At 39.6% G+C, this 140,220-nt stretch overlaps 2 protein-coding genes across 9 annotated transcripts; one reads left to right on the forward strand and one right to left on the reverse strand.

Annotated features, from left to right (window-relative positions):
* The first annotated feature begins 18,868 nt into the window (after positions 1-18,868).
* On the forward strand, positions 18,869-25,625 carry rflna (refilin A). Of its 2 annotated transcripts, none has more exons than XM_011479438.4 (4): positions 18,869-19,143; positions 19,261-19,602; positions 22,694-22,803; positions 23,485-25,625. In XM_011479438.4, the coding sequence occupies exons 2-4, from the start codon at positions 19,372-19,374 to the stop codon at positions 23,816-23,818; spliced, it is 675 nt and encodes a 224-aa protein (XP_011477740.1). In that variant the 5' UTR covers positions 18,869-19,143; positions 19,261-19,371; the 3' UTR covers positions 23,819-25,625. The 2 variants fall into 2 exon arrangements, with proteins under 2 accessions (XP_011477740.1, XP_004072584.1); XM_004072536.5 differs by having other exon boundaries at positions 19,261-19,590.
* Positions 25,626-27,753: 2,128 nt separating this feature from the next.
* On the reverse strand, positions 27,754-121,442 carry ncor2 (nuclear receptor corepressor 2). Of its 7 annotated transcripts, none has more exons than XM_078952702.1 (46): positions 121,154-121,442; positions 93,628-93,823; positions 92,238-92,353; positions 86,719-86,896; positions 83,929-84,111; positions 77,216-77,329; positions 73,648-73,704; positions 73,317-73,369; positions 70,288-70,354; positions 68,479-68,651; positions 68,253-68,346; positions 67,607-67,785; positions 67,113-67,167; positions 66,907-67,005; positions 63,114-63,277; positions 61,336-61,496; positions 60,381-60,443; positions 55,290-55,432; positions 55,043-55,178; positions 53,854-54,277; positions 52,463-52,583; positions 52,001-52,106; positions 50,137-50,301; positions 49,839-49,975; positions 49,620-49,716; positions 49,430-49,537; positions 48,841-48,932; positions 45,719-45,869; positions 45,497-45,634; positions 45,285-45,377; positions 44,562-44,764; positions 44,123-44,462; positions 43,733-43,930; positions 43,087-43,320; positions 37,819-37,971; positions 37,508-37,726; positions 37,223-37,409; positions 36,756-37,135; positions 35,287-35,405; positions 34,957-35,135; positions 34,683-34,817; positions 32,429-32,571; positions 32,291-32,344; positions 31,920-32,090; positions 31,407-31,586; positions 27,754-30,368 (listed from the first exon to the last, which is right to left on the reverse strand). In XM_078952702.1, the coding sequence occupies exons 2-46, from the start codon at positions 93,730-93,732 to the stop codon at positions 30,166-30,168; spliced, it is 6,870 nt and encodes a 2,289-aa protein (XP_078808828.1). In that variant the 5' UTR covers positions 93,733-93,823; positions 121,154-121,442; the 3' UTR covers positions 27,754-30,165. The 7 variants fall into 7 exon arrangements, with proteins under 7 accessions (XP_078808828.1, XP_023814417.1, XP_078808827.1 ...); XM_023958649.2 differs by having other exon boundaries at positions 43,087-43,323; XM_078952701.1 differs by having other exon boundaries at positions 43,087-43,323; positions 49,430-49,552.
* Between the last annotated feature and the right edge of the window lie 18,778 nt (positions 121,443-140,220).

Genomic DNA, 140,220 nt, shown 5'->3' on the forward strand with positions numbered 1-140,220 from the left:
TTTGCAGAAATGTAATTTGAAAGGGGATTTTTAAAATTCCAAATACAGACTTTTAAATTAGCAGGTGGTCACTTGTCGAAACTTGAATTTTTCAAAAATATTACAGTTCAGAGTACCTTTCTTTTTATCTCCTCTTTGCAAAAATGATCAGCAAAAAAAGCTGTCTGGGTACCCAGAAGGAGCTGACACCTTTAAAGAGATGCACATACAGCATTGGATCACACTGGAAATGATCCAAATCAAGCAGTGGTTTGTAACCAGGATACAGTGGCTTGCCCTCAGGTGCTTGCTGCGTTTTGCATCTAAAAAAAGAGGGCCGCTGCAATGCTGATTGCTCTTGACAGAGGCCCTGAGACTGATTACAGATATGCAGAACAGCATGTAACTTTTTACCCTGTAAATGGGGAAAATTTGGCACAGCTTGGTTAAAAGTTACCCGATCATATGGTTCTAGTTACTCTGCTGCTGCAAAAAAAAAAGATCAAAACAGTTGATTGTTACATAAACATAGAACAACGCCAACTGACCGAACAACGAAGTCTGAGCGGAGCAGACTCTTTGGAGGAGGGGGCTAAGAGGATGGCTCTTCTCTAAAGTTTCCACAAAACGAGAAAGGAATTCCTTATAACTTTTTTTTTTCTTAAAAAAAAAGTGTGTTTACTTACCACAGCATGATCAGCAGTCATCTTTACAAAATAACAACTAATTTTAGCGGCTAAACTGTAAGCATGCAAACATAAACTGCAGCTTACTGCTGCACACACACTCATTCTCACGCTGAAACCTGATGGATTTTTTTTTAGCCAGTTAGGCCAAAGCAGACATGGGTGGTCCATGCTTGTCATCATATCCCCACAGGCAAAAAAGCAAACACAAAGCACCATGGGAAAGGTAACACTCCCTGATGGCACAGCACAAGAGTTGCTGTCAGTCTGGCAGGACACAAGTCATGAACTCTGAAAGGTGGGGAGTTTAAACTGTCAGGGGAGGGAGGCAGGAAACCCTTTGGAGAAAACATACTATGTGGAACAAATCCTAGAGTCTGCGGACATCTCATTGATCCTACTTTAACCCTGACCCTGTAACTTTGCTCTGAGCTCAGTTAATAAATAAAATAATTCAGATTTCTGTATGTGATCTGGTGCATTTGGCTCCCTGCTAACACTTAAACCCAAACCACAGACTCCAGCAAACACTGGGCTAACAGGCCGGGCTGGTGTCTGGGACCTGACACCACAACTTGTTTGTGCTGCAGAAGCTCAGAGAGCACAGTGCAGAGTCAGAGTGGTGAGATGAATGCATGTGAATAAAGATAAATGAGACACAGACAGCTGTTATCTATCGGTCTTCCACCCCTACAGTGACCTTTCGTTGCTCTTTCAGCTCTGTCCTTTAGTCCTGTTTACTTTCCTGCAGAGCCGGGCTCTCCTTGACTCACTGCAACAGGTCATATCTCTGACTGTATTTCATTCTACTCAGGGTGGGTGTTTTTGACACCCCGGCTGTATTTGAAGGAGCTGTGACTCATCAGCAACAGGCATACCAGAGACAGACAGTCTGCCAGCACATTTGATTCCAGTGATGCTTTGTGTGCTTAAACTATCTCTGTCTTCTGTGCACTGTTTACCCAAGCAGAATATAGATCCACATGTGAACAGAAGGAGCCACACAAATGTATCTGTATCCAGGAGAACCCTGGTCACTCTGTCTCATATCTCACTGTTACACATTAGTCAAAACCTGGTCTTGTGTTTACCCTTTGACAGCTCACACAGTGCTGTTTGAAGGCATATTAGAGGAAGCTGCACATGTACGTTGATGGTTACTTGCAGAAACAGACTTAAAAAAAAGCTTAAATCCTCAGTTTTGATTTAGTAACAGGGCTCACCTTTTAAGGAGGAAGTTTACAAAATGTTGGTAATACATGTTGTAGGAGAAAAGTACATCAAAAAAGCTACTATATTTAAAGCAGAAGTAAAAGTAAACTGTTTTGAAAACTGTCAAGTCATAAAATGTCCCTAAAATTAGGGAAAAAATAGGAGAAACAAGAATAAAAAGCAAAAGACGTAAAACAGAAGTTTTAAAGCGGATAAAGTGCTAGCTTGGTATCTGTCTTGCCAGAAAAGTGAAACATTTTTTGTTTCATGAATTTCTGAGTTTGACATTGCTGCAAGTCAGAGTTGGCATTGTGTTCAAGTGCAGCAGTAACTGGAACAGCAATATAAAGATGCTGTCACTGAACATTTCTAAGGCTACGTGCAAAACGGCATGTGATGCGTTCAGCTAGTTCTTGAACGAGTTTTTAGCATTTATTTTCACACACTGTCTAGTGTTCACACTGGACTGTTGCTCCTTGCTACTAGTGCATGTATCTACAGTTGGAAGAGGCTTGGTGTGAAATGTCAAAGCAATGCAAATCTCGCGATTCTTGCTCCAGGCTTGTTCTTGCACAGCTCTATTCTGATATGTACGACGGAGTTTTAGGGCCAGTTTACAAACAATTTTTATTTTATTACGACTTTTAGGTTGTAAATTTACGAGAAAAAAAGTCATAACTGTTAAATTACGAGAATAAAGTTGCAAATTTACAAGGAAAAAACACAAAAGTTGTTTGTTTATGGGAGCTTTGCTTAAAGACGAAAGAGTAGAGCACTTTGAGAAGCCTTATTTCGAGATAGGTTTCAAAAACGAAGAAATTCTGGACCTTTTAGCAACTCAAAATCAGTTTATTGTTAGTGTAGCCGGCTTTCCGGGGTTTGGTGTTGTTAAAGCATAGTTTAATATGTAAAATAAGGGGCTCAGAAACACATTTGGGTGTAGAGGACAGCTTCTTAATTCTGCCCTTTCATTCCCATACTCAGAAGTCCATCTGTCTCATTATGTCATGAACCTGTCATGCCCACAATACCAAAGCGGAAGGTAAACATTGTTACATACACCCCTTCCTCCAGATGAAACTTCCCGTTTCAACATAAAACAACAAAGATGAATCAAAATAGTCTGTTGTATTAGCATAAGAACGTTGAAAATGCCAGAAAAGTGCGCCTCCTTAGACGGAAGCGTCACACAGACTTAAAGATCTTGTCTTTCGTGGAGCAAGGGGACAGCTGCAGGGATCCCGATGGCTTCATCAATGGGACATCCTGCAAGCCACTAATCAATGAATAAAACATTAATAAATTGTAAATCAAACGAATGAGCTTCTAAACATTTTTAACGTTATCAGTAAACATTCAGCTCACCTGTTGAAGTTTAGTCTGTCTGCTCTGCTGCTGCATGGCGTTCCCTTGATGCACTGTATGCTCACTTTGACTTGAAAAAAAAAAGTAAAATGATAAAAAAAACATTTAAAAAGTCGTGAATTTACAAAAAAAATTCTTGTAAATTTTCATGTTTTTTTCTCGTAAATTTATGACTTTATATCTCGTAATTTAACTTGTATGTTTTTTTTTCTGTGGCCCTTAAACTCCGTCGTACATATGTGAAAGACTTAGTGTCATATAATTCCAGTCGGACACAAACCGCAAATAATAATTTCTCCTCCATGATCAATTTTAAAATGGTTGGCACTTCCATGGATTGACAGGGATACTATCTATGCATCACTACCAAATCCAAGTCCCTAATTGGTCAAAGTATAACTGGTTTGAATTTTAACACCCGAAAACGGACTTATACATTTGCATAGCGAGCCATGAGTGCGAACGTTTTGAAGGTAAAAGACCGAAATGCATGTTTACATAGAATCGTTATTGGAAGTGGTCGCTCAAACGCGAATTTCTGAGCCTGGTGTGGACAAACAGAGAGGAGAACAGAGTGATAAGATGAAACCTGTGCGAAGGATTTGTTAAGACTTTAGGCTTGGTGTAAATACTTCTTTAGTATTTAATCTTAATCTGTTCACCTTAACACACAATGCAGCATAAAGCAAAATAACAGGGTAATTTGTAAATGTGGACCTTGTGACTGCATACGCGATTATTAAATGTGTTGTTGCAGTTGTTGAAACCAATTCCACCAGTTTTGCAGTCAGAATAGCATGATGCATTCAAAAACAATCTGACTTCCTCTGGCAAAACTTTGTAGTCTATGTGCTGTTCCTGGTCAATAGTTTCCCTTTTTTTGAAAAAACAGAACAAAAATATAATTATACATTTGTATTACAATTTCTAAAGGGCAACTTCCTCTTGTACCGCTGAAGTGGTGATGGTTCAAAGCCTCAAAACAATTCTCAATGCATTGAAAGACTATTGTTATAGCAGACTGTAAATAATCGTCTATGAGAGAATCAAGATTTTCCACAATGCTTTGAAGCTGCCCTTAACATAAAAAAAACTTGACTACTTCTGTGCTGTCACGCTAAAGGCTGACTTCCACTGGATCATTTGCAGTGCGTCTCTGCTGCGTTGACACAAAAAAACAACACATTCATTTATCAATCAGAATGTTTACATCGCCTCCGTCATGTCTGCGTTCCACGTCCGACCCTCCACACCACAATGCAGGCTTTACATAGGAGTTCTATTTCCAGTTTATTGACACGTCAATTTCGTGACCAAAAGCTGGGAGACTGGAAACAGGTCCGTGTTCCAAAATAAACACTTTTGAAAATAAATCGTTATTTTATGTTTAAGGTGACGTCAAATACAATGATCTCCGGCTGGTGCCAGGCGTCAACTTGCGGATAGATCATGAAATCAGTCATTAAATTCAATTGGTAATTGCTAAAGTAAACTAAACAGACTAAGCTAAACTCTTCTCGATAAGGAAAAATTCCTAAGAGAAAAACAGATTATGGGGGAAAAACAAATGAACCTCAGGGATGTCCACATGAAGGAGGGATCCTCTCCCAGGATGGACAGGCGTTGTACCAGAACTCTTAGAGAAGAATTAGCGTAACTAACTCTACAACAACATGTTTGAACAGGGTAGCAGGTGGGCTTCATCCAGATGGAGTTGGGGTGCAAGACGAGCCAGAGGCGATGTCCAAGCCCAATACAGGAGCACAGACGAGTCAACTGTACTTGTACAACTGTACACTCCACACAGAACCCCTAATCCCATTCCTGCCTCCCACCTCCTTTAAACGATGGAGATAAACATTTAGGGAAGGGGCTGAGCACGGAAAAAATTTGTTGTAAACGTTAATAATTGGAACCTCCGCCTTTGTAGATACCTGAATAGACAGCCAGAGGCAGCATCACAGGTCCCCAGCAACACCACAGCAAGGTGGTAATGCATGCTCCCATGTAGAGCCTCAGTGGCTGAACAGCAGCTGAGGGAGAGGATCCAACTGAGGAAGCTCTGGTAATAAAAATGAAAATAAAATGTAACGATAATTATTTTTAAAAAAAAGTCTGTTTACTAGGATCAGGTGCTCAATACTATCAAAAGCAGCACTTAGATCTAGTAGAACTAATACTGAGATCTGACCTGAATCCAAGGCACAACTGACGTCATTCCCAGGTTTGAACAAGGCTGTCTCAGTACTGTGGTTCGTTCTAAAGCCAGACTGGTTTATCTCAAAAATGTTGTTTTGCAACAGAAGAAATAAAAAATTTCCTAAGACCTAGCTTAAAAATGGTAAGTTGGACACAGGTCTGTAAAAACCAAAGGGTCTAAATTGTTTCTTTTTAGTAATGGTTTCACCACTGCAGTTTTATAGGCACAAGGAAAAATACCCATCTGTTACCAGCAGTTCATGATATTTAAAATCTCACTCTTGAAGTCTTAACATGCATTACAAACAAGTCAAATCTCAATTACATTGAAATTTCATTCAAATAAACGATTTCATAGGCCTTTCAAAATATTCAGCTTGGTGCACTGTTGATGCTGTTTGTGCAATATGATGCACGTCGTAGGTGACGTTCTGACGACAACAGGATGGAGCACTTGCCAGAAGAGACCCTGTACGCACCTCAAGATACCTCTTTGGAATATTTCTTTACAATCCAACCTATAAAAATATAATAAACACTGCAATTATAAGGCAAACTGTGTCACAACTTTAAAAATGTTAAAAAATAAGTATGGAAAAGTTTTTGTTTTTTTTCACATTTGATCCAATGACAGCTCTATTTTCAAGGACAATCCAGTTAAAAAGTTTTTTGGAGTGTTATTTAGTTTGTGAGATGATGACTCTGTAGAACATTTAAAGGTGGAGGATATTGTTATAAAATGCATTATTGTGCTATATCATAAATAACAAACTTTGTAAAATGTTACTGTCTTTAGTCTTAATCAAATGAAACAAATAAATTAACAATTTGCCATTTACTAGTACACTAACGTCAGTTTAATAAGCTTTATACAGGTGTGTAAATTACCAGCTAAGTAGTATTGGTTAGTCATTAGAATTTAGTAACATGGCTGCAAACTTGTTTAATACACAGTCTTCATGAAGACTTCATGAAGCTGCAGCTGCAAAGCCTTTGGTAAAAGTAATGAATTTTTTTTCCTTCACCACAACCCCAACATGTCTTGAAAACATCAAGTTTGTCCAATTTTGTGGTGATAAACATTCAATTGAAACATCAAACATTAATAAAAATATGCATCGATAACCCAAACTAGCATGCTAGCACCCACTTCACGCAACCCAGCCTGATTTCTCTCTATTAAAATGTGATTACTAACCTGTAAAAGATGATTCCGCTCGATCGGATTATTTTTCATGTCATAATTGTTGCAGTTGATGACTAAACAATGTGTCCCCTTTTGAGATTCTTTGTGTGCCTGTTTGGACCTCCTGGTTACTTCACTTGGCAAGACAAGCAAGACTCAATGCATAGTAATGGTGCATGTACTGAATGTCTTGTTGTATGTCACGTGAAGGCGTAATGCAGTAATATATACTGAGGCTATTCTCACTTGTCTACGTCACTTTGTGAGAACCCGGTCATTTTTGTTGAGTTGGGAGGGGCTGGTGCTCAAAGCCAGGTTTTTAGAGGAATACTCAGAAATATGTGAATGAATCAAAATACCTCTTTAGGCTTGTTTATAGTGAGGAATGAACTTTATAATACACTTAAAAGCTGAAAAAGTTAATTTTGCATGGCATAGGCCCTTTAGACTTAACAGAGCCATAAGAGGACTACCCACGCAATGCAACGGAGATGACTGGTGTAAATTCGGGGTAACTCATATATTGAACAGAAAAGCATTCCGGTTTCACTTACATTCATGACACAGTAAGGTGTTCTATTAAATGGAATGCAACAATATCATACATAATGACACATTGCAACAAGAACAAATGATACAAAACACTTCTCTGTGTGGAACATTTTTGGGCAACTTCAGTTTCACGTACAAATTCCTCCTTTAGTCTTCTCTTAACCTGAGGACTTTTTCCCACCAGGGGGGGTCTTTCTGAAAAAAACTATTGGTGGATTTTGCAGTTTGATTGTTCCAGTTTGGTGGTGACATTGAGGGTGGGTGAGGACTCCATGTCCACTCATTAAAACCAGATGTCCCAGGATTAAAGAGCAGGGGGCTGCATTGTGGTTGGAATGTTAACGGGTTGATGGCATTTTAGAAAAAAAAAAAGGTTGATTCTAAAACAGTGGATGCACAAAGAAAGAAGAGAGCAAATGCATTCTTTGACCAGCTTTATAAAGATGTGCACATGTGCAGTACTCTTTTATGGAGCTTAGTAATCACTGAATTGTACACAGGTGCAAAACCTGTTGGCAAAACAACTAAACATATAAAACTGAAAGAAAAAAAGTCAGGGTCTGTTCAGGATCAGGAAAGAAAGTTTCAAACACTATTTTAAATATGGTTTTCTTGCCTTTGGGAGGTGTCGGGCATTTGGGGGGTTGTCTTGCTGTTCCTTTCCCCCTTTGTCTTTGTTTGATGTTGTTTCATATCATATGTTTACTTAAACTTGAAAATAAAATCTAAAAAGAAAAAAAGGTTGGAAGAGGAATAACAGCCATTATAATTTTTGCCTGTTTTATTAAGTTTAGCAGAGATATTCAAATGGTAAATGATGTTACTTGTATAGCACTTTATTACTTCCCTTAAAGGCCCAAAGTGCTTAATAGTCATAGTCCAATGCACACATACACACAGACACACTAATCGTGGCTCCCCTACTGAATACTGATGTTAACCTAAAGCCACCAGAAGCAATGTAGGGTTCAGTGTCTTGCTCAAAGATACTTTGACACATGGGCAGCCAAAGCAGGAACTGAACTTGCAAACTTCTGATCAGTGCTTAACCGCTTCTGACCTCTGAACCACAGCCGCCCCTCAAGAGTAAGGTGGTTGTAAAAAATTGATTGATAGTTATCAAATGGCTTTTATACTTACTTTACTAAATATCAATTTATGAAAATCATAAATCAACTTTCCTTGAACATATGTTTTGTTTTTCTTTAGCTGGTTCTAAATGTAAAAATTCATTATTTTATGTGTGAAAATTACATCTTTTGCTCAGTTTAAATCACAAATCATGTGAAAAGGATTTCATAGCGAATTAAGATAGATGTCTTTAGGGAGAGACGAAGTGGATTTAAGAATATTTAAATGTTTTGATTTCAGGCTATTAAATGAAGAATAAATGAATAACGTAATAGAAATATGCATGAATACGACTGTGGACATATACCCAATATGACAGAGTTAACAAGTGAATGCACAGTGGAAGCTCAGTTAAGATCTGACTCCTTTTCTTTTCCTCTCATCTTTGTCCTTTTTTTGTCTTTTGTTTATTGTTAAAATATGTATGAATGCATGAACATCATTGTGCTTAAGTGGTTCATAAGTTGTGTTTTGCTTTAGATTTATGGTTTTTTGTTCAATTCAACCTAAAATAAATGGTTAAAAAAAGAAAGTTAGTTGAATTGGTCAAATATTTTTTGTTACAATCAGATCCTAAAAAATTCATAGATTCAATTGCATTCAAAAGAAAACCCAAACCGAGTTGGACACAGTTCCCCATCTAAATGCCAAAAACAGGATGTAGCTCTTTGTGGTTTGTTCCTATTACATCTTTTCCTGACAGAGGCATGCCACAGATCAGAATGTGTTGCACACCTTAATAACTTTCCTTTGTGAATTTCACAGTTTTTAATTGGAGGGGTGGTGTGTGAACATGTTCCTTTTTTTTGGATTGTCCATGCAGAAAAACTTTTGCCAACACACAACACAGGTGTTTGTGCAGGATTAAGAGTGAAGATGACGTTTTAGCAGATCAAAAGTGTGTGGGTGATTTCTGCAGCTCCACACACAAGCACGGACAACTACACGATGAATTATCAACAGACAGAAAGCCCAGCACCCCCCCCCCCCACACACACACACACACACAGGCACACTCCTCCTCAGTGTGTTTCCATGTCTCCTGGGACCTGAAAGCTCTCAGCAGCGAACCCTGATTGCAGAAGTCTTCAGTCAACCTCCACTGATGGAAATTATGTCTGCTGAATAATGTCCAGATGGGTCTAGACCCAAACAGAAAGGGCACATATTTGATATACAGTGTCAAAGTAGCTTTCCTGAATGAATGAGAGGTATGAAGCAGACGTGCAGGCCGCTGCCCCCAAACCCTATCATGACCTTACAGAAAGCAATCCATCTTCCTGAAGCGTTAACAAATGAGAGCATGTGGAGAAGACGTTTAGGAGCCGTGGTCACAACACAACATTCTTTATGTCTAAGTGTGATGAGCTTAGTATTAAACTGTCTTAAAGTTGCCTCTTTCTGCCAAAAAAAGAACCACCCTTCAATCAAATTGCAGTTTAGGTTGAGAAAATAGTAAAAAGATCAAAATAAAAGAGAAAAATAATAGATTTTCAACACTAAATGATTGTTCCCGCCTGCGAGATTTAAACCCAAAACAAGACTACTCAGACAAAAAATATGGTGGTGTGTCAAAGTTAATCTGCACCAGATCTCCATACTGATCCCTCAAATGCCTGAGGACTTACATGATGGGCTGCTTAAGATGGACACCATGACACAATAAGCACACCTGATCTGGGGAACGGGCCGGCAGTAAAATCTAGCTCTGTGGCTTCCTGCTGAGGAAGAGGAGGGAAAAAACTTCTGAGCCAACAGGATTACAGCTGCACATGCTTAGGAGGGATGCCATTAAGTAGACATTCCAGACAACAAAGTAGACGTTCGAGACTTATCTGAGTATTGTATGGGAACTGAGAATGTATCACGCACAATCTCCTGGCAGCCTGTGGTAATCACCATGGAGAGCTGGTGGACCATCAAAGACCCAATCATCCAGCTCTGATTGGCCCTGCTCTTATTCTCATTTTTCCTCTCATTTCCCAGTTTTGGCAGAACCAACATTGCTGGGAGTAACAGTTAGAATGTTGAGTACGGACATCATGTAGAGGGAACTAAAACCTAGGAAGTCTCAATTTCGCCTCCTGCCTTGATCCCTGCTCCTGGCTCATTTGTTCAATCGGGTTTGCTTCTTCTGCTCTGCCTCTGCGTGATCATTGGTGAGCGGCAGCTCCTCTAGTTTCTGGAGGACACCCAATTCCCACCCTTCTCCACCCAGTCCTGAAATATACCAGACAGGACAGATACAGGCGCACACATAACACAGAGTTCATGAAAGATAACCATTGCCATCAGTCATCTTCTGCAAGATGATTAAAGCAAAAACCAAAAACTTTATGAAAGGAGTTGATTCATCAGTTGGTTGTGTAGAAACCTAGGATATCGATTTTCCAGAAAAGTTTTTCCAGGGAAACTTTAAATATCAGACATTTTTGTGCACATTTAGGCTCAATCATAATGTGATGAAATCAGTTCTAGGCTTGAGTGGCAACAGCAAGAAACCTTTTAACATTCTGGGAATATTTCTCCCATGTTGGTGTGATAAGTGAGAGGTTTCTGGAAACATTTGAGGAAACTATTCAACTTTGGCCTCCTTAACCCTTGTGCTATCCTCTGACCCCACCTTTACATTGACATGACAAAGGTGGATAAAGGTGGAGAGGATTTCATGTAATCCATTGACACCAGTGAAGATCACAAATCATTGAAGAAAAAAGGTTCAGCACACTGTCTTGTGGGGTCTAGATGACCCAACTCCCAATGTTAAAGGGCCTAGGATGGCACAAAGATTAAGAACACAACCCTCTGACCCCGGCTTCATCCACAGACAGCTAGGACAGTAGGGGTGTGTATATTTGGAATAGTCTGGTGATACGATGCGTATCGCGAGACATCCCAAGATTGTACCGGAACAATTTTTCTATATTTTTTTTAAAGAGTATGACTTAGAAAAAAACTACTGGATTATTAATATGCCTATCATTGTAATAAAATGGTAAAATCCCTTTTATTTAAGATCACAGTGTTAAGCACTGCAACTGGATCTCATATACAAGTTGCTTCTATCCAAGCAAATTCATAGTGCTTTTATATATATTTTTTATTTGTCAGTATAAGAAAAAAAATGGAATGAATGTGCCTAAAACCAATAAGGTTATAAAAGTCTGATTGAGGAAATAAAGTGCTGTTTATTTCCAATATTGTTAAATGTAGCTTCTCCAGTACTTTTAAACGGTTTAGGAGCCTGAACAGTGCTTGAATGGGTGCTTCAAAAATAAAAGAAAAGCCTATTCAATTCTTTTCCAGAAACATTCAAGTGTGATGTGGCAGCATGAAAGGGTGAAAGAGAGTACTTTAATGTGGCTAAGATACTTTGTTTACATGACAGTCTGTACTGCAGCGCTGCAGCTCCGCTTTCTCACACGCGGTAGTAAACAGTAAACTACGACGTTGGCCTTTTTCAGAGCGTTGTACACATCACTCTGATTTATTAGGTCGCTGAACTTGAATCTATTGCTGTGAAGTTCTGCAGAACTTGGGCCTGCTTCCCAGACAGTTTTTTGACTGAGGCTCCGTGCACGAGCCGCTGCACTGCTGCACTGTTGCCCTGCTTCACTCATTCTTATGCGATCCCACCCCACGAAGCATCGTAATCTAATTAAATCAATCTGAACTGAACATGCATCAAATGTAGAACATGTATATTAGTAATGGCATGATACAATAATAAGAAGGAAACAGTAACTTTTTTAAAAAAAGTTACTACAATTTCACAAATCTTTTTAATAAAATAGCACCACAAACATGTATTTTCTAAATAAAGGCAGTTGTAAAATAATTAATTCACTAGTAAAAAAAAAAGTGAACAGCAATAAACTTACGGTAAGTTAAATCCCATTAGTTGTGCATTAGTTGTGTGTAAAATGTATTCTCTGCACTTGAACCCTGGGGAGCAGTGAACTGTAGACAGAGCCACTCAGAAACTATTTGGTGGTTTATATACCAGTAAATACAATAATGTAAACAACACGGCAAACAATCCTGCCATTAGTACAAATATGTGGCTCTTTAACGAATCCCTCCGCTCCCCGATGAAAAAGGAAGGGGCAAGATGTAAGCAGCAGCAAGAAGGAGAGGGTCTATGCGTTGTTCATGCCAACAGTCAGTGTCTCCAGATTGGGCAGTTTTTGCTCAAATTCAGCCGTTTTTTACCCAATCTGGCAACCCTTAAGACAGACAGGCGGACCGTAAGTAAATTCAAGCTCTTTCATGTATGTATTAAATAGAAAAACTGCAATGAAAGTATTGAAAGTATCGATCTCATCACACTAGTATCAATATTTCACCTTGGTATCGATACTATCGATACTCAGATCGATCTGCCCACCCCTACGCTAAAGAATGTTAATGAAAAATTAAATAAGTAACGTCTTGACAGCAATTTAAATCGATAAAGGTATTGCCAAATGAAATATTGTGATATATCACCAAATCATTATTTCTCTACACAGGCCCCCGCCCCCTAGGACTTGCCGCTGGAAAAAGTGGTTAAAGATACTTGGTATAGATGAGACTTCCCCTGTAAAAAAAAGATAATAAAGAAACTGTAAAAATGTGCATTAAAGGAAACATGAAAAATTAATCTGATTGCTTGATAATGGCAAGCAACATGTTTCATTTTTGGAAAAAAATGTGTTTGCAGATGATGGAAAATTAGGCATTCAAGCCTTTTTAAAAGCATCATGACCAACTATCTAAACTAGTGTGCTGCCAGCAGCTAAACAGATGGGATAAAAACCTGCTGGTTAGTGGTCATTTCAGTGCTGAAGCAAGCATTTGCAGCATCTGACATTCAGTGAATCAATCTAGTGATGTTCTGCAAATTAAGGGATTATAAGCAGCAAAAACATCTTCTTGTACATGAAAACAACTGTCTCAATATGTCAAGAAAATCTCATAGTTTTGTCTGTAAATGGAAGCTTTATTTTTCTTTGCAGTTGAAGGCTCTTCTTCAGGTTCCCCACTGGCTCTTTTCTTCCTAAAGAAACTTTCCAAATACGTTTGTTTGATTTTTCTTAGCTTTTTAGCTTTGGGCTTTTAACTCAGCGATCCGAGGAGCTGCTTAAAGTCACATGACGCATCAATACAGACGGATGTGGTGAACAGAATCCAGTAGTTTTCCAAAAATAAAACTTCCTTTAGTATCCGAAAATAAACGAAATGGAAATAATCCAAGTTAGTGTAGGTGTTTTTCTTTTCTATCTACTGCCCTGTGCCAAGTGCATTTTCTAAATTTAATAATAAACGTGAATCTACCGTTTGAAGTGTCAGGGCCCGGGGGTTGGGGACCACTGTTCTAAACCATCCTCAAAACCTGCTTAGTCCCTTTTTGGGGTTACATGGTTGCTGGAGCCTATACCAGCTTCTGTTGGGTAGAGGCAGGATACACGTTGAACAAGTCACCAGTCCGGCACACATACGTACAACCACACACACTTACATTAACATTTAGAGACACCAATTAACCTATGAAGCATGTTTTTAGACTGTGAAAGGAATTTGGAGTGCCTGGAGAAAGCTCACATGCACGAGGAGAACATGCAAACTCCTCACAGAAAGGTACTCAGCCTGTTAGGTGAGAGTGCCAACGACTATCCCACCGTATAGCCCATATGTCATCTAAACATTTGAGTCTAATGCGAAGTGTCAGGGTTTGCAAGATCTATTTTCACTTGACAACCAGCAAAACATCATCTAAGGACAGCATTCACTACCAGAGCTCAAGCAGGCTAAAGAGTTCTCTGCAGAAATAAGTCAGTCCTCTAGACGTCACCTGTCAGTTTGGGCAATTCAGAACAGAAATGAAACAGAAATGTTTCACACTCCTACAGAGACAAAAAATATATTTTTTTAAACTGGAAATCAATAGAGACATAATAATAACAAATACATCATTTCCCGGTAATAATAGTCGCTAATGAATATATCTATCTGATTATTGATGATATTTGATATGTGTAATTTTGGTAATAAGCTGGAACTCTCACAGTTAAAAATACATTTGAGGGTGACATTCTTATGAGCAAATGTGACAGTCAGGGTCATTACGTTTTTCTGATAATATCCACTCAAAATAAGATCTTTATTACTATTAACATATATGGTTACAACTACAAACTTGAAAACGTTGAGCTCCTTCCTTTGATTGAAAATGATGTAATTTTTGGTCTAAACAAATTTCCTGATGCAATTATTATAATAGAAGGGGATTTTAATATAGCTTTAAATAATCAGCTGGACAAATGGCCACCACGTGCTCTATCTTTTGATAGTCCCTTACATTCATTCATGCAGAGATATAACTTGAAAGATGTCTGGAGAGAAAAATTCCCATCAGAGTCTGTTTTTACTTGGAGTAATACTGATGGATCCAAACAATCTCGCATAGATTACTGGCTGGTGTCTGATTGTCTAAATGCAGATGATATTGAAGTAAATATTCTTCCTTCTCCACTAACAGATCATAAAGTAATTTACATTTCTATTAAATTATCCGAAACTAGATCCCAAAAAAAGAAAGCATACTGGATGCTAAATAACTCACTGCTTAAGCTAGACATAGTACAACAAAAGGTTTCTGAATTCATCTCTTACTTTTATAATCTAGCAGAAGAAGAAAATTGTTACGGTAAAAACTGGGAACTTTTTAAATTTGAAATCACTAATTTTCTTAGAAAGCTTAGTTCAGAACTAAATAAAACTAAAAAAGCTAAAGAAAGCCAAATTATCAATGACATTATGACAATTTCAAAAAGAAATCCTGCAGAGTTATCAGATGATGATAAAATAAATTTGCCATTATTACAAAAAGAATTAGACAGTATTTATAAGAACAGAGCTGAGGGAGCCTTTGTAAGATCAAGGCTGAAATGGTTAAAAGAGGGTGAAAATAATTCCTCTTATTTTTTTCAATTGGAGAAACGTCGTGCCAAGACAAGTACACTAGAACAATTAAACATTGAAGACCAGATTACCTCTGATCCCAAAATGATTGCAAATTATGTTAGCCTATTCTACAGTAAACTGTATGCCTTTGAACCCAGCGAAGATCCTGATCACTTCTTGAACTATAATTTACAACAAATACAAGCCTCTGAACGGGATCTCTGTGATTCTCCTCTTTCAGAAAATGAAGTACTTTTCTCTATTAACCACCTTAAGAATAACAAATCTCCTGGACCAGATGGCTTAACGGGAGAATTTTATAAACAATTTAGTGATAAAATGACCCCCTTTCTAACACAGGTATTTATTGAGAGCATAGAAAAAGGCTTCCTTCCTCCAACATTAAATCAAGGTGTACTTACTCTGATACCCAAACCCAAAAAAGATGTACTTCTCATTGACAACTGGCGCCCCACATGTCTATTAAATAATGATTACAAGATTCTTGCATCTGTCTTTGCAAAAAGACTTAAATCTGTTTTAAACTCAGTCATTGCAGAGACACAATCAGGATTCATGCAAAACAGACACATCTCCAATAACATTCGTCTTGTTCTTGATATTTTAGATTACTCACACCTGATCTCTGATGACAGTTTTATACTCTTTTTAGACTTTTACAAAGCGTTTGACTCTGTTAATCATCATTTTATCTTCAGCTGTCTTCATAAATTTGGTTTTGGCCCTTTCTTCTGTAATACAGTTAAAACTCTGTATAATAATGCTAATTGTTCTGTCAAACTAAAAAATGGCACCTCCCCTAGATTCAATCTTAATAGAGGAATCAGACAGGGGTGTCCTATTTCACCGTATCTTTTTCTTCTAGTTACCCAAACTCTTGCTGATTATATTACTATTCATAAGTTAAAAGGCATCTCAGTTCTTAATAAAGAAATTTTAATAAGTCAGCTAGCTGATGACACTACTCTTTTCTTAAGAGACAGCAGTCAAGTTTCCTGTGCTCTGTATCTTTTTCAGTCTTTCTCTGATGTCTCAGTTCTACGTCTCAATCTAAACAAATGTGAACTTCTTTCTGCTAAAGATTGTGCTTTAGAATCCATCTGCAACATTCCTGTAAAAGAAAATGTAACATATTTAGGCATTATTATTTCCAAAAATAATTTAGGAAGATGCTCATTAAATTTCACTCCCCTCATTGATAAAGCCAAAAAACGTTTTAACCAATGGCTTCAGAGAGACCTGAGTCTGAGAGGAAGGATTTTACTCTCCAAAGCAGAAAGGATTTCTAGACTAACTTATTCCGCTCTTTCTCTGCACCTGGACAATCAGACTCTTAAATCTATTGATCAAATGCTACTAAACTTCATCTGGAAAAACCATATTCATTATTTAAAAAAATCTGTATTAATGAACTCCTATGAAAAAGGAGGCCTACATTTTCTTGATTTTACTACTTTAAATAATACGCTTAAAATAAACTGGATAAAGTCATATTTAAAAAATCCACTCACCATTTGGAATATTTTCCCTCATCACATGTTTGCTAAAGTAGGTGGTCTCCATTTTCTTCTGCTTTGTCATTATAATATCGACAAAATCCCAGTGAAACTCTCTGCTTTTCACAGACAAACTCTTCTTTCATGGGCACTTATCTATAAACACAATTTTTCCCCTCATAAGTTTTTTATTTGGAATAACAGATATATCCTTTACAAGAACAAATCTTTATTTTACAATAATTGGTTTGACAATAATATCCTACTGGTGGGTCAGCTCTTTAACCACAAAGGTCTATTACTTAGATATGAAGAATTTAACCTTAAATACAACCTTGCTGTTCCTCCTAAAGAGTGTGCCATTGTTTTTGATGCTGTCACTAATGAAATCTGTGAACTCTTTAAAAATACTGTACTTGATGCAAATATTCCCTTCATGTCTGTAAGTGACACCACTATTGGAAAATCTTGTTTCAACTGTGCTCGAAAAAATAACAAGATCATACGTGCCCTGTTTCAGCAAAATGTAATTTCTGTTCCCTCTGCTGTTTTTTATTGGAGAAAATTTATTCCTGACTTGCCTTGGAAAAATGTTTGGACCCTGCATCAGAAATTATTAATTAATAACAAGATGAGAGACATCTCCTACAAACTCCTACATAGAATCTATCCCACTAATCAATACATGATCAGATATATGAAGACTATTGACCCCAACTGTACTTTTTGTAAAGAACACCCAGAAACAATCAGTCACCTATTTTGGAATTGTAATACTACTAAAAAACTTTGGAAAGATTGTGCACGTTTTATAAATTATAAATTAGATTCACAATATCAGATGAAATTTGAACATATCATATTTGGCCTACACGAAAAAAATATAAGATCAAACGTAAAATTGGCAATTAATCTAATTATAATATTTGGTAAATTTCATATTCATAAATCAAAGTTTTCTTCATCACAACTTTTTTTTCCTTTAATAATTAAAGAATTAGAATCTTATTTACATACTATTTCTAATAGTTTAAACAAAAAGGCCATACATATTTATGAAAACTGTCTGTCTCTGAATATTTTCATTGCATAGCATCTGCAATCTTTTTGTAATACATGTACCATCCCCTGACATTGTTGTTGTTATGACTATTGTTCCTGTCATACATATTTGATCCATTTGTGTTGAATAATAAAGTTCATTAAAAAAAAAATGAAAACAAACACCATGCCTCCTGATTACATCCCCAAGTGGCAGCATATGTAGATTAAAAAGTAGTGGGCCTAAAATTGAACCCTGGGGGACCCCACATTGATTTCAAAGACCTTTGGTGAGCATGTATCCATACTTGCATAACATCTTCGATCTGTGAGATAGGAGTAAAACCCCTTTAGTACAGTACCAGAGATGCCCAAACCTCTCAGACTGCTGAGTAAAATACTGTGATCTACAGTATCAAATGCTGTTCTCGTATCAAGTAGTACCAGGACTGAGAGTTTCTGACAGTCCAGGTTACATTTAATATCATTTACTATGTTAACAAGGGCCGTTTCTGTTCAGTAGTTAATCCTAAAATCACAACACAGACTGATACTTTTAAAAAGTCATTTAATTGGATTAAAACAGTTTTTTTCAATCATTTTACGTAAAAATGCTAAGTTAAATACTGGTCAATAATTGTGATGACCTTAATTACTCTTCTTCAGAAGAGGCTTCACCACTGCCGTTTTAATGGCAGCAGGAAAGACACCTGTCTGAAAAGAAGAATTTACTATGTTTAAGAGCTCAAACTCAAAGAAGTCATCAAATGTTTTTAACAGTGATGTGGGGATTGGATCTAAAAGGGAGAAATCTCAATAACCATTCTCGCCTGTTGGTCCCTGTCATCCTGACAGAACCAATAAAACAAATAAAAGACATAAACAATCAATAACTCCTTTTTAATTCTAAATTACAGAATCAGCCGCGCAGCAAAGCGCGTCTCAACGCAGGGTGCCAAACTTCACAGCTCAGCAGGAAATGTGGGATCTGTTCGCCCCTACCGGTGGCGCATGGAAGTAATCCAGATCATGAGGGCTGGACTCAATCCAGGTACAGAAAGAACGAAAAAAAAAGCCTGGCAGGATCATCAGGAGTGAGCTCTCTTCTGGAGAGCGCACGCAGACTCGTCTCAGTCATACGCGGGGACGCAAAGAAGAGGAGCTCTCATTCAGATCGCTACCACACGAACAGCCACTTTGTGTTTTGTTGTGTTTTTGGTTGTTTTTTTTAGAGTAAACAACACTTAAACCCGGGTTTTGGAGTGTGAAAAGAAAAGTGTATCAACGTGACGCACGATTGGAATATCTTTAATGATTAAAGGACGCGCAGGTACAGTACATTTTGAAGACAAAAACAGATTAGCCAACATCTCTCTGGATGGAGATCTGTTCTGTTCACAAGGAAACGACACTTTTTTTTTATTTCTGTTCCTTTGTGTACTTCCAGAAGTCGACAAAAAGTCAAAATTGTGTCTTTTCAAGCAACTTGGAGCACAACACGGAGGGGAAAGTGTGATTTTTGTTATTAGTTTTCCCCCTCATCTAATTCCTCCCAGAAATGGTGGGGCATTTGCACTTACAAGCGATGGATGATAGTCTAAAAGGAAAGAATCGAGAGGGGCTGCTCGACAGTCCGGATTCAGGGTTGCCCCCAAGTCCCAGCCCGCCCTTCTGCTCCCTCTCTGCGACTCTGCTGGAGTCGCGCTCCGGCAGCTGCACGACGCCCGTGGAAAGCCACCATGGATTTTACAAAAAGGAACGCCGAGAAGGCAAACTGGTAAGAGAACAGGTCTGTGTTCACTGCATTTTACTGTCTTAAAGTCTGGATTGGAATCATTTTAGATTCATTGACGCGCGCAGATCAGGTTGTTATTGAACAGTAAAGTAAAAACTGGAAACTTGCTGGGAGCATTTTTTTTGGTCAGTCTAGAACATCTGGAAGCTTTCTTTCCCCTGTCCCAGAATGAGATTCCTCAGTGGCATAATTGTGATCCTGCTTTCAGGCTGAGGATGTCACTGGCTCTCATTAAACTGCTGCACAAACCTGTTTGGTGTTTTCACTGCTGGGCATCAGGTGTGACCGTACCACACAGGTGCCCCCGAAGGTCAGATATTTTGAAGGTCCTGTCATGTCTGGGCTGCAGTCTCCTCTTTGATCTAGGAGTTTTGTGGACTTTTGGCAGTTTAATGTGAGAATAATCACTTTGTTTCCTCCTTGGACAGCTCAATTGACAGAGAATGGTAATGTTCTGTGACAAGGAGGCATGAGGCCCATCAACCCTGTCATGTGGGCTGAAATGATAATCCTACACATTTAATCTCAATAGTAGGCGCTCAGAAACTGCTTGTTTTAAACCAGTTTAAAATGATAACTGGTTCCAGGTAGAACCTACCCAACCTGTTTGGCATGATGCTTCTTCAAAAATTCTTAAAATTTCTTAAAAAAATCTCACCAATCTCTGACTGATAAGAAGTTGTACTTCTGTTTTCTGCTGTCAGACTTCTACCTCCACATGCATGGTGAGTGAACATCAGGAGGCTCGAAGCTGAAAGTGTGCACAGGCGCGCCTTCACCAATGACGGTCCATCGTCTCTGCTGCAACAGAGCCAGTCTAAGTCAGATATCATCCAAACCAGAAACATGCCAGTTGTTTACCCTCTGGTTATCACTGCAGCTTCCCTAATCTTCACAAAATTAACATTTTAACCAAAGTGCTGTGTTTCCATCAAACGCACTATCCACATGTATCTACAGGCAATGTACTTTGACCATTTTCCACTCTAACAAAGGCTTCATTGGCAATGTGGTACACGTTTTGGTCTCTTAAAGGTCAAAGAAGTTTTGAGTGTTTCAACCTGCGGTGACTTGTTTGCTGCACCAGACAGGGTTGGTTGAAGTGAAAGTCATTTCCCAGTTTTCAGGACTTTAAGATCACGGTTCTGCAAGTTCAGATTGACTTTAAGTTGTCAGAAGGAGGCTTCAACAATGCAGGGGTGCATGGTGCGGCTGCAATTAGTGAAACTGTCTGGTTTTTTGCTCCCAGGAATTCTAAATAAGCTGGCTTTTGGGTTTGTTTTTGTAAAAAAAAAGAAAAATAAAGAAAGAAAAACTCACGCTCTGTGTAACCCTTGTGCTATCTTAGATAGCCCCACCCTTACATTGACATGTTCTCCCTACCAAGACAAAGGTGGATAAAGGTGGAAAGATTTCATGTGATCCATGGACACCAGTGAAGATCACAAATCATTGAAGAAAAAAGGTTCAGCACACTGTCTAGTGGGTCTAGATGACCCAACTCCCAATGTTAAAGTGGCTAGGATAGCACAAGGCTTACGGGTGACTGAAGCCGTTGGAAATGATTGCATGCATCTTCAATATTTTGCAATTCAACAAACTGCTGTCAAAGGGGATTTAAATGTATGCAGGAAAAGCCAATTCTTTCTAAATGCATTATGAAGAAAGTTACAAGATCTACAAAATAGAGAATAAACAGCTCAAAGAAACTGATTAAGTGATAGTGGATCAGTCAGAGCACTATCTTTCAAGCCGTGTTTCATGAAATGATACAGATGCTCATCCATGCACATCAAAGAATGCAAAGTGTGAGGGGTTTGCCATCACAAACAGCCAGCAGCGGGAAAGCTGTGCTCATTTTTCCCTCAGTAGTCCTGCTTTGTTGCTCAGCTGGAGAACATTTCTTCTGGGCCAAACTGTGCTTCCAGGCAGGCTTATGCTTTATGTGCTTGTTGGTAGATTGGCTGCATGGAGGTAACTCACCCTCCATTCACAAGTGTTTGCTTTACAGATGCTGCCAGAGTCCTGCATGGAGAAATGTGCAGAATGCTCTGGAGCAACGAGGGCAAATAATCACACAGTGGTACAGTGTGTTCAGACCATGAGGAACCCTGGGACAGGAATCGAACGGCTTGCAGATATAGTTTACTCAGCTTTAACTGAAGCAAAACGCAGCAGCTGTGAGGATGCAGTAAGATGAGCTTCACACTGCGCCCTTGGCCTGCTCTTGCTCGGCTCCTCTGGTGGCATGTGCAGAGGGTGACAGCATGTGACAGCCTCCCCCCTGTGCAATGTGAGAGGTGCCAGGGTCGTGGTTGTGGTTCACAAACACACCTGCAGGAAAAACACAGCCAAATGTGAGATCTCTACTAAATCGTTTAAATATACTTGAAACACGCAATTCAACCCAAACTCTTTGAGGTGTGAAACTCTGCAGTTTAAAACGTGTTTTTTTTTAAAACAGAAAACAGAGCAGAGAGGGAATCTGAAGGTCCTTTTTGTTTGCTTCAACAGAAGCCACAAACATCATGAGAAGCTTGAATGTAAGTGATTTGAACTTTAAACTTCAAATCTAGAGCGAGGGCCTCTATACACCAGCAGCGGGATGTTGTTCTGAGCTTCACCTCCGACCTTTCCTGCAGAGCTCCACCACTTCACTGTCACCTCGTTAGCATTTTCAGACAGTGTCACCTTCAATCAGCTGGGTTTTTCTTTCCACTTTTTTCACAATCAAGTGTTCCCTCTGCACACACAGGCGGCCGTCTGGCTCACACGTCTACTGAGTGAGAAAAACATTTTCCACCAACAACTCCCTTGGCAGGGCCTTCTCAGTGTAATATTTGAATCCAAACAGAAATGTTGCCACAGTTAACTGCTGTCAGAGTCACAGCTCTGCTGTCCATGAGGTGGATTCTCATCAGAGATAATTGACTAGTGATTCACAGCAGGGAATGTGGGACTGGGAGTTTTTTTGTTTGTTTTTGTAGTATGTGCGCTGGGTCTGCCGAAACTCCCTCAACAATGCTGGCATTCCTTGAAAAGGTGAATCGAGAGCAGCTCAGAAGGCCTTGTTTCTTGTGTGCAGCTGCCCTACCTGCTGCTGAACTCAACAGGAACAGACCTAAGGACTCGCATGCAGCCGGTGTTCTACGGAGAGAGCATTGAAGTCAATCCCAAATCGGAGCAAGAAATCAAGTAAGTGATCCGAACATAAACATTTTTCAGGCATTTGTTGATGTCTTAGCGACAAAGCCACCTTTGTCATCAGGTACAGATGGTTAACCTTATATAACTTATCATATTTAATTCACACATTTCTGAGAACTCTATCTCATTAGTATGATCCAAACTTTACTTAAAAACCCATTGTAGATAACTTGCTCCATGTTTTCTGCCCAGCTGTTCATCATCATTCCACTAGGGGGAGTAGAAGGGCTTTTTCTGCTCATTTCAAAATGGCTGCTTCTTAAAAAACTAAACAAAAACTTGGCAGTAAAAGTTTATCTACTTTTCAAAATCTTTATGTTGAGAATAACTCAGCCATTGGTATTTATTTTTTAAAATGACTACTTGTTTTGTTGAAATAATGCAACATATCTTAACACAGTTACACCATTTTAAAATTGTTATTACATAAGGTGTTTTTTTTCCTAAACACTAATGTCAATATTTTAAACTAACATTTTTGTGAGCCAAAACTTACCAAGTCACTCAATGGATCATTGCTGATACAATCAATATCTCACTAAAACAATTTTGCGAAATTTTTATTAAAGGGTTTTAAAAAGCATCTTAATTCCAGAAAATGTCTATTTTCTGTCAGTTCTTTGATGCAGTGGTCTTTACAGGGTTAATTAGGAATCGTTTCCTTTGCAGGTGCAATTCAGAGGTGAAGTACGACTCTGACAAACATTACAGGGATCAGGTCTTCTGCAGCCCTGTTCCTACGCCCACCTCCTACAGTGAGACGGTGGTGGCAGTGGGGAACTGCACCTGGAGGAGCTACAAGAGTCAAGTCTACTTGGAGCCCCGGCAGAGGCCCGTCAGCTACCAAAGCACCACCATTATCTACCCAAAACACGCCAAGAACACTTACCGCACCACGCTCAATTATAAAGCCAAAGGCTCCCGCCGCTGGTTCGTCTCCACCGTACAGCTGCAGTCCAGCGAGGACACAAGTCCCTGCATCATCTACACAGAGGACCTGTAGGGCCTAAACACGAGAAGGAGCTGATCCTCCTGGTTTTAGTCTTTGTTCCAACTGTTGTTGTTTTTCTTCCTGGGAACTTGGAAAGGCCCACACTGAAAGGGAAGTACCTGGAGCCCCAACTCTGAAACTCAGACATTTTCCCTGAGTTTTTGTTCTTCCTGCTGCTGCAGACTTTTGAGCTGCACGACGGAGGTTTCATGTCTTATTTAATGTGAGATCTGATAAGCTGAAAGCGCCTCAGCTTTTCTCCAGGTTGGATTATAACCATCAGATCACAAATATCTGTGCATATAGGGAAGAGTGTCTTGGATTTAAGCCAAACCTTATCACAACAATGCAAAGCTTTCTAATTATGGCTTTCTTGCACCTTTTTTATATTATATTTTTATGTCCCGGTTCTCTCAGAGTACTTGGCATTGCAGTGAGGAATTTCTATATTGCCTCTGACAAATTGGACCAAAGTTAAATGAACAGTTTATTTCCTACTATCCCACACACTGAGACAGAAAGCTTAAGAACTTGAGACTAATAAAGCACCTAAAAATGCCTTTGAAAAGCGTGGAACATTACATGCAACTATATTAGATGTTAGCCTAACAGCAGGAGTTTTTAAGGAGGAATGGCGAGTTACAAATCAAAGACTAAATGTTTAAACAAACCAATGTATATTTTATTATTTCTCTCTTGTCTGTATTCATTAAGAAGAACAAAGGTTTTCTAAAAAGTAGCAAAGTTGGTAAAGTTTTAGCTGGTGATATTTAGAGTTAACTTTTTAACCTGCTTTAAAATCAAGCATTGATGTTTCACTAATGAAACAACTGTAAAACAGAAGTGCAATTGACCATTTCCTGGTAAAAATGCAGATATAAAATGAAGAGTGGGATCATTTATGTGCTTCTCTGAATCCATCTGCAATTTCTTTGCATTAAGTGACTTAATGTACTCAATTCAATGTTGATCCAATGCTTGATAAATATCCACCATTAACCTTTATTGAGGGAGCCTGAGCGGACAAAATCGTTTTTCTTTTACATGAATTCTGATGATAAACTGCGTTTGACGCCATCAACAAATCTGTTTCAGGTTAACGCGTAGGATGTTATGTTTTAAATTAAGAACAAATTTGAGTTATGTTTGATCTATAGCCCATGTTTAAAAAAATGAATAAGTTAGAAGCCATTTTTTCCTTTTTTAAATGTGTTTGTCATATGTATCTACAAAGTATATTTAGACTGCTGAATATTGAAACTCCTGACTTTACCTCAATTTTTCATTTGAATCTTTTATTTTGTTGCAAATGTTTATTCCTGATCTTTTCTATTTTTGTTTTGTTTGTTTTTTAAGTTGAAGTTGCATCTGAGTTGGTGCAGAGTCAGGACAGGAGGGGGGGGTTGATGCGGAGGAGGTTCAGCTCCTTGCTTGTGAAAAGGGGCACAGTATTTGAGGGGGGAAAAAAACACACAAAAGAGGATCTGCCTACGGAATAAAAGGGAAACGTATATAAAAGCTGAGGAAATGGTTTCCAGTGGTGAGGATTCAGGGGCAAAGTGTTGAGAGCATGTGAAACGTTGGAGAGCGATGAGAAAGTTGACAGTTTAGTATTTTGGCGTTTCGATGTGTGATACTTTTGTTTTCCCAAAACTTGATTTTGTGGCTGTAAAATATGTTCCTATTGTATATGTGGCATCAAGGCACTTCATAATTCTCTTTATATTTTTGTACGTCAATCGTTCCTGTTCTAACTGAAAAAAATATTTAAAGAAGATATATATAACCTTAATGAATAAAAGGAAAGATGGTCCACAAATGCCTCGTCTGTTTTGTAAGCATTTGACATCTTAAATGAAATAAATTGAGCCTTAAAAGAAGTTAAGTGTCTTTCAGTTTCCACAGCTGAGGTCTTTGCCTTCATGCAGACTGCAGCACAGACTGTAAATCGAGGTGCTGGTTGCCTCGTGTGCTCAGGCGTTAGATATCAGACTGCAACGAAAATAACAGCAGCTCTTGCAGGTGCTGCTGCAGGATTGTGGGTCGGTGCCCCAGAGAGTCTTTTCTTACATCATTCAATCTGGCATTCGAGATTTTTAAGATTCAAGCGCCACCTTGTGGAGGGGCCAAAATCAGGCATGGCATTCAGTCCTCCAGTTGTGTAGGAATTAAATATCGGAGACATTTTCTTGATTGTTTGGTTTACTTAAATTACTGATGTGTCTTGTGTTAAATGTTTAATAAATAAATCATCCTGTAGGAGCTCACACAAAAGGTTTTCTGAATTATGGATGTTTAAAGCAACCTCAAACTGAATTTTTTTTTTAATAAAGTTTTAAATCTTCTGAAAAAAGTGCATATTTCAATAAAAGATACCCCTGTAGTGCCCTCTACTGGAAACGACTTGTTTTCTCTAAAGAAAGATGAAATAGATGATTTGTGACGTCATTCATGGGTTTTGATCATAAAGTATGCATGGGAAAGTTTTCCAAAATAGAGCAAAAGGCAGGTCAAATATAGGTCAACATATATTCAATAGCATTTGAAGAAAAATGAATAAAGTTTATGAAATATTAAAACAGATGCAACTTTTTTAATTGCTGGAAAGGCTTATCTGTTTTGTAAAAAAAAAAAAAAAAGGTTTTGGCCATTTAATTTAAATGAGCCCTTTTATATAAATATAAAAATAATGCAAAGACATTATTTTGGGAAACTGCACAACAGATCCAACTTTGATGTCATGTAAGAAGTCAAATTGAGGAATTTGACCAGGCCACACACACACACGCCCGTATGACTTCCCTGCAATGCCCGGGTATTCCTGGACCAAAGCATCCGCTGGAATATCTGTGGGGCAACCTGCTGTTGGTGGATGGACCAAACATGTCCAAGATGTGCTTAAGTCTATTATGGTCGGTCCATTACATCTATACCTTCATACAGCAGAAAGCTACGTAAGATGTAGCATTGTCTTGAACCCAGGGTCAATTACACCAGTGTATGGTCTTACATGGGGTCTGAGAATCTCATCCCGTTACCTCATGGCAGTCAGGCTACCTCAGGTGAGTACATGGAGAACTGTGGGACCCTCCAAAGAAATACCAATAAATGGCAGTGGTCAGTAACCGGTCATGTTGGCCAACGTTGCAGGCAGTAGAACGTTCTCCAGGCATCTCCAGACTCCGTCACATGCTCAGTGTGAACCTGCTTTCAACTGTGAAGACCACAGGGCGCCAGTAGCAAATTTGCCAATCTTCGTGTTTTCTAGCTCAGCGTTTCCCCAACCCTGGTCCTCGGGTCACTGCTCCAGCAAATGCCAAACTTTGTCTTCCAGTGTTGAGCTATAGGCATAACTCCCACCTGGAACGTCGGGCCCTTATCCCACCCTTATGGAGTCTGTTTCTAACAGTTTGGGCACATCGTCGGGCCCTTATCCCACCCTTATGGAGTCTGTTTCTAACAGTTTGGGCACATCTCCTGATGTACTGACCCGTCTCCTGGTAGCGCCTCCATGATTTCGGACACCACACCGACTGACACAGCTAACCTTCACGCCACCGCTCACATTGATGTGCTATCCTAGAAGAGTTGTGCTAACCAAAGGCACTTGTGTGGGTTGTAGACGCCGTCTCACGGTACCGCAAAAGTCCCTAAAACATAAGTCAGGAAGCAAAAGGACGGAGAAGTTGTCTGTAGTCACCACTTGCAGAATCACTCTTTAATTGAAATTGTTTTGCCGATCGCCTAATATTTCAACCTGTTGTCTATTCCCCTTGCCCAAAAACATGAGAAATTAATTCTCAGTCAGTGCTGCTTCCTAATTGGACAATTTAATTATAAGTATCAGTGTTACCATGTTTGGGGTCTGGTTGTTATTTTTATCTGCAACCTCCCTCAACCTAAAAATGTGAGTGTTATTGGTGAAAGCGTAATGACACGCTGAAGCCTTGAATGGCAATAAGCTTTTATTTAAACATTAAGGCAGTGTTTTTTTTTTTTAAATTTGTTTTTCATTTTTACACTGCTATCCACAAAGCTTGCTGGTGGGCATGTAGAATTTAACCATGTGAATATTTTCTTTTTGTAATACCAACCTTGCAGCAAGCCACATAAATATTTACATCTCTTCGGTTGTATATACAATTCTTGCTATTATACAGTGGGTTATAATAATAATAAAAAAAAAAAGGTTTGACAATGTTAATGTCCCTCCCCACCCCACCTGCATTTGGACACTCCAGCAAAGACATCTGCAGTCACTTCTAGTTAAGTTAGGATGATTTGTTTAAGATGAGAGATGTGCATCGAGCAAACTATTTTTAAAAAATGGACGCGCATTAAAAATTCAGTGTATTTTTAAAAACATGTTAGTTATCGGTTATGGGAACAGCTGGTTATGGCTTAGTCTGTTTAGCATAACATTCTTACATTTTATCAGTGGAAAAACAAAAGACGCATATAGAATGAGCAAAGTCCAAAGCTCTGCATTATTTCAGCCTTGAACGGTGAAATTACAAATTCTCCATTAGTCGTAAAAAAAGAAAATATATGAAAAAACAAAAATGTTGCTGAGATGAGTCGTCTGCAGCAGAGGCTTGCTTAACCCTTGACACAAAAGATGAAGGAAAGAGAGGAGGTAGTCCTATAACAATCATGTCTGTGTTGTGAGGATCAGCTATGACAAACACAAAAAAAAAGGGACAGTCTGTGGTCAACTCTTCAGAAACACAAAATCTCTCCTCGAAACATCCGTTTAAAAAAAGTGTAGCCTTTGCGATCTTGCAAACTGGTGTGAGAAACTTATTTCACACCAGCGGAGGTGGCAGCGGGCCTCAAGCTCAGCTTCCTCCAGCCCGATCATGCAAAAGGAGCGCAATGAAAAAAAGTACATCACAAGTCCAAAAGCGACGAAGCTGTTCTGTCTTGTTGAGAATGAAAGCGTTCAAAGCCGAGGCAGTGACAGCGTCGTGCCAAGATAAAAACGGGACGCTTGCTTTGCTGTTGCGTTTACCCTGCAAGTTTAGTCTCAACTCAAGTAGGAGGAGGGAGGGAGAGGGGGCAAAAACTTGTGCGTAACTTTTAAAACTTGAGTACTTTCTTAAAATAAATGGCACTTAACACTAAAACTATCTCTTAACTATTTACTATAGTAAGTCAGGTGTGGACACCAGGTGTGGACACCAGGTGTGGACACCAGGTGTGGACACCAGGTGTGGACACCAGGTGTGGACACCAGGTGTGGACACCAGGTGTGGACACCAGGTGTGGACACCAGGTGTGGACACCTGCTGTTACAGAGCGGCTTAGGCCATCAGATCTGATGGCTTTTATCACATTTCTACTGGAAACAGGATCGAAATGCAGTTTGCCTTTCGGCAGCTTTAATTGTTGGTCTGCAATGCTGTCAAAAGTCATCATCTTGATTGTCGCTTTGAGCATGGGTGCACTAAATAAGATTGGCAGCTGAAACCGAAATGGACAAACGGGTGTTGAAGGAGACCTCTGGAGTGGGTTCCTGTGCTGCTCTCCACAGACAAATGCTTGAACTGCAGTCGTGAACATGATCGACAGCTAAGTGCTTCATATTAAAAAATCAAAACATTTTCAACAAACACAGACATGGTTAATATAAAAACAGTGAGAAAGTGTCACTTGTCTCAGTGCCATCCATGTGGCAATTCATCCCAGACCCACAGATTCCTGAAGTCTGCCGAGCTCCTCCCCCAGGGTCCACGCCAGAACATGCGACATCAGAAACAAACAGCAATGTTACCCTGTAAACCAACAACCGAGGATCTCTGCCCCCACCCCCCAAAAAACAAAACAAAAAAACAAAAAAACTATATATCATTGCAGATAAGAGACATCTAATGACACCATCAAAAGTTTACCATCAAAATGCACTAAAGGTCTCAGCTCACAAAAACAGGACTGGACTGACAGTTTAAGGAGAAAGAAAGAGCAGAAACAAATAAAAAACAATTTTTAAAAAAAGGAAAAGTGTTGGTTCTCCTCCTGCGTCTTCACATGTTAGCCTGCAGCGGCTGAAGTTCATCGTGAAGAAAACCACAGGTTGCTGCTATGTGGACTGCCACACTGTCAGACTCCCATCAGACAAGTAAACCTGCATGGTACAGCCCAATGTGTCCGTATAGATAAGGCCAGTGAGGATTAAAAATAGTTTAAGTGATTTTTCCTTTAGAGTAGTTTTGGAGTGAATGCATAACCATTAGGCGCTCTCACACACACACACATAGAAGAGGAGTTCCACTTCCTTCACTTCCTGCGCTGCAGACAGCAAGGCGGTATGAGTGCGTGTTCAGCTGAGGCAGCACGCCAGCTTTTCAGCGTGTTTAAGGTCACTCGCTGTCAGACAAAGGGTCGTACTGAGATACGAGCAGAGGCTTGGGCTCCTCTTCCCAGGACCGACCCTGTCCAGGTCCAGGTCCAGGTCCTGCCCCGGGGCCCTGGTTGCCTTGTTGACCAGAAGGATGAGCTGACACTGTGCCACTGGGGAACCCCATTATCAGAGGGTTACATGGAAAGGGGGTCGGAGTTGAACCTGTAAAAAATAAAGAGTCCCAGAGTCATTCTTCTATTGTGCCTCTCACACAGGTACTTTAATTTTTAGGCCATAAGTCAGCCTAGAGTACAAGTTGAAGTAGCCAAAAAAAAAAAGTCATATTTAAGTCGTACTTTTGGTAAAAACTTGTTAACCAAAATACCGTATAAAGAACTGACATTTCATCTTGAAAGGGAAGTCATAATAATGGAATAGCAAACAATAATTGAGTATATACACACTTCACTACTGAAACAAATGGATGCTTATTTAGCTTCATGACACACAGGAGGAATCTAGTATATGAGCGCAACATATGAACATTTATTTAGATAACCAAAAAGAACATGCTAACAAGTCAACTAAACTCTTCGGCTGAATCTGCTTCTCCCTATCCTTGCAATTGTAGGGCCATTTGGAGGGATGGAGTGTCAAATAGTTCTGTTAAATGGGAAACCCTTGCGGCGGAGGGATACAGATACAGAGCCCTGCACCGCGAGGGTAATCCGCGGTGTGCTGTGCCTTGGAGGAGTAACACATTTCTTCTCGTGGGTGTGCTCCGAAGCACAGAAGTTTACATGTATGTTGTACATGTTTGCATGAGTTTTTTATATGATAAAACAGATGTTATGCATTTTCCAAGTGCTAGCTGCTAGCTGACATCATCGAGTGGAAGTGACGTCCGAATTAGAATACACTACTTTTCTATAACTCTCCATTTGGAGCGCTAAATGTAGGGGTAGGGAGAAGCTGTAGGGGAAGAATTCAGATTCGGCCTTTATATCACTTCAAATCACTAAATCTATTGAATTCTGGAACATTCGTGTTCCAACAAGCCTGCCGTAAAACTGAGCAACTCTTCTTCTTTTGCTTTGCTGTCAGTAGCAAATACTGATGCACAACTACAGTGCCCTCTAGTGGTTGTTACCATTTATAAAATAAAATAAAAACGCATACAATTAGCACCAAACAATGCAAAAGACCGCGATTTATACCCCGACAAATGGGTATGCATTGGTTTTAAGAAAGGACAAGTACCTGCAGACAAAGGGCGGTCATCCAAGACACGGTTGGTGAGCGGAGTTCTCCTGTTGTAATCTCCCTCTGAGTGAACTGAAGACACAGACGAAGGCCTCTCACTCCCAGACAGACCTGGTCCCGGGGACTTGGCCTTGCGCCCGCTGGAGCGTCCGCTGCCCTTTGAGGGCTTTGACCCACCTACAGAAAACAAGACAGTAGTCACATGTTAAGTACTGTTTACTCTGGTTAACCCTTTAACACCAAAAAACGCCACACACGCTCTTTGACCTCCCACTACTCAACATTACTGCCGTCAAGTGTTGCATATCGCCATAAAGTTGCTTTTCGCCATTTCAGAACCCGCTGGAATTATGTGAATTGTGTTAATGGTAGTCGAAAGAATCTCAGTACTGGAGCTAAAGCGTTAAGATGTTGAGGGCAACTGCAGATTTTGTCAAAACAATTAAGTACAGCAGATTGTGAAGAATTCATGTATTGAGAAAAAGATTCAGATGTTTGTTGAGGCAGTACCTTGAGAAAACAGATCCTCAGCTCGCCCGTCTGGGTTAGCAGCACTGGATGAAGAGCGCTCCTCAGATGCATCATCATATTTGCCCATTAAGGCTTTTCTAATGATTGCTTCAAGGCCTATGGAGTTTCCAGGAGCCTCTGGAGCTGGATGATTGCGCACAGTCACAGGTCCTGTAGTGTTTAATAGAAAATGAACACTTTCTAAGTTACATCAGTCGTTTATATCTAAATGGCCACAAAGTCAGCACAGAACTAAGCTGCACATCGACAACACTGGTAACTTTGATTTTTGTCATTAAGCCACAGACGGCTTGGAAAAACATAACAGTGTGATCAACTTCATACTTCTGGTTAAATGTTTGAGAGATTACCTGCAGTTGTGGAAGCCGGCATATTGAATATTTCTGTTCCCGGCTGACCAGCATCTGAAATTGTGATTGGAAAAGCACAAGTCAGGTTTTCCTCAACATGGTTTAACCAACTCCTCCTTCCTGAGAGATCAGACTTACTGAAATCACTTTCGCTGCCAACCACCGTCATCTTCTTGATCATCTCCTGCTTCTTAGACTTCACAATAGCTGAGGTGCTTTCAGTCAACTTGCTGAAGAAAGCTGGAGGCTGGGAGGTGTTCGGGGGAGAGCGAGAGCCAAGTCTAGAGAAGTGATAGCAGCACAAGTCAGCCACCAATTGTGCAAAAAGATGAGAAAGGCATGTAATGGTCATCATTGGTATACCTTAACTATGAGGGGAAAAAATCCAGAAAATCACATTTGATTTTTATGGAATTTATTTACAAATTCTGGTGGAAAATAAGTATTTGGTCACCCACAAACAAGCAAGATTTCCGGATCTCACAGACCTGTAACTTATTCTGTAAGAGGATCCTCTGTCCTCCACTCGTTACCTGTAGTAATGGCACCCGTTTGAACTGGTTATCTATATAAAACACCTGTCCACAACCTCAAACTGACTACAAACTCAACCTATGGCCAAGACCAAAGAGCTGTCTAAGGACACCAGAAACAACATTGTTGACCTGCAGCTTGATCTCACCCAATGGGGTCAAAATGATCACAAGAAAGGGCAGCAAAAATCCCAGAACCACACGGGGTACCTAGTGAATGATTTGCAGAGAGCTGGGACCAAAGTAGTAACAAAGACTACCATCAGTAACGCACTATGGCTGTAGCAGGCCTGACTAGGGTTTGGTAAGGAGCATTTAGAAGATCCAGGACAGGATTGGGAGAATGTCCTATGATCAAATGAAACCAAAATATAAGTTTTTGGTAAGAACTATACTTGTCCTGTTTGGAGGAGAAAGAAAGCTCAGTTGTATCCAAAGAACACCACACCTACTGCAAAGCATGGGAGTGGAAACATCATGCTTTTGGGCTGTTTTTCAGCAGAGGGACCAGGATGACTAATCACTGTAAAGGAAAAGAATGAATGGGACCATGTTTCATCAGATTCTGAGTGAGAAGCTCCTTCCATCAGCAAGGGAAGGAGGAAGATGAGACGTGGCTGGCTTTTTCAACAAGTCAACGATCCCAAACATACTGCTCGGGTAACAAAGTAGTGGCTTCGTAAGAAGAAATTCGATGTCCTGGAGTGGCCTAGCCTGTTTCCAGATGTCAACCCCATAAACAGGGTTCGACCACTTTTTTAGCAATGGTTTTCCATTTCTATTCTTCAGACTGTTGTATAGTCCGTGCCACTAAATCAGAGTGGATGTATCAGACAAACTTTGATCCATCCAAGTTTGTCTGCCTTGCCTTTAAAATTGCAGCCGCCGTATCAACAGCTATTTCTGTTGGTATGGAGGGAACTACAGTAACGTATGGAACAGTACTGCATTTAAAAAAACAAAAACAAAAAAAGTGATCTTTGTTCTAATTGTTTTTCTCGTGATTTTCGTTCTAATGATTTTAAGAACTCATTGATTCTTGAGAGTTGAGACAAAAGACCTTCAGAAAGACTAAAGTTGTTCTATTTACTGTTCAATTTATTTTTTTATTCATTATTTTTTTTTTTACACTTTTAACCCCCATATTTAATTTGATATATATTATGAAGACTTAATGTTTTCCAATGTTGGTGACTATTGTTACCTAAAGCCGAGGACATGAGAAATAAAATAAAGAAAATAACAAAGGGCACCTAATCGCTAGTCATACATTTAAGCAAACATATCTTTAAAAAAAGTAATTATCTAGGCTAAAACATAACACCAGTATTCACTATTTCTTTAGATCTAACATGGTAAAATGGTCAATTTTAAATTTAGCATTTTTTATTCATTAAGACTTTTTTATGTAGTATAAGTTTTGTCCCAGCTCTCAAGAATCAGGTAACTACAAAAGCAAAGAACTCCAAACTAACCTCATCTGCTCATGAAAACTATCAGATGAGCTGCAATTAAAAGTTGAAAAGCCACAAATTGTGCGTGTCATAGACATGATCTGTTTTGTGTATGTACTCTTCACCATTTCGCCAGTCTGTTCTTCCTACTGACTTTATCCACAAACATTACAGAGCTAAATATCGGATGTAGTTCTATTCTACGGAAGCCGAAAACAGCCGGCCCTGCTTTTCTTTTTTAAACCGATTTCACCTGATCTCCTGAATATCCATTATCTCGTCATCCTGTTAAAGAGATAATGAAGAATATACTATATACTATAGTCTATATACCATAGACTTGAAGACTCTTCAAAGATTCTCTGCCGTGTGTGTGCGTGGGATGATGGACTTGAACACACTCACCCTTGCTCTCCCTGTTCAGTGGGGTAGGCCGCCCCTCCCTGGGCTTCGGGTTCAGAGCTGTTTCCAGGAGGCGACACCGGTTCAATGCCGTCATTCAAAGCACTAACGGGTGAAGATTTGGCCTGAGGTGGAGATCTGGGGAGAAAATGGAGACATCTGTTTATCTGGTCTTTCACAAGTCACTTTTTTAGGCTGATCTTGAGGGGACACTTTACCGGGTTCCTCTGTGGAACACTTACATTTTAGGAAAGTAAAAGAACCCCGAGGTCCCTACCTGTCTCTATTACATTCTCCACCAATGTCCTCTGGACAGCGGGACCCTTGAGCTGACTCTTGTGATGTAGGTGGGGGCTGAGAGGCACTGAGTGGACGGGTGAGGTCTAGGACAGGAGGACCATGGTAGCTTTGCTGCTGCTGCTGGCTCTGCCTCGTGTAGTCTTTTGTTATCACCTCCTGTTTGCATAAAGACTTGTCAGACAATACCAAACCCAAAGTGCTTAAACATCCAGATTACAGTCCAGGATTACAACAGTTTGTGATTAAAGAAACAACAACTTTATCCCAAGAACTCCAATGTGGACATATTGGTGGACACTGGACTCACACTGATGTGCTGTGCCAGAGTGACCACCCTTTGGCTGCCTTTGACACAAGGAGACGGCGGCTGCTGCCCTGGAGACAGGCTTTCATCAGAAGGGGGGCGGTACAGACTGTGTGGTGGAGCTGAAAGTCATATCCAGGAACACACAAAAATGTGTATTAGCACAAAAATGAATCATTTACATTTCCAGAAATCAGTTTTTTAACAATGTTGAAATTTCGATTAATTTTTGCATTATTTTCTGCAAAGGGAAAAGTTACAGCATACAATTCAGAGAGCTAGCGGCCCGCTTGGATCTGATCATTCAATTCTGTAGATTCTTTGCATATATTATGGAATTACTAAGCAGATCTTGTAACTTGGAAAAAAAACTAAAACTGGTCATTTATACATCAATAATTTTAAAAAGAATTTAGAGAAAAAAACAACTTTTTATGATTAAAATCTATTCACTTCACGCTAAATAAAAAACCCAACTTGTTGTGAAACTATCCCACAGATGTATTTTTAACCATGAGCTGAGTGTGTGTCCATAACAAAGATTCCAAAAAGGCCGGCAACATTTTACATTCATTTGCATCCCTCTGTGCCTTCTAGTTTATGAGTGCATTAACAAGTGCACTATTTGGCTCTGAATGCCCCCAAAATGTTTCTTGATGGTTATAGCAGCTCGAAGCGTGCATGTGAATGAGCATGCAGTTGGCAGGGGGCGCTTTGGGTCAAACAAATACAGATGTGGCGAATGGCTCCTTAAGCAGGAAATGAGGTGAAATCACAGCCGAACCGACAAACTCCTGGAGGCTCAGCAAAGAGAAACGAGAGCTTCCAGTGTGAGGGAAACAGATCCAGGCCAAAGAAAATGAGCGTGTTACCGTGAACCATAAAAAGAAACATGCAAAGCCCCCCCCCTCCAAAATGACTTACAGTCTACTCAGCCTTGGCCCTCCCCTTCCCCACACTTTTCTGCAGCAGCATTGCCCTCTGTCATCCCAGAGGATGAGGATGGTAAAGGGTTTCATGACTGATGAAACTACTCGCATAGCAGTTTTCAAAGTTCACTTCACTTGTGAGTCACAAATACTCTCCTCAACAGTACTTGGGGTTTCAAACAACTATTGACACAGGAGTTGGTGAAATAGAGTCCTTATATATGAAGAGTCAATACACAAACAGGGTCAAAGCGACCCGAGTCGGGATGATCATGGGGCATAAAGGAATTCTGGGTCTTCTTTTATTTCTATATCCAGTTAAAAGCAGCAGCCATATGGAAAGAGCAGGTGCCTCTGATCAACGTCAATCATATTTACAAAAAATGAAGATGAGAACCAAAAGATGTGCTGGAATATCCAGCATAACCCTTTTAAGCCCAGTTGCTATGAACCAGACAACTAACCAATAGTGAATGATTGGTTTTTTTTCTCCAGAGCTTAAAAACGTGCTTCTCTTGATCTGAGCTGGTTATAGGGTCTTACCGAGTGATCTGAGCTCCTGTTCCTGAATAGCAATCGCTTTATTTTGAGTCTTGTCTCTACCAGGAGTGCCGCTTTCCCCGCGACCAGAAGGATTTTCAGACTGGTGAGACAGCAGGTGCTGTGGGCGGCCTGAGGCTGGGTTATAAGACCCGGGGTATATTAATCCTGGACTGGTGCTGGACATCTTGGGCTCAGATTTACTGGAGGGTCCGTGCTGCTCCTGCATATGCTTGGGTAGACCTCTGCTTTTGCCTCCGTCACGATTCTGCTCTTTGGTTATGCTGGAGTCCAAAGCAGGTGGAAATGAGTCAGGGGGCACACTTGTCCTTTGGAGATGAGCAGGGTAGCCTTGATAGCGGGATGACCCTGGGGGTCCAGTCCTGTCAAAAAACAAAACAAAAAAAAAAAAAGTTTAGTAACGTATTCTTCTTATTTTCTGGTAAAAGCAGAGCCAAATGTCATCTTACCGTAACACAGATGAGTTTGAATGTTCACTAACAGAAAGACTTTTGCCCCCGGTATTGTGCAGAACGCTGGGCCGCTGCTGAACATTCTCCTGGGTACGAGGCGACACCGGGGACTGCTGGTGACTGTACTGCTGGGGTGCAGATCTCCCACTGCTGCTGCTGCTGCTGGATAAGCTGTGCTCTGTACCTGGTAAAACACACAATTTTCAGTGTTGGAAACAGAGATTGGGTTTTTCCTCAAAGTGATCTTGCAGACTAACAACTTTAACACAATATTTTCCATACCTGGTCGCCATATTGGAGCATGCTCCACATTTCCCAGAGATCCCCCTTTTTCCCTGTCACGTTCTCTGATGGGTTCTCTGTCTCTTTCCCTTTCTGGCTCTCGCTCTTTTTCTCGGTCGCGTTCACGATCTCGTCCATCCCGGTCCCTATCCCGCTCGCGGGGCCTTTCCCGCTCGCGCTCTGAAGATCCTTGCATTTTATTAATATGGGAGGAGCCAACTGAAGAAAGACATTCAAAAAGGGAGGACAGAAACATGATAAGAAGCACCTCCAATCTTTCTGCTTGCTGTTTTGGATAGAACGCTTCATACCAGGGGAGATAGGCGAGGTGGTGTAAGGCCTGCCAGGGAAAGGGGTGCTTGTCCCTGGGATATAGGTGATGCGATCCATTGGTGAGCCAGTTGCCCCAGAGGTGGGAGGAACCAGGACAGGTAAGTGCGGCACCTGAGAAAGATCGATGATTCCTAAAGGACAGAGCAGAAAAAACTGTCAAGAATGCTGCAACGTCAAATCTTAATATGCGTAAATTAAAAAAAAAAAATTTTCATCTTGTTGACAAAAAGCTCAATTTTTAACATTTCTATTTGTGTTATAACTACCTGTTTCAGAAGGATTCAGTTAATTTGTTAATTTTTAAAGTACTGAGGAGCCTGGACATTTAGGAAACAATTGTCATGAAAAAAAGAAAAATTGGATAGATTTTTGCTTAATCTGTATAGATATAAAGTTAAAATTGCAAACTAAACAGGTTTGTAAAAGTGTCTAAAACAGACATCAAACTGCCATCTCAGAGTCAGTGAGGCTAGGAAAAGACCAGACAAAGTCTGTTAATGTCAAAGTTGATAAGATAAATGTTAGGTTGGGGTTGTGAGGGGCTGTAAGCTAGCAGGAGAGCGGGTAAACAGATTATTGATGGTAAATGTGGGTGGGCGTGCGCAACTCAGAGACGAAGTTCTAATGAACTTCTGCCGCTCTGCAGAAACTATGTCCTAAAAAACCACAGAGGATTTGGGCTGAAAAAAAAAGCATAGTAAAGATTTATAGACAACTGGCAACACTTTTAAAGCAAATCAAAAGATGATCTTGCTTTTATATCTTGGATTTATTTGGGAATCTCAAAAGCCAAATTTGAAAGCATCAGCCAATACTCAATGTGTAGGATCCATATAGTGGATCAAAAGAGTGGGGAAAAAAAAGAAAGATTCTGATTGATTTTGTAAATTCACAAAGGCTTTGACAAAATGGAAGTGAAACTGCACCAAATGAGAAGCAGACTGCACAGATTCTGCAGACGGTTTCTGAACAGTAATATTTCAAGCATCATTCATCACAGATAAACTGCAGTCCACCTTTCAGAATTCAGATTCAATGTAAAACAAAGACTTGGTGCTCCATCAGATAGACTGGTTTCTGTTTCAGTAACAAAAACTGAAATGAATCCAGCTTGTCAAAGCTTTCCTTGATGCAGGACTGTTTAGTGTGACTTTTTTTTTTAACAATCTGCAGGGAGCAGTCTTAAGATACTACAGCAGATAAGATAACTTAAAGAGTGATGTGCACAGCAGGTGGAGCAGTGCAGAAATGGCTGACATTTCTGCAGTCCCAGAACCTCCTTCATTTAGTAAAATAGATTTTTATTACTATGTATTAAAGCGGGTTGTGACTTTCCTTTGCTATCAAGAATCTTTTTTTACAGGTGAACATGCTAACACCTGGCTTTTTTCCTACTGATATGCTGGAATAAGCTCACTGCTGATTCTTTATGAAGCTTACAAATGTTAATGAAGGTAATTCTTCAGTTGATCAAATTTACTACTGCCTAAAGGAAGAACATGTTTATTGTTTGTTTGTTGAAGTACAACTGGTTTAAAAATTAGTAAAATAGAAGGGTACTAATAGGGAGGAAGATCACTGCTTTCCAAATCTTTTGATACTGGTAGTGTTTCACTTTAGTTAAAAAAAAAAAAAAAAAAAAAGAAATGCCTAAAAGGGCATCCTGCTGTTGCACAAAAAGTACACACATTTCCTGCTGTTTTCCCTTTACGTATGAATGCAGTTTGGTGTCTAGTAAACTTTGCCCCCACAGTCCTGTGGACTTTTAACATCATTATATCAAAAGATGTCACTGATTAATTTTATCTGACATTCTATTTTATGTAATCACCACATCCTTCACACCGCCCAATAGAAATCGGATGACAAAATATTGGCATTAAGTGAAGCGAATTTAGTTTTATATGTTGTAAAATCATCTTTAACTGGATTGTTTTACTGTGTGACTGATTAATGATTATGCTTTTTTTACAGCTAGAGAACCCATAAGACGAGTTGCTATGGCAGCAACCAATAAAGCCATCTAAAATGAAACCAGCCCCCCCCCCACCAAAATCTGTACGTCATAGAGTTTGCTGTTCTCGTCTACAGTCCAGACTCCACAAACACTGATTACAGTTCAAAGTTCTTGCAAAACATTCATGCAGTAATGCAATGGAGAAAAGCATTTCTAAAAGCAGTTTATTGTCTTATCCAAGAGTATTTCCTTCAACTCATTTCAACTGACCGCCTTAAAAACAGAGCTGCACAATGGTGAAAGACTCATCTGTCTGTTGTTACATTTCATTATTCACTTATTATTTAAAGCAGAATATTGAATATAATTTTGAACTTTTTAAGTTTTAAGCCTTTTAAATCTATTTATGTGTTATATATTCTTCCCTAAATATCAAAAAAGGCTAATTACTATAATTCCTTTGCATCTTAAAGTACTAAGAGAACAGAAAAAGGGTGATTCTGGAAAGTCTTGGCCTTCCTGGAGGACCCCTTTGCTTTAATGTAACAGCTGGATTCCCCTGACCCCCTTTGTCATGATACCAGAGGGAAACTCCAGCATCATGACAAAGGAACCATGTGGAAAACTGAATGTAAACATTAGCAGCAGGATATAACCAGCTGCCATACCGTTGACTAATCCAGGGGTTCCCAAACCTTTTCTTGTGAGGGTCACATCACTTTTTTCTTCTCTGATGTGTTTGTAGGCCAACAATCGCAGAACGACTCTGAAGCGTTTTGGTTTTCCAGAGAGCCACACATAATCATAGTCCCTTAGAGTTATTGGAGGGCTGCCAGCTCCTACAGTTTGCGCTAAACTTCTGTGTCCTGCACGTCTGTGCTCTCATCCAGCGCAAATGGAAAAAAAATAGTTTAATTCTTTTGTCTTTGGCTGTAGCTGTGCAATTCCATACAGCGTTCCCTCATTTATTGCAGGAGTTACTAAAATAACTTGTGATGGGGGAAATCTGCAAAGAAGGATTATAGACATTTTAAGGAAGTAAAAAACCTCTAATACCCACTTCCTAAACTTTTCCGAGATGTACTTGAACATTTTCACACCTGTCTGTCCTGTTTAAACTCTCAAGTACCATTGATGGAATCTTTACTCTCAGACAACTTATGGAAAAAGCTAAAGAACAACGTCAAAACATGTACATTGTTTTTGTTGATTTTAACCAAGGCTTTCGACACCGTAAACAGGGACTTTCTCTTTAAAATCTTGAGTAAGCTCGGCTGTCCACCAAAGTTCGTCAGGCTGATTCAAAGTCTTTATTCTCAAGTTAATGCCCGTCTTATTGTCGATGGAGTCTTGACCGAATCGTTTGAATATAACAGTGGTGTGAAACAGGGATGCAAGTTAGCACCCACACTGTATGGTATCTATGCTTCAGTTCTTCTTCTACTTGCATACAAAAATATTAGCCAACAATTCAGTATCAAAATTAGATTCCGCTACGATGGTGATCTCTTTGACTTAAAGAGATTGAAAGCCAAAACCAAAACCTTTACTAACTTTATCAGAGAAGCACAGTACGCTGATGACATCGCTATCTTTAGCGACTCCTCACTTGGTCTGCAGACATTGCTAACGGCATACAACGACATGGCAAAACGAATGGGTCTGTCTATCAATATCCAAAAGACTGAAACTATGTGCATTGGTCCGGAAGAGCAGTTTTTCATCAACGGCAAGCCAATCAAAAATGTAAACCGTTTCAAATACCTAGGGAGCATTGTTACCAGCGACTGTTCAGTAAAAGAGGAACTAGTCACATGTACACAAGCTGTATCATTTGCGTACGGTCGGTTACGTCAACGTGTTTTCGATTCCCATGACCTTACACCCTCGACAAAGCTGAAAGTTTATACCCAATGTTTGACGCCATTACTTACATATGGTTCCGAAACCTGGACACTGTACCGACATAACATCAATCAGCTTCGGACAGTCCAACAGCGTCATCTGAGGAAAATACTAAGGATAAAGTGGAACGACTACATAAGCAACGAAGAGGTGTTACAGCGAGCGAATGCTGAGGATATTGAAATCACCTTAGTTAAAAGTCGTTTGCGCTGGCTCGGTCATGTATCTAGAATGGATAACAATCGTCCTGTAAAATCCCTCCTCTATGGTGAACTTGACGATGGTATTCGTCCTGTTGGTCGACCAAAACTAAGATATAAGGACACTTGTAAAAGTATTCTGAAGTCAGGAGGAGTTTTAGATCAATGGAAGGAGTTGGTTGCCGACCGACCGCTCTGGAGAAGAACCATCATAAATGTTTGTGAAGCCGTGAATGCAAACCGTATTGCAAGCTATAACCGAAGAAAGGAGCACCGAGCACGAAAGAAAGCCTTGAATGGAATTTGAACTTGATAGAATTTGTCTTTATTATTTATGCTTTAAAGTGTTTTACCCGTATCGGGTTTAGGCGTATTATTATTATTATTATTATTGTCCTGTTTAAACTCTCAAAGTTCCAACCTTCATTGAAAAATAAGTCCAGGATTATTTAATGAAAACAAAAATCGCATCTAACAAAGATTTATCTGGAGAACTGCACGTTTGTGCACAAGAGACACAGCACAAAGGAGATTGATTGACAAGGTATTCAGCCAATCAGTACACAGAACAGGATCCACAGTTAGGAAAAAGAAAAAAAAAGAAAAAGTAGCATAATATTGGAATAAAAGAATCAGTGAGACAGCGAAGGGTTAACTGCGATGTTTTATGCGGGTCTTGATGGCAGCACCAGACTGAAAAAAGTAAATAAATAAATCATGTGTGGGTGATAATGTGTAGTGGGCCGAGCCAAATGTGGAGGCGGGCTGAATCTGGCCCACGAGGCGAAGTTTGGGGACCAGTGGACTGATCAGTAAACACCAGGAGACATTGGAAGATGAAAATCTGTTTCACCTTTAACCTGTTGCTGTATTTTACTCGGCAGAGGATACACTTAGGAGCTGCACAGAAAAGAAACTTCAATAAAATATAAAATAAAAGGTTCTAATTGATTAGATTAAAAAAGAAATGCATCTCTTCTCTAAAAAAAACCAATCAGCCTTGAACAATTTTTGCACTGTTTGACAATGAAAGACATTTACCAAAAAGCACGCTGCAGTTTAAAAATAGTTCCTGGAAACGGAGATCCCACCATGCTCCACAAAGATATTCTCTTGGAGGGTAAGATAGTGTCACACAGTTCAGCGAGAGTATAGTGGTGTGGCTACAAAGCCGACCTTCTTACCGCGTGGTGTAGCAGAGAAGGGCAAAGAAAGGGGCTGGTCTCGAGGAGGAATGCCCCTGAGCAGGTCTGAGCGCTGCGCTGCAGGCCACGAGTGCATCTGCTGAGAGGTGATGAAGTCGTTGAACAGTGTTTGCCGATTTTCCAAAGCTGCTGTGTCTGGAAAGCCTCGGAGGAGGTAAGGATAGGGATGAGGGTACGCTGGGTTGGGCGCTAGGTGGCGAGGCAAGTAATAGGCTGCTGTGTAGAGAGAACAGGAAACATCTGCTAGGAAACCCTTTTTAGAAATCAAATCCATGTATCCAAATCAAAAACCACACAGATCCTTTCTTTTCTTTTCCTCTTTTTAAGGTTTGTAGCAGAAGACACAAACATGTCTGTTACTCATCTATATTTGTCATTTGTGCCTTGCAGCCATGAAATAACAAAATAAAAGCTTTATTATTCTTTCGATTGAAGGAAAAAAAAATGCAAAAATGCTACTTATTCATTCATAGCAATAGTAATCGGATATTATTTATTTTTGGTCAAATTAAAAACAGTGTTTGTAATATTTTAATGTTAATCAACACATTGTAGCAGCATCAACCTAACATTCAATCCCAAACTATTTCATTTTTCTTTGAGCCGTCACAGACTGCAGACAGACCTGGCTCTATGTGGATTCCACGCGGCAGCGCTGCAGGATCGAAGGCTAAGGGGATCTGCCGGTACATCTCTGCTGAGGCTCCCAGACTCTGCAGCAGACGCTCGTAGGTCTGATCTGCAGAGAGGGGCGATTTGGTAGAACTCATCTCTCGGGGGGTTGGTGTGGCTTTGCGCTCCTGCTGGGGATGTTTACTGGAACCTTGCGTAAAGACAAAAAGACATACCACATTAAAAACTGCTTTAGAATCAAGTTTAAGCTCAATATATATGCCAAAACGAATTACATGCTTAAATACTCTGACATCTGGAACATGCACATCCTTTTTTAATAGATTAGTTTAATACTATTATGTCACATAACAGCTGCTTTGGCTGTCTGTAATATACCAACCCTCATGCTGCCTTTGGCCGGCCTCTCGAGACAGTGGGGAGCCACGATGTGAGGGTCCAGGGTAGGGGGTCCTTAAGTTGCTTTTGTCTTCATAACCCACTGGGCTGTGATGGGCTTTGCCTCCCTGCTCTGATCCCAGGGGAGATGATCGTGGTATGGGACTTGCTGAGCTGACAACTGCACTAGGCCGCCCTTTAGGCCCTTCCTCATATCGGCTCCTCTCAGTCCGCATCTCTAGATGGGGTGGTGCATTGTGGTAAGAACGTGGCGAACTGGCCATGATGGATCGGACATCATGGCGTTTCCCTGAGCCAGATGCTTCCTGTTTCACGCTTGTTCCCTGAAGAGCCGTAGAAAAAGAGAATAGTAAGGAGATTCATATAGTCGTCCTTCACAAGCGTTACCACCATCATCTTCATCATCATCATCATCATCATACTTGTGCTATGATTCCCTCTTTACTTCCCCCTGGAATGAGGTGGATGGAGCGCCCCGGCTCCTGCACTGTGGTCACGCTGGCTTCTCTGCCCTTCATTGGGTCGGACAAGGAACCAGCCCCGCGGGACGGGGAGGGCTCTTTCTTCATCTGTTTGGCCTCCCGCCTCAGGTATCCATCCTGAGGATCGAGATGGCGAGGAATACCTGAAGTAAGAAGAAACTGATTAGATGATTGTTTTTACAGGTCAATAGTCTTGTTGGCTGGTTGGTTGATTAGCACACATGTTGAAATTGTCACAGTAACGGTACATTTACTGTCACCAAGATGCTCCTGCTCCTAATGACCAAAACCAGCTGTTTGTAAAGCCATGCTTTCACTCAACCTGAGCAGTGAAATGTGTGTTTTTTGTGTCAAAGCATCAGTGGAAAAGTTCCCTTGCATGCTATGTGATAGTTTGTTAGATATTTACAGCCCTGTGGTCTACAGCTCAGCAGATATGAACTAGACACATTTGTTGTTTTTTGATCATATTCAAACTTCCCCATGTATTTACTATACTTCCATTTTTTTAAATTGGAAAATATAATCAAGGTTAGATACAGTTAGAATGCCTTCAAAGGACATTAAATAAGTATGTATTTATAGTTCAAACCTTTTTTACAGACCAAGTTCTCTTTTTGAAAGAAAAGAAAATGTGTTGTTTTAAGCAGGCAGCCATCTTACCTTGTGATATGGAGCCATGGATGTGGTGAGGTTCCTTGTAAGGTGTGTGGTGTGGACTGTCTCTATCGTGAGGCATGGCTCGACTAATCAGGCCTGAGAAGGAGACGGAAGAAGACAATTGTGAGATAAAAATCCAGTGACTTCGTTTTACCACAAGAGCTCAACTTTTTTATAAAAGGGTCTCATCGTGCTAAAGTTGGATTGTGTCTTACCTTCACAGTTGACGGAGGAGTCCCTCAAAGACAGCCCTCTGCTTCCCTCCATCACATCGTAAGGACGCTTCAAGCTTAAAATTTCCCCAGACTGTCCTGAGCCTCTGCCATCTTCTTTAAGGGTCTGAGATGGGGGACCTACAGGTGACAAAATGCTCAATAAGAACAAAGTAAAGCCTAGCTTTTGTTAGGTCAGCTAGATGTTGATTTGACTGCTCTCACGGTCGTATGTGAGGATGTGGCTGCTTATGCCCTCGTAGACCACATGCCCTTTAGACAGAGCATCATCCCGCTCTCTCTCGGCTCGACCAACGCTGTCCTCCGTGATTAGACGTGTTATGGTTCCCTTATACAACACGTCAGCCGGTGTCCCCTGAAGTAATGAGAAAAAAATGCAGTGTAATTACTGGCCCTGGTTTGTTGCTTTAAGCACAGGCATACAGAGACACCACCTCGACTTCTATCAATATTGACCAAGAAACCTAATGAAAATCATCTCTCCATGACAATCCAACATAAAAAGACAAGTCTACTTCTTGGAAAACAAGCTCTTGGTTGACTTCTGTGAAAGCCTTAGCACCTGGCTTTGTGACATTTCCAATAATCTCTGCTGAATGCTCTGACTTTCAGGTAAACATCTAAAAGAGAGTAGAAATGCTTTTAGTTTGATTTTTACTCTATTTTTGGTTTAAGTTATTACCTATAAATTTTTAAAATGTGGTATAAAAAAAATGAATGGGGCACATTACTATGTATGAGGTTCAATACCGTATTACACTTTATACTGTAGTTTTGTTGACTAACTCTAGGACTCTGATTTTAAGCAGATAATTTGTATTAGTTACATTTAAACCAACACTAAAACCAAGATAAACGGGTAATTTCAAAAACGCGACCTTACATAAGGCTTTACTTCTGAAACACCTCATTCATACTGAGTGTGTGGCTCATATTCCTTGACTGATGGCTGAACAGATGAGAACAGAGGCAGACAGCTGACCATGGCACATGGCAGCAGCTGAGAGCACAGTTTTAATCTTTCGGCTGCAGCTTTTCCTAGAAGTGTTTATCCAAAGGGAGGGGGGTTTGTTTACAGGTTTGGGTGGCGGTGATGGAGAGCTTGTTTATGTCAGCAACAATCTCACCTCATGCTGAGGGAAGTTTCTTTTTTGTGGGTATTCAAAAAAGACGTAGGCAGGACTGAATGCAGTCTTTCAGATAACTCAGCGGTGATACTTTGGTTTGAATGGTGACTGGATCAATGTTCACTTTAGCAGTAAAGCGCAAAAACCACAACACAGATGCTGCCATTTATCTGCTGCCAGCACCGAAAAGTCTGTTTTTGCACCCTTTTTTTTTAAGTGAGAAATTTAAACAGTTCATCATAAAAGAAAGAAAACTAACACTTTATTTGCCTCTGGTAGAGTTCTCTCTTCATCAAGTAAATATTCCAACAACTCATCCCATCCCAGGTTCTACACACTAGATTTCATTCACAATAGCTTTTGTCTTGAAGCTACAAGGCCAACACACACAATCAAGAGTTCCCCTAACACTGCCCCCTTGAGGTGGCAGCAGGTTAAAACATGCAAAAAGGTTTTAACCCAGAGCGGTTAAAGAACAACGTTCAAGGCCTTCAGCAGCTTCTGCACACACTCTGAGAAAATACATCACCGCCATATCTGAGTGCTTACACACAAAACTCACTTATCAGTACAGCCAGCTGCAAAGTAAACAAATGGATAGATTGCATTCAATCATTTACTTATCTCCCTTTTATTAATATCGTGATAGCTTGCCTCCTCAGATTTTTTTTTCTCATTAGCCATTTAGTGGTGACACACAAGTGGGCATATCAATGATAAGATTAAGCCATCATCTAGAGCACACTAAATAAATAAATAAAAAGAGGGAACAGATGCAGTACAGTGTGTACCTGTTGCTAGGGCAACAAGGCCATGCAAGAGCTGTGGTTATGTCACACAGCAGTGCGGAAATCCAGTGCCACAGCGCTCGGTTTGCCTCATGACTTCTCATCACTTTGATCACTAATACAGGGCTGCACACAAGCGGCTAAATTTGATTTCAGTGGCTTTGCGTCGTGTTCACAGGCCAAAAATCCCATCAATGTGAGCAAAATTAACCTGAAGCACCAGGAGTGGTGGAAAAGTGCAGCTGCGCGTTAGACATATGCTGTTATCGTGAACCTTAACCCAGTTAACAGTGTTGGTTTCAGTTCACTTTACCAGTGAAGTTGATCAGCCTCTTGCAGTTCTCATTAACCTTAGTCCACTTTTGTAATTTATCTGTATTAACTCAAAGACTAGCCTTTTTTAAATCTAAACTATGACTGATTGTTTCACATGGTCTCAAAAGCGAGTTAATAGCTGTAATGCATTATTGAGCGAGAATGTTAATTATCACTCAACCAGAATTGGATCACCAAGCATAACAATATAAATGGTAAAAATGTCTACTTATATAACGCTTTACTACCTTCAAAAAAGATACAAAGTGCTTTACAGTCAGAGCCTCATTCACTCAGGCAGTCACACATTCACACACTGATGGCGGCTCCACTGCTGAACACTGGCGCCAACCTATAACCACCAAACTTCTGATCAGAGGTTAACTGCTCAACCACTGCACCACAGTCACCCTTTACCGACATACAGAACAATCAGCTGCGTCAAACAAAAACTAACAAGGACGGAACTGCATCGTGGTTTTAAAGACTCTCTGCAAAGAAGATCATGTTTTTGGTGTTTTTAACATATTTGTGGGGGGGGGGGTTCTAAGGATGAAGGACTTAGAAAATTCTGTTTCGAATTGCATTTCTGATTATTTCTGTATTCCAATCATTGTGAATCAAGAGCTTGAAGAAAAAAAAGCTTATTTGTGATGTAGAAAATACAGAGGGTGAGCCAAAAGCTACTGTTCTGCACCGGTGAGGAGACCGGGGTAGGGTTACTCCACGTCAACAGTCCTGTCCACAACTCCGAGTTTCTAATGAACTTCTGCCGCGCTGCAGAAACTATGTACTAGAAAACTACACAACATTTTTGATTTGGGCTAAAAACTAATTAATCATAATTAAAAGACCACTGGGAAAACTTTTACGATAGATCAAGAGATGATTGGAGCGGCACTTTAAGAATGGTTAAAGCCAGATTGGAAATACATTAAAGAGAGATCAATAACAGCTTTAAGAAAAGACTGAGCTAAAACTCCAGACTTTAGTCACCCACTCAAACAAAACATAGATGAGTGAGTAAGTCATTCTGTCAACAATTGCTTAAACATTATAACTGTCCGCTAATGCAAGTATAGTAAGAGAAAGTTACCTGAGTAATGGAGCCCCCTCTGTAAGATATTGCAGATTCTGGGTGCAGTCTGGTCCCTGGGATCCCTTTGGTGATGCTACCACCCTGGACGCCTGGGGGAGAAGCGTAAATGTTTAAAGGGAACAAACTGTTGTCACTACAAGTCAAGGATTTTACAGACAAATATTGACAAACTCTTCTTGAACTGCTGACACACTGTCAAAGATTCAACATTCAAAGTTTTTCTAAGATTTTCCGTTTCATTTAAACGTGAGTACTTACATGTCCTCATATTTATTCAAATAGATGTAAACCCCTAGATTAGACTTAAACCTAGCAAGGGCAATTAAGTATGTCGAGCTCTTCTAAAAAGAGGTTTGAACAGGTTTTAACCTTTAGTGCATGAGAATTCAGGCGAAAGTAACTTTTAAATCCTGTAATTAAGAGGGAATGGAAAGTTAACGAACGTTAACAATTGAAAAATTGTATTCATTTCAATGCAAATTTCCAGTGAAGGAAAAATAATACATACATTTTCGCAAACAGCAGACGATAAAAAAATTGACAAAAAAATCAAAGAACAAGACAGGAGAAATGGTGCGACACCCACCTCGTCCAGAAGCAACTTCATGAGGAGCCAGCTGGGTTGGCATGCTATCAGATTGGGAGGATGAGCTGTGTGGTGACAATTGTTCCTGCTTTACTGCTGGGAAAGTACCTGTAGAAAAGAACACTATAGTGAGATAAGATTGAATCTTAAAGGTAAATGCACTTATCTTTTATTTATTTTTTTAATCTACCTGCTTTTTTCTCCATCCAAGGCATCCCCATGGCCGTGGGAGTCATCTTTGCATGGTCCAAGCCATGAGCTGGACTGTGCAACTGCACAGGGGTGCCCTGTAAAATGTAGTTGTACATTTTTGAAAGAAAATAAAAACACATTAGAGTAAAAATGTGGAGTTATTATTTTATAGAGAGAAATAATGTTTAAAAAATCTTTGATTTTTCTGAGATCTTACCTGTGTGATGGAGCCTCCTGGTTTAGAAGAGGAAATAAGAGGGGGCGGCTCTGGCATGGAGAGGGGCCTCACAGCTGCTAGCCTAACACTGTCCTGTGGCAGAGCAGAGAGCGACGGGTGGCCTGCTTGCTGGAACGCTGAAAGACAACACGTTTGAAATTTGAGAGACAGAAAACAAGGATGGAAAAAAAGCATCAAGAACTAAGTCTCTTCCCAAAATAAACGCCATCAATGCTGCACACGCTCACATGATGCCTGTAGAGGTCTGAAAGATGGGATAACATGGGAAATGACTCACTGTTGAAGTGGAGCAGATGCTGATCGTGACTGATTTTGGTCATGTCTCGTGGGGACATGGGGTAGGGAGAGAGAACCGAGCGGCCAAAGTTTGAGGCTCTGAGATCGTCAGAGCCCCCTGCTTGCTTCTTGGCTTCAGCATGTGGAGAGAAAGCTGGGGACTTCTCTGCAAAAACAACACACAGAAAGTCAAGACTGAAATACTATAAACAAAACCCACTGAGACAAGGCATGTGGAAGGTAAAGCTGCTTGTAAGTGGACCGAGCCACTCTGTGCATGCTGTGAAAGTTCCCACAACCTAGAAGTAACTGTCGGAGCCTCAACAAAGATAACGCTGCGGAACAGGAGAAAAGAACCACAAAGAAAACTAACAAAAACTAAAAATCAACAGTAATCTTTTGCAGCAACATTTTCTGGTCATTTCTTTTTAATTTGTAACATAAAACATCAACTACAAGACCAATATTGACACAAAAGAAGGCACATTATCACTGAGAAAAAAGCTTAGCTTAAAAGTTATGAGTGAAGTCTGGCAGAAAATAACGACATTGTAAAAGAAAGTGAAAGACAAAAAGAAGCAATAACATGGCAACAGCAACATGTCATCTTTGACTTCCAGGGTTCCCAGGAACATCCTCCAAAAAATGAAGAAGCCTTTATAAAGAAAACAGATTCAGTGCTCTCAGAGATTCAGATTTAACAAGCTGGGACTGAGCTTTCCCTACATTTCATTTATCAGTTGACACTCCGCAAGTGTCCCAGAAACGCTTAAACACCTCAGAAAAGGTTCAGACGGCAGATAGCAAACTGGTCCACAAGATAAATTACCGGTAGTTCAAAAGTGTGTCATGGCATTTACAGCGACCTACATTTTGTAACCATTCTATTATTTTTTTTATCTTATACCCATAAATTATCCGAAGTGAGACAATAGGCACCACATCTTTGGCAAGGATTTCATTTCTTTAAAAATAAATGTAATAGTTTTAATGGAATGTACTCAAATATAGTTTTGTTTTTAAACACCACATCAAAAACTGAAGCATGTTTGCACATAGTAATGCTTCACTGTTTGACAGTTTGACATAAGAAGCTAATTTGTTAGCAACACAAATCTTCTTGACATTCATCCTTGAGAATCGATTTCACCAAAGTAACACACAGCACCTCTGTTGGAAACCTGCAGTCACGCTACACAGAACACTGGAGAAAATAAAATTTTGGAATCTGCAATAGTGCTCTCCTCCTCTACTAGGAAGTTTCTCAAAAATATTATGCAAGTTATTCAAAATTGAAGTCCAAAAAAGCAGTTTTGTTTGATGAAATTGGAAAACTGTACGTGGTTTAAACTCTTCAGCTATTACTACAGACAATACTGCTCATCTGCACAGGTGAGATAAAGGTATCCTTCATTATCTTAAGTTTGATGAGTCATAAATATCACTGCTATAAAAAACTAAAAGACAGAAACATGTTAAACCAGTTCTGTGGCAAAAATTCATGTGAAGTTTGGACATGATCATAGATTAGCTTAAGTTATAAATAAATAACTCGCACACATTATGGGGAAAAGGGCAGAAAAGAAGCATAAGACAGGACAAATGCTAGACTTTATGAAAAGCTAAAATAGATGAATTCTACAGGTAAACACATCGGTAGGGCTTTACAAGCAGTTGTCTTTCTTGGTGGAGGTGCGTACCATCCTTTTCGTTGATGGAGGGAGAATGAGGGCAAACTCGAGGGCTGCTGCTGTGAAGAGAATCCCGGTCTCTATCTGCCTGAGGGGTATAAGGCTGCTGTTTGCCTGGCTGGCCCAAAAGTGGCTGCTGCTGCTGCAACTGTCTGACCTCCTGAGAAGACTCACCATGAGCCATGGTGATCTGTCGCTGGTACAATGCCAGGGCATCGTGGGATGACACAACCTTCCCATTTCCACTCTGCTGACTGGCCTGCACAGAGGCCTCAGGCGTCTGTAAGCAGGAAAAGAGGGTCAATAAGAAAGCTTACATACATGACACAGAAAACACAAACCAACTCCTACCTGATCCTGACATATGGTTAGCAACATGCGGCATGTGATCAACACGATAGCTTACAGGCATCTCTTATTTCTTGGTAAGCTAAAGTTTCACCAATATGTTGGGGATCTCATCCCAAGCTGTCTTATCTTAAAGAAAATATGCCTAACAACTCTGTTATAATGGTGTTTGTGTAAGAGTATGAATACAGCAGTCATGGTTAGGCTGGTTTGTGTGATTTGTTCTTTGTCCTGTACAGAATGTCTCAGTGTTTTAAGAGATAAAGAAAAATCCCAACTCCAACTCACAATAGGAGGAATAGCAGCGGCCCTCTGCCTGAGCTGTTTCAGATCCATGGGCTTTTGCAGTGGGGTGGATATGACTCCATCATGACTGTAGTTCAGCAGACTTGGTCGTGGAGAACTTATTCTAAACACAACAAAAAGAAAAAGGAAAAAAATAACAGCAGTCAAAATAGGTAAAAAGCAGTTTGGGAAGGTCCTAAGAACATTTTAGTTTACTATATTTGCAAACAGAACTGATGATGAAAGTTGTCACTTTAACTGACAACAATCTGGCCTAGAATTTGGCATGATTAGACCCTGAAGTTTAACGATTTAACTCTAAGATTAATAAAAACAGGTTTAGCAACAAAACGTGCTTCAGACTACTGTAAAAGCCTTAGGGTATTTGCATTTTCTTTTCAGTACAAAGAAATATTTCCAAGTTAAACTTTTAAGTCTAAATATTTAACCATTAGTTTTCAGTAGTTATTACATTGACCTCCTTATGAGGCTTTAATTTTTTTTTTTTTTTTACCATTTCCACCACAACAAAAGACATTCCTCCCTGATACAGAAACTGAACATCATGTACATGTACTGACTAGAATAAAAACTAATGGAGCCCCCCATAGACAAAATGTAGATTACATTCAAAATCTCGTTGTGACATATGTCCTTATTACATGTGAAAGGATGACATATTTGAATAATGTGGGGAAAGGAAAATAATTGGTGTATGGGTGTGTCTATCTGAATGGGTAGGAAGTCTCCTGACAGAGTCCCAGACTGTGGAAAATAATTACAAATAAATAAACCACATCCATGTATTGCACATCTGCTGAAAGCACACAAAATACACACACACACACACACACACACACACCCACACCCACACCCACACACACACACATCCTCCCTCCCTTTGTTTGCTTTGGCAGAAAGGGCAACTTTTCCCTCAGCTCTGCCAGTACATGCAGTCTGCTGTCATGGAAAAAAAAAAAAGGAACAAATACTGTGCTAACAGGACTAATGGCTCCTCCCACGCACTTTGACATCCATTTCTTCTTGCTTCATTCATAGACAACTTGCTAAAAATGGTAAATATCTATTTTCATTTATTAAAAGAGCAACCTGTTGCGTATGCACAAATGAGGCTTGCCAAATATGGCTTCACTGCTGCACAGTGTAACTAGGCAACTAATACTACTTCAAAACCCTTAGTGCTTTGTTTTCTAATGTCTGCTGCGGTAGACCAGAGAAGTGGAACACCAAGCAAGAAACTCAAAAACTAGGAGCCATATGAGTTAAAGAGCCGGCGTCTTTCCACATCTTTGAAATCTCGAAACACATTTGAACTTCCAAAACTTAAAAAAAAAAAAAAAACGTGTTTCTTAGTTCATGAATAAAATTTGCACCTGTTTTTTTCTGTATTATCCGTCTCCTCCACCTCATCAGCACTGCAAGTGGCACTAGAGTCACTGTCCCCATGGGAGCCTGTTTTGGCTGCATGCTCCTTTTTCGAGCTCTTTGCTGAGCTTTTGACTTCATCCGCCTCTGCTGTTGAAGGTTTTTTATGTGCGGCATCACTGGGTGCTGCTGGCTGCTCTCCGTTAGGATCCTCAGTCTCTGCGTCCATCTCCTGTTTGATGGCGGAATCTGCCTCTTCCTTAACTGGAGGCTTCTCATCTCCTCCCTGGTCCATGTCTGCCTGGGTCTCCTCCTTGACCCCAGAGTTTGTGCTGCACTTTGGCCTGTTGGAGCCTTCGTCTTTTGCCTTGCTGTCTTCAGATGAGCGCGGCGAAGGCAAACTCTCCGTGTCTGAGCTGTTGTTAGGTCCACCTGGTGGAGTCAGACATGCAATCAATTATTGCATGTTTAGTAAATCAACAACATTCCCCCTCAACTCCTTTACATTTGAAGTTCTATACATGTCTGATGGTATTGGATCACATATAGTAAGCTTAAAATGAATCAGAAGAAACATTCCGGTGTATATTTAAAATGACTGACAGTCAAACAAAATGGAATACCACATTTAACAAGTTCAAAAGTTCTTTTGAGCCTTGCTTTTACAGATATGCAGGCAATAGTTAGAACTTAAAGGGACTTGGCACGTTTCCGTCATCATGCAAGGTGTGCCTCTTTTAAAACTCGGGTTACAGCTTTGTTTTGACATCAAGAGACACAGCAACAGCTACAGTGCAGCAAGGAGGATGAAGATGTCTAAAAACCTAAATGGTCACTGTTGGCAAAACTGCAGTTTTAAGTGCAGTCAGTGACCTCCTTTATATTTGTGAGTTTCTTCAAAAATATAAATGAAGATGCTTCCATTATATTTCATTTGGTTATTACATCAGTAGTTTATATTGCTGCTAGAATAGCTTCAGTATAATCACTGGAAAAAAATGGAAAAATAAAAGCTTTAAACATTTGATGGTACCTATTTCATAACAGTGAGGTGGCTATATTTTTCTTCTAGGTGTAGTAGACAGTGGTCATAACATTTCCTTTTATTCAAATAAACCATTCAAAATGTAAAAACAAATAAAATTAAACTATGAAAAAATGTTTTTATATCAGGCACATGGATCAAAGTTCCCATACCTTCTCCATCCTCAGGGGCCTCCTCTTCATTACAGCTGGCCCCTGAGCCCTCCATCTCCTCCTCTGCAACAAATGTAGCACTGGTTTCTTCATTCTGCAAGGCTTTGCCCCTTCGTCGGGCTTTTCTCTCCTTCTCCTGGTGAAAAGAAAACAGCAAAATTAAAGAAATAACAAATACAACCCAATACAGAAATATAACTTAAGATAGTTTGAAATAAATTGATACAAGTTAGAAAGATTTGCTCACCGATTTCATTTTATGCTGCTGCAAAATCTCATCCAGTTTCTGCCTTTTCTTGTAGTTGAAGTAGAAGTTTTTGCACTGCGACACAGTTTTTGATCCCACCATCTTGGCGATGGCGGACCAATTCCTACCATACTGGAGAAGGCCTGGAGTCAACAAAACAAGGGATAAAGGAATTGGAAAAGTATCCAAACAAAGGCAGAGTCACAAGTCAGTGGACAAAAATTACTCTACGGAGCTGGAAAAACAAAGACAAAAACTACACAATATGGACTTGTCTCAACTTGAAATTTGATTGTTAAATTGTTTCTATAAAGCTGTCAACAAAGCTGGCTAGCTTTGATGACAGAGAAACAATGATTGTTTTTTTCTCCCAACAGCAGCATAAATAAATGTGGCTAGGGCAACAGACAACTGCCAAAGTATGAGAGGATTTGAAATGTGGTAGGTGAACCGTCAGTTACACCAAAGAAATCACTAACTCTCCCCTCCGGGGTCAGACTGCGTCATATTCTAACTGACTTTGATGTGACCCAATTCCAAGAAACCGTAGTCCTCTACCCAGTCAAGCACATGATTGTGTCTTACACAAGAGTCTGCAGGCACCCGCTGGGCCAGAGCTGTGATAGATCAACCTGTCATAAAAACACAGAAGCATGCACACACACAAATACACGCAAAGTCTCTGTGCACTAAAAGAAGAAATGTACGGGAGAGCCAGAGCAAGAAAGACTGATGGTGCAGAATTTGCCCCTAAGTGCCCCCCTCTGAGTGTCTACTGTTAGCTGAAGGCAGCTCATTAACAGTGTGTTGTAAGAGGCTTAGCTTACACCACCCACTTGTTTCCTGTGCCAGCCTGACAGGACCTGGCAACACAACAGCCTCTTGAAAGGCTGCTGGGGGAGGTGGGGGTGGGGGTGTGGGGGGAGGAGTGTCGGTCATGGGCATCCAGCCAACACATCTTGGGATAACCTTGGACACGGGTTCACAGGTCTCTGCATCTCATCACTTAAAGGAGGTGGAAGAACGAGAGGAAGAACCTGACCCGCGGGAAAGGAAAGGACGCCGTTTACAGCCCTGTCATTTCAACTATCTCATTTATCATGGGAGGCCGATAGCTGAAAGAATCAGCCTGTAGACTAGAGCCACGAATAGAAAGAAGTTAGATGAGCAGCATTACCTTTGATCACGGAATACTGACATGAAAATGTCATCCGATTATGATAAAGTGTCAGTCAGCCAATCAATATAGAAACTCTTCAGGCTTAAATCACTCACTGCAATGTTTTACATGCCAGACACACGAAGTATTATTCAAACATGGAAAGACATACTATGCACATAATTAGACATAAAAATCAGCCTAAAAAGTCCTCAGCAAATATCTTCAAGTCTGAGTCTGATATCCAAAAGCTGCAGAACTGCTAATGCTTGTAGCTCGGCAAGAAGATTTACTTCGGGAAATGCAGGCAACACTAGAAAACCCTTTCCAGGAAAAAAAAAAAAAAAGAACCATTAGGGCTGATGCTTACCACATTACCAACAGCTATTACCCACTCAGCCATCTTCCAAGGGCCACACATTAGCCCCCCGAGTCAAGCTCAAACTTCTACACAACCCTTTTCAGCATGCTGTAAAACCAACAATAACAGGGAATCAATAATGGCATCTATTTATTTTCCCACATGCAAACACACACTGCTAAATCCACAGCAGAGCTATTCGACTCAGGGTCTTCGTTGCTGCAGCAACACATGGACGGCACGTCCAATCAGCAGGAGCAATACTAAAACAGGTGGTGGCCCCACACCCAATCAGGGCTCTGCAATGGCATCAGCTCTTCCAATAGAAAGCTCAATCAACACCTGGTCCTGCCAGAAAGTTTTCGTCCCTGTCTGTCACATGCCTGTTACTTCTGCCGTTGTTTTGTGACCCGGTTCAGGATAGCGCTATCAGACCGTCTGATCTCTGGAGAGCCAGCTGGAAAGCTCCTCTGGGCAGGGCCTTCCGAGCCAAAGCAGAGGAGATGAAAACAGCTCAGTCTCAGCGCTCTTTCTGCCAGCTGGCGTGATACATGAGCCGCAGTCAGGTTGACATGCTCCAAAGCAGCACATGCTCCTGGCCTCTCCCCTCCACCGCGTCCTCTGTGTGCGGGTCTGTTCTTCTCTGCCGTGTCTCTCCCCAATGGCGGTCGTCTGGGAAGACTTCCACAGGAAAGTGGGACTGTGGGGCGGCGCTATGTGCTCAGCCTCCCTCTCTCTCCCCTCATCTGATCTCTCATCTATCTCTTTTTTTTTCCCTCCTCCCTCCCTTTTTCCCCTCAGTCTGTCCCTCCCCCTTCCTCACTATGCCAGCAGGCACAGAGGCGTGCGCGCACGCACACACTAAGGCAGGAGTGAGTGCTTACCCACTCAGACACGCACACTCTCACTCCGTCTCTCCTGTTAATACTCTAGCACACAGACACAAACACAAATTGAGGCAGTCCAAGAGTAAACAGAGAGCAGCAGGAGAGAGGAAAGAGATAGAGGGAGCAGAGCCACTGAGCCAGAGAGACAATGGAGGAGAGGAAAGGATACAGAAGTGGAGAGTAAGCACAGAGAAAGGAGAGGGGGCAGAGGGGGACAGAGAGGGAGTTGATGTTGATACCATGAGAAAGCATAAAGGCTTTCACATTTTTCCTGACTGACCTGCTTTTCATCTTGAATGTGACCTCTCCAGTTTATAATAACACAAAGTAAAGGGGGGAGTGACTGGGGGAAAGAGGTGTTTGCCAAATTCTCCACAGGTCTTGCCAATCTGTGCTGTTGCCAGCTCTCGATTGGCGGGTGTTTGCAGGAAGAGTGCGACAGCAGAGGGGAAGGCAGATATGGCCTTCTCTACCTGCTGCTGCTTTAAAGACCCACTATAGTGTAAATTGTGTTTTTGGTGTTTTTCACATGTTCTCCTCATGGAGGACAGACAGTAAAAATTAAGCTTAAAATTGGGTTTCTGAGTATGTGTCGTAGGTGCCACAATCTCCCTGCTACACACCATTCTGATGCATCCACTTGCAGAAGAACAGATCCATTGACATTTTTGTTTTCCTCATGCAAGCTGGAATCTGGCTCAAAACCGTAAGGCTGGGTAGCTCCAATATTGCTCGCCATTTATGTTGCACCAGGAACGTTAGGTTGGGGTTGGAAGGGGATGTAAGCTAGCGGAGGAGCGTGTAAACAGATGGATGATGGGAAATGGGGGCGGGGTTCCTCCACGCTAACAGTTCTGCCCACAACTCAGAAGCAAATTTCTAATGAACACATGCTGCTCTGCAGAAACTATGTCCTAGAAATCCACAGGTTTTTTTAAGCTAAAAACTGTAAAATCACAAATTAAAAGACATTGGAGAAAGCTTTTACAATAGATCAAAAGATGTCTGGAGTGGGACTTTAAATGGGTTTCTCCCACAAGCAGTGCAAGGACCATTATCCAGCTGCTTGCCTGCACCCAACCTAAGCCTGGCTTATTAGAGCACTTACATAAATGCACAGCAAGGCGATTGCACATGCAACCACAAAGCACAGTCCATCAACCTTTGCTCCGCATTCTAGGCATGCAAAAAGACGGGGGGGGTGGGGGGGGGGGTGGAGACTAGTGAACTTGACATAAAAACATCCCAAATCCTAGTCGTCTCCTGTTAGAGGTCCCATTCTGACCTGGCTAAATCTAATATGTTAGTGTGCCAATGTTCTGCCAAGCACTATTAATGCCATTATTCAGATCTGGTTAGCTCAAGGGGATAAACACATTAGCATCAGGACACCTAAGCTTCTTTAAAATATATACACGCCAAGCACTATGAAGGAAAGCAGCTTGACGAGATAATTCAATTTAGTGAGGGACGTGGAGGAAAGCATGTTTCGATCCAGTCAGGGGAATACCTTTTGGCAGGTGAGATTGTCAGAAGGGGGGAAAAAATATTTAGAGGGGCTCCTCCTCTTTAGCCAACTGTACTGTTGCTGGAGGTCTGTGGTTACATAAGCCCCTCAGAGAAGCCCTGCTTCTGCTCAGCAGCCAGGCTTATCCTCTGGGCCGGAGTGCCCCACTAATCCCACGGCAGTAGAATAGAACTGAAGATATTAACTAGGATTACTACTCAGGACCATGTTCAATCCAAGCCAGGACCAGTTATCAAAAAAGAAACCAGATAAGGAAAGCCTGCAGACACAAAAGTCCATTTTGCAAGTCATTCTGCTACAAAAAAGATGCAAACCTCTGGACTAAACGTGATTTCAAGATCCCACTCAGGATAGTGGTCATTACTTACAAAAGGATCAAGATAAGGCAGGTTAAAAAAAGTGGCTGAGCTAAAGAGTGACAAAGGGCAAAATGACACAGACTTAACGCCGTTGCCATGCGGTGAATTTCAGTTGAGTAACGTCTTCGATGCAAATCCAGACAACACCAACATGAACAGCATTTTAACGATCACAATTTAAAAGTCACATTTGACAAACACCTCAGTTTCGAAAATGCAGTAAATAGTGCAGAACCTGTCCTCAATCTGGTGCAACAGACTCCCAGTTACAAGCATAGCATGCAGAAGAAACCATTGAGAGAGCGCAGGCAGATATTTCAAATCAGTAAATGAAGCTCATGCAACACCCATTTACAAATATGCTCACACAAAGCACTTCTGCAAGGAAAATGGGCGGAAAATGTCAGTGACCTCTGAATTAGCCAAAGGCTTCTGGGTAATCTTTACTCAAAGACAATAAACAGTCCAAGTTAATGACGGCAGCATTTGCAGGGGGGTAGATAAGGGGCAGACTTTACAACTTCTTTGATAAAAGACAGTCTGCCTTCACCCAGAGAGACAAGGAAGCAACTCCAAAGAGCAACAAATGCTGTCCAGGAAGAGTGGTGCATTCACAGCCTAGCAGCACGTGGCAGCTGTCGCCTCACTAACAGGAAGTCACAGCCGCATCACTCGTCTGTGCTTTCAAACGCTGCTTGAGCTGCTAAAGTAGATTGAATTGACTAACGCATAACAGTACAGATCTAAACGAACCAGAGGAGCTCTACACTTGAAGTTCAGGTGCATTTTTGAATTACCTTTTTTGGCTGTTTCCATCTCTTCTTCAGTCCACCGAGAGCTCTCGTTCATCTCCAGATTGGCTGTCAAAAAAAAAAAAAAAAATAGAGAACCAGTGAGTGAGAGGAGGCGAAAGGCGGGGGGAGTGGGCAGTTGTTACAAAGTCAGTTAGGCAGTGACTGACAGAAGGAAAGGAAGGAGAGACAGAAATTAGAGAAAAAAAAGAATAAGGGGATGGGGGTAGGGTAGCTTGTGTTGCTCGCACTACAGCGTGGGTCGCTGGGGACAGTTTGTTTTAGGTGGAGGAAGCAGGAAATCCAAGGAGAGAAGTCAGTTAATGATTATAGACATAACAACTGGCTTCTTTCCCTGCACACACCATAAGCCAGTCCTGTCCCTGCCTGGCTGACAGCAGAGCTTTTTTATCCTCTATCTGGACCTGTGAAGGGCATGATGGGCCGTTAGCACCCCTGCCAGCAGGAGAACTAACAGCGGCTGGGGTGGGGCTGCTGACTGAAAGCCCCTACAGCCCGGAGCCACAGGGGGATTCCCTGCGACTGAACCTGTGCCGCAGGAAGGACTGCGGCATGTAAACAACTGCCGAACCATCGGAAATACATGAACCTGCAGTGTTAATGTAAACATGGCTGACTTACTGGAAACAAATCGCTTGTTGGTATACAGTTGTACTTAAGTAAAAATTCTGTGGTAAACCTTTTTACACCATTTTTGAGCCATTTTAGCAAAAAAATAATGTGTGGAAAGCTAAAGGTGAGATAATGATAAGGACAAAAGAACAACAGTGCACTCTTGTGGTTTGGTAAAGGAGACCATACCTCAATCAAAACTGCCCAAAACTAAGTTGTGCACCATGTTATTGGAATGCATAAGTAAAAGAAACTGCAGCATTTCTTAGACACAAGTTTTCCTGTTAGGATGGAAAGGAAATACTTCCACTTTGAATCTTAAACTCACACAGCTCGCTGTTGGCTGGTGGTGCGGAGTTCTCCTCCACTTCATTGGCCATAGAGCGGGTGACACGGCCTTTGCGGCGGCCCTGACTGTTGGCTGTGCGCCGTCCTTTGAAAGCCACAGCAGGTTCTTTGTCCTCAGCATCTTCTCCAGAGGTGTCATCCCTGCGTTGAAGCAATGTTACAGTGAGATCGAGCAGATTCATAAACACTCGCTATACTGAAAATAAAGTAGCCTTCAAACTGCCTCATCCAAAGCACTGGGAACAAAACACAAGCATCTGTTTTTTTGGTCATCTTCCATGACAGGCATCCATCTTAAGACTTCAATTCCAATAAGAAAATTACATTACCGAACTTGCTTAAAAAGAAAAAAATCCGATTTGTGTCATTTTCTGTGAGCAGATTACTTGACTACGGCAGACAAATTAAGGAGAAAAAAAAAGAATATAGAACAAAGTGGACATAGCACATCTGAATTTGATAGAAAAATCTACAAGATTTAGTACAAAATAAAGAGAATGCATAGACACCAACACCTTTACACTTTAATTACAGAAACTAATTTAAAACCATTAATTAACATGAAATATTTTTTGCTTCAGATAAAAAGTCAAAAAAACAGTCCCATTTTTTGTTTTTTCCTAAAATATTTCTATGCAAAGCTGTCAAATATGAACAAATATTAATAATAACATTAACATTAATATTACTTATAAACACGTTTTATATAAAGCCAAAATCAGCTTGTTTGTTTGCTTGTTAGAAAAGAATGCCAGTGCTGATGCATGTAGGAACTAAGCTTTTTTCTGCAATGACCCCCAACATAATCCTGCAGAAAGAGGCAAGTTGGGAGACTAAATATGGGTGCAGATGCTGTTCTTTCCTTTTTCTTCTGTTTCCCTGATAATTTATAGAGTGTCAGCACAATGTCATGCCAGGAGATGGCCACTGAGCTTGAACCTTCTGCTCCCCTATTCATCTTCTTCCCACACCATTAATCTTGCTGAGGGGAGCAAGTGACAATCTAAATATAGGAGAGCCAGCTGTGCCAGGGGTGGCGTCCTCAGGCTTCGCCTCAGTGCAGGGGAAGCAGAAGGCCTTCCTCCATCATCACCCTCAAATATGACCCATGGCTTGGAAATATCACTCAACTGTCACCAAAATTATTCAGAGTGAGGCTAAAATATGAGCACTTACTGTGCTCATATAAACATGCAAAACAGACCTATTTTGAAACGGCAGAAAGCACAATACTCCAACTGTTTTACAGTCTTTGGTGAAAACTCCGAAAATCCTCTCATCCTTGATCAGTGCACCTACCTACTCTATCCACTTAGACACACACAATAAATCCTGCCCTTTATACATGTCAGATGTTTCTTTTCAATCAAATCTAACCAAAAAAGCTCTACATTTAAAAACCAGGCCTGCCACAAACATGAAAACAACTATAGCAAGGGGTAAAAAGATGTAAAGAGAAAAACTGACAGGGGGTCATTATAACATTTTTCAACTGATTTTGAAGCTGTGTCCTCGCTAAATCAAAAAACGTCTCCTAAATCCTGACCGTGTTAAGTTGGGAACATGATGAGCAAGAAAATCATTTTTAGCCTCTCAAATTTCAGCTCATACGTGTTGACCCAGCTGTAACCTCCAGCTTGGTAGGCGTTTTTTCATGGAATCACCATACTTGCAGAGGAGTATTCTTGCTACAAATAAATAAATAAAACATAACAAAGTCACTTGAAAGGTGTCAGTCAATATAAGAAAGAAACTCACTTCATCCCATCGTCCTTTTCTTCAGCATAATTTTTTTCTTCATCCCTTTCTCCCTCTTTCTCCTTGTCGTCCTTGTCATCCTGGCTGCTACGGTTCACTTGTTGTTGTTGTTGTTGTTGTTGTTGCTGCTGTTGTTGTTGCTGCTGTTGCTGCTGTTGACCATGCTGCAATGAAAAAACAGAATGAAGGTAAATTTAAAAGTCCTTTTTATGGGTCTAGTTAAACATGCATCACTTAGCAAAATGTTTATTTTTGCCGTAGGGTTTTTGTGGAAATGAATTTCTCAAAAAGAGATTTTAAGCATTCTTGTTGGAGTTTCTATTTATTATAATTTATGTAACAGCATAGTCTTTTTTTTTCTTTTCTTCGCAGAGTGAGTAAGCACTTCCAGTGACTTGTCTGGTATTTCTGCCCCCAAAGGCTGGCAGGCGTTTTTGACGACAAGGCTGTTACTTAACAATGTCATTACCAGTGATACTAAAAAAAAACATTTTCACATAAATACTAACAAATAAAACCAAAAAACGCAGGTCAGTATTGTAAATAAGAACATGTTCCTAATAGCTTATGTGGTTAAATAAAAAAAATATATATATATTGCTTGTTTTTTAGCAGAAGCAAAACAAAACAGGATACGAAAGTCCTGAAATGACAGTAGCATTTTTTCTGCCGTTTAACTTTTGCTCTTCAAGCACCCAGAACCACTTCCTCCACAGTTTCCTGCCTGTCTGGGCTTTCAGGTTAAAGTTCAGGCATGTAACCCGGCCAAGAGAGAGAGAAAAAATACTTAATACAAATACATATTGATCCAAATGATCTTTAATCTATAAAAGAAGGTTATAGGAGTAAAATGAAGAAATGCAGCTAAAGCATGTCCTTTTCATAAAGGGACTTTTTTCTGTTTGTTCAGTAGAACTGATGCTCCCCCTTTTAAAATGTTTTTTGAAAAGAACCCCAGTTTTTAAAAAGAACAAATACATGTCAGATGTTTGAAGATTTGTTGTCATCCAGGTCATGCTATCACAAGATTCTGCTCATTCGAGGTTTAAAGGCTGATCTAAGACATTTGGCTGCTCATCCAAAAAGCTTCGAATTTAAGTTATTCATGTGCTAAATATTACAGAAGTGTAGTAAAAAGGTCAATAACTAGATACCATATTTAGAGACAAATGTCAGAAATCCATTCATTTACAGAACGGTCACCAAATGTGTTGTCACTCTGAGGACTGGCTCAGAGGTGGGGGCATTTTAGGCTCTTTATTATTGGTGTGTGGTGGGTTTGAACGGGGTTCTAATCTCTTGTAGTGAGTAGCCTTCAAACCCTCCGTTTACTCTGTCCAAAATAAGACTTAATGATCTTCAAAGAAGTGGCCACTGTCTTTCAAGACCATGGGAGCTGCTGAGTCCTGGCCTATTGGTGTGGCTCCTCTATGATCTGCCATCTTTTTAAGGGGACATGCTTAGTTTTCCAACAGATGAGGAAAGGGAATTCTTCCCCTTCCGGTGTTCTGATAATAGTCTAGGTGTCATCTGCATATCTGAACCAAAGGAAGATATATTACGTTTAAGGTAAAGGTTATTTTCTACTCCCTTCATATACAGCTTGGGGACAGTGGTGATCCAATGACACAACCATGTTTTTCTCAGTAGAACTTTCTTTGAAACTGATAACAGTTTGGGTTCAGGCAGTTCACATGTTCTAGTGCGAGTTTGGATTTCCCCATTAGCAAATGGAACTGAAAAAGCTACTCAGATGGGCTGCAAGATACCTTTCTAGGTAAACCTTTTTAAGTCCAGCAGCCCTGAAAAACCGAATTGTGGGATACAAGTCACATGATCTGTGTATTTCTTAAAAGAGGTCTATGGGATTTTGGCTTTTTAGAACCAGCAGGTACTTCCTCTTTGGTGAGGGGGGGACGGGTCACTCAGTTCAGTTCTCATATACAGTCATTATTTGGAACTCTGAAATAGATTTAGTTAGGAGTGGTAATTACCTAATACAACTGTGTTAGTTTCACTAATTCCAGATATCCTAATGAGGAGAAATGCACTTGAATGTATCTTCTGAAGCTAAATCCTCTGTAACTCTGAGACAAAAGCACTAGGTGTTAACCCAGAACATGTGTGGAAAACTGTGGGCTAAAGAGAACAAGCTTCCTCAGGAAAAATGAGGAGACATCATCATTGCACCCACAGGAAAAGGTCACCAATAAATTAAAGTTCTATTTCAGCAGGGCCGCCCGCCACGAACTGTTAGCGCCTGACGTTAGACTATGCAGTAACTTGGAGTCAGCAGGAAAAAAAATCCATTATTAAAGCTATAAAGATGAAAGCCTTTCTGGATTGTCCAACAGTGAAGGAGGAAGCCTTTTTTTGTCACTTCTCTTTAGAATCTCATTATTTCTGTTGCTTTCCAGAGTACAAGACCAGTCAGGAGATTGAGAACTAAAACCAAATTAACAACATCTCTACTTTTTGGCTTAGATCTGTTTTTATCTCACCCCAGCACTGCTCTAATATACTTACTAATTTGAGCTGCAATCTAACCCACATCAAGTTCACGACCCCATGATAATTAAATACTCCCCTCTAAGCAGTTATTCATTGTTATTCAACAGGGTCGAAACAGTCATTCTCTGACCAAGGACCACAGTTTAAAGCTTCTTGGTGTCACTACTTACTAAACCTTCAATGTTTCTGGAAGCCTCTGCCTGCTTAAGACAAAAGAGCCACAAAGTCTACGAAAAAGCAAGAGTGTTTTCCTAAAACCAACTTGAATTCAGCCCTTAAAAGCTATTCCTTGGATCAATACAAAATAGTAGCTAAAAGGCTGTATTGACTTGAAACTGAGCATAGAATTCTATCAACATGACTAAACTCCAACACACTGCAACCCTACATGGATCCAAGGGGCAGTAACGGATGAAACCACTTAATCCTGCAGTCCCTTCACAGACATGATTATAGGATTTCAACAACAACCTAACACACAAAGAAAATGTTAGTACATTGTCCATGCATTACACATCTTTCATAGGGAAAGATACAAAGCGGATGTTCTATGACCAATACGATAGCTATTTTACAAATATGCACTTAAGTGAAACTGAATATCAGTGATGAACAAATTGTAAAAGATTGTTTTGCTGTATTAAAGTAATGCCTTTAATTTGAAAAAAGACAGGTGATGGAAGCAAGTTTTTTTTTTTTAAGTGTTTGGTGGAGAAAAAGAGAACACACATAAGAAACAAACATGCTTGTACGGATGGCATTAGGGAGCAGTTCGAAAAAATTCACTTCATAGACTTAAACTTTTAACTTAAAAAAAAAAATCAATTACCATTCATCAAATCCATAAATTGATTTTCCTTTAAGATAATTTATTTTTTCAGACAAAAACAATTCTTCTAGTTTTTATATTATCAACAAAGTTCCACCTTTTTTGAGTTGAAAATGAAATGTTTTTATAACCAAAAAACAGGGTTGGGAAATTAAAAATGTTTTTAATCATAAATAAAATCACATTGAATTGCAAATTTAACTGATGTGGCTTGATACTTAGCCTTGATGAGATAAAAGATGATCGGTTTTATCATCATTTTGATATGTGAGTTTTTGTTTTACAAGGTAACAGAAAATTCTGTAAAATTTCAATATAGACTTCCAGATAACAGATTTTTTCTATTGTTTTCTTTTTATTTCTACCACATCAAATCCCAACCATGATTTTCTCAAGGCAACCCGGATATGCGTTTAGACCCTGATCAATAGGGGCTGAGAAAGCTGAACATACCTGGCTCCTCCCTCTCCGTCTGTAGTTCCTTCGCACAATGTTCTTGTAGTTCTCGTTCTTTTTAGTCAAGTAGTAAAACAGCACACACTCTGCTACCGTCTGGAAGATAAAAGACGCAAGCTTTCACTTTCTGAGGCACAAACGCACTCCAGAATGTGAATGTAAAGGTAGAAAACTCATCAGATGACAAAAGCATATGGAGATACCTTTCTCTCCAGGAAAGATGCAATAAGACCAAAATTTTTGGGATGTTGAATGAACCTAAGAGCAGAAAAATGTATTAAGATGTTGAAGATCACGATTAAAAAAAAAAAAAAAAAAAAATCAAAGAAATAAATCAGTTCAGCTTAATTAAAAATGAAATGCCATTCCTGATTACATATGATTGCTCCGTCTGAAGAAAACATTTCTGAGCTGCACAAAGTTTCTAAGCTTTGGGCTACGGTCAAATCCACACACTTTTTTATTTGGATATATTTAAATCATTTTAGCCTAATTTTGATACAACTATGAACTTCCACTTTCAATCTTCATAAAAGAGGAATCCATACTTCCTTCATAAGAACTCAGAGCTTATATCGGTTACACAAATTTCACAGGGAGTATAACCCGTCCTTCCTCTTTTTGCTTAGGAAAGGCCAGAAGCAGTCACAAAAAATGTTGCATAAAAGGAGTCTGCAAGCGTAAGCATTCTACTTACTTCTCTCTAAAAGTATCCTTTTCCTGTTCACTCCACATGTTCATAACCTGTCGATCCTTGTACACCTTCATAGGGTCGTCCATAAGTCCATTCATGTTGATGAACTTGATTCGTTGCTGCTCGGCATCGAACAGCATTGGAGGAATGACTGCAAGCTGTCTCATTTGCTTCTCTGTGTTCTGATGAAGAAACATTTAGTAGAGATGAGTAAAACCCTGATCTACAGAAGAAAAGTATTTATACTTATATGAACATGAGCATTTGTCTGACACCTAATGCTAAAAAAAGTAATATTTGACTGGACTTCTTTATGTCATCAAGACATCAGGAAGACATTTAAAATTCAAAAGACATTTGTTTCTATTTTTAACAAAGGATTGTTTTTTTTCAATGATCGGAACAACAAAAAAAGAGAAAGAAGAGACACTTATAAAAGAAATTCCTAACATGTATGGACCTCACTTTAACAGAAGTTACAATCGGCAAAGTTGATGAGAAATGGTAATCCAGAGAGCATCAAAAGCAAGTCCCATTAACCCAAAGAGCTTGGTCCTGTGTTGTTCCTTTTTTCCATGTATAATTTCAGACTTCTGGGTCATCCAGTCTTACAAAAGAGGAAATGCAGATTCAAACAGAAAGAGCTTACCTCATGCTCTGATATTCCATCGATGATTTCAGAGACTTCGTGTTCACTGCGGGCTGCAGTTGAGGCCAGTCCACCTCCTCGCTGTCCAACACGACTTCAAAAAGAGAAACATGATCCATCAGACTAAGCTATGTGGATGTTTTGGTAATGGTTGCATGAATGAGATGACAAGCAGGACTAATAAGTCTGCCGAACGCCCGCAATAAAAAAGAAAATATGATCCCACCTCTGCATTCGCTCTTGCATCTCTCTTTGCTTGCGGATCTCCGGGAACTGCTTCTCGTAGTACTCCCGCACCTTGCTCTCTTTGGCTCTGCGCCGCGGGTTGTTTTCGATGCGCTCCACTTTCTTCTCCCAGGCCTCCATCAGCTGGTCATAACGCTGGCAAAACTTCTGTTCCTAAAAAAAAAAAAGAAGGAACATTTGAAATTCATTAAAGATGTCAATACGTTTAGAGAAATAAATTGTGTAGATTTTTATTTTGCTTTCACTCTAAGCATGAATAGAAATAAGTTAAATGCAACACTGCTCCTCTGAGTTCAGTCTTTGACCTACAGCACATTACTTATGGAAAAATAGGTACTGGAGGCACTTAGCATTATAAACAGGCACTAGATAAAACGTTTAAAACATGGCAAAGCATGGTCTCCGTATTTCCTAATTAATTCTCTTGACCTGAAACTACCTGATTATCGGAATCCACAGTAACCTCACTAACAAATACAGCCAAGTTACATCTGTCACGACTGTTTTCTGTGGAAGCCGCTCCAGCAGGCATGCGTAGTCAAAAGACAATAGAAGAATGACTAACAAAACTGTAACAAGGCAACAATTTTTATTACTATGTCACTGAAGAACTTGAAAGTAGAAAAATAGTCAGTCTAGCATCTTTAATTATTGATTTCTTCAAAAAATGTTATCCAAAATTGCTCTTTATTTGATCCTATTTCCAGTAATAAACATTTTTCAAAAGTATGAAGACAGCCGTGTCCTGAGGAAGATTCAGTTTCCATCTAGAATGGTTTGTTTTCACATAATACACCCAAATGCTTTCCATGAACATGTATCAGCCAAAAAAGAATGTGAGGAAAAAGGAGGTTTTCCGTCAAAACATTTTCCTGCTGTTCATAAAAATAAAATCAGGACCTTCAAGTTTAGCCTTCTCAAGACATATTATGGTTTGAAGTTTGAATAAAAAACACAACCTTTTAATTTTGTTGAAAATGTCCCTACTCCTGACTGTTAATGCCAAAAATCTCTATGAAGTCACCCTTCAGCATTAACAAGAGGTGCTGGATGTTCTGTGGATTGGAACCTTGAACCACAGCTCTGTCAGACTGCAGTTCCTCGTTAAAACAGCCCATTAACTTAGCTGAATACACAGCCCTCAGCAGGCTAATAAACCACAGGGCAAGGTGTCCCCACATGGAGCTTCTTTTCAACACCAAGTGCTACAGTAAAGCAGCTCCTTATGGCGTAGCGCTGACTTAGAAAATGAATAAATGCAGGTCATCTTTCCTCTAAAATAGTTCCTGACAAATTGGAGGCATTTGGAAAAAAAGGTTTCTGATGGTATCTGTTACTAGTAGACAAAACAAAATATTCTTGTAAATCTGGGGCTCGATTTGTAGTAATGATTTTCTGTGAAGCAAACTTATTTTGAAGATGCCTGCTGCACCATCACAGCTTGCCCCATTGATCTCTGTTATTTATAGCCATGCCCTTTGGCTTAGTCTCACTCCGTGGCTGGCAGACAAGAATGCAGACTAATGCTGCAGAATGCTCATAGTGCTGTTTGGCTGGCAGTGCATTAAACAGACAATTATTCCTTCAGATGTCAGCATGGAGAGAGAAAAAATAGAGCAACTGTTGCTTTACTGGGGCACAGAGCAATGAAAACACAATACCCAGGGATCCATTCTGCTTTGATATGCCTAAAATGGCCTCTTACTTCAAAAAGCGGCTAGCATAGTTTCACACGAGTCATCTGTCATGAGCCAAATCCCAACAGAGTCACATGTCATTTTCTACTTACCCACTGCTTACGAGCATGATTTCTCCGCTTGAAATATAAGATGAGCTTCTTCCTCATCGCCTGGTTTCTAAGAAGATAAAACAAAAGAGGAAGGGATAGAGCAGGAGGTGGAGGAATAGAAAGAGAAACATAAAAAGGTGAGGACATCAGAGGAGTCACTTGTCATTACAAACTAACTTGGCTTTTATGAAAATTGTTCTGTATAATATCTAAATGGATGCCTTCCAGATCCTCTAGCGTGTGTGTACTCACTCCCTCAGCATGCCCCCACCCCAGCCTCCACGAATAAAAAAAGAAAAATGTCACATTCTCACATCAATAGACAACACGCAGCACAAACTGCACATTAAATCCAGCCGGCTGATGAACTAAATCTCGTTTCTGGGTGGAAAGGACAGTGAGAGGAGCCGCATGTGTAAAACCTGCCTGTGCTGGGAACAGCCAGACACTGAGCTTAAAATAAAGGTCAGGGCCACTAATCTCCTTGGGCAGCCATTGGGTTTGTCTCTTTCTTTGCTGCAAGACAAAGTTTTATCCCTGACACTTAATCTGTCAATTGTAAGGTCACGTTCCCCACTGATTTATGTAAGCTGACTCTAACTTGGACACCTCAACTGAACCTCAAGTTCCCTCTGGTCTTTGTAAAGTACAGATGATTAGGAAGCTAGTTTCCTTCAGCTATAAGAACATAGGAGGTTTGGAGAGATAAAGCCACAGCATAGCAGATTCTTCCTTATTCAAACTGAATTAAAGAAGTAGATTAACTGAAATGGAATCAATCTCCACTTAGGAAATGGAATATTGATTCTTTAAATCCTTCAATCAATATTATTTTCATGCTAATTCATGTATTCTGTCAGGCAAAAAAAGCATTTCTGTTTGTTTTTAATGTACGTTGTAATAATCTTATTGGTAATAGTACAATTTAATTATTAGTAATGTAGACTCAAAGTTTCATACACAAAATTAGATTTAGAGGGTCGACTCAACAAAATAAAATCTGTTGGAAACTAAATCCAAATATTAATAGCTGAATTGATTCTATTCAGCGGTTTGGGATTGAAGCATAGCTCTAGTTATAGTTATTAGCCAGATCAAGGTAAATCCCATCCCACAAACACGGATATGACTGTCATTGCACTAAGACCCATTCTGTCACTGGACGAATCTGGACTCAGAACAGGTCAAAACATGCTTCAGGTTCCACTCTGATCATCTTTTAAACTATTTTAAAAGTGTTCCCAGTGGTCTATTAATTATGATAACATTGTTTTTATCCTAAATTTGAAGAAGAAAAAATAGTATAGTTACTGCAGAGCAGCTGTCGTTCATTCAAAATTGTACCCCTGAGTTGTGGGAGGGACTGTTGGCGCAGAGCAAGAACGTCCCCACTTCCCGTCACCCATCTGTTTACATTCTCCTGCTAGCTTGCAGCCCCTCATACCTGCAACCTAACATTACTGGTGCAAGACAAATGGTGAGCAATATCGGAGCTGTCCTTTTGAGCCAGATGTCAGCTCAGACGAGGAAACAAAGACGAACATGGATCTATTTGTCTGCATCAGAATGGACCGAGACAGGGATCTTGTGGTTCGCCCGTTGTGTTTTTTCAACGTCACAAATAAGCTCTTTATAAAACGACACTTTTCCTATCTGCTCCTGATTCACAACAATTTGAATAAATAGATACTTAAAAATTCAATTTTAAGCTTAATTTGATTTATTTCTCTCTTCCATCCTCAGATAAAAATGCCACATCAAAAACAGGATTCTCACCAGAGGGGGTCTTTAACTACACAAAAAGGGCTGATAGTGAAAGTTCTTGAAAAAAAAGGGGTGAACTGTCCCTGACAAAACAGCAGACTAAGAAAACTTTAGGCCCCCTTTAAAAGGTTTCCTTTGATGTGCTCCAAGCTTTCTGGGATATGAGAAGACTTCTCTAGTTTAACATAAAACTTCTAAAGCATAAAGGCTCATAATCTGCATTCTTAAGACAGATGTTCTTCAGAAGTATGAAAAGAGAAAAACATGAACTTCAATGCGTTAAACTGGCCTTAATAGCATCTTTGTTAGCCAGACATATTGGCACATTTATCACCAGCTGAGAGTGTGTGTGTTTGTGAGTGTGTGGTGGAATTAAAGTGGGATGAGGACTGGGAGATTCACAGAGATATTGGTAGCCATCTATCCCACCGGAGATGAGAGCGGAATTATCAAACCATTTAACTAGACAAAGAAGGCAAGTGTGCTCAGTCAAAGCAACACTGGTATTTAATAACACGCACACTCAAACACACTGAGAATAGTTCTCAGTTAATTGCTTTGAGGAAATAATACTGATCAAATGGTCCATGGATCAAAAGGAGTGAAGACACCAATGTGCAGCAAGCAGTTCTGGCTAATCTTACAGCACGTCACAAAGCCCAAACTCACTGTGCCAAAGGTGGAAGCAAACCACTGCGTCCTTAAAATATAACAATCCTTAAAAGCACATCTGTCTTTGCTGTGCTCTCCATAATCATGATAACATGTTAAAATAATTATTACCCATTCGAAGAAAGTAAAGTTTCATTCAATAGATTTCTGATGCTATAGAAGTCTTAGTTGCATATTTTCAAGTGTGGTTTCACTCTTCACTCTAACATGCATACTTTTCTGCAGTCAGGTATCCAGTCTGTGCAAGTGCAGAAAAATGTACAGAAAATCTGAAAACATCACATAGGAATGTCTGTTGAGGAGGTGTTTTGCCCCAGGGCACTTGAGCAAGAATCATAGAAATGACTATTTGTTTTGGCATTTTACACATTTGTTCTTTAGTGTGGGGCACAGCAATCAATGACAGATGGAATTCTCAACACTCTCCTATCGTTGAATAAATCTCTTCATTTTTAGGCAGAGTTCAAGGGGTTTAACTGTGTTTTGTTTTTATACTGTCTCAAATCCGCCAAACTTACACTGACTTATTTGACCTGTTACACAATAGCATTTGTGTTTAAAAAAACTGTCGGAAAAAGTTTCGTCATACTTACATTTTGATGTTTTCATGGTACTGTTTGGTATCAGAAGGCTGGTTGTACAGAGGCTGAAACAGTAGAGGAAAAGAAGCAAATAAAACAAATGGAAAATGCCTGAAGGCTGTGTAACAGAGTGTCTTCTAAGGTTTCTTCTATACAATAATAGTAAGCATCCTCAACAAACAACAAGTTTAAGACTAAACTTCAACAGAAATCCCATTTCAGCTAGCATATTTTGTCCTATAGGTGGGGATCTCCTTCAATCATAAATATATACATTTCCTTGGCAACAAGGACAAATAAGCAGCAGCAAATGAAAAAGAGAGAAAAAAGACACTCAACTCACCAGTTCTACTCTGGGTCCCAGCCCCTCCAGTACCTTATGAGCCTCCTCTGCTTTTTTCTAAGGAGGGAAGACAAACAGAAATAAGCGAGCCGCCTGCACCTCTGCCATCACCACAGCAACACAGTGAACAAGCTCACATGATCACTAAGGCTACACCACTGCTTGCTGGGAGGATAGATGGATGGAGAGATAGAATCCCTGACTATTATTAGCACTTTTAACTCAAGCTGGGCCACATCTTCTTGCCTCAGCTCTCTCTTCTTTTCCCCAGAAAATAAGAGATTACTCACATCACCTGAGCAGCGACAGAGAAAGAGAAGGCAGGAACGGCGGCAAGTTGGAGTGGAGTAAAAAGTGAGTGGGAGAAAAGAAGTCAGGAAAAAGATAAGGGAGCAGGGGTTTGCTGTGGTGCCCAGGTGCTTATGTTATGAGAAACATCTAGTAAAAGACAGATATCCTTCAAAACATGACTGAATATACAAAACCAAACTCCTTACTATTTAGTTCCGCTAGAAAGTGCATCAACACTTTCCTAGAATACCTATTTATGTATGCCGTGTACACTCTCTGAATTCTCTCTTACAGATGATTGACCACACAGAGCATTTTCAGCAACGCCAAACATGTTTTGATGTTTGGAACAAATGGAGGAAGGACATAGAGGTGTAGAAATGTTTAAGCTGATAACAGAATCAGAGCATGCACATTTGTGTGCCAGCATTTATTCTCCAACACCCACAACTTGATGCTGCTTTCTTATCTGAAGCAGGCCCTCACTGTGAAGATTACACAGGATGTGTGTGGGTACACCACTACACAACTAAAATAAAAAACGATAGTTTTTTTTTTTTTTTTTAGTATTATTTTAGTTTTTTAAATATTGATGTACATGTTGAGCCCATAGATGGAACTGAATCACCTCAGACAACAATCGTGTCACATGAGAAGGAAATAAAATGAGAGCATCGCACCTCTTCCACACAGAACAAAGGATCAAACGGTTGACTTGTGTGTGTTCCATACAAATGACTTGAATGCAAATATGCCATGGTGCTTCCTCACCACTGAGTACATGTCAAAAGGTTGAACAGCTAGTTCTAAGCGAATCTGTTGTCCATAGCAGCAGCTAATATTATTAAAAAAATATATTTTCCTTTATATCTATGATGGTAATAACTTTAAAAGAAGAAAGTAAGAGCCTGTAAATGATTTAACTTCTGACAGTGAATGTGCAACGGCACCAAGTATCCTTTCATACCTTGGAACTGAATGATGGAAACCAAAAACAAAGTCAACTTCTTTTCAGCAGATCATGGGTCATTAAAAACATAAAAAATAAAGATAAATAAACCCAATACTGTAGAATCGTATGCAAATATAATTACAAATATAATAGTCTAGGACTATTATCACCAAATTGAACACGGGGAGGACAATCAGTAAAAAAACAAGCCCCAAAGACACATGCAGGAAATCCAGCAGGGCAATTTTAACTCAAGAAAAATGGGAGAATATAGTACAGCTAAACAGATTTAGAATAATGCAACCCAATGCGTGGTCTTCAGTTCATTTTAAGGACAGACATGCAGCAAAATAAAGGCAAACATGAGTGAACATGAGCCATCTCTGGGCTGCCAGAACAGATGTAGCTGTAAACCTGTGAGAGAGCTGGTGACACTCAGCCCAGGATAGACAGATGCCACTGCATTTACAAAAGATAGAAAAAAACAAAAACAACAACAAAACAACCAATTGTTTAGCAATCACAGCTCTCCATGTAAATAAGAAAATGTGTGTAAAAAAAGAAAATCAAAAATATAGAAGAACACAAGAACTAACAATAATTATAATAGAGAAAGAAAAATAAAAGATAATTTAGGTATAGATGCGAGTTTCTGTTTGCAAGGAAAAGCTGGTTTTGTTTATGTCATAAATCCAGAGAAAAGGCCACGCTGAAGTTGTAGGGGGTGGCAGTGGGGCAGGGAGCATCTAGTCGGCCAGAGGGAAGTGAGACAGAGGTTGGATTACAGACTCCAGTCACTGCCAGCAGTTGTCCTGCTGTTATTGTGTTGGCTGGGATTTTACCAACAACAGCAAAGTCATGTGCTCTTCTGTTTCAAAAGGCTTCTCGTGTCATTTCACTTTCTGTTTTTGGTTTATGTTTATGTGCCCAAGGTGGTGCTGATCATTTTTTTCAGCTTTAAGTAATGTCTCAACATGCTATTTGCAGAGAGATGTCTTCAAAGAATCTGTTGTGAAACATTCACAATTCTTATTTAGATTTTTTTGTGCATTTTTCTTAAAGATTGATGTCGTTAGAATATAGAATGTTTTACAAGCCAACAAACAGACTTGCAGTTGTAACCACTAGGGGGGACTGAGAGCACTGAGAATCAATCTTTTACTCTTCTTCGAGCTAATGTTTTGCTCACAGTTAATGCCAGGGCTGGGATTAATTGAACAATTTGTAATGGCGCATGTGATTTCAGAGCTTCTCTGGCTTTTATTCAAAGAATGCTGAAAGTCTTGCAGTAAAAACAAAAGTTTTAGGGTGAGTCACCTGTACTGTGCACACAATTTCTGAGAGTCCTCAGGAGTGATTCATCACTCTTGCTTTGTTGACCTTTGGTGGCTTATTCTCTTAGGCAAAGAACTTGGTTTGGCCTGACAGTCAAGTGCAGGAGCGTCAGGTATGACATAAATTTCTGACACTGTTAACTTTTACGATTTTATCAAACCGGAGCAGTGAAAATGACAGACCTCTAACGGAAGACAGATTTTCCACACAAAAAAAAGAGTTATAGCATTTTGAATTCTGCAGTGGGCTGCAACCATTCGTTGTTGTTATCAGTAATGCCAACAAAAATTTGTTGAGACAGGATACTATCATACATGTGTTTTATTATGCGTTTTATTTGTTATGATTTATTATGTGTTTTAAAAAGCATTTCTAGGTCCTGAAGTGGCCTAGCCAGTCTCCAGATCTCAACCTCAGAGAATCTAGGGTGGGAGTTGAAAGTCTGTGTTGCCCAGCGACAGCCCGAAAACATCACTGCTCTAGAGGAGATCTGAATGGAGGAATGGGCCAAAATACCGCCAACAGTTTGTGAAAACCTTGTAAAGACTTACAGAAAATGTTTGAGTGCTGTCATAGACAACAAAGGCTTTATAACATATATTGAGTAGAACTTTAGCTATTGACCAAATACTTATTTTCCACCATAATTTACAAACTAATGTAAAAATCAGACAATGTGACATTATTTTTTAATTTCCCATTTTGTGTCTCATAGTTGAGGTATACCTGTGATTAAAAAAATTACAACCTCTCTAATCTTTTTAAGTGGGATAACTTGCACAATTGGTGGCTGACTATATACTTTTTGCCCCACTGTAAATCTTTTGGAGCTTGTCTCAAAAATAGCTCACATGCCGAAAAAAGTATGGGCACCCCTGGCCTAGGATGTTCAGAAGTGACTGTCATAGACCTTGTTTAACTTCCAGGCAGCACATTAAGCATGTGTGTGCATGTTAGTTATGTTTGATTCAGTGCGAGTTCTGCACTGACCCTGTTCTCATCATAGATGATCTGCACCAGACTGCGGTGTTTGGCTTCACTGGGTGGGGGTGAGATGGGTCTCTCCGGCTCGTGGGGCTTTGCAGCTTCCTCTTCCAGCTGTTGCTGTAATACAAACAAAGGGTTTACACTTTAAGCCAAAAAATTCTTTCAGGTTCTTTCAGCTTTTAGCTGCAATTTCAAAGAGCAGCCCTTTTTCCAAGGAGATCATTCTGAAATGCCTCAGACTCTCATGCTAGCTGCTGTTGCTCACGCTGGAGCAGCACTGTCTACCTAACAAACAGAGATGAGGTGCTGAAGCCACAATAAAGGCTATTCTAGGGAAGAACATCAGAAAACACATGAAGGTTCCATAAAGAAAGTCAGCATCTGTTCCTTGAAGATAATTTTTAAACTTTAGGAACAAATAAAAAAGCCATTCGCAGAAACTAAATGTTTTATCCACACTTAAGTATATTGAAGTTGGCACTTCTCTATAGGTGAACAATTGTTGAATAATTTGACATATTTGAAAATAATTAAATATCAACTACTAAGAGTTTTATAAAACATAAAGAGTGCGTGTACTTAGTTACATATAAAATACTATAATGAAACATCAACAATTAGATTAAAAAAATGTCCATCATGAATTGCTGTCCCCCCCCCCCCCCCCTTTTTATTTGATTGTTGACTAAAAAAAACTAAACAACAGCATCAGACACAAATAACTTTTTCAAGACCAAAGAACATTTGTATTCTTTGTTTGTAGTACTTGTCATCTGATTAACAGCAAAAAGTTAACTATAAGGATGTATTCAGGGTGTATATTTGGTCCGGATCGAGTGTTGAACCTAGTGTTTTCAGACTGCCGTCAAGCTGCCTTTCATGTTTCGAACCATAGCTAGTAAACAAAACACGTAGTTAAACATCTCTTTAGTCATTGGCCAGGAATTGTGAGGGCGGGGAACAGCATTTAGTGACGGAGATTATTGTCCTCAGCTTTGTAGTCCTTGTCGGAATAATTCAGTTATTCAAGCTTTATATATTTTGCAGAGCAATTTTGAACGTCTGTGTCAACTTCAGGTAGAAAAGTTTTTACTGCTATTTTGGTCTGGCTCAGTCATGCTGTAAGATGGATAGATTGTCGGGAAAACAGTGAAAAGCATTATATGAGTATTTGATGTGCCTGCGTTCATCTGACCGCATTTCAATCAGTTGCTGCGTCTCATCGTTGTGGTTTTATGGTGTTTTTAAAAGAATTCTGTTAACATTTGTCCGCAGCTCATTGGTTCAGTCTCTCCTAATCTGTTTAAATCACGTGACGACCAGCTACGGTGGCCAGTATGGTCCAGTTGTTCCACTCCGAGGACGGATTGTATTCATATTGAAAAATCTCAGAGCAAAGAGATCAGTTTGATTGTATAAGAACCGAGACCACCTCCAAAGATGGGTCAGAGAGCAGTTCCTGGTGCCGGACGAGGGGCCACTTGGGTTTAGACTGAAAATTTGTCGGGATCGAACGTAGTCTGGTTCACTTTAAGCAAACCAAATGTGTCTAGTATGAATACACCCCAACATAATATATTAATTTAAAGCACAAAGACTTAAAAACAACATTTTGGTTTTTGAGATTCCCTTTAGCATTGGTAAATGTTTTGCAACTTGCTAAGGTATGGCCTTTTCTTTGCCTTTCATCTGCTCCCTTTTGGGGGTCGGTACAGCAATTCATCCTCCTCCACCCACTACCATCTTCTGCATCCTCTTCACTCACTCCAACCACCCTTATGACCTCCTTCATTCCATCCACGAACCTCCTCTTTGGTCTTCCTCTAGGCCTCTGTGCTGGTTGCTCCAACATCAGCATCCTTTTACAAACATAATTACTGTCCCTCCTCTCAATGTGTCCAAATCATCTCATTCTGCCTCCCTGCATTTATCTAAAAAAACATCTACCATTATCTGTTCCTTTGATGGATCTTATCCATCCACATCACACTTAAAATAGCTCTACATCTTCAGCTCTACCTCCTGCCTATTTCTAAGAGCCTTAAAACTACAAAACCTGCTAGAACACTGGTTAAAGGTCCCGATAAAAAACAGCAGCTACAGTGAGTGCAAACCTGCTGAGGAACTACAGGAAATGTTTGATCTGCCATTACCAACTAAGGTTACATTACTGTACGACAGTACAATTAAATTCTTTAAAAAAAACTTTTTTTACATTCCATCTTTCACAATTGAAGTGCACCTATTGTAAACACAACAGACTTCCTACATCTTTTTAAATGGGAAAATCAGCACAATCTGTGACTGCATTAAATTTCTTTTCACTTCCATTTAACCCTTTAACACAGGAACTTTAGATCTAGGGTTGACATTCTTTTGACATTTGTAACTCTTCAGTCGTATACACAATTAACGTGATTCCTGTGGATTTTGAAAAAAAGTAGCCTTTCCCTGATATGCAGCATTTTACGGTAGTGAATTCATTACACAATCAGTGCAAATCAAGCAGATCCTGTCGAGGAGAGAAGAGGCTTTGCCCTATGATCCAGAAATGTGTCGCTTAATGTATTTTTAAAACCCTGCGCCAATTGTTGTCACTATTCGGCTTATCCTGTTAGGGGTCGCCACAGCGCCACAGGTGGTTGGCAGAGTTTTCACGCCGAATGCCCTTCCTTACACAACCCTGTATTTTCAAGGCACAGAGAGACCCAGATATGCAGCAGTGCAAAGGGTCTTGCCAAGGACCCACATTGGATTTTGGCTCATTGCATGCTCTGAGAAGCGATCCCCGGTTTCCTGTGTGACAGTTCTACACCTCCTTTTATATCTACCATATTTTTTAGACCATAAAGGGGCACTTAAAATCCTTTAATATTCTCAGAAATTGACCGTGCACCTTATGAGTGAATTTTTGTTGTGCATACTGACCTCAAACTGATTTTCTGTGCTACACAGCATTCAGAAATTTATCTAAATCTTTTAGTACAACTTTGAAAAACTATCAAGCTAAATGGTTTGACAGATTGTTAGAGTATAATGGCTTGTGGAGTAATACGTACCTTGGGTTAACATCATGAATTAAAATAGTGAATATATTGTTCAGTGTTTTATGTGTTACAACCAAACAATATATTTAGAGTTTCTGTGAAGGCACTAAATAAAGTTGGTTTATTTGTTGTGTTGCACCCTCTAGAAAGGCTACTTATTGCAGATGAAAAAAGGCACACACGAATAACAACACAGTTCCCTTGAAAATATACAGAACTTCCCATCAGTCCCTCTGACCAATCGCCTGCCTCTTAGCCCCTCTCGGTATTCTGGGAAGTGTAGTCTTACCGCACTGACAGTCTTTTTTGACTAGCGTGGCCTATAATCTGGTGCAATTTATGATTAAAAGAAAACAGTACATTTTACTGCTGACAAGACTTTAAAATTAGGTGAGTACAGCTGCTTATAGAAATTCCATCAATTTAGCTGATAATCTTTGGTTCTACGTACGTTTAAATAGAGTGGTCTACATACAGCTGATCTTTAATTCACTTTTCTACTCCCCCTGCTCATCTGCCCTTGGGGCTCTAGAAGGGGAGAAACATGGCCTCAGAAGTATCCACATGAGAACATTCAAGTAGAAGGGATCATCTTGTGGTATGATAGCACCGGATAAGCATCTGGTAAGGCAAATACAGACATTCTTAAGCAGACCATACATATTCTTCGCCCCCCCACCCTCACACATTCCTCAGAATAAAATGATAATAAAAAACAGAAACACTGGGCTTGACTGACATGAAAATGGTAACATAAGCTCTAACCACTATCCATCCACTGAATTCTTGAGCTCTTAAATAACATGCTACTTATTTAGTTCAGATGTCTGACTGTGTAAAAAGAGCTGAAATATGAAAAACATCAATAAAAGAAAAGGTAGAAACTGGATGTTAATAGCCCGATGAAGGTGAATGGGTTTACTTTTCAACCACTCAGAAAGTTAAAAGAAAGTAAAGTTTAAATGGAAATTAAAAATTTATTTTCCTCATGGTGGTATTCAAGGATATTGCAGAATCTTTAAAAATAACTTTAAAAAGTTTCAATAAACAACACAAGTCCACTATAAAACCGCATGTGTTTTTGTGGTTAAGAGAAAATCTAACATGTAAGACATAAAATCAATAACAAGGTAGCAATTCAATGCAAAAGCAATACTTATACAATGCAGTCCTACAATCAAACACAGACAAAGGAGAAGACTAATGCAGGTGGATCTATGAATGCAGGCAAGTACATAAGCTTCTCCATAGGGGTGTAACGATACGCAAAAATCTCAATTCGGTTCAATTCAGAATTTCATAGGGCTCGGTTCGGTACATTTCGATTCGGTACTGCTGTTTAACAAATCTGCCTGATATGAACTGCTATTTTATGAACTAATATTTTATTGTTATTTATTGTGCATTACAAAATGCATGTATTGGTTTTACATAACAATAAATAAAATTGACCTCTGTAGGTAATCTGCTTGATAAAATAAGAAAAACTATTAGCTGCCAGGAACCAAAAACTTTGGATACTTAACACTGGCCTGAAGAAAAACATTTTAACTTGCACTTTTGTTTTCTTGTAGACCCGTTTTAAGTTCATTAACAGATTGAATGTGTGACTGTGGCATATGCTATCTTTGTGTAACAATGTCAACACACAGCATTCAACTTATCTAATTGTCTTTTCCGTTCATGGATGCTAACAACAAAGTATTCCCACACAGGAGAGCGTAAGGAGATGGGGGGTCCTCATCTCTGGCCTCGAGTCTGCATTAGCCATATGCTGACATGCTTACTGTCCGTCACCTAATAGCGTCTCGGAGGAAACTCACGGCTAACTTTACTTCCATTACATTACTTTTCCATGACACAAAGAAATATTTTACCTAGGGCTGTCACTAACGACTATTTCAGTAGTCGATTAGTGGGCCTTATGATTTTTATTTTTAACTAAAGCTGATGGTGCTGGTACTCAGTCTGTGCAGGTTCATGTCATGTATGGCAGCATTTCCTAACCCTGGTGTGCGCTGGCTCCTCCCCAGTCTAGTGTCAATGGCGCAGACCAGAATTTCGGGCTTCCGGGTCCAGGGCCTATGATTGCTACGCAAGTTTTGAGTCTGGTCGTGAGCTCTACGTACAAATCTGGTGTTCACTGATCGCACGCTGACAATTCAACCGGTGAAACTTTATCATGCCAAATCGCAGCAACGCAACCCTGTGACCAATCAGGGACACAGATTTAGTGGTGACGTATGGGTGGCGTCTGCTTCGTAACACGGACATTATATTGTCGGGTCAATATGACTCCAAGACGGGCATTTATAGGAACAGAGCTGTGAAAACTAAATGTCTGCAGCCAGATTTGCTGGATTTGCACCACTTTGACTTTGCTTACTGAGCCTCCTCCTATTGTTGGTGGCGGACGAGCACTAATGAACAATTAATACCTAAAAGGAGAAGAACCCTCACCCTGTCGCTAACTGCGTATGCGACACTGATCCGGTTGTGTACACCACCGGCTGGATGCGTGTTCATAAAACCGCATAGAGCACATTCTTCAATGCGCCACACATGAATGCAGCATAAAACATAAGTTCGTCTCTGCTCTCTTCTATGGTTGAGGAAGGGCTTTTCCGCCTCCTAACGTTCCTGTTGTGCTTTGCGATCCCAATGGTGTGGCTGGCAGTTATTCTAATCATTAAAATTCACAAAACAAAGAAAATACATCGATAATGCCAAATTAGCATCAACAAGTTTTTATAGTCGATTAGTCTACGATGTCGACTAATCGTTAACAGCCCTAAATTTAACTATCCATTAATGTAAATGGGATGAGTGTTTTAAACTGAAGACAGCCTCATCAAATCAACAATGCTTCAAAGTGTAACATATTGTATGATCAATTGTTTAATTGTTATAATACTTTTCAAAATATCGTTTCTTTATTGATTCTGCAGTTCAACAAAGCAGTTAACCCTAAAGGACATAACTGCAGTTTTTCCAGTTCTGTTGACATATTTATCCATATGCTTGTCATCAACACTCACTTGTAAACTTGTAAAACAGCAACTTGTTACTGTTAATAAATCAGTTTAAGTCTTCTCCTCAACCTGCAAGTGAAGCACCAAGACAATGACAGAATATAACTCCTTATCCAGCTCCTTTAATCTTGTTACAGCTTGGCAGCCATATTTCATCTTTTTCCTTGGAAAAGCATCTTCCTATATCCACAGACTGCTTTATTTCAGAACAATCAAGCTGTGTTATTCTCTTTGCAATTCCCTTCTTTCTAGCTTTAATGTTCTGTCAGGTTGTGCAAAGATCTACAGAATATTATTAGAGTTGCAGGGGTGCATTCACAACTAGACAACTGTTACAATGTCTTGCTAAGCTTATAGGGGATGTAGGTAATTTTCTGATGCGACATGTTCATACAACAACAAAAGCTGGCTATGCTATGTGGTCAGTCTGAAAACGTGATGCCAGAATTCTGCTCTACTGATATTTACAGCCTCATATTTAACAGGCATTTCTCCAAGACGAAAATGCTTGTTAGGAAAGGTAAGAAAGAGTGAACACAGATGCCTGACTATACCTATTTACTGCAGTTGCAGCTTGAATGCAACATAAAAACACAGCAGCAGTTGAATCAATTTGCCTCCTGATTTGTGTATAGACCTGTTTTTTACGAAGCTTGGAGATTTGTTGCTCCACCATGGTAATTTCTCTGTCCACGCGGTCCATGTTCTGGATCAGCTCTTCTTTGGAGTAGCGAGCTGGAACCAAATCCAAGTCAGGATCTATATGAACTGGGCTCACAGGGGAGATGGGTTCCAGCTTCCCAATGGAACTTCCACGCTCCTATGAAAACCAGAAAAAGACATGAGAAAAATCTGTAAATAGTCACGCTTTGTACTTAACACCCTGTCTTAATACTAAAAAGAAATTTAAGAGCAAGGAGACTTAAACATAGTTGAATTACAACTAACTAATTATTTGGTGCTAATTTTAGCATTGAGGTAAAAAACAAACAGACTACACTATCCAATCTTGGTGGTCAACAAAAAAGTTAAAGGTAAATTTTTCTGTTAGAGAGGCCAAGATAACTCAACTGGTCTGTCTGAAATTCATTGGAACCACTCAAGCATTACATCAAGTGCCTGTTGAAAACCCTTAGAATCATTAACCGTTTACTTTCAAGGAATTAGAACAATCATCTCTTAAGCATTGCTAACAGCAAATATTTGCAGATCTATGCATCAAACTGTAAAGTATTTAGATGTGATCACTTAACTGATCCTCAAAAAGAAAAAAAAAACACATAAAATACTATTTTTACACCAGTGTTTTAATAGCTGCAGAAGATTATATAATGTGCAATAAATAACATTCTGTATAAGTAGAACAAAAATGTCACAGCAGATTTATTCCAAAAGGATTTATGTGATTTTGTGAAATCCGTATAATGAAATCATTTCAGTTGGTGGAACCTTATCCTCTTATGGTGTCAATCAGAATATGTGGGTGTTTGTGGCAAATATAGATTTTAAAGTTGAGACAAAAATTACATTTTGTGATAGAGAAAAGGACAGGTGAATAAATAACTATTTTAGTGTAAGTGTAAGAGTTCCTATACTTTAAGAGTAAACTATGCAGCCACTCTCCAGTTGATTACTGTTGTGTCTCCTCTGTTGGGGGTTCTAACCACCAAAGCAGTCCAGATCAACTGACCTTCTATGTACCAAAGAACCCCTCTGATAGGACAATGCATAATTCAAACCCCAGTCCTTGTTGGTATCAGGGCTAAAGTCTGTGCAATGTCCTAATAAAAGAAGCTGTGTGTATATGTGAAAGATCCTGCTTGGGTTTTTGTTCTGGGTTATTTTTAAACTAGAAATGAAGGTTATCTAAGTGGGCTAATCTTGTCTGGGCAGGCGGAATTACAGACCTGCCGTGATTGGAAATGTTGGTGGCAGAGGATGCTGAGGGGCTGTCCTAAATGAAGAAACCCACGCCTGCTAAACCCAGTGAGTCACAAGAATTAATGAGCACACAAACGTAAACTCAGAAAAATAGCTCCCAAGATTACAAGGCTCATGCAAGCCACACACTTCTGTTAGAAGACAAATATTCAGTTTGAACCCTTTTTATATTCACAGGAAACATCACTAAAGCTCAAGAGGAGTTTAGTCTTTTATCTTAAATAAAAAGAATCAGAAAAAAATAGTTGATCAGTACACCTAGGCTGTCTTTAGAGGATTTCTTACACAAAACAAATTTTAAAATGACTACAACTGACTAATCACCCAGTAAATACAATTTCTTGTGTATAATATAGAAAAGCTTAAGCCACATTTTGACATTTAAAAAAAAACATACCTGGGTTGTTATTTTCTTTATACAGGTAAATGATAATTTATCCGTCCATCTGTTTCTAATCAAAAATGTAAAAATCTAAGAAAACATGTAATTCTTTGATGTAGTGACAAAAGCCCAATGTTCTTATTCAAATTACAAAGGCCAGCTGTTACACAACCTGAAAGTAGATTTTAAACTTGAAACTTGAAAGGTGAAACTGAATTACAGTGCATAGGTGAAACCTATCCGTTCAAAAACAGAAAAATGAAAGAAAAGAAAGGAGATGATAAAATAATGGTGTACAGTAACCGATTTGCTGCTTTTGGCAGTCTCCAGTTTCCTGTTCTGAGTCATGCTACAAGCATCAGCTTTGTCTGATACTACTAGGGTGACTCCGTCTTTTCCTTTCAGCCTTTTGTCTCCAAGTCCTCCTTTTTCCCCCTTATTTGTATCTCTACATATATCCCTAGCCTAATTTACAGCTCCTTATTGTGTTCTCTCCCACAAATGTAGGTCAGCTTTCTTCAGTTCAGTGACTGTATCAGATGTCACTTATGCAACGGGTTTAAAGCTTTTGTTGCTTTTAGGGGATACACAGGCATTCCTTAAAATGTCTGGGCTGCATTTTCCTCACTCCTTCCAGTACACTTCTGCTACGGACATATCCATTTACCATTCTTTGGCATTGTGCCTTTCCTGGGACATGGAGATGCTCTAATGTCAGGAACACCGCCCAAACAGCAGCTATACACTACAAACAAGTCCTTTTGATCTGCAGTTCACAGTTTCATCCCCAGCTTTTGAAAACTAGGTCAGCTCTATTATTTATTAATTGTGTTTCACAACTCCAGCAGTCCTCCCACTACTGCTCACATCTTAGGGGTGAATTTTTCATCTTTAGTGTGAAATATGAACAACTTTGAGGATTCTTAAAAAAAAGATTGGATCACCTGATTATTAAACACATTTTAATACAACACAACAACAGTTAAGCGCCACAAAGTCTGACGACTTTACAGGCAGTTATTGATTTGCTGTCCGTCTCACTTCCACAGCTGTGGAAACCCAAACATGTGATAATTTGTACTGTGTTGTCAACAGACCACTGACCTTTATCATGTCCTCAGCCCCACCCAAAGTCAATGGGTGACGGTGTGGTGAAGGTCTCATCAGACTCTCCGGCCCAATCTCTATACGAGGGCGTTTGATCTCAGGATATTCCAGCTCTGATTGGCTGCAAGCATCTGGTAGGTAGATGTGCTCGTAGCGAATGTGCTGCTCCTGTCCCCTGAAGAAAAACAAACATTCAAAAACCTGGATCCATCTTTTACAGAGACCAGCTAAACCTGCTGGATCTAAGTAATCTAATCAGGATCTAACCAGAAGGATTAAGATTTTCTTAAATGTGGTTAGGAATTAGGCTACAACACTTCAAAATAAAACATGCATAAATTGATAGAATAGGAATTACTTTGGCAACAAAGACATGAGAATAATTAAATGACGGTTTGCTGAATCTTCAAAAAGTAATTCTATGCAGTCCATAAAGAAAAGCACATTATGAAAAATATCTGGAATTTGTATTGACACAGTTCACCAGTGTTGGGCAGTCAGGTGAGGCGGTGCCTCAAAATTTTGCTTAAAAAATACATAAATTGAATAAAATGAGCATACTTAAATAAAAAGAAAAAAAAAGAGGTCCCTATAATGAGGCACCAGCAGCCGAGCCTGCGCCGCACACACCGACTGAGCAGCAGACGCATGGGCTTTACCGTTTCTGTCTTTCCATCGTCATAGAAGACACTTTTTACTTTACTTGCTTATTTCCTGCCAACTGTCTGATTACATTTAAGTCTACATTTAAGTCTACTTTGAAATTCCGGCTAAAACAGACAATTTTTTGCATTATACCATTTTTTTCACAATGTGTAATGGGAGAGATGTATAAAGGTTTGTTTATGCAAGAGTATGATTGATTCACCTTAGACTGCAGTATGTTATTCTGTCATTTATTACTACTATTAATCAAATTTTTAAATATTGTATTAACATTGTCTAACTAGTTGATAGATTAATGCACAAAAGCTACATCAAAAGATATCCTACCTTAATGCACTTGATAAAAGTTTATTTTATACCTGAGAAATCTGTCACTTAAAAAGACTGCATTTTAGAAAAATGTTTGGTTTTTATTACATTACAACCACAAAGACATAAATTACTTTAAAGTAAAGTTGCAGTAAGCCCGCATTAGGATCAAGTAGCATCAATTTATTTAAGTGACCTAGATTTTATTCAATCTAATTCAAAGACACTTTATTAATCCCAAGGTGGAAATTAGAAGTTGGAGGCAGAAAGGTCTCACCCAGTGATTAGTGTTACAGTGGATCCAAAGAAGCCATTGACTGAAGACACTCTTGTTAATTTATAGTGTTTTAAAGATAATGCTCAAGGTTTTCACATAATGACTTCCATCTAATGACTCATCCATCTTTGAACAATCAGAGGCTTTGGAGTAGAACAGAGCCAGATTTTCCATTTGTTGGTTGAGCCTCTTTAAAAGGGGACATAAGTCATAGTAACAGGAGAATTGAGGATTCCCTTTAATGAGGATTGATCTTCTGAAAGCTTTCATGGATGTATAGCCCTGGTTCTTAACTAATACTGATTATATACATTAATAAAGCTTGTAAGTGAATTGGTGAAATCTTGTGGACAATATTTAGCAACAAAATAGTCAAATGACGGCTTATTGTAACAAATGACTACGTCTGGATGTTAAAAAATGAACTACGTACCCTGTTAAAGACGGTTTCATTGACCTGGCTGTTAAATGCACTCTATTCCGTCAAATTGAATGTTTTCTAATAGAACCCTAAAGGCAGAAAATCAGTGACTTTACTTGTACTGTCTAAATGGAAGTGGCTTCTGAAGAGAAATGGGAAAACACAACCATAATTGCCGGTCTAGGCCCACAATGGCCAAGTGTGTGGTTGCTCGGTGTGCTGAAAGAATGAAGCCCATTTCTATGTAGCGACGTGTCAGAGGTCTGGCGTAACAATCACGCCATTCCATTGACTTTATATGACAACAATAGATATGCCAGGCCAGTAAAAATGATGTCAAACCCACATTTTAAAAAAAAGCCTGACATGAGGTTTGTCATCAGATGTCTCAAAAAAAATAAAAAGTCACAATTGAGTTATGTGACATGGCCTTCTATTCCATTCATTCAGTGGAATATCTCTATTTCCACAGAGTTGGCACTTACATAATCAGATCATCAAGCTCCAGTCCACCCCCACCTAACCATGTCCTCCCTTTCTTCCCTCCTGCAGTTGTGAGTGGGCAGAATAATCTAGTCTCTTGGGCGGATTTGTCTGAGAAAAAGATGTGCATAGAAGTGGGGGGAGGGAGCCTTGGGGGATCTCATCACAACTTTGCTCAACAGCTCCGTCACTGCCCTACTAACTTGGACCCATTATGACAAAAACAGAGATCATGTGTGCTGATAGCAGCCTGTTGTTGTGAAAGCACTACAGTCTTTGTACGGTTGCCAATATAGAGAAGAAACTGTGCAGCTGTGCAAGGCACGAGGTTGGTTAACGGAGAGAGAGGGAGAGAGAGAGACGCTTGGCTAACCTTACCAAAGCTCAGAAAAGACGAATGCAAACAGCATTTATTGTTCCTGTGTCTGTGTCGCCGGGTAAAAACTGAATTACCTTCGGTACCCAAAACTAAGGATATCATCAGTGTCTTCATCACAGTTTTTTAAAGAGAATTTTCATTTTAACTGGTTAGTTTGATAAGGAAAAACAACGAAGCAACCCTCTGAGCTTGGAGTTAGCGAGTGTATTACCTACATTTATCATTCAAACCTTTTTAGATTTGCAAAGGCTGTTGTTGAAGTGTTTTCCTTTTAGGTTATAATTTTCGGTAGGGGAAAAATGCCTTTTTAAATATATTTTTCTTGGGTTTTTTTGGAAACTTGATGCCAACATTGCAAGACATGTTTCCTTTTCACATTTATTTTTTTACAAATGGCAATGGGAAAACCTTTTTTTTTTTTTTTTTGGCAAAGTAATTTTAAGAATTAAAAGATCAGTAAGGGTTAATGGGCAAAAAGCTCTGTTGGCTGAGTGTAGGACTATCCCACTGGAAACATGGGTTCAATTCCCAGGAGTGCAAAAATCCACTATGGCGCCTTAGGCAAGACTCTTAGCGCTGCAGCCTATCTGAGTCTCCCTGTGCAGAGAAATACTGGGTTGTCAGGAAGGATGTGAGGGCAAAAAAAAAAAAAACCTGCCAAAACCACCTGTGCAAATCAGTTCCCTGTGGCGATCCCCCACAGGATGCGCCAAAAGGTGGACAACTTTAAAATGACAAAATAATGGCTTCATTTAAAAAAACAAATCATTTACCAAATTGTCAAACTAAGATTTGTTTTGATAACATCTTACTTTACTTTAAAATCTTATTTTCAGTTACTTGGTACTTGTTGACTTTCTATTTCAAAAGATTCTTAAAAAGATTTCCACCTACTTGTGAAGGAAAACCTCAGAAGGAAAAAAAATGTGGACTTATAAAGACACACAATGGTGGTAATACCTTTTTTATGTAAACTATAATGACAACAGATTAGGAGCAGACATTAGGAGCCATGAGCGATTAAACCATCAGTTTTTAAGAGAACAGAGAAAACTACTGTCACGGTCAGAATAACAGACTCCAAACACAAATAGAAATCTATTCGACCTCTGCCTTCCAAATCCCCATCCACAGTCTCTAGGTTTGATCAAATTTTCATCTATAATCTACAGAGGAGCAAACAGGCTGCTCAGCTTACATAAGGCTTCTGTCCTGCACATGCAGAGAGGGCATTTCTGACAAACTGCCAAAGCATCCCAGATTGAACGAAATGTAGCAGTGAATAAGGAAGCATCGTTAGAGCACGTTCATTTTTTTTAATCAAGCCATGACAAAATGTTTACATGTAAGAGGATACGCTAAGGATTATTCAACAGGGCAGTATGCAGCACAATGTTTTTCAAAATACTGATGCTTAAAGACAGCAATACAATAAGAGAAAGCATCATCATTCTACAGAGACTTTCTGCCATCTGTTGTTAGCACTCAACAACACTTAGACTAAATCTCAAAAGACAGCCACCAACTCTACACCCACTGCAAGATGCATGCAGGTTTTTGCAGATGATTTCCAGTAACATTCACTAGACAATCTGTATGCCAACAAACTGAGAACAAAAACATTTTTGCAACTTGTTCCCTGAGCACCATGCAAAATTAAAATCATACCCATCAATCTTTCATAAGTCCTCATCACGCCTTACACTCAAGAACAGATCCACGAATAAATAATAAATATCAATGGTATGTAAGAGGGGAAAAAATCTACTGTTCATACAATGCTTTGCTCAATTTACTGTTGGTTATAGAGAAGTACGAAAACTCTTCAAGCTGCATCGCCCTGCAGAACCACTTAACACAATGGTTTGTGGCTGCCAATTACATAAGGACTGCTTTTGGGGAGGGTTAAAAGGCAGAGACTTCACTGAGATAATGTTGCATAAAAATGCAGGCTTAATGTGGCTTTCATTCATGTGCTTTCTCTCAGCTGTCAGGATTCAGACTATTTCAAGCGATGAGGAAAGAATACCACAACAAAAATGTTTACAGATTGAGTTCCAGGTTTTATCAGTTATGTTTTAGCTTAATTGAGCTCAATTTCAAATAATATGATTGAAAAGTTAGAGGAAGATCAGCCCTGGAGAGAAGATCTCCCCTGTGTCTTCTGACCACGGTCAAAGAACAAAGCAGGAAAGGTTCAACACGTGTCTGGTTGCACTGTCCTTCGAGCTTTCGCATTCAGGAGGAGCCGCACGGCAATGAGACCGATTCTGACAATGACGAAAGGGAACTTGGCGAGTTTGATAGAAATTTAGCTCAGCTTTTCATTTTAGATAGAGAAGATGAGGACTTTGATGCTGACTGATGACTGAAAAAATAAATCACATCCAACTCAGTTTCGCCCTGCCCCCGTTTTTAAAACACACCATGTTTTTCCGGTATGTTTTGACGTGCCTGCGCCTTAAAACCTGGTGCGTCTTTTGTATGTGTTAAATATAGAAAAAAGACCCATGACTAAATCTACTCCCTATAATCCATAGCGCCGTATGGTCGTGAAAATACGGTGTATATAAATATATATATAAATATATTTAAAGTACTTTATATATGTTTTTTAAATACATGTTTTGAAGCATTCCCAAAAGAAATTGTAGGCTTTTTTCTTGTTATTTTTCCTGTTGTTTTTCTTTTTCTTTTTACTGATCCGACAAATGATCCAGACTGCATCACAATCTGAACCATGAGTTTTGTGATCCATTGCACCCCTAGATCAGAGCTTTTCAGGACCAAAGCTGAATTAATTCTTTAAAAAACTGTGATGCCCAGTAGTGTGGGATAACATACATCATTGAGCTCATGCCAAATATGTACTGTATACAACGGTTCTATGGCTACATTCAACACAACACCTTTAATTTTAAAAAATGTCATGAGATCTGAGAAACCTGAGAAGTATAGAACTCATAGAACAGTACTCATACCGTTCATTCCCAGGCTGGAACTCTGACAGCAAGGAAGGTCGACGGCGGTGGGGCTGGGCCAGGTGGCAGCCGTAGTCCCTGACATGATGAGAGTGGTAGTCAACCAATCCCACTTCCTGAAATACAAACAAAATCAAAACTATGAACTATTTTTCAAAGGGCCTATACAATACTATTCTTACGCCTTTCATATTAAACAGTATCCATATATATGATAATATATTACCTTTGGCACACAAAAGAAAACATTTTTAATTAAATATTTATTATTTTTCTGAGTTCTTTCCAAGTAAGACGACTCCATCTCTGAGGCACTGTGTGGGTGCCGCCCATTTCATGATGTCAACCTAGAGCTGGCCTCAGCAGCGTTTCAGTGTCTAACTCACGAAAACAAACGCCATCCAAACTTTTCCAAAGATGGATGTGTATATTGTGCATATAAAATGAAAGCGTTGTTGCCAAACACTACTAGCTCCGCGGAGACAGTGAATGTTTGTGTTAGCCTGGGGGCGGTGCTGGCACTGCAGACTCTTACTGGAAGGGGCTGTTCTCACTGGTCTACGCTCGTTTTCGTGGGTTGGGAGGGGCTGGTGCTCAGAGCACAGGTTTTTAAAGGAATACTCGAATGTGTGAACAGATCAAACATTAGAAATGAACATTATAATACATTTAAAAGCTCAAAAAATTGATTTTGCATGGTTTAAATAAATAAACAAACAAACAATCCCTCTAACTTCTACAGAAAGAGTTTATTTCCTGTCCAACTACCTGCTTTGTTTTTATCTTTATCCTTTCTCCAAATTTAGATCACACCCACACTTTATTTAGTTTGGAAACTTGTGCAGCTACTAAAAACTTACACTTATTGGGACAGTCCCTGAAACCTAATGTGTTTTCTAAACATAGGCTGAAGTTGGACAATAAGATTATCAAGAGTTTCAGCATTGGGGTTTCTTATGTCAAACTTTCTTTCTTTCTTTTCAATTACCAAGTAGGCCTTAATAACACTGGACGTCACTTTTTAAACTTCAAGGTTAAAGAGCCATCTTCTGAAGAAAAGACATCTTTGTCGTGGTGAACTGATAAACGTAATCATAAGTATTGGTAGAAATAACCATTTAGAAGCTATTATTACTCCACACTGCATGAACTTTCAACTCTAAGATCTAATGAGGGAACCATTCTGTTGCAGACTAATTTGTTTTTACTAATACACCATCAGCTCATCAGGGAGGAGACTGTCAACAGTCTGAACACTTTTTTGCTCAATACTTAATAGATATTGTAATGTACCAGTAATGCAAGACATGTAGGTAAATAAACATGTATAAATAAACATGCTGTGGCACTTTAGTTTGAGACTGAAAACATGCCCTGTGCCCGCCCTTACCGTGTGAGCCCGCTGCAGCTGGAGTGGTAAAGAGGCGGGATTTGGCAGATGCCTCGTGTCCACAGTTCTCCGGCCCGGGGGCACAGACTGGGGATGAGAGGACATTCTGGCACAGCCTCTTCCTCTACAGGTGGAAAAAGGGCATGGCTTTAAGGCAGATGCTGCACATTCTTGGCAGTTTGCTTGAGCCTGAAACCTGTGGGAAGAGAAGACACAATCAGCTGCAAGGGCATATTAAGACATCCATTTACCTCAGATTATAAGTTTTAGACATTTAGGATCAATAAAACTAAAGTGCATGACATAAAAGAGTAACTGTTCAATGTAATGGGTGGGCGATGGAGAGAATCTCTAAAGGTTTGCATGAATGTCTTTCAATTACAGATATTATAAAGTTATCACCTTCCTGCATTTAGTGAGATTCCCTACACCTGCAATGCTCACCTCCTCCTTTGCCGCTTACTGAATGGACCACTGTACCCCTCAGAGGAATCACATTCAAGCCAAGTCAAACAGCAACATGATGAAAATACTACGTGGCTTGGTGGTACACAGAGGCACCAGAAAAACCAAGATCAAGATATAATGTGAAACGCAGATCAGTAAAAATGCATTTACACCTAATAACTAAACTGTAAGCACACTGGCCACTGTTTTGAACAAAACACAGAGTAGCATAGTCCTAAGCTTTAACTCAAAAAGAACACTCTCAATAAAAGGAATGAAAGGAAAACCAGTGAAGCAAATGCATCAAATTAATGAAAACATTAGCAAGTATTAAGAGGGGAAAAGGGGTGGGGGTCCGTCTTCCTTACACTGTGGACAACTTCAATATGTGAGATTGTCTATTGCGCTTTGGATAGCAGAATTATTGATCAATAAAAGGTCAGTTCAGCTTTGGATTGCTCCGGCTGTGATAAAAAAGGACTCGCTCCAGTCTACAAGCCACACATGGATGTGATTCTATCCTTCTGCTGTAATGTATCCCTCCCTGTACTCCTAGCCAACAGAGAAAATTGGGGTTTGATACCATTGCTCTTCGGTTTACTGTCAGCTTATGACGCTGCTTGTAGCACAAAACAAAAGAGACGTAGTGATTAAAACTAGGAGGGTCAATTTATCGCGTTAACTGTGAATAATTTTCTAAGGACAAATTACCGCTTTTTTTAAAAATTGCATTAATCTAATTTTGAATCTATAACTATTGTTGTGTTCTCGAATATAAAACAAAGGTCCAACTGCTTATTAGCATGAACACTGTATTTGAACTCAGCTGAAACCCCTTCTTACATTACTCTCAATTCCCGTCTGTGTCCCTGTCATTCAGTCAATGGTCTGCATAAGCAGCACGCGCCGCTTCGCTGCTGTGACATCATTAATGTGCGACTTTGTATTTCTTTACAGAACTAACATAAAACAAAGCCTCAACGCCACAGCTATCATCTATTATGGAAGGGATAAACCCCAACGAGGTGTTGGTTATCATATTGGATATGTGGAGGGCTGAGCGCATGGGACAGTAGACTGTAAAGGTACTGTATGTCAACTAGTATTATGGTATTCATTTTGTAATTTGTGGTAAATTCTTATTTTATTTTTTTATGCTCCGAAAAGTTTTCAGGACTACTGTTTTTATGTGTCAAATTAGAAAATTCTGGACCTGATGTTTTGTTTTGTTTGTTTTTTAACCCCTTATTGTTCAAGATTGAAAAATTCCTCTTTGTGGTGTAAAAGTAAAGGTTGGAAGTCTGTTATACACTTCATAAAGCCAGAATTTTAGTTACATTTTGATATTTTACTGTGCCACAATGTCATAACCTTAAATGGAAATATCTCAAAATGAGGCTTTTTACAGCAATTATTAGGTTTAATTAAAAATAGATTAGTTAGATTAATAAATTAAAGGTCATGATTTATTAACTGCACAAAAAAAGAATTTATCGCATGGCAGCACTACTAAAAACATCAATCATGGCATGTCACATACCTTGAAAACACGATGGAGCAGAGAATAAATGTTTGTATCTTTTAGTTCTCAGACAGTGAGGGAGACGGAGCACTTCAAGTATTTTCAGTTGTGTAATTTCTACTCAGAATATCTTACTTAGTTTATCATCTCCCTAAATTGTTCTTTTTTTATATAAACTGTATAAACAGGTCAAAAACTGCAGTGCAATGTGTAACGAAATCATTGCTATAGTTCCTCCAGTGACTAAAACACTGGCATTTCCCAAATTATGTGAAAAATAATAACCCCTCTAACTCATTGTACGAAAAAGCCTTTTTTTAAGCATAAAATGGAAAAAACAGGAAGTTGTCTTGTTGGCACAAAATAACCTGGGTTAAAATGCCAGTACACATCCTAATTGTCCTACTACATAAATGCCCTATATATCTTTCACAACTTTTTGTAGCACAGAGGGGCACCATCAACCCTTTCTCTCAGCTTCACTGTCACAAAAACAAAGTGTTACTTGAATGCTATTACGCAAAAAGCTCCATTACGAAAGCCTGAACATGGGTCTGGCTTTAAAAGACAGAGGACCTCTGTAAACATAAGCTCACGAAGGCCATGAGATGGGGTAAACACTGTTGAAAGTCTCGCACCAGCAGGAGACTGGCTTTGTGTTCAGTAGCTTAAAGGGAGGTCATAAATAGTTCCCTCACATTAGTGAGCACTTCTTTTAGGTCAGACCAACCTGATTACTCAAACGATGAAGAAATTAAAGCAAAATAGAACAGTTGTTTTTAAATACAAATAAATTGAGTTAGGAAGATTAAACCATTCTCCTAAACTGAGACCCAGTCCAGAGATGGAGAGTCTGAATGCAGTCACAAGACTCAAAAAGACCCAAAAGTAAAAAAAAAACCTGAACCAAGATGAGGACCAACACAATAAGAGAGCTTAACATCAACTCTGGGGAAAATACAGCCTTCCAGACGAGAGGCTAAACACATGCACTGGCATTGCTACAGACGCCCACAGGCAAGTCAATGGCTCACTGCCAGCATTGCAAATGAACTCAGTCACCTCCCTCCTGTGCTCTCCCTCTCCACTTTCTTTTGCTCTGTCGTTGCAGAGTAGAAGGCCTCAGCCTACAACAGCCAATATTTCATCCTCTTAACACCCACCCTCTCTCCATTCTAGGAATAACTGTGGATACACTAACACACAGACAGTGTTCAGCCTGCCAAGAAGAGCAGGAGGCAGACTTCAAATAGCAGTTTCATTCTACTGACATGTAAACAGTAAAGCAAATCCCCGCTCAGAACAAACTGCCTGCTTCATAGTTGAGACCTACAATTAAAGTAATGCAGCTTCAATAGCTAGGCCTCAATGTTTATCGACAAACTTAGAAAAGCTGAACACACCTCCGAATCAAGAATAGTCTGTTCTACTGTTATGTCTACTTTCAACCAAATCCAAGAGTTACACAATGAAAAATGTCCCTTTTTAGATGCATTATCATTTGAAAACATTTTTTCCAAATCAAATTAAGCAAAAAGATTTTGAAAATATATAATAATACAACCAAATCACATGCATAATAATTCTGTCCGTTTATAAACCTTTGAATGAAAATCAAATCATTTCAAGATCTTGGCAGTGACACTCATCCAAAGTCAAAAATGACTAAATGCAGGATTATAACTCTTAATCACATCTTCTACCCCTTTATCTGGAGGTGGATTATGGGGGCAGAAGTCTAAGCAGAGATCCCCAGACCTCCCACTTTGAAGAAACTTCCTCCAGTTCTACCCAATGACCTTAGGGCCCTCTTAGGCAAGCTAAAAAAATTGTCCCTGCAGTACCTCAAGGGTATTAGCATCCAAGATCCATACAAAAGTTGACTGTGCTCTTGATCCCATTTTTAAGGGACCGCCCAGCCATCCTATAAAAGAAACTCAGTTCAACTGCTTGTACCTAAGATCATATCATTTTGTCTATATTACAAAGCTCATGACCTTAGGTGAGGGTAGGAATGTAGGTTAACCAGCAAATTCAAAGTTTTGCCTTTTTGCTTATCTCCTTCTTCACTAAAATAGATAGAACACATGTCCACCAGTTGAATCTCTAGATCTATCCTTCCCTTAATTTGGAACGATTCCATGATCAAACTCCTGCCCATGGAACAGGAGCTCTTTACCTACCCAGAGAGGGCAAATGACTTCTTTACTGGCCAAGACTTATGGTCTCCAACTTGGTGGTGCAGATTCTCCTCCCAGCTGATTCAAGCGCAACTTTGAACCACGCCAGTGCAAACTAAAGGCCCTGGTTCAATAAAGCCAACAGAACAAAAATCATTAGCAAAAAGCAGAGATGCAATCCTGCAGTACCCAAAACAAACTATCCGGTTCCTCACAGTGCAATCCTGATCAACATGCACTGGAATCAAATTCGATTCACTGATACAAAGCAGACACTGGGCAACTTTTTCTTTTAAACGTTTTTATTTACTTGCCCTGTCCAGCAGCTGAGCAAACCGATAAGAGCCTCTTCTGTTGGACAGCTATTGCTGTTACAATAGGGGGTTATAAATCTTCTGACACACAGGGTGTATAACCCCTTTTATATATGAGGGTAAACTTTACTTATATTATTTATGTTTGTATGCATTTCTTGTTTGACTGGACGGAAATAAAGAAGAGAGAAGGGGAGAGTGGGATTTTAAAGATGGGGGATAAGACAACAAAAGGGAAGAAAGGGAGGGTTAAAGAAGTTGGAGGATGATTAAGAAGTAGGAGTAGGTAGAATCCCACAGCAACAAGTTGTTAGACGTTTATAATCGTCAGGTGAAGATGTTAGTCAAAAGGCTGGGGCCTGTCCACAAACACATCCAAATATTATGAACATCCCTATTGGCTCCAAAAGCCTTCACACACATAAATGTCAACACGTACCCAATATAAATACAGCTCACACACACATACCTATGCAAACAAACAACCAAACATTTACCATTCTGTTACACATAATATTTGTGAAAAGGTGAACTTGCACCTTTGCTCAGGTGAGGGTTTGTGTTCTACTGTGGTGGATGATGATATGTAAAAAAAAAGGGGGAGTGCCCAGACACCCCTACACCAAGCAAGAGAACAGCGGAATACAGGGGCACAGTGAGCACAAGCCCCAGCTCAGCTGGAGAACAGCCTTCTGACCGCGCCAGGGGGCCCAGCAGAGTCCACAAAGACCCCACCCCCACCCAGGAGTTCTGAGCCTATCCCCACCCCTGGCACAACCAAGGCCCCTAAAGGCAGACCCGCTCCACACTCCAGGCAACCATCAACCTGCCCTGCAGGAAGTCCACTAGAGAGCAAGGCAGTTGCCACACACACGCAACTGCACATGCCAAGCGCAGGGCTCTCAAGAGAAGTATGTGTCCTTAACAAGCGTAATAAACATGAGCTGCCCTGGCTTCCCCACTCTTAGGAATGTTGAAGAGGCCCTGCGCTCAGGGGCAAGGACCAGAACCAGCACCACAGGGCCATGGAAATCCATGGCTCATGGCCTAGCCAGAGAACTCAGGGATCCCTTTCCCTCCATGTAAAAGGGGTCACAAGGCCCAGGAAGCCAACACCCAAAGGACACAGCCACTGCTGCTGAGGGCCTGGTTCCCCTTACCAGGGATGGGGTAGGGTACAGAAGATCCTAGGCTTCACCTTCCTTTTGTGTGTGTGGAAACACTATATTCCAAGAGCACATCCTACTGGACCCTGTGAGGGACAACATTGCAGGCCTTCTCCAAATTTCTAACACACATGTAGATTGGATCAGCAAACTTCCACGTACTCTCTATCAGACTGTGTAGGTGTGGTGCTGATCTGCAGTTTCTACGACCAGAACAAAAAAACTCACTGTTCCTGCTAAATCTGAAGTTTGATCATCAGCCAAATTCTTCTTTCCAGTACCGTGGATTATTTTCCCAGAGAGACTGGGGGCTGTGGTCCAGGTGCACACCACTCAGCCTTATAAGTCCAGAGGCACTGCCCTTGACTACCATGCAATGCCACAAAGGCCCGTCACCCAAGACAGCGTAACAACATCTAAAGACTTGAGTTACTCATGGCAGGCCCAAATCATCCCCAGTGCCTTGTCACAAATGAGCTATTTAACTACCGTGGTGACTTTACCTTGGGTTATAGAATAGTCCACTCCTGGGTTCCCGGCCTCAACTTTGTCAGTAGAGGGCATGTTAGTGGGACTTTGTATCTCTTCAATGGCCAAAGTCAAGAACATCAGTCGCACTGTAGTTAGTGAACAACTGCTTCCCCTCTTAAGCTCCCAAATGGTTTGAATCTTTAAAACAAAATCCTATATATTCTAATTACTAATAATATTCTCCTATAGTCACTTAAAAAAAAAAACTTCTATTATGAACAACATATGTGTCATTCCTCTGAAATGGAAATATCTTTCAAGAATGGCCACAATGGGCAAAGGGCTCAGTTTATAAAGCAGAGCCCAAAAGAAGAAAGCTTGCGTAAGTGGGGGCTGCAAAGAGTCGGCTAAGGAATGTGGCACCCTGTCAGATCCCATAAGAATTTATCTCCCTGGAGCCTCATTACAGAAGGGCACAGACAAGGAGATTCAAGTTTGCTTACACTTTCTTTCACTCATTCGAAACCTCAATAGAGAGGTGCTAGAAAACTTTTTCCATGGAAAAAAAAGACTTGTTCAAATTACATTCATACATTTCTCCAATACATAAGGTCAAATTCAAGCTTTACCACTATGTCCTTGGAATGAAGCATCTTGCATAGAATTATGAAGCATAACATTATTAAATTATTTGTTATTTATTATTTTGCAGCTTGTGGTTCAATTAGTTTCATTCTGACTAAAGTGTTTGCTTGAGTTAAAATCAATCTCTAAAAAACTAAAAAGCCAATTTTGCTTGCCGTCACATGTACATCACCAACGAAAAACACAAGAGACATTTTTTTTTTATTGTTTTCATTTCTTGACTCTACTGTAGTTTTTTTCTAATGTAAAGAGTTAAATCAATACATTATTGTAGCTTTCTGAGCTTTTGTGATGAACCAAGGGAGTCACATGACTAAAGGTTTAATGGTAGAACTCTAAAAAGCTGACTAAAATTTTAAAGTGTCTTGGCTGGTGGGATAAATATAACTGAAATCCCACACAGTATGGACGGATCACTCCAATAATCTCCAATAATTCTAAAACTGCTCCTAGTGGTCTTTTATTCATGATTATACCTTTTTAGTAGGGCTGCACAATATGAGTAAAGTGTGATCAATATTGCGATGACGATATAACTTGCGATACATGATCAAATAGCAAAACAACTAAATCATTTCATTTCACCGACATAGTTTAATTTAAATAAGAGTCAACATCATTTACATGTACACTCCAATTGACCCTCGTCTACATAGGAGGTGTTCATCTAACATAAAAGGGGTCCATCTAATTGGTCAATTATGTAAAGGAGTCCACATCTGATTGGTCAAATGCATAAAAGGGATTTATTTGATTCATTAAATACTTCAAGCTGCCATAAGATTGTTTTAGCACATTTAAGGTACCGTAATTTCCGGACTATAAGCCGCTACTTTTTTCCTGCGCTTACAGCCCTGCGGCTCCTTCAGTGACGCGGTTAATTTATGGATTTAATTGAAGGCCGCCATGTACTTTCGGACTCGGCGAATGGTTTGAATTCTCTATCTAACACCAAGCACAAGTCATTTGTTTTTTAACACACCTCTATGTAGCCAAACAGCATGGAGCTCACTTCAGGTCTTAGACACTTCAGTCATGGTTCAACAAAACGAAACACGCATGCCCGGCCGCATCCCAGAATCCTTTGGTGCCATTAGACCCAAAACGTGCATGTGATCGCCGCTTCAATATGATGAAACTTTCAAGTTAAAAGCAATCGTTAAAAGCAGCGTGAAAAAATCCACCATCAGTAAATGGAAAAGCCGGTCAGCTGCGTGACGGAGAGAACAGCGCATGCTCAGAAGTGTATTTACCTCTGAGTCATAGTGACTCGGCTGGCTGCACGTAAATATGTGGGAATAACATCAGCCTTTATTTTGTCGGGACACGACTGGAAACACAAATCCATGTGATCCTTTTTACGGTTTCTAAGGACTGAGCGGAATTTTGCATTGAAAAGCTCACAGCCGCCGTGTGAGCTTTTCGGATAGGAAGGGGAGAAGAGGAGCCCGATTGGCGAGCGCGCTTTTCAGTCGCGGCTGCTTTATTTTACTGGTGTGTTTTTTTAACCAGCCCTGTTACTCCCATAACGCTGCCGCGACACAAGATGTTCCCAATCACCCCTCCATGCACTGCTGCTACTTGCTCATTCTTAAACACGTACAACAGTGTGGCGAGCCGGGCGTTGGTCCCGCCTTTAGCCCCTAAGACTCATGGGAAATGGGGGATCGCGGATGTAAATTTCCTCATCATAACTGAGGGATGTAATGTTGATTATATGGTTACTGGTTGTAATTTTATGTATGATACCTAGATTGTCAATAAGTAAAAAAAATATAAATAAATAAAATTAAAAAAAACCATAACTGAGGAACTTGTGAACAGAATAGAGGTCCATGCTGTTTGGCAGGTGTGGGTGTACTCAAATACATGAGCTTAAGGCAAGGCTGACCCCTCCCACAGTGCGGCAATGAATCACACTTACTCTGGGGGTCAGGACGTGATTTGTCATGTTGATCATGCTGCCTAACACATGCGGCTTGTACTCTGATGCAGCTCGTGAATGTACAAAAGTAGTTAAACACGTGAAAATGGGTGGGTGCGGCTTGTATCCGGGTGCGCTTTATAACCTGGAATTTACGGTAACCCATTTGTCACAATTTTCACAGACTTTTGCGATATGCGTATTGCACAGCTTGATATCGCGAGAACGATAAACATCCAATTTATTGTGCAGCCCTACTTTTTAGGCAAAATCGAAAAACCTGTTTAATTTTCTAGGCCATAGTTTCTGCAGCACGGCAGTAGTTCATCAGAACTTCGCCTCTGACTTGTGGGCAGGACTGTTGGCACAGAAGTAAGCCGGCACTTCTTTCCATCATCCCTCTGTTTACACTCCCTCCCGCTAACTTATAACCCCAAGCTAACATTAGTGGTGCAACAAAAATAATGAGCAATAGCTGAGATATGCAGCCATTCAGTTTTAAGCCGAATGCCAGCTCGGACAAGAAAAACAAAGAAGATGGATCTTTTTGTCTGCAACTGGAGGCATCAGAAGGGAACAAAACAGGGAGCTGGTGGCTTGTTGATAAGAAACAACTAAAACCTTTTCCAAAGATTCCAAAGATGGAGGATGCTACAAAAACATGAGAAGAAGTTAAAAACACAATTTTCAGTGGACTAGGTCTTTAAAAATAACATTTGATTGGATTGTTAAAATGTATTTACATATAAAATAATCCAAAGTTCCAAATTACTTTAGTTTTGTCACTAATCAGCAAACAGGGATGCAGTAATTCATTTTACCGACTTGTCATCTATTTCAAGTCAAAGTCTGGAGGACGTTCTACAGCTGCATTTCCATTACACATATGCACAAAATTCTAGAAAAGTCAAACGATTTCCCTATTACACCGTTTCTATTAAATCATAATTATTCCAATAAATACAAACAAACTCACACGATAAGTGATTCAAAAGCATGGCGACGGATGTGAAGAATTATTTACAGCAGATTCATTAAAATTTCTGCCATGATACTAGGGATCATCATCCGTCAAAGAGACGCCAGCATCTTATTCAGGCCATAGAGCGGCAAGCTCCTTACTTTTTGGAGTGCCTACGGATGAAGCGATGTCAGGAAATCATGGTTGGTGATTTTACAAAGGAGCTGTGGATCCATCAATTCTGCATGACACGCTCAACTATTGATGAGCTGTTTGATTCTGTGGGGTCTCCTGTGGAGCATTGTCTGCTCCTGCGCAGTACCCAAAGGCAGCCAGTTCCTACCAAGAAGTGCATAGCCATCGCTAACTAGCCGATTTCATTCAAAAAAAGTGTTTCCATTGCATTGCAAAAACTTTTTTTTCCCATGTGGGTTCATAAACCCGAGCCTCCCGCCGCGTGCAGGAGGAGCTACCGTCAAAGGTTTTCTTGACCCCACTATGGAGTACAGTAAACCCTTGTTTTTCGCGGGGGTTACGTTCCAAAAAGAACCCGTGATAGGCAAAATCCGTGAAGTAGAAACCTTTATTTTTTTAACTATTATCATACAATTAAATACTCTATTATAAATTGAAAAGAAAGAACAAACCATTTACAGGTTCAAGCATTTGTTCCACAAATAAAAGTACTTTAGAAACCTTTTTTTCAACAAATACCTTCTGTACTGTACTGTCCAGTGACGTGCAGTCAGGAGAGGCAGGTGAGGCTGTGCCTCACCTGTCATTATGGGAAGAAAAGAGAAAAAATAAATTCAATTATTATATTTAATCAGTAATTTGTGCTTTGCAGTCATTTTCCATTTAAATGTACAATTTTTGGGTGTTTTTTCTTTTCAAAATCGCTGAATTTCCGCATTTGCCGTTCAGATACTAAGTGACGTGCGATGAGGCAACAGCCCGCTGAGCCTCACCTTGGATTGTGCAATACCTATGCAGTCAGACGGTACTGCTGTCTCTCTGTATGTCGGTTCAATCACTTGTACTATATGAGCTGAGTTTACATAATTTAGCAGATGTATATGATGTACAGTGTTTGTTTTTATAAATAACTATGTGAGGGACGTGTTTCTTGTGCTGAGCGCTAAACGCCGGCGAAAAAGCCGCTGGGTGAGGCCAGCAGTTCTCGTGCCTCATGTTAGGGGGCGCCGGTGAGCCCTGAGATTATGACGCTAAAAAATACTACAAGAAGTGATAGCAAGCGGCAAATCAGCTGTGGCTACAACCGTAGCTTACCGTCACCAAGTATGGATGAGGAGTGAATGAATAATGGACACAATGTAAGCGCTTTGGGTGTCTTGAAAAGCGCAGACAAATCCAATCCATTATTATTATTATTAAGTCATTTTCTTCAGAAGGAGCGGCGTATGGAATTTATTTACAAGTAAAGGTAAGACGATAATAACGTTTGTGCTTTTTTCTATGCTGCAGTTTGCATATTAAAAAAAACATGTTGAAATGATATTTTAAACAAAACACGTTAACTGTTGTCAATCAAATGGTGAATAATTTACTCAGTATGGTTCATATGTTTGTAAATCTGACTGATGACGTCAGTGCCTCACCAGCCATTAACCTCACCGCACGTCACTGGTACTGTCAAATAATAATTTTAATCATCGATGTGAACAGAAGACTTCAAATTGCGGAGATTAGCCCCGCCCACAGCGACCCGAGTGATTGGATTAAACGGGAGAAAATTTAAAATGATTTTGAAAAAAATACAAAGTACAGTCGGACAAATAGTGACTCAGGTGTATTTCACGGCTCTTCAGACTGAGCCGCTGCATCCCGACTCCGCTCTGCAGTGTTTTCTTCTTTTGAAGCCCACGGTGCAGGTGTGTTTGTTCGGGAGAAGAACACAGTTATAGGTAGTTGAGGTCGCTCTTTTTTCTGCTTTGCAAAAAGATCCTTATACACCGACATGCCACCATCAAGAGAATTTGCACGTACGTAATGTAAATTTGGCAAGCTGTTTTACGTACGTGCACATATTAAACTGCAACGCTATTGACGCACAGGTAGAGAAGAAGCTGAGTGACTTTTTTAGCCAATCAGAATGCAGAACACAATGGACAATGCAAATCCGTGAAGTAGCGAAACTGTGAAAAGTAAACCGCGTTATAGCAAGGGATTACTGTACACGTAAACTTCCGGTTGTGGACTTCCAGTTCTGGCTTCCAGTTCTCTTGAAAGAATTGAAAGTTGTAAATTATGACATCCCCTGCTTCTCTTACTTTTTTTTTTAATATAACTATGGTTTTTGTTTCAAGATGCAATACATATTAATGCACTTTGTTTATATGGGCATTTTAAAAATCTTTATAAACAGGAAAGCTTGAGTTCAAAGATGTCATTGATGTTTTAAGGTTTTGTTTTTAAAAATAGGCCTCAATGAGCAAATGTTTTTTTGTGACATCTATCCCTCTCACCCTCTGCGGGTGGTTTCTCACACAGCTTGGGTACTTTAACAGAGGCCTGGGAGCTTGAGGGTCCTGCGCAGTATCTTAGCTGTTCCTAGCAATGTGCTTTTCTGGACTGAGAGGTCTGAAGTCTCTCCAGGGATCTGTTGTTGCCACTCGTCCAGCTTTGAGGTCACTTCCCGAGTGCTCCAATTATCACAGGCACCACTGTCATCTTTACTGTCCATGCTTTCTCCAGTTCTTCTCTAAGTCCCTGGTATTTCTCATGTTCCTTCCTCCTGATGTTTCCATCACATCCACCACAATGGCTTTCCTCTGTTCTTTATCCAACACTACAATGTCTGGTTGGTTCGCCATTGCCATCCTATCAGTCTGGATCTGGAAATTCCACAGCATCTTTGCTCCTTCATTCTCTACCACCTTCGGAGGTGTTCCCACTTTGACTTTGTGAATTCCAGTTCATATTATGCATACATGTTCCTGTTTTTATTGTATATATTGTATATATACTGTAGATAAGAGAGTGAGAGACAGAGACCGAGAGAGAGAGAATCATGACTTTTGTGATCTGTTGCACCCCCTATCATCTACCGTATAAAATCATTCCATTAAAATGGCTTTCTATAAAAATCAATACAACATTTGCTGGAAAAGGTTTTTGTGTTCTGGCCAGTTACTGTTTAGGAAACTAATAACTGGTGAATTGTGTATTCATGTGACACAAAGTGACACAAAGCAATGACATAATGAGGGTTTGGTAAATTTACCTGCATTGTTCCTTTTCAAACAACTTCCTGTAACTTCAACCATTCAAATAGTATCATCTACAACTCAAAAGCTGTGCGCAGCCCTTCAATCAGCTACGCTTTTTTTTATACACTAAACTTTATTATCAACTGATACTCTTTAAATACATATAAACATTAACGAATAGTGGCTGCTGATTGTATTAAAAATCTTTCATATTTTATTGGCTCTAGACCCCTTGGTAGGCTTTTATCCTCTAAAAAAGGCACAAGTACCACCATATTGCACAAATCTATTTTACTCATGCTGCTTATCTGAAACCAGGAGAGATGAAAAGCAGAGCAATTGCACCTGTGTTCGAACAGTGACGTTAGCAGTTTAGCTGCTGCTTATTTGACCTAGTATATGTGGTGGAGGTAAACCACCAGCCTATTCAGACAGATTGACAGGTGTGCACTGTGACAGCTGATGAGACATGTGGGACAGTATGGTATCTGTGATCCTTTTACAAGACTGAGTGGAAATAAACAAATATAAAAAAAGTGAGAGATGCTTCAGTAAAAAACAGTTCATTTGTGTTTCAGCACAGCTAAAATTGCTATAGTTCTATTTGTTGCTAAGCTGCACACAAAGGGGTGAAAGTATGTTTCAACTTACCTTCAATTAAAATTTAAGTAAAGCAATATCTTGGCCCATCTCCTTACGCTCTCCTGGGTGGGAACACTTTTGATTTGTTTGGATGAAAGGAAAAGACAACTGGATAAGTCGAATGCTTTGTTTACACATTTTATTGGTTCACGAAGATAGCATATGCCACAGATAACACATCTAATCTGTTAACGCACTTAAAACTGCATCACCCGACTGTAAAAATCGGGTCTACAAGTTGCAAGTTACAATGTTTGTTTGTTTTCAGGCCAGTGTTAATTATCCAAAGTTTTTGGCTCCAGACAGCTAATATTGTATTATTTTATATAGCAGATCACCTACATATGTGAATTTTATTATTGTTATATAAAACCAATAAATGTATTTAGGAATAATTTTTTTTCTGCCTTTTTTGTGTTCCAAAAAAGTACAGAAAATGTATCGAACCTATGAAGATTTTAGTGTACCTTTACACCCCTAAAAATAGGGATGGGTATAGTTAAGGTTTTAACGGTAATACTACTCTCATTGATACTGCTTATCAATCAGGTATTTTAACGATACCATTATCGATACTTTTTGAGGATGAAAAATAAATAAATAAATAAATAAAAAATTAAGAACAGAAAGTGTTTTAGTTCCTCATTATGCAACAACATTTCTTTTAACAAAACATTTTACTTTATATATGATAATGTTACAATACAAACCTGGAACGCACGTGGATGTGCTACACCAGGTGTCGGTCACATGCATGCACCTCTCAAACAGCCATTTGGATCAGTTTCACATTGAGATTAAAGCACAGGGAGCCGCAACACTAGGTGTGTTTAAAAAAATGGTTTAGCCTATATATCACAATAAAGTCTATTTGGCAATACTTGTATTGATTCAAAATGCTGTCAGGATATTTATTTATTTTTTTTTCTTCTTTAAATTCAGTAAACCCAATAAATTATATTAATTTTATGGATGACAGCTATTTTTTTTTATTATGGAACAGCTGTTAGTTTGTCTGGAATCCTAAGTGGTGAGTCTAAGCCCCGCCCCCGCCTTTCTACCTGTTCGTCGTTTTCCCCCGCGTGCAGAGTTTTTTATTCACGTGGTTTTGTTTACTAGATTTGGTTTAAATCAGGAAAGATTGTGGAGAAAACAGTGAGAAGCTTTGTACATCACATCAAAAGTTATTTCAATGAGCTTGCATTCATCCAATCACATTTCAAGGAGTCACTGTGTCTTGTTGTAAAGTTGTGCCATTGTTTTGAGGGAATTCTGTTAAGAAACTACAAGATAGCTTTCAGGATGACATCACAGCAGCAAGTGCCAAATAATGAGACACAAAAAAGCATGTAAAGCGCGTTTTCAGCTGTGTTAAAATAAGGATTGAGGAGTTGGACCCTTTTTCCTCTTTGATTAAATGACATCATCTGCGGCTCTTTTGCTGCTACATTCCGACTGTGTTTAGATCACGTGACCAGTTGTTTCGCTCCAGGAACGGATTGTTTCAGACTGAGGAATAATCGAGACCACCTTGAAAAATGGGTCCAAGAGCGGCTCCTGGTCTCATGTTAGCTTTGAACAGAGCTTTTCTCTGTGTTTGAAACAGCTGATTTACGTTGACTGCGTAAGGACTACACTAATGTAAAGTGTTGCGTTTCATCACAAGACTGCTTTTCTTAAGTTTAGAACCCACTGGAATTATGTTAACGTAAACGGTTGAAGAGTTACGACAGTTAAAATAATGTCAACACTGGAATTAAAGTTCCAATGTCAAAGAGTTAAATTATCTGCGTATATGTGTACTTGGGGGGGGGGGGGGGGGGGGGGGAACATCACTGAATATAGAACCAAAGTTGCCAAATGCGCCACACTAAATGCTATCTAGCATTTATCTTTTTTTATATTTAACCATGTGTGTCTGCACGTCAGTGACCTTGTCATCTGTGTTGTATCACAGTCTATCATCCACTACAACTTTTTTTCTTTAAACTGCAAATGGAAATTTTGCAAAGGGCTTCATTGCTGTAGACTGATTAATATAAAGAAATACACAAACAGAGACAGTTAAGGGATTCAGTAAAATCTCCAGTTCTAATCTTGTCATGGGGCATCACAATTGTGAAATCAAAGGTCTAAATGCCTGGTGAAGCTGTAATATTTATACAGCATTTGCCTCTTAATATATTGTATCAATATTTGACACTAAATTGTTGACATGCATCAACTGACTGAACTGAGAAATGGTTTAATGACTTAAGGTCCAGAATAAAATGGCACACACCACAACAGAAAAAAAAAAGATGAACTTGAAGAAAATTACAACTCCAGGATTTTTGGATTAATTTCCTTAAGGCTGTGTCACACCGCTACTACATACAATTTGCGCCTTGCCAAAGGATAAAAACTGGTCATACGGTAATATACATAAAAAATATTTTGACAAATGTATCAGAAATGAACCAATGTTAAAACACAGAAAAAGTGCAAATAAACCATGCAAAGAACACGTCAGCATTTAGTCAGCCACCAATTGTGCAAGTTCTGCCACTTAAAAATAGGAGAGAGGTCTGTAATTTTCATCATAGGTATACCTATGAAGGAGAAAATGAGAAGAAGAAAAATCCAGAATCACATTGTCTGATTTCTAAAGAATTTAAATGCAACTGATGGTGGAAAATAAGTATTTGGTCACCTACAAACAAGCAAAATTTCTGGATCTCACAGACCTGTAACTTATTCTGTAAGAGGATCCTCTGTCCTCCACTCGCTACCTGTATTAATGACACCCGTTTGAACTTGTTATCTATATAAAAGACACCTTTCCACAACCTCAAAAAGTGACACTCCAAACGGGACTATGACCAAGACCAAAGAGCTGTCTAAGGACACCAGGAACTGAAGACTGAATCTGCAATAGGTAAGTAGCTTGGTGTGAAGAAATTAAGTGTGGGAGCAATGATTAGGAAATAGAAGACATACAAGACCACTGATAATCTCCGTCCATCTGGGGCTCCCTGCAAGATATCACCCAACGGGGTCAAAATGATCACAAGAAAGGAGAGCAAATATCCCAGAGCCACACGGGGGTACCTAGTGAATGACCTGGGACCAAAGTAACAAAGGCTGCCATCAGTAACACACCACGCCACCAGGGACTCAAATCCTGCAGGGCCAGACGTTTCCCCCTGCTAAAGCCAGTACATATGCAGGTCCACCATAAATTACAAATGAATACTTTAAAAATGAGACAATGTGATTTTCTGGATCCCCCCCCCCCTCCAACCATAAATCCCTATGTCCCAACCAATCCACCAGTCCACTTGTCTAGTGGACTGACCTACTTTCTCTGCACTGATACTTAATAATTCACAAGCTTTAGAATGTACTTTTGGATGGTAACATGGAACCTGATGGCCTCTGTTTGGCAATCATTAGAGTATAGCCTTCGAGATAACCTGTTCATGTATAACAGGTTGTTACTTTATGTATGACTCTCATGAACATTTGTGAGGCATTATCGTCTATGTATGAGCCATTTAAACATGTACAAAAAAACTCATGCTATAGGTTTAAATGGGAATCCATCCATCCTCTCAAAGGAATAACAGAAGGTAGTGAAGAAACCCAAAGAAAAACACAAGGTAAAAAAAAACATCTGAATGGCTAAAATTCTGTGTCAATGTTATAAAAAAAAATCAAAATCAAAAAATAACATGTAGATATAGTGGTGTTTGTATAATCTCCCAAATAAAGTTAAGCTAATCAGTGAGCTAAGCACTTCCCACAGCTGCAGCCTACACACAAACATGGGTAATGTCTTTTGGCATGCTGTCATCAGCATTACATAACAGAATCAAGAGAATCTACTCACCAAAGAGCCATTTATAATCCCCGCTAAAGTGTGTTCTCTTTCCCATTGACTGAGTTTGAATATGTGTGACTGCTTTCAACAGGAATGTAACTGTCAGAGGGCTATAGATAACGTTTTTGCAATAATTGCAATGGGTGCGCTAAACTTTTTTAGCTAAAGTGTACCAGCACAAAAGCTTGTTGCATCCACCTTTTCAACCACATTGCATTTAACTCAGTACTTTTACATGGTCACTTTCCTTTTTATTCGCTGTCATATTGGCATTTCAACTTGAAAATTCTTAACTTACAAAATGGTAAACAGAAAGTCCTTTATTTCAAACAGTTCTACAATATTGATGACATGAAATAAGACCCATTCCATCGCTTTCTGTGTTTTCAAAGGGCGGCACTGGCTCGGGCGGTTGAGCAGGTCGTCCAATGATCGAAGGGTCAGCTGTTCAACCCCCCCCCCCCCCCCCCCCCCCCCCCCCCAAGCCAACTGTCATTGAGTCCTTCGGCTTGACAATGGAGCCTGGCTGGAGCCTCCCGTGTGGCTCCACTGCTGTGTGAATGTGCATGAATGTCCCAGTGATGGTCAGAGGGACTGTAGGCGTGAACTGGCCTCACCAAGTATGAATGAGGAGTGAATGAATAATGGACACATTGTATGTGCTTTGAGCGTCTGGAAAAACGCAGACAAATCTAATCCATTAGTATTATTATTTGACCATGTCCTTGTAGCATTTATCTCTCAATGAAGGACATATATAAAATTATTTAAAATTAAAACTGCCTGAGTATTTCTTTATTCAAAACGTAAATAAAAACATGCCGTTTGAAAAAGCTGAAATTTGTGACACAGCAAGAGAAATGGGTGGACCAAAGTCTCCCTTCTCTGCTCCTTTCTGATGCATCCACTTGCAGACGTCTTTGTCTTCCACGTCTGACCTGGTATCAGGCTCAAAACTGTACCACTGAATAACTTGAATATTGCTCGGCATTTTTGCTGCGCCAGTGATGTTAGGTTGAGGTTGTGGGGAGCTGTAAGCAGCGGGAGAGAGTCTAAACAAAGATTTCATGAGATAATAGCAGAAGTTTACTCTTCACACAAACAGTCTGGCCCACAACTTAGAGGTAATGAACTCCTGCCGCTCTGCAGAAACTATGTCCAAGTTTTTAAATTGCTTCACTGAGCTGCAATTTAAGCTATGAAATAACTAAATAAATAAAAACTTGTATAAGTTTTACGATTAGTACAGAGCTTATCCAGCATGGTATGTCATGGGTATGTCCTGAATTGAAATATTCTTTCACAGCAGGAGCTGTTTGGGTAAGCAGTAACCTTTATGTTTGTGGTTTAAAGTGCTTCATGCTAAATAATTTGTCAAAATGATGGGCAAACCTCATCATCTAATCAAGGATGCCCCATAATGCACTTTTTCTAGTTTCTTATTTGTCATTTTTAAAATTTCTATTTCTCAAAGATTTGTTTTTTGCTCTTTTTTCTTTGTTTTTTATGAATAATTATAGTTTTGTGATCTTTATGATGTTTTTGCATTTTTTGATATGATTTGAGCTTCAGGTGAATGTAGTTAACAACTTAACACCAATAATGTTACAGCGACACCTACAAAACACAGGCTTATTGACATACCATAAATCTTCATCCGTTCAAATGATCATGGTGAATCAGCTGAACCTGATGTGGAGAAAAAGGGGCTTTTCTTTCTGGCTTTATACTGATATGCAACACATTACTAATGTAGTGCTGCGGTGTAAAACCACTTTTCTCCACCACAGTATCCGCTGATAAACGTTGATTACACAAACACTTCACAACTGCACGGTGCTGCATATCAGCATAAGGTTGCTTTTCTCTGCTTTAGAATCTGCTGGATTTTTTTCTTTTCTTTAGAAGAAGAGAAAAAGAAAAAAAGAATCCGCTAGAATTATGTTAATTGTGTTAACAGTGGTAAAGTTACGGTAGTAAAGAATGTTAAAAACCGGAGCTCAAGCTCTGATGTTGAAGGATTTTAACCCTTTTCATCCACTCCAACTGCTGCCAGTACTGGGCCCGTGCGCACTGACATAAACTGAACGACTCAGATGTACATTCTCATAAAAACAGTCATTCTTAATAGAGGGAGGTGTGTTACACCTACACACGCATACAGGAAAGCGACTTTCAGAGTCACAGAGATTTTCTTTCTTTTTCCACAGAACGGCTGGGCGCACCGGTGCAACCATGGATTTTTTTAAGGCGCACGGTTGAAAAATCTAGTCCCCCACTCTAGAGCCCTGTGTCAAAAGAGAGGAGACAAAAATAGAAGCTTTTAAAAAAACAAAAAAATAAGTGTCATTTTGATCAAATGGCTGCAACACACAACCAAAAAATGATAATACAGTTTTCTCCAAATAAGTCTTCTAAAAATGTTAGTCCGTTGAAAGCTTTTCATCGGAATAATCATTTATCCTTTTAGGGTGAAGTAAAAGTTTTCATTGAAGACTGTATACTAAACATTAAACTTGATGAGGGCAAAATTTGGAGGTTACACAAATCGACTTTCCATCCTTTCTCTCCTGTGACAAAGCAAAAACCTGACTGATGCAATAGGGGTGTGATGTGAAAAACAATATATTTTGGGTTGACTTTTTTTTTTTTTTTTGCTCCAGGATCTTCCAAACTAAGCAAACTGATCCCAGTCTGTTAGAGTTTAGATCATAAAAATACTGAACCAAAAAAAAAAGGTACACCTTTAACTTCAGCACACCTACTCTTCCTACGGCCGAGGTGACGTTGTCCATTGCACAATACTTTGTAATTTGTGGAGCAGCAACACAGCAGCTGTGTTTGATTATAATATTCTTCCTGCTCAAGCCAAACAGCATTCCACCTCCACAAACAAAACATTACAGGTGCACCAGAGAGGCAGAAATGTTTTGACTGCTGCCGTTACTCATTCAGTGAAAGGGAGGCAGAACAGGAGAGAATGTGCCTAGAAGGCGGTTTTAAAGTGAATGCCTCGCATTACCCTTCAAGGTTCCTCTAACATGCTAAGGATTCTCAAGGCAGTGCGCCTTACAAACCTGTTTTTGTCTTGCTTTATTTTTCTTGCGCTAAAATTACAATGATGGTGTTGGAATGCAGATTTGCTTTCACTAAAGCTTCATATAAGGTAGGATAAAAATACATCTTACAATTAACAACTGTGATAAAGAGTTTGTGGAAAATACTGAAAGAGCTTCGAAAAAAGCTAAGATTTCACTTTTCACAGTAGGTAGGACAGGCTCCAGCAACCCAGTGCGGGTTTAGTAGAATGGATGGATATCACTTTCCTTTTGATAGAGATTGTGCAAGTGGTGTAAAGACTATAGAATGAGTCTTCTGTTTTTTCATTTCAGAATACAATAACTGGTCATCCAGATTAAAACAAATGGAAGCTCCAACAAACACCACCGTTAGTCAAACATGGTCACTTCAGCTGCAAAGAAAACAAATAAATGAGTCTTAAACATACACATGCACTTGACTTTTCAACAGCTCAATTCTGTTTTCTTATCGACCTATGAATAAGCAAATATGGCTCAACAGATGCTCCAAATAACACAAGAGCAGTTGGCCGTGAGGATGAGTAATATGAACTCTAACCCACATGACTCTTGCACAATCCCCTTTCATGTTTGTCTTTAGATCGACAGCGGCCAGTGTTGTTCATTTGTAGGACTTCTCTGTGGCAATGGGGCTGGTGACTGGCTCACATGACGAAATGTTATAATCAAGACTGATGAAGCACTTTCTTCCACTGTTGCTGAGCAACCCACATAATAGATCTCTTTTTGTTACTTTGAAAAAAGGGCTAAATAAGGTTGCTGTATTCTTAAATTATGTTTATGATGAAGCTGCGGGTTATAATTAATAAGTGATCATATACATAAAAAAGGGTGCTCCAAAAATAAATACATTCTAATCATGCGAGGTAAAGACTGCTTCTTTCTAGCAATATCGGAGTCATCTGTCCATTATTTTGATAGGTACCTTTCTCTGCTCCATGTGCTATTCTACATATGTGCAAACCAAAATATAAAAAGTCACTATCACAAAACAGAAAAATCACTTATATGGTACACGCCAAAGTACTTCCATTTTTACTGCCATTTTTTTAAAACACTCATGAATGGTGCTTTCAGCACAGTGACACATAAGCAAAACAATATATCCAGACGTTTTCAAAGCCCAAATTTAGACCCACACCTTTTCCCCCCATACAGCTCTTTTGTTTCCATTTCAAATATGTTTTATTCAATTTTCAAAGTTATACGGATAGGCACTCCCATCTTCCAATGACAGTTAAAGACCCACTCCAATAAAAATTGTGGTTTTGGTGGGGGTTTTTTAACATGCTCTTCTGCCATTTTTCTAAAGGTTGGAGGATAAATATAGAGATAATTAAGCTTAAAATTACATGTCTGAGTATTTATTTATTCAAATTGTTTTAAATTAGGAGCAGACCAAAAAATGCATTTGAGTATCTGTGACATAGAAGTTACAATGGGCCACAAGCTCCCGGCTTCGCTCCATTCTGATGTGGATGACTAGATCCACGTACGTCTTTGTTTAACTCGTCTGAGCTGGCATCTGGCTTCAAAATGTAATGTACAACAGGAAAGCTCCACTATTGCTCACCACTTTTGTTGCACTGGTAATGTTAGGTTGGGGTTGTAAGCTAGCGGAAGAGAGTGTAAACAGATGGATAACTCCTGCCACTCTGCAGAAACTATGTCCAAGAAAACAGCTCAATTTCGGCTGAAAATGGCATAATCATAATTAAAAGCCCACTGGGAACACTTTTACAATACATTTAAAAAATGATCGGAGTGGATACAACAACCTGGGTTTTTGTTTGAACTGAATTTGTGCTTTCTAAAACAAAACCGTTTTTGTTTTAGTAAATTGTCCGTTCATGATTGAAAGCAGAAAAGGAAATGAAAATAAAAAAGGTTTGTTGTACTTCAAATTATCAGCGATTGACAACAAAATGAGTATGAGCCTTCCTTATTCCTGTTTAATAAATTCAGTTATGCATTAAGAGCTAAACTTGAACCAGGGGTTAAACAGTCAGCCAAAAGTCGAATGTGTCCCTATTGCCCTCTCATACAAAAGATGAATCCAATTCCTCATTTTAGCACATTTGTTTCCCAAGCTTCTGATTTAGTGGACTACAGATACCCTACACTTAAAAAATGTTTTCCATTCAGAAAGAGGAACTCATACTGGGAATTCAACCTTATGATCAGATTGTAAGCCACTCGTTAAATGCAAACACACTTGGACTAAAAGTCAATTGCTACAGAGCTCCAAACTTCATGTGACCTTCCGATTAGTCCAAGTACAGTACGCAGAGAACTTCATGGACTGGTTTTCATGGCCGAGCAGCTGCATCTAAGCCACACATCACCAAGTGCAATGCAAAGCTTCGGACGCAGTGGGGTAAAGCACGCCGCCACTGGACTCTAGAGAAGTGGAGATGCGTTCTCTGGACTTATGAATCACACTTTTCCATCTGGCAATCTGATGGACGAGTCTGGGTTTGGAGGTTGCCAGGAGAACGATACATTTTGAACTGCATTGTGCCGAGAGAGCAATTTGGTGTGGGGTTGTTTATCAGAACTTGGGCTTGGCCCCTTCAGTGAAAGGATCTTTGAATGCTTCAGGATACCAAAACATTTTGGACGATTCCATGCTCCCAACCTTGTGGGAACAGTTTGGAGCAGGCCCCTTCCTCTTCCAACATGAATGCACCTCTGCACGAAGCAAGGTCCATAAGAACATGGATGACAGATTCTGGTGTGGATGAACTTGACTGACCTGCACAGAGCCCTGACCTGAACCTGATAGAACACCTTTGGATAAATCAGACCAGAGACTGACACGCTGCTGCTCTAGGCTGACATTATGAAATGGGCGGCACCCACAAGGAGCAAAAGCCTCAGAGATTGAGTCATCTTACTTCTGGGTAGTAAATTTAGCTGTGAAAATTAATTTCTGATTTATTTATTTTTTTAAATCGTAAAGGTACTATATTATCATATATATGGATATAGTTTACTCTGAAAGGCTTAAGAATGTCATGATATAGACATAGACAGTCTACTACATAAACATCTTTGTTTATTTATGACAGAAGAACTTTGACCTGAATAATTTTACGTAACATAAACACTCCTATTGGAGTTTGAGTGCAAACTATGAAAAGGCTTGAGAAGAAGATTTGCCCTGCAGGGAATTACCTAACCCCTATAGCCTTCAGAAAAACCACAGGACTGTTTGGTATGAATGCACCTGGAGGTTCTCCTGAATTTAAACACAAAGTCTTATCAGAACTTGCACTTCACTGTCTACACTTGATGGACACAGCTGCTCAATGTTCGCCTTAAACATGAACATTTGGCTTTACTTTAAAAAGATCAAGACAGTCTATAAAAGAAACAAAGACCTCTATTGTGAAACAATTCATAGTAAATCCACACCACCGCTACCCCCCCCCCCCCCCCACTGTGTTTTTTATTCCCCTTTTAAAGCATCAATGGGCAGGTCAACCAAATTCTAGGCTGTACTGGCCCACGTGAACCATGGACCATTTACAGACCCACTCCAGTCATCCTTTGGCCTAAAGTGTTTTTTGAACTCTCAAAATTCAAACCTTCATTAAAAAATAAATGAAGTGTTGTGCGGCACTAGTTCATTAGACATTCACCTCTTCGTTGTGGGCGGGACCATTTCCACAGAGCAACCCATCCCCACATTCCCCTCATCGCTGCTGTCTCCAGACAGGAAGCTTGTGGCACGTCCAGCATATTTCTTACTGAATCACTAAAATTTAAATGTTATAAATATATTCAGAATTCCAATTTTGAGCTTAGTTTTCTTTCTGTATGTCCTTATCAGAAAAATCATGTTAAAACACCCAAATCACGAATTTCATCTGAGTGGGTCTTTCCACTTAAAATAATAATAATAACAAGAATAAGTAGGATTGTACAGCAACAAAACAGTTGCAGCAAAGTGAATATATTGCACGTTTGTACACAGATTTGAATAAAGGCTTTTGTGCTCTCTTTCTTACAGGTACATTTAATTTCATTTGTTCATTCTTTCTTGAGCAACCTGTAATAACACTTGCTCACATAGGCACACAAGGCCTCACTTTAGTACTTAACTTTGTGCCTCACACAAAGATTATAGTTGAGCAGCCCACCCATGTTTTAAACTGCTGTTGAGGCATCTTTAGAAATCTGCTTTAACTTTGAGATTTGTATTTTTTAAATGCTAGAAAAAGATAAGATTCACTTTCTTTTGTTGTCCTTACGCTCTACAGCTGCTTTAGATATACCAACCCCCATATCAGATACGTGCATTCAATCTAAAAATCAGTTTTTCATCTCCTTCAGACAGCATTGTTTGGTTTGGACTAGTTTCAACTGAATTTAATGACAAGAAAGAATGTAATTCACTAGATTCAACTACTTTGCAGCAAATCATTATTTCCAAAAAAAAAACCTAGCCTTCCTGTAAATCTTGAATGACTGTGGTAATGGTAACAAAAAGTGCAACTTTTAATTTCGTAAGGACTTCTTAGGTATTAGTGATCCAAACGATCACTAGCAGCTTCCCGCCGGATCCGGTGTCAAACCGTGTAAAAAATTAGTAAAACAATGAAGCACAGAAACGCCAGTCTGTCCAGCATCACTGCTTTTCACTACGTCTCCAATAATTTTCTGGGTTAATGTGACAGGGTGTCTTACTGTGCTGCTGTAAACTGTCATGAAGCACAACAAACGAAAGCATATGTTGTTAACAATTTGCAAATGTTGTTGATGAAATCAGTGGAAAACAGTTTAGTTCTCCTTCAAAGTTTGTGTTGAAGCACAAAGGAATCATTAACAGCCAGAGATTCCAGTGTTTGCTCCATCTATATAACTGAAACAGCTGCTTTCTAATAATGTCTGGTTGAAGGACAAATTCTATTTCAGACTTTAAACACTCTGGAAAAATTTTAAGTTCAAATAGAAAACTATTACTAAATAAAAGAAAGAGGATTAAACTGAAGTGGCCAACACACACATTCAAACTATAATGAAACAATTTATTCACACAAAAATAAAAGCAGTTTGGTTACGATACATTTCTGACTTAGGCAAAAGAAAAACTAATAAGACTTCAGCATGCTCACTCTTGTCTAGTTGGAACTGAACTTAATGGATATAATGTTGGTCTTTTTTTTGGTAAAATTTAATCAAGCATGCTGTTCTAAAACAGTGAAAATATCCCAAAAAGATTTAACTGAAAATATAGATTTTAAAAATCACTGTTCAGAAAGTTCATATTACTGTTTTTATATCATTTCTTCATTTTGAGGCTAACATAAATTAATAAAATTTAAACTGGGGGAATAACAACTACCTGGGCAGATTTTCAACTGATATAGCAGAAATGTATTACTGAAAGCTATCGCAACTTTTAGGAAAAACAGCTGCAACTTCACACTTTTTGTGACTCAATTATTACACAATATGCATCCGAGATCATGAAGGGACTGCACATCAATACAGACTACAAAGTTTCTTTTTTTATATACACTTTTGGTTCTTGGTGTGCCTTGGGATTTTTGTCAAGGAGAAAATGTGTACCTTGAGTTAAAAAAAAAGGTTGAAAAACACAGTTCTAGGATAAATATAGAAGTGCAAGTAAGAAAATAAAAGCCAAGCATTAGTTCTCAAAAATGTCATGCATAAAGACAACTGTAAAAGCTACTGTTCCATTTCCATTTCCTACAGTGTGGTGACTTGTTGACATAACTGCTCCAGTTCAAAACAATTGAGATGCTCACATCTGTTAGGTCAACATCAAAGAGGGCAGAATAGGAGGATGGATAAAGAAGATGTTCAGTATGGTACTTGGTCTTAGATGACCACATATATTCCATTCCATTTAAGACAAATATTTGGCTCTGTTTAATGAGGACTACTGCAGCCTGCTGCTCGCCCCATGGCAGCTAGGACAGGTAGAAAATAAGGAAGGAAAAGACAGTGGTCAAACCACAAACACTCAAAACTTGTAATGCTGAGTTATCAATGACTACAACTTCCTAGAAAGACAGAATAAAACTACATTTATGCTAGGGCAATGGGATTTTTAAGTCAAAGTAAGCATCCAAATTGGATTAAAATATAGTATTTTTATGTTGAAAATCAAAAGCACAATGTGGTCAAATATATTAAAGAAAAAACTTAACACTTATTTTCCCATTATTCACGTTTTACAACAGAATTACCTTTGCATCATTGTTTATCAAAAATAAACGGGGATCTCCGGTAAATCTTTATTACTATGCTCAAAAGCCGATCAATATTTCAATTGTATATAATCAAAATACAAATGGACTATAAACTGGGTTGTAAACATATTGTCATAACGTTTCCCCAGCTAACCAATCACAACGCCATTAATGCTGATGCCTCTTTTTTTTTCTTAAACCTGAAGTAGTTCTCTTTCCATCCACAACTGTCTTTAAGCTTATATCACAGCAAACTAGTTTGTTACAGATAATAGTTTAATTTAAAAATATGTACGATATATACACTTATTAGTGGCAGTGTTTACAAACCAGGCAGAGGCGTCAACTAAGTTAGCAAGCTAAGGACTATGCAGTCATCGTGAATACAATGGTAGTAAAGAGTTAACAGCTGGTGATCCTGATAGATACTTTCAACATTGAGTTTAGGACTTTGACAGTAGAACCGTCACCACCAGGTAAGTTTACTTAAACCAGGCGTTAGCTGTTCGGTAGCTCTGTCTGACAGCTAGCTGAGGGCTCCCGTTAGCTCTTTGCTAACCTAGCCTAGCCATGTAGCACGTGTTTCTGATTAAAATAAAATTAACTTGACGTGAATAGTCTGCCAACGACAATACACCAAAGCGAAGTGAGGAACAATTTGGTCGAATACTTTTGCAACGTTGTTTTCTAATGGGTTTAATGTACCGTCTGACGTGATTACGCTCGAAAAGGTCAATACTACCGTGTTTTTCTTCCAAAGAATAGCCGGACCCCTTCATCCGACAACAGAGCATACCCCGACACCGACAGACGAGCCAGCAATGGATGCTAACTAACCTTAGCGGTAGAGCAGAAACCAATCGGCGGTAATTCCGTCCACTCCAACAGTCAACGTTCCCGTCTCCGTCAGTCGAACCAAATTTCGCTCAGCGGCGTTCCCGGTCAGAACGAATCTCCCCTCCACATAATAATCCACTCGAAAGAGTCAATTTCGTTTTCATTTGTTACCACTGACGGTTTCGGCGACGCCGTGCCAGTTCCTGCACAACACAGTGGTCTGATTCTACTCCGTGAACGGCTGCTGCTAAGACCATCGCGGGGCTGAACCGCCTCTCTGGCTCTCCATAGGTCCGTAGGCTGGCTCGCTCCTCCTCTTCACTCAGTGACTGCACGCTTCTCAGGCCCCCAACAAAATCACTGTCAACCTGCCAAGATTCAAATCTGTGACTTCCATTTATTTGTATTCCAGTTGTTTTTTTGTTTTGTTTTTTGTATTTATGATTAGCTTGTCTATGTTTCTCAAAGTAAGTAATATGTATACTGGGTTACATGGATGTATTTTTTAGGGGTGTAAGTCCTAAACGATCAAAGCCGGATATAGACATGAGCAAAAGGGGGCAATGCCCCTTCAAATGTCGTTACTGCCCCCTAAAACGGGATGGCCCGCAAAAATCCTAATTAACTAAAAAAATAAAAATGACACAAAAAAAAACAAAGAAAAATCCCAATCCAAAAATATAAAATAAAAATCACAAACAACAACAAAATGCAAAAAAGAAAAGAAATGTAAGGATGGACAGACAGAAATATGGACAAAGACATACATACTTAAAAAAAAAAAAAAAAGATGAATCCAGCCTCAACAGGGCACAAGCCCATGTCCTGCTTGTGCTGGTCCCAAGCCTGGTAAATTCATTAATTCATTCATTCGTTTATTGAACACAAAAAGATAAAAAATAATCTGGCCTCCCCTCCGTGAACCGAGTGTGAAGCTGCTGAATGAGGGTCAGCACCACTAAGTCTGAGGCCATGGTTCTCAGCCGGAGAAAGGTAGTTTGTCCTCTCTGGGTGGGTGGAGTGCTCCTGCCACAGGTGGAGGAGTCTCAATATTTTGGGGTCTTTATCACAAGTGAGGAAAGATTGGAGCGTGAGATTGACAGACGGATTGGCGCAGTGTCCACTGTTATGCGGTCGCTGTAGCGGTCTGTTGTGGTCAAGAGAGAGCTGAGCCAGAAAGCAAAGCTCTGAATTTGCCAGTCGATCTCCGTTCCAATACTCACATATGGTGGTGAGTTCTGGGTCATGACCAAAAGAACATGATCCTGGATACAAGCAGCTGAAATGAGCTTCCTCTGTAGGGGGTCTGGACACTCCCTTAGACATAAGGTGAGAAGCTCGGTCACCCGGAGAGAGCTTGGAGTAGAGCCACTGCTCCCATACATTGAGAGGAACCGGTTAAGGTGGCTCGGGCCTCTGGTCCAGATGCCTCCTGGAAGCCTCCCTGGGGAGGTGTTCTGGGGATGTCCAGGAAAGACCCAGGACACGCTGGAGAGACAATGTCTCTCGGCCTGCCTGGAAACGTCTTAGGTCCCCCCAGAGGAGCTGGAGGAAGTGACTAGGGAAAGGGAAGTCTGGGCATCTTTAAGTAGACTGTTGCCCCCCCCCCCCCCCCCCCCCCCCCCCCGACCCGACCCGACCCGACCCGGTCCCGGATGAGCGGAAGAAGATGGATGGATAATCTGGCCTGACTCCATTTAAAACTGGTTTTCAGCAGGTTTCTGCTCTGCAGAACAATTAACTCAAGATATGCATTGTACAAAACAGAGCAATCATGAACAGCAAACAGCATGGGGGGAAGTTAAAAACAACGTCAGTGGTTGCAGCTTTATCTGTCTTTAAAAAAAATAGAAGCTCTTTTAAAAGTCTTAGTTAAATATAGAGAGTAGTGTCAGAAAAGGCATTCAACATAAAACGTATATAAACATATCAAACAGATCAAAAGAGAAGATAGATTTATGAATAGATCAACTGATATGATGATAGCATGGTTTTCTAAGTACTTCAGGGGCTTGGAGGGATATGACACCCCAAAAATCTCAGCATACCCTGACCTGCCCCCCCTCAATATTCTACCTGCTCCATAGTGGGGCTGGGTAAACTCCAGGCCTGTTGCTGAAATGATTTATAGTCAATATTGGTTCATTTTGAACACTATTAATATTTGATCCAATTCACTGAGCTAAAAATGAATCTAGGACATCTTTAGCCAAAATGTGTCCAGTGTGACTCAGAGTTAGATACCTGGTCCAGAACAGTTCATGTGAAATTTTCTAGATTTCTTGTTTTTCTTGCAAGATAATGAAATGTAAATTAAATATGTATACAAACTAACAAGTAAACAAGAATTAATGGCACATTCACATTTTAGTTTCTCAAAGTTCATTGTTTTTCCACACAAAAAGAATATGAACAGAACATTATTAGAGCATTATAGCACACTGAATGGTTACATGGCTTTGTAAAATTCAGTGTTTCCACACACTGGACTTTAATGATGGCTTGATGACTTTTTGTTACCATCACATGTGTGTTGCCTGCCATGATGACACCTGGTCATTTTTACATTTTAGTCAAATAAACCTTGCATGCTTTAATCCGAATGGAATTTCTCAATATTGATATAACCAATTGATTTAATTTTGAAATGACTTCAAAGTGGTATAAGTTGATTCAATACAATTAACAACTTGCTTCAGTCAGATCAATCAGTTTGGATTGTATCTAAATCAACTCATCGATTAAATCAATAAATCCTTACTCCCCTAGTATTTTCAGATAAAGACAGCGTATTATCCTTTTTTAAAGATATTTCTAAGATAACCTGAAGAGATTTGTGAGCCTGAAGCTTCACATCCCAAAATCTGGTAACGTTCTGTCAGGTTGAAGGGAGGAAGCGACACACTGAGCAGATCCATTTTGATTCCTAGTCATGAGTAAAAGGCTATAAAGTAAAAGATTGATCTTTTCCAAATTGATTGATCACGCTATGGAAACCTAGTCCACAGCTGGTTTTTGGGGTTGTTTATTAACTCAATCTTGACAATGGAGTTAAAGATCTACAGCAGGTGACCCTCAAAAACTGAAGAGGGTGGGCTTATCATCAGTGAGTAGACCTCCCCATTCTCCACTTTTGACATGGACGGACAGACGGGTGGATGGATAACACATTACCGTGCTGAACTATGTTGGTCCTCTAATTATATATGAACCACCCCCACGCTCACTGCAAAATGAACTCGAGGTCAAGTCAACCATTTACTCTCCAGGAAGTCAACATCTGTGCTGTTTGATCCCTATAGAGAAGGACAAGCTGTGAATACAGTGTCCTAACATTGAAGGATAGCATTTGGGGGATCCCAACAACCTCCCGCTGTGTTCATAGTTGATGACTTTGCTGAGGCCAGGGCCTGCTAAATGGTCTGAAACCTTCCTAGCAGCTTCCCACAAGCTACCAAAATGGTCTCCCATGCTGCAGCATTTGCACCTAATTTCTGCCGTTTTTTGGCACAAACAAACAAACATTTCTAAAACATTAGCTTTGAAAAAAGCTTTTCAAACATAGTAAAAAATGTGCATTATGGTCATTTTAGAGTGCGCACTTTGGACTGCTAACAGCCAAGACCTCGTAAATATTTGACACACTAGGAGAACTATAGGTTGACCTTTAATATCAGTGATAACCTTTTCTTTGAAGACAGAGACTAAAGATGGGTTTAAAACATAGATTTAAAGATGAAGTTTGTTTTCTAAGTAAAGACAAACTTCATTGTCTTTACTTAGAAAACACAGATCATCAAACTTATGAATTGACTTTCCTATAAAATTATTTACATGTATTTTTCAAATGACTTCCTTGTTTGCGGTTCTTGTTAGACTTCCCCATTGCATATATACAAATTCCATCTTTGATCACTTTATATGAAAAAAGAAAAATAAATCGTACATAAACAGAATTGTTTTTAGGTGGAAATCTGAAAAATAAATTGAATGTTTAAATAAATCAAATTTGATTGAAAATCTATTTGGTTTTCAGGCTGTGATACCCAAACCTAACAAATACAAATATAATACAAATAGATATACAATTAAATATTTAATATCAAGCCTTACCTTTCATTCACATCAGGAAGAAAGACCGCTGCTTTGAAATATCTTTTTTTCATATAATACTTTACCTTGTCTGGAACCCATTGTGGCTTATGAGATAGAGCAATCAGAAAGGTCAGTGGTTTGATTCTTGGCCTTTGTAGCCAGCATGTTAGTGTCCTTGGGCCAGACACTGAATCTCACAGCAAACTGTTGTCATCATTGCTGTGTGCATGGCAGATAAAAGAATCCTTTGTCTTCTGAAAAAAGGAAAATGCCATAGAGAGCGAGAGAGCAGTATGTGTAAATGTGACTTGCAGTCAACAAGATTAGAAAAGCGCTACATAAATGCAGACCATTTATCTGTTCAAAGCCACTGATGAAACAGAAGGGGCTTTTGGCTTTGTCTTCCACAGCAGTGGTTTTTCTACTGCAGGATTCCCAAGAGTTCAGTTTTGCAGGATCAGAAGGCAGAGTTACTATTCTGAGATTGTGAATGTTTATGTCTTGTAAATATTTAAATATGCGCACAAACACTTTTTTAATTGGCAACAATTCAAAAGTGTTTAAAATGGAAATGGTATATCGGTATTTAAATTAAAATCTCATAAAAGATTCTGTTTCCCTGTGAAAGTGTGGCTGCATCATCTTAGTTTTGGTGATTCAAAAGGATGCCTCTGGGGAGAAGAGCATTGCAGATTGTCATGACAGATTTGAAATAAAAATATGAGAAAGTAAAATCCCTCAGAAGAGGGAGGAGGCTGCGAGGGAAATCATCATGCAAACAGATCTCCTTAAGGAGATGCAGAGCTTCCATTAATAAAACAATTCTGTGAAAGCCGCATCATTTAGCACTGTGGCTGATTCTAAACACATTTATGCTCATCTAATGCCTTTGCAAGTTGCATTTAAAGAACTAAATTAGTTACATTCAAGATTTTACCCATTTCAATGCTATTCTGTGGAGATTAATGCTGCAGAGTAAATGCTGCTATTTGTAAAAGCAGTATAATTACGTGGCTTTTTTAATTTTGTGATGTAAAGTTTTAGGAGAGTCATAATTCACTTTGCCCACTGCTGGCGTTTATTCTTGTCACAACTGCATTCATATTAAACAGGCTGGAAAATCCTTTAGTGTCATAGATCATATCAGGAGCAATGCCCCCCTATCATTTGCACAGCAGTTGCGGTTTAATATGCAGGGTAAAAGCTCAGCTTTACTTACAGCCACAGGATTTCACCTAACTGCTTCCTCTGCCACAAAAAAGCACTGTGAGCAAAACTGACAGAAGCCCACTGAAAAGCCCAATGACTGCCTGCATTGTTGGAATTCCGGCTTCACTTCCTGAGTCTGTCCACACCTGGGTGACTGCCAACACACATGCCTCTCATTTTTTCCCCCCCTTCCTTTCATTTTATCAAGATCATATGTAGACTAAATGTTACTAGTTAGACACAATTTGAATCCCTGTAGCCTCACCCACAAGGAAGGAAGAACAGGATAATACTCAGCCTTTTGTTACATCATATATTCGTGTAATTAAACTGTCTTTTCATTTCTGTCGCCTTGGTTTGAAATATGCTTTAGGGTGTGCAGAAATCCTCTGAAATGTATTTAATGTGTTTTTAAATTTTGTGGGCATGAAAAAAAATTACCACAAAATTATTTTGTGGTGTGATTTGTTCTTTTCATTGATGCAGTATTTTTCTCTTTGGTCTTAACTGCAGAGGACATATACAAAACATTTTTATACTACCGTAGTTAAATGTTGAAATGAACATGCTGGTAAGAAAATGGCTTTGCAATGCCAGAGCTGAGCTCAGTCAGCCATCTGTTAGGCTGTGTGAATTCATGTGGTGTATGCTAAAGTGAATATTGCATGGATGTGTTCCAGCACAACTCCATGTCACCATTGTTTGCAGTAAAATGAGCAAAAAAGAAACGAAAAACCTTTATTTTTTCGATGAGAGACGCCCCCCGATCAAACAATGATTTGCTGTTTTTTCTCTTTGATCTTAAAAAAAAGACAACATATACTCCATGTCCATTAACACTGTGTACACCCCCCTTAATGATGCAACCACTACAATAACGGACAAAACTGCAGAAAGAATGTTCATCATTTATTTGTATAGAATCCGATCATAGCATTATAGTCTCTCTGGAGTACCATTAGCGTACATAAAGGCTTTGCCATTTGGTCCACACCAGTGTCTGTGTCCTAGGTTGTTCTGCTTCAAAAGCAGAGTACATTTAGATTTACATTATTTTATATATGAAGCAAACTATTTTTTGAAAAAGAACACACAATTGATATACATACCAAGAAAAAAGACAGTTTGTGAGTTTAGACATGAAAACACATTTCTCAGCTGGAAAAATGTCTAAAACTTAGGCGCTTTCTCCTGCATCCTAATCGCAACGTCAGCTATGGAAATTTTCTGTTTTTAATTTTGATTTTTCAATATTGGAAGTGATGTAGCTGTTTGTGTTCAGTTGAACAGTTTATTCCAACATTACAGAATTGTAGAGAAAGAGTTAAGCTTGTGATCTTTTGGTGCAGGGACCACCAGCCGGTATTTGTCGACAGAGGACAGTCAGAAGGAAGGGTTGACCAGATGAGTCATCAAAATTTTTAAATAATACCTTAAATACATTTGATATTACTTTGTATTTTTTATTATGGCCCGCAGCAGTCACTGACTACAAGGACCATATTGTTTTCGCAATAGTGACACTCAAAAAGGTTCAAAACGTCAAAAGAAACTTGTCAAAAGTCGTCAAAAGCCCAAAACGACATGACAACTGTGTAGCTCAGCAAAACAAACACTCATAACATCACAGCAAAAACGTCCAAATTGTTATCGCAAAAATGACGAAAAAACACCAAAATGTTCAAAAATCCCTCAAAGGAAAGGTATAAGCCCAAAAAGAAATGACCAGTATATAGTAAAAGAAAAATTGTGGAACTTTTAGCCACATTAGCATAACCAGCATTATTAGCATGATTAGCATATTAAGCAATATTGTAGCGACCTGGGGGTTAGCCCCGCCTTCAGCCCCTAAGGCTCATGGGAAGTGGGGAGTTTTGGGGTGAAAACCTTGAGTGAGAGGGCTGAAATCATAAGTCACGTCCATGCTGTTTGGGCTGTTTGTGTGTGCTTAAATAATCGGGTTTGATGCTGAAAAGGTTACTTGACTTCTCTGCCTTTTTCCAACCTGAGACTGTGCGGGGTCGTGCGGCGTATGGGGCACGGACAGCTCTTCAAGGAAGCCACTACGCTAGCAGCTTGACTTTTGCTTCCCCACTAAAGTGACGTCCCGGCTGGATCGTTACAATATGTTTTTCTGAGTCAGTTGACGATGCTGATTGCAATGCTAGTACATTTAGCCACATTACCATGACTAGCATAGTTAGCATGATTAGCATGTGCATATTTTACTAGCCTTGATCAAAGATGGGCAGCGATAGCAAAAGTGGTGCGTATAGGTGGGCAGCGGAGCCGGATAGTGCCTGCGGGCCTAACGACGCCTTTTGCAGCTTTAATCTTTTCTTCTTCTTCCTTTTAGGTATCTTTGCATAAGAAAATGTATTTTGAATGCTTTTTAAAAATGGACACTCTTATGTCCCAAAGTGATGTCATGCTGATATATCAGGATGATATCATATGATATCATGCTGATTACATCAATATGATATCAGCATGATGTCATTTGATGTCATTTGATGTCATCATACAAGAGCTAACCATAGATTACATCATCAGACCAAAATCTATATATAGGAGTCAGGTTAGTGTTTATTCTGGTCTTTCTTAGTAAAGAGTGATCACTTTTGAAACCTTTTCGTTTTCAAAAACTCAATTCAACAACCAGAGGATTTTTACCAAGCAGACAGTTTTTACCTTTCATCAAATTTCAACTAAAATGGATTGCATCAATGACGACCAACCAGAAAAATGTTCCCTTTGGAAACTTCTTCAGACAAAAGAAGTTTCTTGTTTTAAACTGAATCGGATCAGATCCATTCTGCGTGGAGTGGCAACTGCTTTTCAGAACCCTCAATACGCTGATGGAATTCTGACACCTGAACGAATTCAGTTAGTTGTTAAAAGAAACCAGAGATACCAGGTCATTTCTACCAAATTTAGTGGAGTTGAGAATCTTCCTCTGGATTCATGCCAACATTCCAGGTGGTACATGGCCCCAGAGACACTTCTTGGTTCACAGACCACTGAAAAATCCCATGTCTGGTCCCTTGCTTGCATTGTTGCTGAGATGTTCCTTGGATCTCCTTTCTACACTGCCAATAGTGATTTTGAGATGATCAGGAACATAACAAAAACTCATGGCCGCTTTCCAGACCATCTCTTAAATGCAGGATCCAAAACCAAAGATTTTTACTTCAAAACCTTGAAAAAGCAGTGGCTTCTGAGGACACCAAAAGAAGTTACAAACAGGAGCCTTAAAGATGTCAGGTTTGTTTCAGCAGATGACTTCAGAAAACACCAACAGAAGTCGGGAATCTGTTCAGAGACCAAACAGATGAAGCTGGAACAATTTATTGATCTGTTCAAGAGAATGCAGTTATTGGATCCTGCAAACCGTATTCCTCTTGATCAGGTGCTTCAACATCCATTTGTAGCAGGTAACATGGATCTTCCAAGAAGCTCTGTAGGAAATGTTACCAGTTTTACTCGCCAGCAAAATCAGTCTCCATCAGAAAAGATAAAAGAGAAAGACACACCGTGCCATTCTGGTAAAGAAAGAAAAGTGCCTATAGTCTGGATCATGGGATCAGAATATTATATCAACGGAGCACAAAATACAGCAAATGAATGCTACGGAGAAAACTTTGGACTCGATTCAAAAATAAGTTGGATTGGAAAGGTAAACATGCGCTGGAGGGATGTCTTCAATCATTTCAAAAGTGAGGTTTCCCAACAAAGGAGTTTACCAGACATTTTAATTCTCCATGTTGGCAGCAACGACTTGGGGAACACAAATGTGTCTGATCTTCTCTGTAAAATGGTGAAGGACTTGAAATGGCTGCATGACAATTTTCCCACAATGAAAATTGGGTATTCCTTCATAACTCCAACATGGGGGAATCTCAATCCAGAGAAAATAGATAACGACAGGATCACGGTCAACAAAAAAATTAAATCCAGCGTCGAATTATTCAATGGCTTTGTGATAGAGCATCCAAAACTGAAACCATTTAGCCACCTGTTTAAATCGGATGGAATGCAGTTCACCATAGAAGGATTTGAAATGTTTGTAAGCTCTATCTATGACACGCTTGAGCAAATTCTCAACTCGACCTTTTCAAGAGGCCAACCTCAGTCTACCTCAGTCCCACACGTCCTTCCAAAGGTGCAGGTACCAACACCAGAGAAAGAAACCCCTTCAAAAGAGTTTGACAATGAATTCTCTGCAACAGTGAGACAGCTGGAAATGGAGACAACTTTGCCAAAGCACAAAAAGTGTAATCTGAAAAGGAAACACATTTCAGAAGCAGACTCAGAAAGCTACTTGCCTGCACCAAAGATAATAAGAAAGATTTGTCTAAAATACATAACGAAAAAGTCACAGTCACCACCTGAGGATGAACACTGGCCTAACAACATAAAGCCTTTACTGAAGAGAAAAAGAAGTTCAGACGAACCCCCGTCCCCAGTAAAAAAGATAAAGCTAATCTATGAAAATGTCTCTGAGGATGAACTGGATTTTGAAAGTCCTTTTGCCAGTTCACCAGAAACTGTGATCCAACCTGAGGAGATGGAAGAGGACACATGTAGCATTACATCGGACAGCTCACCAACAACCAAAACACATCATTTAATAGGAGCACCTGATGTCTGGATCGTTGGCTCACAATACATTTCCAATGCAAAGCAGGCAGCGGTTGATGAGTCCTTTGGAAAAAGCTTTCATTCCAACTCCAATGTTAAGTGGATTGGAAGTAAACACTCGGGCTGGAAGGACATTGTTAAAGCAGTCCATCAAACAATCTCAAAGGAAAGTGTTCCCCCTGAAGTTTTGGTCATTCATACTGAAGGTGAGGAATTAGGAACAATTCCTCCAACGGTGATTGCAAGTCAGATGGCAGAAGACCTGAGGGTTCTAAAAGAAAAGTATCCTCAAATGAATGTAGCTTTATCCCTCATCATCCCAAGAAGACATTGGAGATTTGGAAATCCTGTTCGAATGAATAAACTCCGGACCTCTGTCAACAAAATTATCAAGGGGTATACTGACCTGTTTGATGTGGTGGTTGAACATGAAAATTTGGTTCCAGCTGAACAGAACATCTATCTACCTGATGGAGTGAATTTAACCAAAAGAGGGAGTCAGGTATTTTTAAATAACATTTGGACTGCCATCAAGACATTACTCCCAGAGGAACAACCAGACTGGATCACTTCTTTTCTTGATGATTTTAGTGAGAGCGAGTTCCTAAATTGGGTGAACCAAATGATCACAGGAGATTAGATGATGAGCTAATGTAATCTGATTTTTTTTTCGTGTGGGTTATTATTTCTTTCCTTTAAGGACATGTTTGTTTGGATTATAAAGGACCTATACTTTAGGTTCACAATGTTTGGGTTTTCTTGTAGCACTTTAGTTTAAGGGGATTCTGGAAGTGACTTAAGTTTCTTTTTGTCTAATTAAAAAAAAAACAACTAAGCAACCAAAAAAAGAAAATGTATAGGTCCATAACATTTTTTTTTTTCCATGTTGTAAAATTATTATTTTGTGTGAAAATAAAAATTGGGGGATCTCCCCCACACACATGCTTTGTAAATTCTTAAATTTTTATTTATTGTATTGTTTTGTGTAAATATTTCATTCTGGAAAAAAAAAGTTTTTTGTCATGGGGGGTGGGGGGTTCTTCATGAACTCTGCCCACCCTAGACACACACACTTTGTAAATTCGTTAGTTTTCTTGAATCACTTTCTTTAAAGCTTTTACTTAAAAAAAAAAAACTTTTGGGGGTTTTCTCCAGGAACTCTGGTTCCCCCCCATGCTTTGTACATTCTTAGGTTTTCTCGTCTTCTTTTCTGTAAAAGTTTTACTTTGAAAAAAAACAAAAACTTGGGGGGTTTTCTCCAGGGACTCTGGTTCCCCCCATGCTTTGTACATTCTTAGGTTTTCTTTTCTTATTTTCTGTAAAACTTTTACTTTAAAAAAAAAAAACTTTGGGGGTTTTCTCCAGGGACTTTGGTTCCCCCCCACACTTCGTAAATTCTTAGGTTTTATTTGTGTTCATTTTAAAAATTTAACTCTCCTTGTAAATGTTCATTTTTCTACGGAATGTTTGGTTTCTTTTACTGTATTTTCAGTTTCTTTATTTCAAAAACAAATAACCAAATAAACACAGTGGTTTAAAATAGACATATAAAGCGATACAGTGTGCTTTAAAAAAGAGGTGGGTTGAAGAGAAATCCTGTCTGATCCCACCCCTTTTTTACAACACCTGATGATGCGCAAATTTCTATTTACAGATATGTACTGAACATTCACATTACATTCTGCATGCCAGCTGTGCAAAAGTGACTCTTTTTGTTTTATTAATCATTTCTGGCTTTATAAAGTTCTATTAGTGACTTCATGTAGGTTTTTTTGAATACATGTAAACGTTTGCTTTGTTTTAAACTGTCATCCTATCCGTTCAATAAATCCACAACACAATTTGTTGAACGCATTTTTTTTATTTGTAGTACAAGTGCACTACTTTTTGAAATTCCGTTGTTTTCTTAGATCGTAACTCCCGTCTCTGTCTCTGAACATTTGCTGTAAGTTTTTTCTGGCTTTATCAATCTTGAGTGGCGTGTTCAGTTACACTAATTCCCATAATTTCAATAAACCCGACTTTAAAAACAGTGCATTTGTATGTGTCCCATAATCCACTCCATGAACTATTTGAATAGTTTTTTTTTGTAAGATGTACAAACACTGTAGATTTTTTTAATAAGTGTTTTAACAAGCATGTGATACATAAACAGGTATTGTGTGATAGTTTTTAAAGTTATTCGATTAACAATTATTCCAAATGTATTAGATCATTTAAAGTCACATGCTGGTTGACTGCAGGTTTTGCTTTGCCTTCCATGTTCAGTCAAAAAAACAATAGGCACTGGTAGATGGTACTCTGGCTTCAGCTAGATGGGGTTCAACTCCCTGCAGTGTCTTTGAAAATTCTTTGACATGAAAAATCAAAGTAAATAGTCTTCCAAAAAAGATTATTCTAAAGTTTTAAAGATCATTCTAAAGTTTTAAAGATTATTCTATGTTGATAAAGAATTGTTTAGGAATTTATTAATATAGCAATAGGACATGTATGTCATGTAAATGTATTCTTTTCTCTCTCAATTGGTTGCAGTGATTTGTATTATTTTGGTTCCAACCAGTGTTGCCAGATAGTGTCACAGTTTTCCAGCCCAAAAGTCATCTCAAAAATCGCCAGACCTCGCAAAAAACTGCCCAACCCTTCTATGACCGCGGACGACGATTTACAATTGCTAGAACTGAATATTTCCCCATTCATCCAACAACAGGTTACAGCATACAAGATCCACACAAGAACACATTTGTCCTACAGGGAATATTTCTATTATAGACATGGATAGAAAACACTTCTTGTGTATAAATTTTTCATTTAAATATATTATCAACAAATTAAAGAATACAGATGTGTTCAGCCCACATTTAATTTTGACCCTCAGTGACTATTTTTGATATTTTTCCAACTTCAAATTCTGGTGCTTTAATCGGTGTTATCAAATGTCTGTGAAAATTATCATAAAAATAATTTTTGTCAGCCTAAAATTTAGTTTTCAAATACTAACATTTTGTTCCACTTACTCCCATGTTATTTTAAAAAAAAAAAAATGAAAACCATGTTTGGCCTTACTTTTTGAGTCCATGCGCTGATCCTTCTCCATAAAAAGCTTTTGGCGTCACAGGACTGCAAGAGCCTACTATTGATTAAATGCAGGGTGAGAGCGGCGGTGGTGCCTAGAGGTGGACGGCGAGGGACGGTGGCGCATAGAGGCGAGTGACAAGTCGGTTAGCACCTGCGGGCCATTGAACACCGCTCGCGGCTTTAATTTTTTCTCGATAAAATTGCCTAAAATAAACCAAATCAAAAAAACAAATTATTTTTAAAAAATGAATGAAGACATCAGGTTGATTTTGAAGCTGGTACGGTAGTAGGAATGCAACGATTCACAGTTTTGTTTAGGTTTGACAGGATTTGTGTATTACAAAACAACAACAAAAACAAAAATTCAGAAAAATCTTTGTTTGATTTCCTAATATACAAATAATGAAAACCTTTCAGTTGGCTTTTACTAAGTGTGAAGTAATGTAGTGAAACAATAAATACTAAATCCTTTTAAATTTAGCACAAAACGGACGCTTTTAATGTAAACACACTGGTTTGCAGCAGAAATGCATACCAGTGTCACAATTTGTTTCATGTGTAACAGTTAACCCTTGTGCTATCTTAGATGACCCCACCCTTACATTGACGTGTTCTCCCTACCATGACAAAGGTGGATAAAGGTGGAAAGATTTAGTGTAATCCATGGACACCAGTGAAGATCACAATTCATTGAAGAAAAAAGGTTCAGCGCACTGTCTAGTGGGTCTAGATGACCCAACTCCCAATGTTAAAGTGCCTAGGATAGCACAAGGGTTACACTAAGAATTGTGGCATCCCTAGTATGCAGAGGGTCTGGCAGAAAATATCAGGACTTCTGTCTTGAACGTAAAAGAGGTTTTTCTCCCGTTGAAGCTGTGCTAGAATGAAAACAGTAAGTTTCACAAGAGCCGCACGTTACATGTTGGAACAAAACTGGCTCAAAGTATCACAAAAAAAAGTTACAAAAAAGTGGGAGGATGTATCATTAGTAAAACTGAAGGTACTATTGAAGATAGTCGTTGAGAGCATCAAAACGTTATAAAACTTGGATTATTGATAAAAGGATACAATTTCTTCAAGTCAACTAGTGAATTACCACTGGGTTAGAGATCAGCTCCAATGAAAAAGAAACAAAATTTTATTCAATGGTAATGATCCGAGTACAGGTGAGGAATGTCTTTCTCAAACCTATTGGAAATGAGGGCTTCTGACAGCAGCTTTCTTGCTGAGTGGCTGAGCTTTAAGCCCCGAGGGAAATTGCTGCTGATCAGCCAACTCAAATACAACTCAGCAGGAAATGCTGAGCGGGATGCATTTGCACCTCCTGGCAAAAGCAAGTGCTGAGTCCTTCATCACTTCAGAGCACATCGCTTTCTCTGCAGCTCGCTTTCCATCAAAAGATAGCATGCTTGCTCTTACATAATCTAAACTCACACAAGGTCCAATTGAAAAGAAAAAAGATGTGGTAAAGTAAAAAAAAACAAAAAAAAGGGGTCAGAGGAATTTCACTGTTGCATCTTGGTTCACTATTGCACCACAGATGGGAGGAAGAGAAAGAATAGCAGCTTTTTCCATGGAAGAGGAGAAAGGGGAGGGCTTCAGAGGAGCCCATAAATAAAGCTAATGAAATGGTAGTTGAGTCTGGAGAGAGGTGGAATGGCTGGTTGGGTCTTACCAACTGTCTGATTTATCCTCGGTATCCCTGTGAGCACAGTGGGGGGATCCATTACCTCACCTCATCAATAACATCCCACGGACAAGGGAAAAGGTCTGCTTTCCACACTGACGCCCACCCCTGGGACCAGCTCGGAGGGCTGTCCAAGGTGGGGGAAGGGACACTGGTGTAATGTAGTCTCACTTAAAAAGGAAAAATGTCTCTGCGGGGGGATGGGTTCCTCTAGGCGAGCGGTGCAGGGGGTGCATCAACAAATAGCACAGAACACACACAGCACAACTCACGATCACATGCATGCTCATTTTTTTAGCCCAAGAAAAGCGATGCATTCGGGATTTCCCATGTGGATGTGGTGTCTTTGTTTTTCTCCTGTGGGTGGATAAATGTTCGTGTTTGTGATCCAATGGAGGACCACAGCAATCATCAGAGAAAATGACAGCAGAATTGCAAATGACATGTTTAAATTTACCTCATTCATAAGCAGCGCTGTGAATAAACAGTACAGGTATATGCATGCCAGAAACTGCAATGTGCTGCAATCAGAGGAGGCATTTGAAATGACCCTGTAAAGGGGGTTGAAAATAATCTAGAGGCATGTGAATTCATTCATTTTTATTTTGTTATCTAAAAAAGAATAGATGAAAAAAATGGTTTCAGATTAAGCTAATAAAGCAGGGAAAATATTTGACACCAGAAAGTAGGTGAAATGTCAATGGAGAATATGGTCTACAGAGTGAGCAACAGTGCCAAGATAATAATAGAGTGTGATAGTAGAAACTGACTGAAGTCTTCTCTGTCCCACACCCATCTCTCTGGTGCTTGTGTGCATTTAAAATGGATCTTTCCTAAGCTTTCTGCTGTGAGATCACAAGATAGCGGCAGTGTCAGTGCACTCTGAGGGAGAGCCTCCCCAGGGAAAAGCCTTTTAGGCACAGTGACTTCAAGGCAGACGCCTGACATTCAAACACAAAAAGACACACACTAGAATCCTTGTCAATCACGCTCCTTCTCTGAGCTTCAATTTTCTTCACAGATTTCTGATCCTGGTTGAGGAAATTTCAGACTTTAATTCTTAAATTCACCTAATCAACTCAGGAAAATATTTTCTGAAACTTGTGTTTAAGAAGGCGTTTAAAAGTGAGAAAATCCAGGCTCTGTGTTATGACATTGCTTTCTCTATGTTGAAATAAATTAGCAGTTTTTAGTTGGAACACTCTGGGTTCTTTAAAATAAAAAAATATCTTTGCACATGTCACTGTTAAAAGCCAAAAGAACAACACACAGCTCTTCTTGGAAATGTGGTTGTCCAGGTCAGTAGATGACACGACTTCTGCTTCCTCATTACTGCCTGGAAAATTGACTGTGTTTTTCCAATGTTTCTTTAGTCTTTAATCTCCAGTTTGAGAAAAACTGACAATGATCATGGACTATTAAAGTCCCACTCCGATCAAATTTTGAGCTAAATAAAAAAATCTGTGGCGTTTTCTAGGACATAGTTTCTGCAGAGTGGCAGTAGTTATTTCAATAATTTACCTCTGAGTTGTGGGCAGGACTGTATGCACAAAGAAACCCCTCCCCTCCTTGTTACTGAGGGTTCTCTGTTTACGCGCTCAGCTTAGAGCCCCTCACACCCCTAACCTAACATTCAACAATACAACAAAAATAATGGCATCCAATATTGAAGCTATCCAGCCATTGCCTCTGAGTTGTGAGCGTGACTGCTGGCGCAGACCCCCCCTTACCCCTCCCCACCGTGGAGCTTGGAGCAAGGAAGCTTGTGCCCCACCCAGCGTATTTTCTAAGTCACAAATCAGCTCTTTTTCAAACTGCATTTTCGTCTGCATTTGATTTGGATAGACATAATATGTGAAGATAGAAATACTCAGAAATACAATTTTAACCTAAATTTAGTCAGAAAATTCCACAAGAACATGTTGGAAACAACAAACAAACACAATTTTCCTCAGAGTGGTCTTTAACCAGGAGGCAGCAGACATGACTCTGAGAATTATCCATCTTCTAAATTTGGTTTATACTTCCACTTTGCACCTACACACAATCTCTGAGGATGGAACCTGACTTTAAATGTTATTTCTGTTGCTTTAGTCATAGTAATGGATGGGCTCTTCTATGCTGTGATCTTATTTTTGCATTCTGTCTTGATTTAATCCATACACCTCCACAAGAGCCGCTAAAATGGAGCAAAATAAACACGCACAAAAAGGCAAGAAAATCTCTGACATGAAATCTCACATTGTAAGAAGGCCTTTTTTTTATTTCCTTTATAAATGATGCTGTGTTTCTAAGAAGCATGCATTTGAAGGATCAGCCACAGAACCGAGAATGTGGGTTGTGCCCATAAAAAATGTACCAAATCTTCTCTACTAATGCTTATCAGCTTGTATTGCTGTAGTGACTGTTGTGAGCTCCCATAGATGCAGCCAATCAGGTGCCACCAGTGGGCCCAGCTGTGGTGGTCAGTGGGTATCTGATTCTGAGGTGAAACCTTCCCTTTTCAAATAGAGTATAAATTCTGCAGAAACAGGATTGTGCACATCTTAAACACACTACAGTGTGCTGTAAAAACTGCAACAGGGATTTTTTTTGTGCTTTTCTTTGTGGAGACAAACACACAAGCCTCCCTGTGGAAAAGGTAGTTGTCCGATTCAGCATCTTCAGTCAGCTTGTGCTGACACCAAGGTCAAAACATGTGCATCCCTGTTTGGAAAGAAAGTAAAATAGTCCTTCAGGCAAGCGGTCGTGCCCTGGAAACCGTTGATGCAGGAATACAGGGTCCTCTGAGAATAAATGCTGCTCCATGAGCATCTGCAATGCTCCTTGAGCATTCCCTATAAATATTCCTGTTTTCACCTGACCTCTACGGCTGTCTTTCCCCTTCAGACATGGGGCTGCAGAAATGCCACAATCCTTATGAAACTGAATTGGAGATTTCCTGGATGCAGAAGGCGACACAGTGTTCGTGTAAGCGTCCTCCTCATTGTATTTCCCATTCTCCGCAAAGGCCTGTGTCTCATCAGAGACTCATCAGAGACTAGAAGTCCATTCAGGCCAACAACAGACAGAAAATACAAGGCAGCTGAAAGGAAAAAAAAAGACAAGTGGCCCCCATACTGTAAAAGAGTAATAGAAGAAGAATGCAGCCTTCTACTGCCAGAACAAGTGAGTCACATCCGATCTGAGAGATTCATGTCAGATGTGTGAGAGTGGGAGGTGTGTGTAGGCTGCAGAAATATGATATGGCTGCAGACTGTGAGTGTTCTGTGTCGAAGGCTTAGAGATGAATCCATTCACATTAGACAGTCTGCAGGGATTTTCTCACTAAGGGTATAAAGTGTTAGTGCAAGAATCACAAAGTCCTGGTGTGACACAAAGAAGCTTGTGAAGGAAAACAACACTTTCCCCTTTAAACAATTCATTAATAAAGATATATGCATCCCTGAATGCAGATAATTGCAGTTTTGTTTTTCCTTTTGTGCCCCTTTTATTCATTCTGAACATCCACAAATGATTTTTTAACTGACAGTCACCATTGCAGATTGTTTGCTGTTATTGGGAATTAAAGGACTTTTTTCTCCGTCTTACTGTCTGCCCAGGGAAACAGTCATCATTGTGTGATCCTGTCTGTGATTGGTGCCCAACCAGGTGGCAATAATCTGTTCATTCTACTGTGTTTCCTTCCAGAGGTCAGGGGTGCTGAGTGATTAACACACAGGATGTGACCTTTAATCCACTGGCAGCTCCATCAAGCATTAATCTCCTCTGCCAGCATTCAGCTCTGATAATGGCACAGTAATAAATGATGCTCTTTTCAGGTGGCATGAGTCAGCACTGGAAAACCTCTCAACCCACAATATCTAACACAGGAAGGCTCAAAGGCTACACATATGAATTCCTTACATGACGAGTTTAAATCAACAAAAATCTTCCTTGTGGAGATGAGCGAGTGTAAAATGAACTGGCAATGAGATAACACACTGATCCTTTCACGATACAGACGCAAAATCCACCCAAAGCATCATTGCTGGTCCCAATTTACTCGTCCTTAACTGAGTCTTTATTTTCCCTGCTTTCTCTTTTGGTCCAGGACTGTCTGGAGTCTGGGCTTGGCTGTACTTTACATGAGTCAGAGTAGCATTGACGGGAAGCAAAGGCCAAGCCTGTCATTGTCTGGAAAAAGTGACAGGATTTATGAATCCATGTGAACCAATGTGTGTGGGAAGATGATGTGGTCCGCCTCCCTCTGTAGAGCTTAGTTACTTTTCACTCGCTCTCAATCAGCATTCCCTTTGCAGTTTAACCCTTGTGCTATCTTAGGCACTTTAACATTGGGAGTTGGGTCATCTAGACCCAC

This window comes from Oryzias latipes, chromosome 9 (genome assembly GCF_053564925.1).
Source record: "Oryzias latipes strain Hd-rR chromosome 9, Olatipes_Hd-rR_3.1".
Classification (NCBI taxonomy): domain Eukaryota; kingdom Metazoa; phylum Chordata; class Actinopteri; order Beloniformes; family Adrianichthyidae; genus Oryzias; species Oryzias latipes.

Excerpts from the sequence above, each read along its gene's own strand:
- rflna (XM_011479438.4), top strand. The coding sequence starts at position 19,372 with ATGGTGGGGCATTTGCACTTACAAGCGATGGATGATAGTCTAAAAGGA. Across the intron at positions 19,603-22,693 it reads GCAAACTGGTAAGAGAACAG|CTGCCCTACCTGCTGCTGAA; the intron begins GTCTGTGTTCAC and ends TCTTGTGTGCAG. Across the intron at positions 22,804-23,484 it reads AAATCGGAGCAAGAAATCAA|GTGCAATTCAGAGGTGAAGT; the intron begins GTAAGTGATCCG and ends TTTCCTTTGCAG.
- ncor2 (XM_078952699.1), bottom strand. The coding sequence starts at position 93,732 with ATGTCCTCTCATCCCCAGTCTGTGCCCCCGGGCCGGAGAACTGTGGAC. Across the intron at positions 44,765-45,284 it reads CCATGGCTCCATATCACAAG|GTATTCCTCGCCATCTCGAT; the intron begins GTAAGATGGCTG and ends TTCTTACTTCAG. Across the intron at positions 30,369-31,406 it reads TGACCGCCCTTTGTCTGCAG|GTTCAACTCCGACCCCCTTT; the intron begins GTACTTGTCCTT and ends TATTTTTTACAG.